Genomic DNA, 143,220 nt, shown 5'->3' on the forward strand with positions numbered 1-143,220 from the left:
AAAGATTTGACACACTCATCACTGGGTTGTAGAAAGAATGCTCTGAAGGCAGTGAGGTTCTTGATTTTTGAGGAGTGACAGAGAAGGCTGTGAGACCTGTGGGAGGACGCGCCAAGGAAGTGTGCAGAGGCACAAGGCAGAGAAGCAGAGGATGGAGGATGGCTTTGAGAAATCCGCAGAGGGTGGATTGGACAGGATTTTCTAACCAGCTGGATATGAGAGGAGAGAGGATAGGATGATGGCTGGATTTTGAAGCTAAGAGAGAGTGAGTCAGGAGAGGTAGATTTGGAAGTCATATGTAGGAAGAGAGGAAAGCCAAATCCATGAGAGAGTCAAGCGTGAAGAGGACCAAGAACAAAATGTCAGGGAACCCTGATATATTCGAGACAGGAAGAAATGTGCTGGAGTGGGAGGAAGTTGAACAAACGTCTTTCTTTTCTCTACTAAGTAGAAGGTGGAGGTATCTGTGGAGGCCAGGCTGTGTGATGGGGGGAACTTAGGGAGAGTGAGGAGGAAGCAGCTGCTGCCGAGAGTGGGTGAGGAAGCTGACTGGGGACATAGAGGAGGACTGCCAAGCACGGGTTGTTTTCTCCTGTCCTGAAAGCTGCTGTCAGTCAGGCGACCAGATGGAATAATGAGGTAAGATTCTCCCAGCACAGAAGCTACACCCTGGGAGCAAAGCAGGTACTTCTAGTAAAGAATTTATTCCTCTGAACCACCAGAGGGCCACTGGTGCCTGATGGAGTAATTTGGTTACAGGAGTGTAGGAAGAAACTGTGAGATGTCCTCCCTAGTTACAACCAGGAACAGGTCCTCCCTAACATTTGCAGACCTGGAGCAAGAATACAAATGGAGGCCCACATACACGATGTCTAAACATTTAGAATCTGTACATTAAGCTATTTCCAGTGCCAGCCTGCATTCCTAACTTGCAACGCAGAGGCTAAAGGAGCCTAGGCCACCCCTGCCACCTGTGAACCTGGGAGTAGCTCAGATCAGCTGGGACAAGATGGGGCTAAAGCTGGACATGGGTCCAGGACTCCCAGCTGATGACCTTCTGAACCCAGGATAGAAACTAACACAATCAAGATCCCCAGGAAGCCAAGGCAGATGGGTTTCACTTGTCATTTTCTCAACTCAGGATTTCCAGGTATTTCTAAGCACCTGCCAAAACTCCATCACTGGAGTAGAGAGAGGGGAAAGAGGACAGTTATCTTGGGGAAACTAGCCTGGCTATATACCCACTTTGGGTGGTTTGAAGCAACTATAAACAATAGTAGCCTTTCTGGAAACAATTCAATGTCCTTTAACCAGTGAATGGTAAAACATAATGGGACTGACCTGACCAACATGGAGAAACCCTGTCTCTACTAAAAATACGAAATTAGCCTGGCATGGTGATGCATGCCTGTAGTCTCAGCTACTCGGGAGGCTGAAGCAGGAGAACTGCTTGAACCCAGGAGGCGGAGGTTGCAGTGAGCCAAGATCATGCCATCATACTCCAGCCTGGGCAACAAGAGTGAAACTCTGTCTCAAAAAAAAAAAAAAAAAGAAAAGAAATGAAATTAAAACAATGGGATACATCTATACATACAATAGAATAATACTCTAATTAAAAAGAACAAACCACTATGCATGCAACAACATAGATGTATCTAAAGAGCATTATTCTAAATGAAAGAAGTTAGACACAGAAGTCTACATACTGCATGATTCCATTTACATCATATTAAAGGCAAGCTATGGGGTTGAAGAAACAGATCAGTGATTCCACAGCAGGAAGTGAGGGGGCAGGGACAGAGATTAACTGCAAAGGGACATAGGGAGTTTAACTGGGTGATGAAAATGTCCTATATTTTGATTGTGTTGGTAGTTAGCCAATTGTATGCATTTGTCAAAAGTCAGCAAACCAAACACTTAAAAAGGGTGAATTTTATAGTTTGCAAATGATACCTTAATAAAGCAAACCTTTCAAATAAGTAATTAGTAAGCAATTGATCAATCAATCAGACCCTCTTTCACTGGTTTCCCAGAGAAGAGACTGTGATTTTCTTCTTTCACCCACCTCCCTACTTGAGAATTCAGATCCGTATCCCCTAGTCTACAGGGTCTATTCCAGCCCATTGCCCTCTCCCATAATTTCCCTTCACCCAACTGGTTACCAAACCAGACAGAGAGAGACAGAGAGATTTAGACAGGAAAGACAGAAAATGTTCTTTATTGTAGAGTTTGAGATATGTAGGAACCTCCCCAAGGCAGGGAAGGGCTCCTCTTCCCAGGGCCTAATGACAGTGTGAGAATGTCACTGACTGAGAGAATCTGCTTTAGTAAGTCTGGGCATAGGTCAACTTTTAACATCCTATGGATTTTTCTCTCATTTAACACACAACTATTTGATAACAGACATTCTATGAACACTGAATTTTTGTTGAAATTTTGAGTGTACATTTTTAAAACAGTCCCATGGTCATTTTAAAATGAATATTTCCCCAATCTATTGGTTGTACAAATTTGAAATTTTTCATGATTAGATTTGCTTAAAAGGAAAGGCACCTGAAGAGTATGACCTGAGCCTCCATCATGCTCTGCAGATCTGCCAAATTCATCCTTCCATTATGGCAGGATCCAGACAGAAACCAGAGAAATGGAGGGCAGAAGGGCAAAAGATCAGCAAAACCATGGATAAATACATTTATTATTTTTTTTTATCTAACTTTAAGTTCTGGGATACATATGCAGAATGTGCAGGTTTGTTACATAGGTATACATGTGCCATGGTGGTTTGCTGCACCCATCAACCTGTCATCTAGGTTTTAAGCCTCATATGTATTAGGTATTTGTCCTAATGCTCTCCCTCTGCTTGCCCCCCCACCCCATGACAGGCCCCAGTGTGTGATGTTCCCCTCCCTGTGTTCATGTGTTTTCATTGTTCAACTCTCACGTATGAGTGAGAACATGTGGTGTTTGGTTTTCTGTTTCTGTGTTAGTTTGCTGAGAATGATGGCTTCTAGCTGCATCTGTGTCCCTGCAAAGGACATAAACTCATTCTTTTCTATGACTGCATAGTATTCCATGGTGTATATGTGCCACATTTTCTGGATAAATACATTTCTATTTGTCTTTCGGGTACATACTCACAGACATTCACACTTCCCCCCAACTCTAGCACTCTTCTTCCCACTTGTATTTCACTAACGTTACTTGAAACCATAGGGTCCACTTACACTGAAAGCATGCCTTAGACTTGTGACAAAAATGAGGAAAATGGCTTTCTTGAAATTGTCACATCACAGAGAAGACTTTTGGCATGACCCCCCCCCATCACACCAACAGGCTGTTCTTAAATATGGCGGCATAGAAAGTCTGTAATCCACATGAAAGTCACAGAGCCTCTTCTCATTCAATTTATTCATGAGTAAGATGGGAATAATGATAACTATCTCCTGTTTCTCACATAACCATGGTGAGGGTCAAATGAGGTATCGTATGTCAAAGAGCCTTACAAACTCTTAAATACTATGTGCAAATATGAGCTGCTGCTTAAGTGGTTGCAAGACACAGTGAATGTGGCAGGTAAAAGTGACTCCCTCACAAATGCTAGGACCTCTGGCCTTTAGGGAGGCCCCAAAAGCTTATGAGTGGTTCTAATTTATAACTAACTTGCAGGCAACCCTCTTCCCCCTTCTTTCATCCTTTCCTCTCCCCCTGCTCACAGAAACACAGTCTAAAGATTCATCTTTCTGTCCTGAGTGCTGGATCCTGGAGTACTAGCCTAGCTAGGGTCACCGGGTTCACCGTGAGCTCAAGCAAACCATCCATTGTGTACCCAGAAATTGTGGAGGTCAGCACTACAGCCAGGCCCCACCATTGTTCTGGCCCCATGGTTCAATGGACAGGCTAATGTGGCCTGTTCAGCGGGGTGGGGCATGAACAATAGGAATAAATCTCTGTCTGCTGTGTCCCAGAAGGCAAAGTGCTGGCAGGATTTCCTCTGAAAGCTAATCAATTCCAGAACCACTCAACCAGGGTGCTGAGACTCGCAAAAGGGTACACTGGTGCTGGGGAAACAGGACTAAAGTGAAAGGAAATGAGATCATTTAGCTGAGATAAGAGAAGACCAAGTGGGCAGCACAGGCCTGGCAGAAATAGAGTGAGATTAACTTCCCCTTTCTGTGCAATCAGCTACCCCCCTCAGCTGTACAGAGCTCTCTGGCTCTCCTGTACTCCCTGCTACTACCTCCCCTCCCCTCCCCAACCCCCTCCCCAACCCCCGCCTCTGCACTTCCTCCCAGAAATGATCTCATAAAATCATTGATTATTAAAGCAGAGTGGGGTTGGAGAGACAAACATCCCTCTGGTTCCCAATCTGTTTACCACGAGGGACTCCTCTTAAGTCTCCTCCTTCCAGAGATTCCATCTTTTAGAACAGCTGCCTTTATTCGGTACCTGCTCCTTTGGGTCATTCACTGGGCTAAGAATGTTTCTCTTATTATCTCATCTAATGCTGTGAAGTAGTTATAACTACCTCTATTTTACATATGAAAAATCTAAGACTAAGAGAAGTGTGTTTGCCCAAATCCTGCAACTAGAAAGTGGGAGAGGTAGAATTCGACCTAGGTCTGTATTGGCTTCAAGGCCCTGCATGTTTCCAGCATTTAAGAAATAGCTCAGATGCCCAGCAATTATACTCCTAGGTTATACCCAAGAGAAATGAAAATACATGTTCACATAAAAACTTATACACAGTCCGGGCACAGTGGCTCATGCCTGTAATCCCAACACTTTGGGAGGCCAACACAGGAGGATTGCTTGAGTCCAGGATTTCAAGGCTGCAGTGTGCCATGATCATGCCACTGCACTCCAGCCTGGGCAAAAGAGTGGGCCCTGTCTCTGTTTAAAAAAAAAAAAAAAATCAAAATAGCCAAAAGGTGAAAACAGCTCAAATGTCTATCTACTGATAAATGGATAAACAAAATGTGTAATTTCCATACAATGGAATATTATTTAGTCACAAAAAGGAAGGAAGCAACAACATAGGCCACAGTATCTGTGAACCTTGGAAACATTTTGCTAAGTGAAAGCAGCCAGTCACAAAAGACCATGTGTTTTATCATTTCATTTACATAAAAGGTCCAGAATAGGCAAATACATACACATAGAAAATAGATTCAGAAATCTACAGAAAGTAGTTCTTCAGGACTGAGGGGTTGGAGAGATAGATAAGACAGTGATCCCTAAAGGATACTGGGTTTCTTTTCAAGGTGAGGAATATGTTCTAAAATTGCCTGTGGTCATGATTGCACACACACTCTATCGTAAGGATACTAAAAACCACTGTACTGTATGCTTTAAACAGGTGGGTTTATGACATGTGAATTATATCTCAATAAAGTTATTTAAAAAGAAATAGCTCATTCTATGATAGACAAGTTACCATGGTTCTGTCTTGAGAGTTGAGAAGCAGAAGTTGCATGGTACCATGGAAAGAATGAGAGCTTTGGAACCAATGACCTCAGACAAGTTGTTTAGCCTGTTTGAGCCCCAGTTCCTCATCTGTAAACTAGGGTTAGTAAGCCCCATCTCACTGTTTTTACAGTATGTGGGGAAGCCCCAGCCTCTCCTGTTCTAAAATTGCCTGACTTTGAAGTTTGAGGCTTGAAGGAAGAGGTAAAGGTGTGAGGTGTCTGTGGACAGAAAGGTTTCCCTTACACTGAAGTCACACCCATGAGGGACTCCTGTGTGTGTCAGAAGCTCGTCACCCAAAGCTCAGTGATTAGCTACCCTCTGTTTCCTGAGGAACCTCGGAAAAGAGAGACAAAAATAAAGAGGACTTGTGTGAACTCTAGGGACAATTCTGCTGGCTGTGGAAATTGCTGGGAGCTAACCAAGGGAGAAGCTTATGGGAGAGCTAAGAAAAGGCTAAACTCCTATGATAACAAAAATATGGCTCTTTTTCAAGGTAGTAGGATGGGTTGGACCATTCTGATATATTTCTTCCCAATTATGGGGTATCTGCCAAAAATGCAGAGATGCTTTTCTGAAAACAACTAGGGGATAGAAACAGGCATTTAAAAAGCTAGACAAGTTAAAACACACACACACACACACACACATAAAATCTGATAATAGAAGTACTTTAGTGCTCAGAAACAATACTAATATGGCAACCATGGTGGTAAAGAACTGGTGACCCTCATTATAACGTAGATTCCATACTTGCAAATTCACCCACTCCCTCCAATTTCATTGTAATCGCAAAAATCACTAATTGTGGCACTCTTGTGATCATTTATGGATATGAGCAGAGCAGTGAAAAATCTGAGTCATCCAATGAGCATATTCCCAGTTAAGGTTGAACAAATGCTCCCCCTTCTCGTTTCAGCTCTCATACTGTAAACAAGTCTCCTTTCAGCCTATTTAGTGCCATGCTTTCTACATTGCATTGTTCTTTATTGGTAATGTCACTGTTGAAAACATCCCCAAATGTAGTGCTGAAGGGCTGTCTAGTGTTCCTAAGCCTGAGAAGGCTGCAATGTGCCTCACTGAGATACCTGTTAGATCCTCTTTCTTCAGGCAGCACTTACAGTGCTGCTGGCCCTGAGTTCCATGTTAATAAATCAACAACATATATTCCAGAGTCTTTAAACAGAAACACATATGAAAAAAGTTTATATATTGATCAGTTGACAAAAATGTGACCAGAGGCTTACAGGAACTTAACCTAGTATTTTATCTAAGAGCAATAGTTCAGTATTTGCAATTCAGTGTTTGGGGTATTTTTATGGAGTAAAACTACAGAAAATAATGAGAATTAACTCTATATGCTACGTATTTTTCACATACCATCTCATTTTAATGCCCACAAATTAGGTGTTATGTTAGTTTCACAGAAAATTGAGGATATACATACATGTTAGATTATGTGACTTAGAGCTAACATATGGAAGTGGTGGAATTTGAATCCATTTCTGTCTAACTACCAAAAGAGGAAGAGAACTCTTTAGCCCTTTGACTGGAGAGTTGGCTCTTAGGGAAAGGTAGCCAGTCATCCATATCAGGGCTGGGCCACAGGGAGAGCTGAGCTTAGTTAAGAACAGTATAAATCAGAGAAAAAAGATGAAAGAACTGAACATAATCTCCAGCTGTAGTCTGCACTGGTCAGACTACATACAGCTATGACAGTGGGGAGAGAGAAATGACCATTAGCACGAGGAGAGGCACCAGGATGGTGACGAGTCTGGGAGCCCACACATCAAGAAAGAAAGGATGAAAGAAATAGACATTGCTCAGTGTAAAAATGCCACCATAGAAGCAAACTGGAGGCATCTTTGTATACCTAAAGAGCTATCCTGTGGATGAAAACTAGGATTGCAGGTTGAAAGCTTCAGGGATCAGATTTTGGCTCAATCCCAGAAACAATTTCCGATATTCAGAGCTGTCCTACAAGCCAAGATTGGAAACTGGTGGTCCACAAGCCACATTCAGATACAGATGTATTTTGTTGGTGTGCAGTGATTTTTTTTTTAAAAAAAAAAAAAAAAAATGTATTTAAATGTCCTTCTATTGGGGAATGTGCTCGTTTTCACAGCTTGCACCACTCTCTGCTCTTAGCCCCATGTCACTCCTGTGTAACTTGCCTTGTCCTTGAAGTAGGGTTGTTGGATTTAGCAAATAAAAATATAGAATACAGTTAAATTTGAATTTCAGACAAATTTTACAAATATTACACGGGACATATCTATACTATATTTATTTTTCTATCCCAATACTTGGAAGTTCTAGATGGAAGCCTTTGATATTTTGTTTTGAGACAGTGAGCTTCATATATGGGAATATTCAGACTTGTCTTAGAGAAATTCTTGTGATGGAAATAGGGCCAAAATGGTTTAAGGGTGTCCTTGCTTTATTTTATTGAGATCCCCCATTTCAGAGCGATAAAACAATGAAAGGTAGGGGGAGATAACTGAATTATCAGGTGCTGTTCTGGGTGTGGGTGGCAGGTAAGACACCGGCTTCTTGTCCTAACAGCTGAATGTTCTACCAAAAGAGCTGGGACTGACTGACAGATAAGGATATAAAGTGTTTTTGACCTCTAATATCAATTGTTAGTCAAATTCCTTTTAAGCCTAAAGTTGATTGGTGTGTCTGCAGCTGGAGAAAATGATAGCAATCTCTTTCTAGACCAAGGCATGAACCAGGAGGCATGCAACACTCCAAAATAATAATCCTGCTTTTATCTGTCAAAAGTCATCTTCTACTTCTCTGTAACTGTGGTTAGTCATCCTGACACTTCTTGTTTTCCTATCCTGCTGCCAGAGCTGCTTTTCTAGTTGTTTTGAACAGACCGTGACCAACTCACCAAAGAACATGGCAAGCAGTTGATATGAGAAAAGAGACTGATACTAACTCAGTTACCACAGCCTATTTCTTTGGCAAAAAATCAGTGGATCTCTGAGGTCATTTCTGGAAATTGTGCCTCTAAAACTAAGTGTCAGTAGTCCTTGGTCATCAGCTAGTTTTTTAGTGTCCTCGTGCTGGTCTCTGGGGAATGAGAATGTTTGTGTTAGATGAGACTCTAGAGAGCATTTGGCTCAACTCCCTTGTTTTGGAGATAAGGAAAGGTAGCTTCATAGTATGGTGACAAGATTGAGAGCTCATGGCTGCAGTCAGCTCACAGGCCAGAGCTCTCTGCAGCCCAGCAAATGGCTTCCCATTCCTTCTCCATTTGTCATGTTTCCCTCCCTTACTTATACCCACTTTTTTTCAGTCTCTCACTTGAAACAGACAAAATGACAAAAGGGAGGGGAAGATAATAATATGAATAAACATATTTTGGGGCAACTGTGCACTATACACTACAGAGTATACCCAAAGGGAATTTAGCAATTCTAATTTGTCCTTTTGGGGAAGGCTCCTAGACGACAGGGGCTTTGCTATCTTGTTTACAGATGGGTGCATTCCGCATATCCCCAGGTTCACCTGAATGCTCACTAAATACTCCTGGTCATACTGTTTCCTTCATCATTCTCCTCTTCAAGATTAAATAAAATCTCAGGGGTTACTCAAAGCAAGTAACACTTAATAAAACTCCCATTTCAACTATTATAACATAGGGACATTTTTAATATGTCCTTTCTTTACACAAAAAGTCTAAACTTAGGGTTAAGAAGTAACTAACACAGCAGTCTTTGGATCTTAAACAAGGACTTCAGATGGCTTATGGCTCCATCATTTTCAAATAATAACCCTGTTTTCACTGGTTGTTCTTGATAGAGACTCTGTTCCCTCAATTGGAACATCAGTGGACCCTCTCTTTTCTACCTTTAAAATTTTTCAGGGGCTTCTACAGACACTACATGCACAGATCTCCAGCCAACATGTTGAATGCATGTGTTAGAAAGAAGAACAATGATTTTGGGAGCAGAAGTAGCCCGGGCTGAATCCTGGCTCCTCCATTCACCAACTGGTGAATTTGGGCAAATTTTAAATTTCTCTGTTTCCTTATTTATAAAATACAGACAAACTACCTCTCTCAGGGTTGTAAAGAGAAAATGAAATAATGTAGGCACTCAATAAATGGTAGCCATTATTACTGTGCCTGTTGAATTAATGCAAAACATAAACAAAAGGAACCACCACATGGCAGTATGACTTTCTAACCTTTTAATGAGACTCATTTTGTTTGGCACAAAGATCTAGATCGGTGATCTGGTGGATGTGTTGCTTAGTGTAACTGCCCACCATGGCGAGCATTATATTGCTGGTCCCTAGAAGCATTTAAGGAGAGGCGTTATAGTCAGCAGTGGGATGCATGCCAACTGTTTTATTGATGATGCCTATTTGGACCACAAGGCCAGCCAGCATTTGGGCCTCAGGAAGAATATGGCCCCATTCATGTCATTACTCCACAATGCGGCGGAAAGACTGGACAGCTGGGGAAACTGCACCCCAATCGATGGGCTTCCGGTACTCCTTCTTGTCCAGGAGGTACTGCCTGCCACGGTAGTTGGGTAGCTCATAGAAAATCCAGACACCCTCCAGCACCTTACAGGAGTGGATCTCTCGCATATGAAATTGCTCCATGATGGAAGGGCAATCTTCAGTGGTTTCATACATCTGACCATTAAAATCCCCTTTCTCAAAGATCTGAATCTTATACTGGCCTCCACTAGGCTGAAAAGACACAGGAGAAAATGAACAGAAACCATTACGGAAATCACCAGCAGGTCAAGAACTTAGAGAACAGTATTGCTCAGAACTTATCACCTTGAAAGCTAGATGATCTGAACTCCCATCTCACCATGTACTGATTAAAACAGCTAACTTTCAGTAAGAAAAAATTAATTCTTCAAAACACTCAAGAGGCAGAGACAGCACCCTGGAAATTAGTGTAGTCATTCTTGTGATGAACTGCTCTAAGATGTTATTCAAGCCCCAGCAGCCAACAAGCAGCTACTCATTTAGAGGTAGAAAAGACTCAAGAAAATTTTCACCTAAAAGCAAGAGAAAGCAGACAGAGGGTATGGGAAAGACAGGGACTGCACAGTCCCCAGACTCACCAGATGAACAGCTCTGCAGGAGCTGAGGCGGTCATTGAGGCCCATCCAACGCTGGTATTCAGGGTACTCTCCCTGGGGTAAGATGTACATGTACCCAGCAAAGTTGGGCCTTTCGTAAACAGCCCAGGTGCCTCCTTCCACTTTAATGGAGTTGCAGCGACTTAGGTATGTGTGGAAATCTGCACAGTCGCAGTCACAGTCATAGCGACGGCCTTGAAAATTTTTGTCTTCATAGAAGGTAATCTGAAGTAGAGGGCCAACAGAGAAAGAGCTGAGGAGTTGGGGGGCTTAATTCACAGATAAAAATTAGGAATATAATGCCTACTTTAGAAATTTCTTTCTCCTCAATTTTGAGGAAAAATATGTAGTTGTATGTCACCTTACAACATTGCTTTCTGACAGACAACTTCAGTTGTCAACAACAGAAATGAGTACTTCCTGAAAGCTGAACATGAAGCAAAACAGAAGAGGGCTCTAAGAGAAGCGAGCAGTCTCAGACTCAAGTTCATTTTCCTTCCTTTATGTTCCCACAGCTCTCTGTACTTACCACATTATATTATAAATTATCCATTTATATGTCTACGCCTCCCACCAGAATCCTAGTACACTTTTTCCAAGGCAAGTACACTTTTTCCAAGCCTTATTTGAGCTATCAATCCTCTATGCCCATCACTTGACTTCAATAATTGTTTCATGAAGATGAATGACTCCTAGGTGATATGGAAGATACAAAGAGAAAAATAAAACATAAACCTTAGCTTTAGAGAGCTTATTTTAGATGGATGTAGAGATTTCATATATGAAAATATATCATATTATGTTCTTTATTATTAGTTTATTGCCAACAGAGTAGTTGCAAAGTAACAAAATGATAAGGCAAGAATGCTCCTTGCCTCCAGTTATCAAGTTTCTACCACAATGCCTGGGGTAAGTCTCTGATGGCACTGAAAAATATGCAGCCCTGTGAAACCAGAAACAGTAAGTCTGGACTACAGAGCTCTCTCTCCACGATTAGCCTTACGATCTTCATCCAGCCACCTCTCTGAGCTTCAGCTTCCTATTTGAAGACTACAGCAGACTGGAAGTCCAGGGTTTAAAACAACTCTCAGAGCTTTTCTGGCTAAAACAGGAGACAGAGTTCCTGGGAACTCCCAAGGATTCACCAAGCGGTTCCTGAAAACCATGATGAAAACTACAAATGGGCTACAGAGCTTGTCCCTTGTTATTCAATAATTCCACAATATTTTCATCTTTTTTTTTTTTTTTTTTTTTAAGATAGAATTTCAGATCAATGCTAGGTTATAAACTGAAATCACAGGTGTCATGCTTTGAACAGTTAATTACCCGGCATTATGCTGCCACCTTGTGGCTGATTTACTTTATGGACTTCAAGGGAGAAAATTATGTGAGTCATTTCAGATGAAAGGAGCAGAGCCAGGTATTGTCTTGACAGGATCTTTGAGCTGAGGATTGAAGGATAAGTAGGTATTTTCCAGAGGCAAATGAAAAGGAACAAACATGTTCAAAAGAATAAAGAAGTGAAAGAACATGGCCCATTATAGGGACAATAAGTAGTTCATTAAACCCAGTACATATTGAACATGTGGTGAAGTATTAGAAAATAAAGCCAGAAAAATGACACAAGAACCACGCTGGAATCTCTTTGGTGATTATGAGTGAGCTGGACTTAGTAGTGTGTGTCTAGAAACAGATGGCTGCTGTGGGCCAGGTGAGATATGATGACGGCCAACCAAAATGCAACTCCAATGTGAATGATGATGAGAAACCAGTAAAGAACTTCAGGATTTGGTGACTAATTAGATGGAGGGAATGAGGAGAGGAAGAAACCAAGAATGACTCACAAAAAGGCATAAAACCTCATTCTCCTCTACCCTGGGTATTTCTTTCTATCTAGATACTAATATACTAATAATTATTTCCCTCCACCTTAATCTTTCCCTTCCCTTCCCATTTATTTCAACTATTCTCTTTCCTGTTCCCCAAAAGGGTCATTTTTCCTTCCCACCCCTAAATCATCTACTTCATCTCCTTTACCCCCTGCCCAAATTTCTTTATGTGTTCAGTTCCCTTCCCATCTTAGCACAGTATATAGATTCAGATACATGGCACCTCAGTTTATGGATGAAGAAAAAAAAAAAAAACCCAGTACTACTGCTTTCTTGCCATGTGACCTTGGACAGGGCAATTAACCTTACTCTACAGCTCTTCATTTGCAAAACAGCATGACAGTGTCTCTTGCAGATGGTATGTTCTGAGGGTCCAAGGGGATGTTGATAAAGTACTTAGTTTAATAGCTGACTCACAATTGGCAATAAGCTTTTGCTACAGTTTTTACAGATGAAGAAGTTAAGTGATTGGCCTAATGTCACTACCTAGTTACAAGTTAGTTGCAGACAAGCTGGTGAGCTGCAGTGCAAAACTCCTGGTGAGTAATCTATTGTTCACTTTATTTTCCTTTGCTGTCTTTCTGCCTGCACAGTTAGCTTCGTTTAACATGGCAGCACTTACTCTCTTGGACAATAAACAAGGCTGGGCCTAAGCCTGAGGGGCCCTTCCTCGTGACCTGTGGAGAGATCTTTAGGAAGGTCAAATAACTTATCTGAGAATGGATAGATTCTAAACTCCTTAATTCATATGTTCTATTTGCCTTTGGTTTTTGACCAAATAGTCACCAAGAAGAGCCTTTGCAAAAGATATCCTACGGGAAATGAAGTTAATAATACTATTGATTTCACTTCATAGTTTCTCACATTTACTGCCTTCTGCACATTTGCTTGACTAATTATCAATATCTGCTAAGTAAAAATATACATGACACCTGATAAGGTCACCTGATGTCCACCCTCCCAGGAGACCAGCCAACCATCCAACAGTTGAAACAAAGCCCTCACCCTGTTGCTATGGAATCATTACTGAGCTCCAAGACTAAGCTCTCTTTTCAGTGGGAGACCTTCTATATCTCAGAGCCAGAGAATGTTGCACCGAGCTGTGCTCAATTTCTATTTGTAGAATAACCATGAAATCCATGCTATTGTCAGCTTAGAGGTTTTGACCCTTGGGCAAAACATTTTGTAGAGAAGGCTAAGAAATGTGCAGAAAGTTTTCTCAGAAATTGTTACAAAATTCCTATCATTATTAGGTTTATTTGTGGAAAAATGGCCTACTAATCCAATACAGCAGAGAGAAAAATGTCTTGAGTATCCCAGAGGTAATGAAAACATACTTAGTTAAATCTATTCCTTTTGCCAAGCCCATAACTCCTCTGATTAAACTGCTAGCAGGATAGTGGGAAAGGAAGAAGCAATGAGAAAGAGTAAGAAATAATTTACTATCTCCTTTACCCTAGCAAGCAAAAGTTATTTAACTAAATGAACAACTCAGCTATAAATAAAAAAGAGTACACTATTACTACTCTGCAAATCTTTAAAAGCAGATGTTTTCATCTAAGATGGCTGTATAACAGCTTTACCTCAAGACACATGGATATCCCTCCTTTAAGGACTTAAAATTCTTTTTTAGTGGATTTGCATGGTATATTTTCAAGAACCTCAGAGCACTAAAGACACTAAATTACAGAACAAGTTAACAGGTACCTCTGACATGATGCAACAGGAAGTACACAACATTGCCTATGTAGCTTTCTTGGCAAAGATATTTATTCTGAATCTAAACATGAGGAAACAATTAGACAAATCTAGATTACAAGACTTCCTAAAAGACATCTAACCTAGGTTCTGAAAAATGTCAGTGTCTCAACAACAACAAAAGGGTAGGGGGACTTTTTTAGAGAGGCTAAAAAAATTGAAGAGAATAAAGAGACATGACAACCAAGTGCAATACACGTTTTTGATCCTGTATTGGGGAAAAGGCCACCATGAAGCACGTTTCTGGGGACGATCGGGGAGATTTGAATATGGTCTCAATATTAGCTATTGTATTTATGGTAAATCTTGGGGACACGCTAATGATACAGTGTTTATACAGGGAAATGCCCTAGTTTTTAGGAGATACATGCCTAAATACTCAAGGCAAAAGTATAATAAAGTTTGCTACTCATTTTCAAATGATTTAGTAAAGAGAAAGAGATGGAGATAGGAGAGACCAAATATGGCAAAATGTCAACAACTGGAGAATATAAGTGAAAGATAAACAAATATTCATTCAACATTTCTTTCCCATTCTTTGAAGATTCAATGGGTTTGAAAATTTTCGAATAGCTGGGGGTAAAAATCACGCAGCGGTTTTGTCTCATCAGTGGAAGAGCTAAAAAGAAGATGAAGGCATATTCCCTCATTCCCAAAGCCCTACCTGAGAGAATAATTTCCAATCCAGCAATCGTGAGTCAAATACTTTAGAGGCAATTTTCTGACTAAAAGGGAGCACTTTATTTGGGGAACAAGTAAAAATAATTGCTTGACTGAAGGAGAGATGTAGGAGTTTATTACCTGATTAGCCCATCCACTTTGGCCTTTTAGAACACTAATGGTTGAGGCTATATTTCAGAAAACAAAATTTTAATTGATTATTAAAAGTTTTCTTCTCCATATAATCCCCATTAGCATGTCTTATTCCTATGGAGAATATCAGTTGCATAGAATATTAGTTGCTAGAAGGCAGAAATAATAGTGATATTTATAAATTACCTGTCTAGTATTCAACATAGCACCGTACATAAAGATAAACCCTTAATAATGTTTGGTAATTCTGTTAAGAGTAGAAAATATAATAAGCATTTTTTAATCTTCTCTCTCAATCCCAGTTCTCTAACCACTATCATACTCACCTCTAGGCAAAAAAGCAAAAGCTTTTCTGTGTGTTTAATGTATCATTAGGTGAAAAGTGGGTAGGCTAAAAATCAATATGACTACTTACCTTGGTTCCAGTTTTAGACATTTTTGGTGCACAGACTGGTTTGCCCAGTGCTGAAAGAAATTCAGGAATGGCTACAGAGAGTTAGAGGCACAGTGACATTTATATGGGCTGGTTTCAGTCAAACATTTGCTTAGTCATGAGAACAGGATCCAAAAATTGAGTCAGTCATTTAGACGCTATTGATGGTTTCTAGAAAAAACAACTGGGATTATAAAATAAAGGAAAGCTTCAGTACCGCCTTTAATGCTTACCAAGCCCTGCTGCATTATAGACTTTGCTGAGTCAAGAAACCAAAACCCAGACGAAGTTGTAAAAATTAAAAACAAAAGAGTCCCTTTTTGCTTTTTTTTTTAATAGGAAGCAGCCTCTTTGAAATTCCTAATGTCCTTTTTCTTCAACAAAGCTTGTAAGAGGTAAGAGTCAGAAGACTATCTCTAATTCTGGACAGAAGCGACATGTTCTAAAAGCAACAAAACTTACATGACAACTAAATGCAATGCATGATCTTGTGTTTGGGGAAAAAAGTCACTATAAAGAACACTGCTGGGACAATCAGAAACATTTTAATATGGACTGTAAATTAGATAATGCTATTGTACCAAAGTTTCACTTCTTGAATTTGATCATTGTACCATGACTAGGTAAGAGAATGTCTGTTTCTAGGACATGTATGCTATCATTTAGAAGAAAGGTTCAAGATGTCTGCAACCTAACTCTCAAATTGTTGCGCAAAAATAAAACAATACTATCATGTCAAGAGTGGTAAAGAGAATGTAGCAAAATGTTAACAACTGGCAAATCGAATCTAGATAAAGGGTATGTTACAGTTCACTGACTTATTCTTGCAACTATTATTTAATTTTTTCAAAACACAATTTCTTTTTAGAAAAAGAGCTCTAATTCATAAGAAGGGTGCCACTGTATGTAGAAAAGTGACTTGGGACTCCTGAATTTGCCAAGGGTTACCTAATTAAACACAACCTGCTACCAGCTAGGTGGTCTTCTTTGCCTATAATACAACATTCAAACCTGTTCGGAGAACATTTTTTGGCCCTAATACACCTCTGACTTTAGGAATGAGATTGCATCTTATGTAAATACAAAACAACAACAACAACAAATTAACTTTTCTCCATTTTTAACTTTAACTGATCAAGTATATTCTCAAAAGTCCAACTTCCTCATCTTTCTATTAATAAAACTATCCAACAAATATCTTAATAAATGGGATGTATTATGGTCAATTCAGAAAATGGCAAATGTGCCTTGATATAAAGATTACTGAGAAAATATTAAGCTATATGCTTAGTTTTCTGAATTTTATAAACTTTAAAAAAAGTGTCTGAGTATCATTTATTTCATTAACAAATAGCAATATCTAAAATATATTTCTGTTACTCCAGTGTTTATTCGGTAATAGTCTGCTTCTTAAATTTCTTTTTAAAATAAAAACTATGTAAACTTCAATTAGAATTAAACATTCTGAGGGTTAATTTTTACTTTAGAAATACAAAAGACTTTTTTGATAGAATTACTAATTAAATGGCCAGAGAGCATACGAACCAATGTTTATCAGCAATCTGATTCGTTTCACTCGTTTGGTAATTTGACAATTGCACTCACTTATCTGAAAGAAGGTTTTCCCAGTCAAATGGAAACTTTACTTGACATTTTGAGGAATAACACTGCAAACCTTTTCTAAAATTAAAAGTAAAGCTATATCTTTTACAAAAATAGGAAATATTTCTTTGGAGTTTGTTTATTGAAAATTTGAAGCAGGACGTGAAAAATAAAGATTTTTTTACACAATTTCATTAAGTTCCATACTTTAAGGACTGAAATATAGTATAAAACTATTTCTGCTATATCTATATACCAACACATCATACTTTCTTTCCAATTATTTTTTAAAAGGAGTAGCAATTTCCTTTTAAATAGTTACAAAGGACTGTAAAACTCTTATTTAACTCTAGAAAGAATAAAATTCTTTCATCACACAAATGAAGATACATACTATAGTTGCAAATCTACACTCAGTTGCTTTAATATTAACATACATACAATGGTACTACCTTCACCAACTTTTTCATTTGGGCATCACAAAGATGAGTCTTCTGATGTTCTATAAACAATACATTTATATAAAAGTCAGAAGTTTAGCGAAAATTCAGCCTACACAGTAATAAATGAATATGGAATGGAAATCAAAGTTCTTAAGTAGGACAGAAGGCTGGGTGTGGTGGCTCATGCCTGTAATCCCAACACTTTGGGAGGCCGAGGCGGGTGGATCACGAGGTCAGGAAATCGAGACCATCCTGGCTAACACAGTGAAACCTCGTCGCTACTAAAAATACAAAAAAAATTAGCCGGGTGTGGTGGCGGGCACCTGTAGTCCCAGCTACTCAGGAAGCTGAGGCAGGAGAATGGCCTGAACCCGGGAGGCGGAGCTTACAGTAAGCGGAGATCCCGCCACTGCACTCCAGGCTGGGCAACAGAGCGAGACTATCTAAAAAAAAAAAAAAAAAAAGGACAGAAAAGTCCCAATGTCTCTTAAGCAGCAAGAGCACCTTCCCAATTTAGTTTCAAGATGAGCACCATCCTCCATTTATCCTTGTATTTCCAGGGCCCTGAAGATCAAAGAAAAAATAATATTAATCACTTAATTTTCTATTGTCTTCATGTAAATAATTTTAAAACTCTATGTTTAAAAAATCACATAAATTATCAAGGTCAAACGATAGATTAGAATGTAAAATACACAAAGTTTAAGATTAGTAACATTCCTTTTTGCTAGGTGTAATGTTAGATCATAATAAAAGAGAAATTCATACATGAATACAAAAAAATTGTTAAGCAGTGAAGATTAAACAAAAATTTTTACCTGCTTATAGTTCACATTTCTTTTGCATAATCTCCATCAGATTTCTAATTTTTTTTTTTTTTAAAGATAGGGTCTCACTCTGTTGCCCAGGCTGGAATACAGTGGTGCAATCATAGCTCATTGCAGCCTTGAACTTCTGGGCTCAAGGGATCCTCCAATCTGTGTCCAGAGTAGCTGGGGTTACAGGCATGTGCCACCATGCTCAGCTAATTTTTAAATTTTTTGTAGAGACAGGGTCTCATTAGATTGCCCAGGCTGGTCTTGAACTGCTGGCCTCAAGAGATCCTCTCACCTCAGCCTCCCAAAGCGCTGGCATGGGCCACTGTGCTCAGCAAAACTGCTAATTCTTAATTCTCAGTATTTATGAATAAATATTGCTAAATTCTTTTAAAAAATACATCCTTAAGAAATGTAAATATATAAAGTAAAAAATACACTTTTATAGCTTTGGAAAACTGCAGTTCCTTAAAAAGTTAAACATATTCCTCACAATTCTACTTCTAGGTATATACCCATGAGAAATAAAAACAAATGTCTACACAAAAACTTGTACACAAATGTACACAGAGCATTACTCACAACAGCTGAAAAGTAAAAACAAGCCAAATGTCCATCAACTGATGAACAGATAAACAAAATGGTAGATTCACACAATGAATATTATCTGGCCATGAAAAAGAATGCAGTACTGATACATGGCTACATGGATCAATCTTGAAAATAGTAGGCTAAGTGAAAGAACCCAGACATAAGAAGTCACATGTCACATGATTCCATTTACATAAAATGTTCAAAATAGACAAAGTAGATTAGTGGTTGTCAAGGGCTAAGGGGAAGAGGAAATACAGGGGGTTGGAGGAATGAGGAGTGGCCTACAGTGTGTATGAGCTTTATTTTGAGGGTGATGAAAATGTTCTGGAATTTTTAGTGGTGACAGTTGCGCAAACTTGTGAATATACTTAAAAACTACTGAATTCTTTACTTTAAAAAGGTGAATTTTACTTCCCATAATGTTATGTGGTAATATTTTATCTCAATAAAATTTTTAAGAAGTTTTCTCCTACCCTAGACACCCAATCTCATTCCTCAAAGACAAACACTGTTTATAATTTATTTATATTCTTTCAAAGATTGTTAGGCATATAATTAGCATATAAATACATTGCATTTGGGGTGTTTCTAGTCTACAGTTTTTTCAAACAATGCCACATCCAATATCTTTGGTTACAAAATTTCAGTTAAATAGGAGGAATACATTTAAGAGATCTAATGTACCACATGGTGACTGTCGTTAATAACAAAACTATGTATGGGGGAATGTGGTATCTTTGGACAATATAACTTGTGCCAGGCAAAAAGCAAAAAAAGACAAAATTTGGCCATTATATTGGCCCCAAATTCTACAGGCTCCATCTGAATATTTTGGTAGGTTTTCTCACTATAAAATATGGTAAATATGGGTACACAAAGGTCTGTGTATGCTGGTAGGAGTGGTAGAAGAAAATTTGGGCATGTTTAGTATATAATATTCTGTGCCTTTTTAATTATGCTGAAAGATTTCCCCAAAAGAATCTGTTTTAAGTGGTAGAAATGCCTACCAGTGTTTGCATGTAAGATCCTTATCCAGCCGCTTGTTTGGAGCCTGCTGCAGGGGGTACAAGGCTATCCAGCTGTTGGCGATGTCCTGTATTAATCAACCATTCATAAAACTTGTTCTCTACCAGTACCTGGAACTGCTTCCTTTGATCCCTACAATTGAAATTGAGAGTAAAAAGAATGTAAGAACATGAATTCATATAAATTGTACTCTAAGCAATTATACAATACTTTAATAGGATAATGTTAAATGATTATTTCTTGTTACCCTCTTGTTCTCACTGTTCAGAGTACACTGGACACCCCCACCCCACAAAGGATTGATCAGATACAATGTCCTCTTTCTAAACACTTATTCATTGTCAGATATTTACCAAGGACCAAGTGAACACAGGGTAGTGTTCTGACTGATGGGGATAAATGTATAAAGAGAAGAGACAAGGCCCCTGTCAAAGCAGGATGACACTTCACGACTCCAGAGGGCACCATTCACATTGTGATCTATATAATCCATGCTCCCGAGGACTGTATATTCTAGCAGGAAAGATAGGTAAAAATAAAATAAATAGGCCAGGCATGGTGACTCACGCCCATAATCCCAGCACTTTGGAAGGCCAATGTGGGCGGATCGCTTGAGGCCAGGAGTTCGAGACCAGCCTGGCTAACATGGTGAAACCCTGCCTCTACAAAAAATATAAAAATTAGCCAAGCATGGTAGCATGTGTCTGTAAGTCCCAGCTACTTGGGAGGCTGAGGGCAGGAAAATCACTTGAACCCAAGAGGTGGAGGTTGCAGTAAGCTAAGATCACACCACTGCACTCCAGCCTGGGCAACAGAGTGAGACGCTGTCTCAAAATCAATACAAGACAATACAATACAATACAATACAATACAATACAATACAATACAATACAATACAATACAATACAATACAATACAATAAAAACATAATATAAAGTTAAGTAGTTCTAGGTGCCATGGAGAAAAATAGAGCAGGGTGAAGGAATAGCAAGTTCTGAAAATGTTATTTCCGAGAAAGAATGGACAGAGATGGCCTCCCTAAGATAACATTTGAGCTTAGGTCTAAATGAAATGATGGAGTAAGCAGAATGAGTATTTGAAGAGGAATATACCAAGCAGAAGAGACCAAAAAAAGTACAAAGGTTCTAAAGTGAGCATATTTCACATGTTCATGATAAGAAAGAGAAGAGAAGCTCCTGACAGCCAGGAGCTAGCTTAGTACTGTCAGCTAGGCCTTGGTGTAGGATCTGGACTTGCTATTGTATTCTTTTGTTGAACACAAACAATACCTCAAACCACCAACATTAGACAAAGCCACCCTGGGATGATGATAAACCAAAGAAAGAACAAGATCACTCCGTAATCGTATCTCAGTTCAGAAACCCCAAAAAAATGTTGTGACCCAAACCATAAAACACCAAAACACCAAACACTTCTTTCCTGGAGGAGTGGCTGCTACTTCTTTACAATTACAGTTTTAGCTCTTCCTTCCTTCCTCTTGCCTTAGATATAAAAATTATTAAACTGCCAAATCACAGATTACTTTCACTTCCAGATAGTCCTGCTTCCTAGAACTCTCCCCCAAATCACTAATACAAGCCAAAATCCAACAACAAGTTCCTTTTAACACCTATTTACTGAGTTGAAACACAGTTTTCCATGTTCCCCGACCTTTTACTGAGAAGAAACACACTTCTCTCCCCCCTTGCCATGAGTCAACACAATCCACCTTTGTTCTATAGATGTGTTCCTGGTGGTCTTTGGTCAGAGGGCAGTGATTAAGTGATAGAAAGATGACTGCTGTATGCTGAGAAGGAGTAATGAGGAAAAGAATGACAGAAATTGAGGACAAGAGAGCCTGGTAAGTATGGTAAAGGCGTAAGTATGGTAAAGGCGTTGGATTTTAAGTATGAGGGGAGGCCATTAGAGGGGTCAGAGCAGGGAAATGACATGATCTAATCACTGTTAAAAGGATCACACTGGCAATTTGTTTCTAACTGATTTCTGTCTTCCTATATTCCCCAAGTTAAACTGACTACTTTCATTGTTTCTGGTATCACTGTGGATCTCACCACTTGAAAACACTATGATTCAGAGTCAGCATTTATTAAGTGCTTACATCCCACACTCTGCACATGTATATGTATAAGCTTTTCACATGTAAGAGAATCTAAGCATTTAATCATTTTTTGGCCTTTTGGCTGAGATCAAGTGTAGAGAATCTAACCATTTAAATATTAGAACCATTCAAACAACAGAATTGCTTTAAAAGAATGTTTTTTCAAGATCATCCATTTTTACAACACATTATTATAATGTTATTATTGTACAGTATGATATGGTATGACAATATTTGAAAGAAAACGATGAAGACACTAGAGGCATTTAAGAACCTCTGATTACTGAGAAGCCAGAACAGAGAAAAAAAGAACCTCTGGAACCAGGCTGACTAGGTGTGAACCCTGGCTCCTGTGTGACTTTGTGTAAAGTATTAAATTCCTCAGTTCTTCGGTTTCCATACCTGTAATAAGGCGTTATTATGAAGAATAAATGAGTTAGTACATAGAAGGTGACTAGAATGGTATTGGATTATGTGGCATACTCTATGTATGATTTTTAAAATTCATATTTTAAAAGTCTTATATTTGCCAACTAAACTTTAGTTTCTTAAGAAAAGGGAGTCTAATACTGGATATTTACCCCCGCCCATCCCCAATCTAACAGTATTTGAAATACTAATTTGAAATCCAAACCGCAATTTAAAAACACACTTTTTTTTTTTTTGAGACTGAGTTTCACTCTTGTTGCCCAGGCTGGAGTGCAATGGCGCGATCTCGGCTCATTGCAACCTCTACCTCCTGGGTTCAAGCAATTCTCCTGCTTCAGCCTCCCGATTAGCTGGGATTACAGGCACATGCCACCACACCCAGCTAATTTTTGTATTTTCAGTAGAGACAGGGCTTCACCATGTTGGCCAGGCTGGTCTCAAACTCCTGATCTCAGGTGATCCACTCACCTCGGCCTCTCAAAGTGTGCTGGCATTATAAGCGTGAGCCACCGCGCCCAGGCTTACATTTTTTATTACTTTAACACAGCTGTAAAAATGTGCAGACTAATTTGTTTCTCCATGGAGTTTCACAAAAAACACAAACTGTTACTTGTAAAAAATACTCACTTTGTCAAATGAGCCTCCTTCACAGTTTTCTGCCAGATCTGTATCTTCTGTTCTCTTTGACCCAGTGCTTTCTGATATACAGATGGAAGACCCCCAGGTATCTCTGTTGTGTCCCCTTCCATTTCAAAGGGAATAATAAATACATAGAATTCACAAGGTGGTAAAAGTCGGAAGACACTTGTGTCGCTGTTCTCTCTGCACACAACCATTGGATTATCCCAATAGTTAGGCACTGTAGCAAGGCCAGTCCTGGCCATATGGTCCTCTAGCATTGGGTAATGGGTATGAAAAGGGGCAAAAGTTACTGTTTGGTTCCCAGAGAGAATAAGTGGGCGCGTAGGTGTCAGAATGTGAAAGACGCAAGCTGTTGTAGAAGAGATGGACAAACGATGGCAAACAGCAATGACTTTAACATTGTCACAACTGTGGAGGTGAAGTGTAGTCCCTACAGGGCCCAAGACAAAGATGCTATTCCTGCACTTCTCAATTGTCACAGATCTGAAAAAAAGGAAAAAATGAGGTAAATTCCTCTGAATGACAATAAGATTTTAAAAATTTGACTAAAATATTATTCTCTGATGGCAAAAAAAGAATCAGTTACAGTCCAAAGAAAACGTCAGAACATCAGAACACCATGAAAACTGTGCTTACCGTAAGGGAGAGAGCAGATATATAAAAGATTCGTTGCAACGATGAATCTTTACATGTGCCCCCACCAGAGTATCTGAGCTCTTAGCCAGTGTCTGCTTGTAAACCTGGCTCATCACCACCAGTCGGTGCATCCTAGGGGCCACATGAGTATTACAAGCAATCTTAGCTCTTTTGGTCGTCCCTTCAACTATTTAAGAAAACATAAATTTGAGACAGTTTCAAATCAAAGAAAAACAAACATATGAGGTTATATATGTCTACATGTATACATGTCTCAAGTTAGATACCACATGTAGGGACAAAAATGTTAGATCTTGGCTTTGGATAGAGGTATTTGCTATACTATTCTCTATTCTTTTCTGTATGTTTGGAATTTTCATTTTTGTTATAAAAAAATTTAAAACCTATAATGCGTTTAAGATTGCCTATAGTCTAAGATACTTTTTCGTGTCTACCCTTTAAGTAATGTGCCTAAAGTCATATGGCTAGTAAGTGGCAGCACTGTCCTAACTCAAATATCTTCTCCTCCAAGATGCTTTACTTTATCATCCCAAACATAATTCACCTCTCTAAATCACCATAATATTAATTCTGTACCCTTCCTCACTTGCCACGTTATCCCATAAATCCTATTTGAGTTCATGCCTTTTTTTTTCTTCTTTTTTGTGAGATGGAGTCTCACTCTGTTACCCAGGCTGGAGTGCAGTAGTGTAATCTCCACTCACTGTAACCCCCACCTCCTAGGTTCAAGAAATTCTCCTGCCTCAGCGTCCTGAGGAGCTGAGATTACAAGTGCACACCACTATACCTGGCTAATTTTTGTATTTTTAGTAGAGCCAAGGTTTCTCCACGTTGGCCAGGCTGGTCTCGAACTCCTGACCTCACGTGATCCGCCCACCTCGGCCTCCCAAATTCTGGGTTACAGGTGTGAGCCACCGTGCCCAGCCTGAGTTCATGTCTTTACTCTAAGATCGTTAACTACCTGAGAGCACATCTTCCTATCACATACAATGTGTTGCACAAACTGACACTCGAAAAATATGTGCAGGTTCCCCTCCTAACACAGTCACACCATTACATGACTGCCTTCTCAGACTGTACTTCCTGGCAAGCCAGTGGGACACCCTTGTAAACAATACTGGTGAAATGTTGAGAGGTCACATGAGTGTACTATTATTCTTCTTTTAAAACATTTCTTGTTCATTTTTATTACATACGCTTACTTTTATTACATATGTACCAGGTACATAATATACGGTTATTTAGAAAAATAATAGTTAAAGAAGATAAAAATAATTTGTAATCCTACCATCACTTTTAATATTTTAGTATAATCCTTGAGAGAAAAAGTCATGCAGAAGAGACAGATGTTCCTTTTTCTCTTTTATAGGAGCAGTATTGTTTAGGTCTTCTAGAGAAGACATGTGATCACTAACATATTAGAAAACACTACGTTCCTTAACTTGTCATTCAATTTAATGTGGATTAAAATGTTAAAAAAAATACCTTGATGAGCCCAAGCCAATTTCTTTCCAGACTTGAGGCAAGCTGATGTACCAAATGGATTCCCAGTCAAACAGGACCTCAACCAGGTTTCCAGTTTGTAGAAAGAGAAAGTCTTAGAGATCTTTGAGAAGCCACTATCTGCATGCAGTGGTTGCCACAGTGCAAGTTCATGAAGTGGATAGACCTTCCTGGCTCTACTTATTGTACCTTCAATAAGGAAGCTGAGCGCCACAACAGCTTCTCGAGACACTAGACTACTATGGGTTGAATGAAATGATGCAGTGAGTTGTTCTGGATCTAAAAGCAGCTCGAGGAGATCAGACAGATGATCATAGACAAAAGCTTGGTGACTGTAATCATTCCAGTTCTAAAAAAAAAAAAAAAAAAAGTTAAAAGAAAGCACTCTTAAAGAATAAAGAGATTCTACAAGATCTAAAATTTCTATATTTTAATTATTTTGTATTTATACTCTGCCTCATCTCCCAAAAGGAATTAGGTAGTTATATAAACCTCATAAAGTTTTTTTTGTGTGTATGTGATAGGTATAAATAGATTCTCTCTCCACCTTAACTAACTAAAAAATAATACTAATAAATAACCCTTCGTGTGTGCCAGGCATTAAGTGCTAAACATACTTTAACATATTTAAACCTGACAATAATCTTAAAACAGATGCCATTATGATGCCCACTTTACAGATGAGGAAATGAATTTACAAAGAAGAAACCTGCCCAAGATCACAGAGCTAGTAAATACTTTAAAAATTTTAGATCAAACATAAAAATAACTATCATGGACATTCAATGAAGCATTGGGTTTCTTAATTTGCCTTTTGCAATTACAGAAGGAATTTCAAATTCTACTGGGTGAAATGAGGCAACCAATCTTACTATGACAAGATTTAAGAAATTATAACTTTGGGAATAAGCTTTGAGTTGGCAGATGTCCCAGTGATTTGACCCATTCATCTGCCAGATGATTTTTACCCCTCTTATTTGGCATGAACAATGTTAAGTGATGAATATTCAAATTAAATAAGACATAGTTTTTCAGTCCTCACAGAACTTAAGAGTCTATGTAGTAAGAAGATAAATAAATTACCATAACCGTGAGATAAGACCTACAGCAGAGGCCTGTAAAGATGTTCTATAAGCATGAAAGAAACAACTAACTCCATCTGGGGAAAAATAAATCGTATCTGAGTGCTATTTGAATAGATTCTTGATTGATGTTGGTAGTTAGGCAAACAGATACGACAAAAAGCATTCTAGGCATGGAAAACATAATCAAGGGCCCACAGGAGAAAAAGTACCTGCTATGTTAGAGAATTGCAAGTTCTGGGTAGGGTACAGGAAGCATTCTGGGAAGTGGCAGCTGAAGTTAAAATGGTAGGCAGGGACCAATCATGAAAGGCCTTTTATGAAATACTAAAACATCTGGACTTTATTTTGTATGCCAGGGACTTTCAAACTATTTTCTAAATACCTGTATTTTTTTTTTATTTTTAATAAATTTTCCTCGGGATGACAAATAAAACAGATAAAAGTAGAGTTAGTCTCAACCTATTCCTCCCTCTCACCCCATCCCCCTCCCCCAAAGTAGGCCCTGAGGTGGTTCCATGGAGTACAATATAAAACAACAATGACAATGAGGATTTGTTGATGGAGTTTAAACAGGAGATAAATATAATCCATCTGCATTTTGGAAAGTCCAGTGTGGTAGTAAGTGGACTGCTGACTAAAGCAGAGTGACCAGGCAGGACCTAATTCTAGAAATCAAGGCAAAAAAAAGTCATTTGATAAAAAAGCCTAGACAATAGGAAGAAAAGCAACAGAGTTAAAGTGTCTGAGGCAGAATCAGTAAGGCTTGACAATGAGGTATGAGTGGTGAGAGAGAACACGGGTGAGTTTTACTCACATAAGAAGTACAGGTTAACTCAAGTAAAGGGAGATTTTACTGTATGGACACTCAGTTGTCTCCCAAACTGAAGTAGAGGCAAACCTCATTAGAACGGGAACTGGAAAGCCATCTAGAACCTGCATGTCTGTTCCATTATCTTCTTTTTCTCTGATTATAAGTAACCTGTGCTTCTCTGATTACCTCAAAATTTCTTTTTCCTTTCTTTTTTTTTTTTTTTTTGAGATGTAGTTTCGCTCTTGTTGCCCAGGCTGGAGTGCAGTGGCACGATCTCAGCTCGCTGCAACATCCACCTCCTGGGTTCAAGCAATTCTCCTGCCTCAGCCTCCCAAGTAGCTGGGATTACAGGCACGCGCCACCATGCCCAGTTAATTTTGTGTTTTTAGTAGAGATGAGGTTTCTCCATGTTGGTCAGGCTGCTCTTGAACTCCCGACCTCAGGTGATCTGCCTGACTTGGTCTCAGAATTTCTAATCCCTTATAACTCTAGTTCATTCATGAGCATGATGGCTGTTTTAGTCCCAATGTCAAATGGGTTTTCAGTTCAAATACCTATCACCAATGCATAATTTCTTCCTGGGGGAACTGACTGGCCAAGGTCATCACTTTAAATCTGGCCAATTTCAAATGTATAGCAGTAAATGGGCTACTCAAGTGTCCATCACTGGTCCAATCAGTTATTGCAAGAGGTCATGCTGTAGTATAAACCAAAGTCACCATTTACTGGTGCTTAACAAGTCCCACGCTAATATATTACTGAAGTCTCATAGCCATTCAGAAATACGCATTATTATCCCCACTTAGAGAAGAGAAGCCAAGGCCTAGAGAAGTTAACTGACTTGCCTAAAATCATATGACTAAATGATATTAAATGATAGAGGCAGAACTGAATGGAGGCTACCTTGGCTCAAAACACATCTCCTAACAGTGCCCATTCTGCAGGAACTGCATGCGGAGAGAGAGGTAGTGACTGGCATCTCTAATACATCTGGGCTTGAACATTCTGAATTTAAGCTATAGCTTAAATTCAATAAAAAATATACAGAATATAAAGTGGTGAGTATAAAGCAAGAGCTCTGGGAAGGAGACAAACTTGGGAGTCACTGAGATATATGAAGTCATAGGAATATAAAGAATTATCTTGAATGAATAAGAGAAAATTGCCCCAGACAGAATAGCTGCTTGTAAGGGCAAGGGGAGAGAAATTTATGAAAGACAGTGAAAAGGGAAAGTTAGAAGCAAAACCAAGAGTAATAGCATCATGGAATATAAAGGAGGAGAGATTTATTAAAAAGGAGATTATAAAAGTTCCAAATAGCAAAGAGATATTTTTTCTTAGCTTTAGAACGTTTTTAAAGAGCTTGTACATGGCATTAATACTGCGGTCTACATTTTACTTAAAGTTTTTCAAAATACTTACACAAGAATAAGTAAAAATATTTTGGTTTTCTTTATAAAAACAGAAAGAAAAAAAGCAATAAGACATCCTCTAAAATTCACAATGTGAGGCAGTTAAATTTAGCTTCTGGGTTGTCACGTATGTAACTTGAACAACATGAGAAGATATTTTTATACTTAAACAACATGAGAAGATATTTTTATAAATTTTTTTCAGTAGATTTCAAAAGACTTTGCAAGCACTACATCTTCTTGATGATCCTTAGTCAAATAAGTTGATTCACATTCATTAACATTTTGAAAATGGGAATGCTAATTGAATATAGTGAATGACATGCCCAAAAATCAGGCAAGTGATTTTTCTGTCAGTGAAGGAACTGAAACCATTTCTCTATTTTGATTAAGACTGTACACACTTATTTTGTTTTATAATTAAAAAAAAGTGAAAAACAAAACAAGCCATCAAATCACTGACTTATATAAGAAATCCCATCATAATTTTTAATGCAAGTGAACCATCTCCCTCACAAATTGTCCCTTTTAGAGAATGACATCAAGATATAAAGAGTACCTTATTATGACAATTAGATTTTTCAGTCAGGTCAGGAGACTGAGATCTGCTTCTGGGACTAGGCCACTCTTCACCAATCAAAGATGTCCTTAGGGAGACTTTGTTCAACTGTTGAATGTATAAGAAGAGCAGAAACTGTAGGGTGTCCACTGAAAGCTGTCCAAGAAGAAAATAAAAGACGAACAGACGTTTTAAAACATCAACCACTAGTCTAACAACTAAGTAGACATAGTAAATTCACGAGTTGGCTGATCCTAAAAAAAACAAACTTAGAAACATTGCTAGTTTTGATATGTATGTCTCTGATACCCAGATGTAGGAGTTTCTCTTCTTTTTTTTTTTTTTTTTGAGACAGAGAGTTTTGCTCTTGTCGCCCAGGCTGGAGTGTAATGGTGCGATCTCAGCTCACTGCAACCTCCGCCTTCCTGGTTCAAGTGATTCTCCAGCCTCAGCCTCCTGAGTAGCTGGGATTACGGTGCCCACCACATCCAACTAATTTTTTGTATTTTTAGTAGAGATAGGGTTTCACCATGTTGGCCAGGCTTGTCTTGAACTCCTGACCCTCAGGTGATACACCCACCTCGGCCTCCCGAAGTACTGGGATTACAGGCATGAGCCACTGTGCCTGGCCAAGAGTTCCTAAAACTAATTAAGGTGGAATAACTTACCTTCACAGAAAGCTGTATAGCATCTATGGCTACAGAAATTATCTCCCAAAACTGATGAAAGGATGAAGTACATACATTTTTTAAGTACATTATTTCAGAAGTTTAACCTTACAGTTAAAAAAAAAAAAAAACCCAATCTTAGTAATTTGAATAAATAAGTAGATGAAGTAAGAAGAAAATTAAGTTAAGACATAGAGGTTTAACTTAAGATTCATAAACTTATCAAGAAAGTTTAGGGTACCAGTGCAATCCCTGAAATTGTATGTAATTCTTCGGTATATGTGCATTTTTTAAGGAAGTAGGCCTCAGGTTTTCACCAAATTCTTAAAGGGGTGTTTGACTTAAAGACAAAAACACTATTGGTTTGATAGATGTATAGTCATTTCTTATTCAAGGAAGGGTGTGGTTGAAGCTCACGATTTGAAGCTCCTGATTACCCTCATCTACCTACCCCCAAACAGGAGAGGCAAAAAAGTAAAGTAATACATCTGGGTCTACAGCTATATTCACCCTGATTCCCAACTTGGCTAAAAACACTATCATCTGAGAAACTTAAAAGTACAGATTCTCGGGATCACCCAGACCTATTTTATCAACTGTCAATGTGAAGCCCCATGAATTTGTATATTTTATAAAGTTTTACTTTCTTAATTGAACTCTTGAGATAATTGTAGACTGAGATACAGTTGTGAGAATTCACACAGAAAGATCCCATGTACGCTTTACCTGTCTTGCCAAACTATAGGACAGTATCACAATCAGGATATTGACACCGATACAGTCAAGATACAACAGAAAAATCTCTCATGTTGTCCTTCTACAGCCATACCCACTTCTCTGTCCCCCTCACCCCTTCCTTAGGCCCTTAGCAACCACTTACTTGTTCTCCATCTCTATAATTTTGTCATTTCAAGAATGTGAGGTAAATAGAATCATATAATATGTAGCCTTTTGGGATTGGCTTTTTTTCCGTAAGCATAATTCCCTGATTTTATATATACTTTCATTTTAAACAATTATTTGTTACATTATCATTGTTTCTCCATGGAGACTACAGGATCCTTGCCTTCTCCACATTTACACCCCTAGTAACTAGCAAAGCATCTGGTACATAAAAAGCACTAAAAAAATCTGGAACTTCCTGAAGGTTTTATTCATCTCTATACGCACAGCATCCACTACTATACCGAGTACATAGTAGATAATAAATATTTGATTAATGAATAAATGTACTGCCCTTTCCCTCTTCATTGTTTGACAAACTTCTTTTCAATTTCCAAAACGTTGTTTAGATATTACCCTATATGGCAGAGACTGCTAGATGCTTACTAAATACTTTTTATCTTCTTCCTGGGCATGCAATTAGATGGCATTTCCCATCTTCCCTTGCAGTTAGATATGGCACAAATGAATTACAGCAACTGAATGTGAATGAATTTATCTTTATCACTTTCAAGCCTAATCATAAAACTCCCAAAAGAAATGGAAGCAAAAGGACTCAGAGGCCCCAATGGGCATGGCTGTGGCAAACTGTATTATTATTTGCTATTGTTTACTTTCAAATTCTCTAAGAGGCTTATACAGCCCTACCCACGGCCATGGGATTTTCCTTATCTCCTGAAAGGTGGTTTACCTTCCCATCTTCATGGGAATAATGCCTCAGCCAATGGAATGAAAGCAGTCTTAGTTTATGTCAAATCTGAATAAAAGTTTTAAGAGGCATCATGAGTCCAGAAACAAACTCACACATATATAGTCAACTAATTTTCCACATAGGTGTCAAGAATACAAAATGGGGAATAGTCTCTTCAATAAATGATGCTGAGAAAACTGGATCTACACATGCAAAAGAATGAAATTGGGACCATAGCTTGTACCATATATAATCAACTCAAAATGGATGAAAGACTTAAATGTAAGAGGTGAAATGGTACAACTCCTAGAGAAAAACAAGGAAAAAGCTCCTTGACATTGGTCTTGGTAATGATTTTTTGGATATGACACCAAAAGCACAGGCAACCAATGCAAAAAAAAGTGAATTATATCAAACTAAAAAGCTTCTGCACAACTAAGGAAACAATCAACAGAAGAAAAGGTAAACCATGTATCTGGTAAGGAGTTAATATCTAAAATATATAATGAACCCCTACAGCTCAATAGCAAGAAAAACCAAATAACATAATTAAAAAATGGACTATGGACCTGAATAGACATTTCTCCAATGAAGACATACAAATGGCCAACAGGTAAATGAAAAGGTGCTCAACATCACTACTCATTAGGGAAATATAAAGCAAAACCACAATGAGATATCACCTCACACTTATTAACAAAAGATTAACAAGTATTACTAAGGATGTGAAGAAAAGGGAATCCTGGTACCCTGTTGGTGAGAATGTAAACTGGTATAGCCATTATAAAAAACTGCATAGAGGTTTCTCAAAAAATTAAAAATAGAACTACCATATGATCTAGCAATCCCACTTCTGGGTATTTATCCAAAGGAACTGAAATCAGGATCCTGGAAATACCTGCACTCCCATGTTCACTGCAGCATTATTGATAATGGCCAAGATATAGAAGCAGCCTAAATGTCCACAGATGGGTGACTAGAGAAAGAAAACTTGGCATGCATATATAATGGAGTACCATTTGGCCTCAAAAAAGAAAGAAATCATGTTGGGTACAGCGGCTTATGCCTGTAATCCCAACACTTTGGGAAGCTGAGGTGGGAGGACCACTTGAGGCCAGGAGTTCAAGACCAGCCTGGGCAACACAGTGAGATCCCGACATCTATGAAAAAAATACAAACATTTGCCTGGTGTGATGGCACACACCTGTAGTCCTAACTACTCAGGAGCCTGAGGTGGAAGGACTGCTTGTGCCCAGAAATTCCAGACTATAGTGAGCTATGATTACATCCCTATACTCTAGCTTGGGCAACAGAGTGAGATCCTGTCTCCTAAAAAAATAAAAGAGAGAAATCCTGCCATTTTCAACAACATGGATGGACCTGGAGGACATTATGCTAAGTAAAATAAGCCAGATACAGAAAGACAAAACTATATAATCTCACGTATATGTGGAATCTAAAATAGTCAAACTCATAAAAACAGAGAGAAGGGTGACTGACAAAGGCTAGGAGGAGGGGGAAATGGGGAGGTGATGGTCGAAGGCTACAAAGTTTCCATTATGCAAGAAAATTAAGTCCTGAAGATCTACTCTACAGCATACTGCCTAGAGATAACAATTACATGTTGTATACTTAAAATTCTCTAAGACAGTAGATCTTATATTAAGTGTTCTTAACAGGAACATACACAAAATAACAAGAATAAAAGAGGAGGGGGAAACTATGGGGGGTGATGGGTATGTCTGTGTCCTTGATGGTCACGATGGTTTCACAGCATATACTTATCCCCAAACTTATTGAGCTGTATACATAAAATAAGAATTTAAAAAGAGCCATCATGAGTTTCCTCCGTTCTGTTGTTCCTCCTTTCTGTTACAAGAACGAGAATGATCTACACAGAAGCTATTTCTTTAGCCTGTGTCCCTAAATGGGAAAACACAAAGCCTGGACAAATGCCATAGCAAAAATGAAACCCACATGTAAAATGGGCAAGAAATAAATCTTTTCCCCTGTAAGCCACTGGAATTTCACATTTGTTTGTTCTTAACAAATGAAAGTAGCTTTTAACAAAGCTGATTAATAGTGACTCCAAATGACAGAAACATGGAACCCTGGTCACTGCTTGGATGACAGCAGCCCAGAGATTTGTCCAGCCAGGAGCACCTGTGTTGGATTGCTGCCTGAATGAAAGCCACTGAAATACTGGGCTGTCTGTTACTATAATCAGCCTACTTGATTAACATACTTTCTCTGTGAAGTCTTTCCTGATTCACCAAAATAAATCAGTCTTTATTCAATTTATGTACTTTGCATGTTCTTTTATCATACATATCACACTATTAAATAGCATCTCTTTTTTAATACCAGCTTCCTCTACTAGTCCATAAGCTCCATGAGGGCTGAGATGCTATTCTAACCATCTTTGAATCCTATCATGTAGCAGATGTTCATTTTAAAATAGTCAGGTGCTCTGACTGTAACATATCAGTTGTTCATAACACTCGTTCACCCCAAAATCTTTTTAAAGTCAGTAAAATCTTTCCCTTTTTCAATAACAGAGTTCCTGTAACATTACTGCTTTGGGAGTAGGTGAGTAACGTCTGGTAAGTAAGGACTAATTCACTGAATACATGAAATGCTGCCAAACTGGAACTACTACAACTCAAATAATATCTTGCGATTACAATGGCCATTGGCCTAAAACCTAAAATTTTACAGCTAATACAAAAATTAAGAATGGTTTATTGGGCCAGACATGGTGGCTCATGCCTGTAATCCCAACATTTTGGGAGGTTGAGGCAGGAAGACTGCTTGAAGCCAGGAGTTCAAGACCAGCCTGGGCAACAAAGTGAGACTGTCTCTATTTAAAAATGTAAAAATTATAATAATACACACACACAAAAATTTTTTATTTAAAAAAGAATGGTTTCTTTCCAAAAGTAATTAAATATAACCACATATCAATCCATACCTGATTTCTCTGCTTTTCAACTTCCTCCTCAGACAGGCAGTTGGACAGAACCTCAGACCATTCCAGGCGCTCCTCAGGTGTCTTCACTGAAAGACTATCAAATATTTCGAAGTAAAGCCACGCCAGGTCCTTGGCCAACTGCAGCTTCCCACAAGCGATGTGCCTCCATGTTGACCAGTAGAGGCGCGGGTAAGCTCCTTCTGTGGCCCGGATTTGCACATAGGTGGATATCTTCCTGAGATAGTGAAGACTAAACTTGGATGGAGGGGGGACCTGCAAGGCACCCACTATAAAGGGTTCTGCTTTCACCCAGAGGAGAACGCTGGACTGATCCATATTATCTCTAAGGACATCTGGGTGAAAAGGCTTCTTTGCATACCTAGGAAATAAAGTTTCTTCATAAACTGATTTGAAACAAGTCTCATTTATGCATTTTTTTCTTGGAAGGTGACTCTCTCTCAACTGTGTTGCATGTATTACATCATCAGCTTAAAAGGCAGCTCTAGTTCATCAACCAAGAGCAGAACAGTTTTTTTAACCAGATCACATTATAATCTGAGAAAAAAAATTTGTGATAAAACAAAATTATCTTACTCAAATTGTTAGAACTCCTTGTTTCAGGAAGTGTGTGTAGATGCATGAAGTCTGAGTGAGATCCCAGGAAGAAAAGGAATGAGGGGAAAAAAGTCATCCTATCACAGGAAACCTTCTTCTACTCTGAGCGGGAACACTGGTCAAAATCAGGGAAATATATTTCACAAAGTTAAATCATTTACACAGAAGACAGTTGGTTAAAGATCTGGACATGTTAGCTGACCATATAAACTCAATATGAAGTGCTAACGTGAGGCAGCAGGCAAGAATGCTAATGTAAACACAGACTGCAAGAATAGATCAGGAGTTACAGCATCTTTATTCTCTGTAACAGTGAACCCACTCTGGCATATTCTACCCTGCTCAGTTCAGGTGTGATACTTTTAGATTTTGTTGTAACAATGATACATGATTTTTATGGAATGCTTATAAAATACAAAAACAGGGAATCATCCACAATCCCCCAAGTAAAGGGCAACTAATTAATATTTTATTGTATTTCCTTCTTCTCTTTTTCTTTTTTTTTTTTTTGAGATGGCATTTCCCTCTGTTGCTCAGGCTAGAGTGCAGTGGCATGATCTCAGCTCACTGCAACCTCCACCTCCCAGATTCAAGCGATTCTCCTGCCTCAGCCTCCCCAGTAGCTGGGACTACAGGTGCCCACCACCACGCCTGGCTAATTTTTGTACTTTTAGTAGAGATGGGTTTTCACCGTGTTGGCCAGGCTGGTCTCAAATTCCTGACCTCAAGTGATCCCTCACCTCAGCTTCCCCAAGTACTAGGATTACAGGAGTGAGCCACCATGCCCGGCCTCTTGTCTTTTTTCTACACATAAATTAGATGTTAGTTTTTGAATTTTCACAGTTGTGATGTTACATATACAATTCTGTACTATTTCAAAAGCTTTACAGTATTCTAAACAAATGTATCCCATTTTGTTCAACTGTTCTCCCATTTTTAGACACTTTACTAGGTTTCAGATTTTTCACAAAAACAACATAGGCAAAATACTGATCATTACTGAAGTGGGGCGATGGGCACATGGGGGGCTCATTGATTCTATTTTTGTGTATGTTAAAAAATTTCATTACTAAAGTTCAAATGTTGTCACCAGTGTAAATAATGCTATCACAACCATCTTTCTTCATATTTTCTGCATTACAAATTATTTCCTTGAGAAAATTTTCAGATGTACTTTTGTGAAATGGAGTAATTGACATTTCTAAAGCTTGTGAAATATATTCTCGTTGCTTCCAAATGATTTTATCAAATTGTACCATCCTTTGACTATGGTAGCCACTTCACTGTGCACTCCTCAACATTAGCAACATCATTTTTTAAAAATCTAAAAAATCATTTAAAAAATGAATTATATGACTGATAAAAAATTTTTGTTATTATTATATTTTGCATTTGATTCTAAGAAAACTGTGCTTCTCTCTCTCTCTTTTTTTTTTTTTTTTTTTTTGAGATGGAGTCTTGCTCTGTTGCCCAGGCTAGAGTGCAATAGCTGGTCTCGCCTCATTGCAACCTCCACCTCCCAGGTTCAAACGATTCTCCTGCCTCAGCCTCCCAAGTAGCTGGGATTACAGGCTCCTGCCACCACACCAGGCTAATTTTTGCATTTTTTTAAATAGAGAAAGGATTTCACCATGTTGGCCAGGCTGGTCTTGAACTCCCTGACCTCAGGTGATCCGCCTGCCTTGGCCTCCCAAAATGCTGGGATTACAGGCGTGAGCCACTGCACCCGGCCCGCCAACTGCTTCTCTCGAGAATCATCTGTTTAGAAAAATAACTGACATCAATCAAGTGCTTACTATGTACCAGGTAGCATGCTAATCATTTTGCATACTTCACCCCCTTTCACCCTCACAACTACCTGGAGATACAGTACTTAAGACTGTACACATTTTCGATGAAAAAAATGAGGCTTAGCGAAATTAAGAGATTTCCGTAAGGACACCTACTTAGCTGGCACAGCCCTGGATTAGGATTCAGGTCGACTTGAGAACTGCATTACTACAAATGTACTCTAGGAATCCAGTTTTGGGAGAATCTCTTAAAAACGGGAGTGGATCCAGAAGAGAATTTCCAGAATAAAGAGCCTTAGACAGGATGCCAGGTGAAAGAATCAGAGAGTGTAAACTCAAAAGATGGGCGTGGAAGGGCAAAAGGCAGCTGTCTTCCAATGTGGAGAGACTGGCGTCGTTTTGAGTAAAACCAGACGATAAAAGTTAGGCGAGGAAGACCTCGGTTCTCTCCAAAACGTAAAGAGGCTGCTCTGTGAGGTACTGAGCCCCTGTCAACAGCCAGATCCCAGGAATGAGCCCTCCATTCTAACTCCGAGAGTCGAGAGGGCTCAACCCGTAAACAAACACAAACTGGGGTTCTGACCCTGGCGGTGCGCTGGGGTTAAGGATTTTCAGGTCGGAAGATCGGTGTGGGTCTAAGGCAGTTGTACTGGGGCTTCGCTGCCACCCTGGACTTGATCCCGGGTGGGACTCTGCGTGGGCCGCCCCAGCGTCGCGACGAGACTTCAGGAACACAGACACCCACACTGACAGAGTCGGTAGCTGACCCGAGACGCTGCGAGCGCGAAGGCAGCCTCCTCGGCCCAAGCCTGCAGCCTGACTGACCCACACCTCCCTCCCCGGCGCCAGCCCGTGCGCGATTACCTGCTAAGGCAGGCGCCGCTCCGCCGCACTTCTCCGCGCGCCGCCGCAACTCGCGTCCGCTCGCTGGGCCCGCCCCTCCCGCGCGCCGCCGCCGCCGCCGCCGTGCCCACTGCGCAAGCGCGAGGCCCCGCACCACTGAGAACTGGCGGACCCCATTGCTAGAGCGGCAGATTGAGGTTTAAGCGCCTGAGAAAATCCGGGCTGGGGCCGAGAGTCCGCGACGGTGGCACCAGGAGCCAGACACACCACTTTCTGGTGTTGCACCTTTCAACCCAGGGGGAGTAGGAAGCTTTCTGTTGCTCCACATAACTGTGGTCAGCCAATAGCTGCTGGTAAGATCAGCACGCTTTCATCAGAAATACTACTAATGGCAGTTTGCATTTATAGAGCGCTTACTATGGTCTCAGCACTGTGTAAAGCAACTTTATATTTCCTCAGTGTTCTCAAGAGCCCTTTAAGTACATTAGTTTTACTGATGAAGAAACTAGGGCGTAGAAAGGTGAAAGTAACAGAACCCTAAAGTCACACAAGAGATGGAGCCAAGATTCAAACCCAGGGCGTCTGAAGCGAGACTGGCACTCCCTACAGCCCCTCAGTGTCAACTCCTTATCTCTGTTAGCTTTTCCCCCGTGTTTCCACTTTCATGAAGCTTTTTCAGATTGCCGGGCAGAAGCCATCACTCCTTTCTTTAAACTTCCATTTCAGGATTTCTGGAAGTTTCCTTCTTTTTTTAGTTCGTTTATGGCCTACTTAGGTACACACCTAAATATACAAAGGTAATTTAGACCATAAAATGCAATTTAGTTCCTCTTTTGTTTTTTAGTTCCTCCATTGTCCCTACTGGGTATCTTCCTGAAAGCAGGGGCTTCAAATTTACACAGACCTGGGTTAGGATCCAGGCTGCGCCACTTACTAGCTCAGTGACCTTGCTGTTATTTGTTGAGTACCACTGTGTGTCTGGCACAGTGGTAGATACTAGAATGACAGGAGTGAACAAAATAGACAAGGTCCTTGCTTTCTTGGAGTGTGTAACAGGGAGAATAGACAATACATATTAAGGAGTAAAATGAGATAATTTCAGATAGCGGTAAATGCTATGAAAATTGGGGGAGGGGGGTCAGGGAAGGCCACGTTGTAGTGCCAAATTTGAGCCGAGGCCTGAAGAATAAGAAGCCAGCCAAAAAAAAAAAAAAAAAAAAAAAAAAAAAAAAAAAAAGAAGCCAGCCATGCAATGATCACCATCCAAGTAACTTTTACTCAAAAATACTTCAGCACCTACTCCATGCCAGGCACTGTTCTAAGGTGCTGTCTTATACAGCTGTGAACAGAACAATATAGATTCATGCTCTCATGAAACTGGCATTACAGTGTGTGCAGTCTAGGGACCAGGGATGAAAAAATAAAATAGGAGGCCGGGCGCGGTGGCTCATGCCTATAATCCCAGCAATTTGGGAGGCTGAGGCAGTTGGATCACTTGAGGTCAGGAGTTCGAGACCAGCCTGGCCAACATGGTTAAACCCAGTCTCTACTAAATATGCAAAAAAATTACACGGTGGTGTGCGTCTGGAGTCCCAGCTACTCGGAAGGCGGAGGCAGGAGAATCGCTTGAACCCGGGAGGCGGAGGTTACAGTGAGCCGAGATTGCGCCACTGCACTCCAGCCTGGGCAACAGAGCAAGACTCTGTCTCAGGAAAAAAAAGAAAAAAGAAAAAAGAAAACAGGGTGGTGTAAGAGTAAGAGCTCAGTAGGGGCTAATTTTGATTGATTGGTCAGGGAAGTCTTCTCTGAGGTGGTGACCTTTAAGCTGATACATGAGTTAAAGAAGGAATCACCCATGGTAAGACATGAGGGAGAGTACAGCGTTTCAGGCAAAGGGAACAGCTAACACAAAGGCCTTCGGCAGGAATGTGCTTGGTGTATACAAAAAAGAAAGGAAGCAAGTTTTGCTGGAACATGGTTAGGAGCATAATAGGTGAGAGGACAAAGCATAAACAACTTTGTAAACTAGCATAGAGCTGGGATTTTATTCTAAGTGCAAATGAAGAGCCATTCCAGGCTTTTAAACAGGGGAGTGACATGATTTGACTTTTATTTTTTATGTATTTATTTTTTTTTTGAAATGGAGTCTCACTCTGTCGCCCAGGATGGAGTGCAGTGGCAGGAACTCAGGTCATTGCAACCTCCACCTCCCAGGTTCAAGCAATTCTCCTGCCTCAGCCTCCCAAGTAGCTGGGATTACAGGCGCTCGCCACCACACCCTGCTAATTTTTGTAGTTTTAGTAGAGACGGGGTTTCACCATGTTGGCCAGGCTGGTCTCAAGCTCCTGACCTCAGGTGATCCGTCCATCTCGGCCTCCCAAAGTGCTGGGATTACAGGCGTGAGCCACCGCGCCCGGCCCTTAAAAAAAAAAAAAAAAAAAAAAAAAGGAGTGAGGGACAGGGATGAGCAACATATATGAAGGTATTAAGGAAGATATTAAGAGTGGAGACAAGGAGGCCAGTTAGGAGGCCCTGGCCAGGTGAGAGATACACTGTGATCCAGAGACTTAGTAATGGAGATGTAGTGAACAGATTCAAGTATAGTTCAGAGGTAAAGATTTGGATAGCTTATATATGAAAGGAGTAAAAACACCTAGAGCTTTGTCCTGATCAACTAGGTGTTGTGTAACTGTGATGAGCAAAATCGGGGGGGAAGACGGGGAATCAAAGACTTATGCTCGAACAGTAATAATGGTTTTTATTCATTGCCTGCTTACTATACGCCAGACGATTTACAGATTTTTTTTCCCTGTTAAAATTCACAGAACTGCCAATAAGTGCTTTGCCTTAGTTTTGTTGATAAAGAAACTTAGGCTCAGACTTGGGAGGAGGGAAGGAGTAAGGAGTCTCACCACTGAGAAGCGGTGCAAGCCGAATCCGCACTTAAGTCGGTCAATCATCACTGTCGCCTTTCCGAGACTTATGGAGTTGCTTGGAGAACGTAAAATAAGAGTCCTAAGCAATGCGTCCGATGTACAGTTGGGGAATAACTGTCCCCGCTCATTCTGCCGCTGTTCCCTCATTCTGCTCCCGCATTCGGCGCGTAGCTGGGTATGAATGAAATTCCAGACTTGAAACACAGAGAAAACTTCTCTCCCACAATTGGTTGGTGCTGGGGAGGAGCCTCCTGATTGGTGGAAAGTTCGAGGAAGTGGGTGAGTCGGGGAGGATTTCGCGTACCTCAGGTGCCCTTACTCGGACCAGCCCCTTACCATTACGTAATTTTCTACGACTCGGGGTAGCTCGGGCAGAGCGGGTTCCTGCAGCGGCGCGACCCTCTGACGTCTCATCTTCTAATTGGTCAAGATCTGCGACTGCAGTTCTGAAGCCTAACTGGCTACCCGTGCCGCCTCGGAGGTGAAGTGTACTGCGCTGATTGGCTTTCAGGCGCCGGCCGCGTGTGATGTCCCGGGCAACGATTGGCTCTCGCTTACCGGGGTCTTCTCTCACCGGGACTTGGGACTCCCGGGAAGTGGACTGGAAGAGGAGGGGGCTAGCTAGCTGTCTCTGCGGACCAAGGAGGAGACCCCCCCGCCCCCCGGTGTGAGGCGCCTCACAGGGCTGGGTGGGCTGGCGAGCCGACGCGGCGGCGGAGGAGGCTGTGAGGAGTGTGTGGGACAAGACCCGGGACAGAGGAACCATGGCTCCGCAGAACCTGAGCACCTTTTGCCTGTTGCTACTGTACCTCATCGGGGCCGTGATTGCCGGGTGAGGAATAGACACTCGCAGACAGCGGGGCCCGGGGGTCAGCCTTTGCTAGGGGGTGGGAGGGGGTGGGGGAAGTGGTATTGCCAGACTGAGGGAGTGGAGAGGGGCATCGCTGTGGGTTGGCGGGGTGGCGGAGGAAGGGGTAGTATGGGCCAGACTAGTGGGGTGAGAAGCGAACCGTAGGTGACACCAGTGAGAAGGCGTTAGGTCCAGAGAAAGTCTTTGGTAGAGCTAGATTTGCCCGGAGGAGTGGGAGTTGGATGCATTGCCAACGGCATTTGGGGGATGAGGGAAAGAAGGTGGTTGTGAGCTGGAGCACTGTCACGTAGAGCTGGGGGAAGAAAGAGGAATGCCTGACTGTAAGGAAAGGTAGTGACAGTGCTAGGCTGAGGTTGGGGGGATGGACGTTTGTTTGATCAAAGAGGTGGGTTGCTGTGCCCCGCTGAGCTGGAGAAGCGGACGATGCTCTATGCCAAGCCTGCGAAGAGCCATTGGGGGGCTGACATTAAAGTGGGCGGATGATGCCAGGCCGAGTTGGGACTGAAGGAAATTGGATGGGGAGGGGAACAAGAAGACCCTTTGGAGAGCCCTTGTGCTTCCCAGCTTCTTGAGCTATTTATTGTCTTAAGTTGCTTCGTCTTTAACATTCTGGCAATGCTACTGTTAGGACATTTATGTGGCATAATCTTTTTAAATAAGGAAAATCATCCCTTGAGAGTGTTATTTGACTTTTAGAAAAGTCAAAATCATTTGGAGCAAATGTAGAGAAAGGGGGGAAGAGTTAATTTGATTATATGGTTATTGCCTAAAGATAACATGAGACCATAAAATAAGGAAGTGGTTTTCTTGACTGAAGGTGGTTCTGAAAGAAGATGCCACAGATGTTTTGAATAATCTAAAAAGAAGTATGTAGCTTCTTACTGTGATTACTTCAATATGTAAGATTCATTACAAATTCTGGTGTTCTCTTTTTAGTCATTCTTTGTGTGTATATGTGTCACATAAACGTTCACTTTCGTACCTCTTTGCTCAGATACAAACCTAAATGTAGAGGAAAAATAAATCTTTTACTTTTAAAAATGTAACATGTAACTCTGATGAAGTATTCTCTCCCTCTACTTCCCAGACGAGACTTCTATAAGATCTTGGGGGTGCCTCGAAGTGCCTCTATAAAGGATATTAAAAAGGCCTATAGGAAACTAGCCCTGCAGCTTCATCCCGACCGGAACCCTGATGATCCACAAGCCCAGGAGAAATTCCAGGATCTGGGTGCTGCTTATGAGGTGAGTCAGGAAAAGTGATAAAGAACAAATAAAATCTGTAGCTCTAGAAAAAATATACAATACAGAGAAATACTCTTTTCAGCTCACATATATTTATTTAGAGACTGAGTCTCACTTTATTGCCTAGGCTGGAGTGCAGTGGTGCAATCTCTGCTCACTGCAACCTCCGCCTCCCGGTTCAAGCACTTCTCCCACCTCAGCCTCCCGAGTAGCTGGGATTACAAGTGCATGTCACCATGCCTGGTTAATTTTTGTATTTTTAGTAGAGACAGGGTTTCACCATGTTGGCCAGGCTGGTCTCGAACTCCTGACCTCAAGTGACCCGCCCGCCTCGGCCTCTCAAAGTGTTGGGATTACAGGTGTGGGCTACCACGCCCAGCCCAGGTCACTTTTATTTAAAAGTAGATGGTAGATGAAAGTAAAAGTAGTACTTGATACTGTATTGTACTAGATATTACATTCATGTTAGTAGATACCATTTTCTGCCTTTTGATATTAATATTTATTTTAAGAAGGAGAATAATGCTGCAAAAGAATAAATGAAAGATTGGTAGATTAATAAGTAGATCAACTGATTGGTCTGTCAGTCAGTCAGTTTGGGAGCTAGACCAAAAATAAAAAGAAAGCCTTCATGAGAGTTGCAAACCTACATGTTCATATGAACTAGACAAATAACATGCAGGGCAGGTATAAATTAAAACATGACAGCAGATATTCTGCCTCCATGTTGGGAAGCAATAAGGATTGTTGAGGGCTTTGACAAATTGAAGCCTTCTGGCCCCATTTCAAGGGAGCAGCTGTTACCTCAACCCTAGCCAGTTTTTGTCATAGTAATGCAAACAGTATGTTCCTAGATGATTTAATTTTTCCAGAAAAGTTGAAAATCTAGACTTTTATATAAGTTCTGCTTGTAAAAATGTTGGTAACTAATTCAGTTAAATTTCTTTTTTACGTAGATCAAACAAAGCACAGTTTTAATTTGATTTTCCAACCTCTAATCTGGGGACCAAAACACTCTCCATTTGTATCATCTCATTTAACCTTCACTAGGACACCAGGAAATACATTAGAGCTAGGCATATTTTTATTCTCATTTTCTAAATGGACACAGAAAAAAATTAGTTGAACTAAAAGTCATAGAGCTAAAACTCCCGAATTTAAGTTTAAATTCTTATATATTGAGAAGGCTAAAAACAAATTGAAAAGTATTTTAGGAAGACATAAACCTTGAAAGGAAGGAATCCCAAGATCTCTTAGATTAAAGAAACAATGGAGGCCGGGCGCGGTGGCTCAAGCCTGTAATCCCAGCACTTTGGGAGGCCGAGACGGGCGGATCACGAGGTCAGGAGATCGAGACCATCCTGGCTAACCCCGTGAAACCCCGTCTCTACTAAAAAATACAAAAAACTAGCCGGGCGAGGTGGCGGGCGCCTGCAGTCCCAGCTACTCGGGAGGCTGAGGCAGGAGAATGGCGTAAACCCGGGAGGCGGAGCTTGCAGTGAGCTGAGATCCGGCCACTGCACTCCAGCCTGGGCGACAGAGCGAGACTCTGTCTCAAAAAAAAAAAAAAAAAAAAGAAACAATGGAACTGAAACAGTGAGTTATACCCAGGTGAACCCAAGAGTTGTTGGGGTCCTTTTTCTTTCAATACCTTCAGGGATTCTATGGGACAGAAATTCTCTCTCTCTCTTTTTTTTTTTTTTTTTTTTTTTAAAGACATAGTCTCGCTCTGTCTGCCAGGCTGGACTGCAGTGGCACAATCTCCGTTCACTGCAAGCTCTGCCTCCTGGGATTTACGCCATTCTCCTGCCTCAGCCTCCCGAGTAGCTGGGACTACAGGCATGCACCACCACACCCGCCTAATTTTTTGTATTTTTAGTAGAGACAGGGTTTCACCGTGTTAGCCAGGATGGTCTCGATCTCCTGACCTCCTGATCCGACTGCCTCAGCCTCCCAGAGTGCTGGTATTATAGGCATGAACCACCGTGCCTGGCCAAGGGACAGAAATTCTTAACCGGAGGCACATAAATAAACTTCAGAAGTCTGATGGCCTGTCCTAAATTATATGTAATATTTTGTTTCTTGTTGATAATATGGATTCCATATTTTGTACTGTATTTTCCATGAATATTCCCCTTGTTTGCTAGGAACCCAATACTCAAAAACATTTTCTAGGGAAGCTGAATTTACCATGCTCTCTAAAGAATCTTCATGTTCTTTATCCATGACCTAGGCAGACTATACAAAGGCCAATCATGAAATTATGGCTTATTTAACTATAACAACCCTTTTAGCCACTAGTTTAAATTTCTTTTTTCTTTTTATCATTCAAGCTTGATTGCCTTTAGTCTTAGGTAAATTAGTGTTCGCAAATTAGAATCCGAGTACAGTTAGGAAGAATCTTTTGTGAATACAAATTTGTTTTCTCTACAGAGCTAAGATTACTGCTGGCATTTTAATTACTTGAGAATCTGTGTATTGGTTGGCCAATCAACTAAAAACCTTTTTTCTTTTAAAATAGTTTCCAAGACCATGGAATAAAATTGCATTCCTTGGTGGAAGAAAAGTGAGGAGGAAGTGAATGATAATAAATGACTTCATGAGTAGTTTTTACGGGGTTATTACAGAAGCCTCTGATGTCTAAAAAGAAACTGACTTAAAACTAGTCTTTGGGGGTTTTGAAATGGTGTCTTTTATAGTCTCAAATGCAGGATTCATTTCTTTTCCAAGATCAGATCAGAGAAGTAGACTAAAAGTGAAAATATTGGAGATCCAGATAATAATAAGGGTTTGTTTTTTTTTTTAAGTTAGCTGTGCCCATTTCTGCTTCCCCAAAATACCTATTTTCTAAAGATATTTGTGAAAACATTCTTTCCTCTCCCTTTTTCTATCATAGTGGCTTTAATCAAGTACTGTGGTCACTTCTGGAATAACCCATTGGCCTTCGCTTTTAAGAATGTTCACTCTCTTGTATATTCAATTTCTATTTATCCTTTCAAGGATATCTTAAATGTTAATACATTTTTTGCCATGACTCCTAACACTTCATTTGGGCCCTAAGCCAAAACTGTGTGAATATGCCTTTCTTTTAAGTCAACAAGCCCCATCTACTTTGAACCTCTCTTTTTCTGGGCCACCGTGAGTATGGTTTTGAAATAACTCTCTCCTTCAGCCTCTTGTCTAAGTAGGAGTTTATAAATATCAAAGGAAGATTTTAAAGCCATTTAATTTTCACAAGTATATATGTGCATATATATCAGATTGCTCTAAATAAAAGAGAATTTTTGCATGTTGAAGACAAATTTCGAAAAGGATGGAAGCTTATTTTGTTGTTACATTCTTTAATATTATACAGAGAGGAAGCATATAGTCATGATTGTGTATGTAATTCACTGAAACTTAAAACTTCAAGAATTATTTCAAGCAATGAAATTGACCTTAAATAACCTTCATAGAGTATTTTCACTTATTACTTTCTCTGCATTTCAAACTCAGGACATTACAAACTTAAACATGTATATATATGTGTGTGTGTGTGTATATATATAGATATACACATATACATATACTTCATATACTCCCAGAGAAAATCCCACAGATAGAGGGCTGTTTTGAACTGTTTCCCCTGACTGCAGAGAACAAAAAGACTCCAGACAGCAAACAAAACAAAAAACACCCCAAGAAACCAAACAAAACACAGTTAAAACCAGTGGGCCAGGGCTCAGCCCACGATGCTCTACAGGGAAAGGTAGTTGCTGGTACCCATAAGGGAATATCAGCTCAAAGGCCAAGACAGCTAGATACCTGAGAAGGTCAATCATCTGCCCCGCAAAAGACAACAAACTGAATAACACATATATTTTAAGCAATTGTACTTTGCCTAAAAAAAGATTAGACAGACCAAGAACTTAAAACAAGCATGATAATACTTAAGGAGGTAAGGCATTAGTAAAATGATATAGAGTAAGAAATAATGCAATAATGCAATAATGCAATATTTCTACTTGAAATAATGCAATATTTCAAGTAGAAATATTATGCATAAAAATATGAGTTGAAATTAAAACACAGCAGATGGGTTGTTACTAGAATGGATATAGCTGAAGACTGAAGTAGTAAGCTAGGAGATCAAAATGAGGTACCTCCCAGAAGGAAGCAGTGAAGGATAAAGAAACATAATTTATTTTTTATATTTAAAAGAAAATTAAGAGCAGATAGCTCCAGAAATAATCCTGGATTGAGTTTTCTGAAATAAGGAGACATTTTCATTAGGTTAATCAGAGGATTGGATGGTAGCCACATACCAGGTTTTGAAGGCAGTGATTGTTCCTCAGGGGTTATGCTTTATACAGCTCAGATTTCTTAAAAGATAATCATTATATGAACTACTTTAACTCAGTAGCATTTAATTGTGGCTTAGAAATGCTGATATCATACACTTTATTTTTCGGTTCTCTTGTTTTCTTACTCCTGTCTCTACTTCTCCAGCTTTAGAATTTGAGTCATTTAAGTGTGTGTTTGCTTCATTCTACGTATCTACATATACTCCCAGAACTTGTACTTTTGACTAAGAATAAGAGGTTTATATGTACCTTCTCTGTCTTTTTGAGGGTAAGAGGGAGTGATCAAATGCACAAAATTGAATTAATTATAATCCTTGGTTCATGATACACTGATGTCATTGTTTTATCACCCAGCTTAAGAACTAAGTAAAACATTACCATGACTTAATCTGCGTATATGCCACTTCCCTGTTCCATTACCCTGCCTCCCTTCACAGGTAACTACTGTATTGAATTATGTCTTTATTGTTCTTTTGCCATTCTTATTTTATACATATATATGTATAAAAGGCGGGCAGCATTCTTCCACAAATGGATTTCTACATACACCAAAAAATGAAAAAAGGAGGAGGAAAAGATATCAGTATAGACCTCTCTGGAGGGCCTGTCATTTGATTTCCTTGACTTGACAATCTCCTAATACGTGCATCTGTGTGTGTGTGTGTGTGTGCGCGTGTGCGTGTGTTGGGTAGGGAGTGTTGTAGACCTGTGGGGCCAAGTTGTTTTGAAGCACTGGAACTGAAACAGTGAGTTATACCCAGGTGAACCCAAGAGCTGTTGGAGTCCTTTCTTTCAACACCTCAGGGATCCTATGGGACAGAAATTCTGTGTGTGGGTGTGGGTGTGGGGGTGTGTGTGTGTGTGTGTGTGTGTTGGGTAGGGGGTGTTGTAGACCTGCGGGGCCAAGTTGTTTTGAAGGCAGTATAGTAGTTAACAGCATAAGCACCAGAGTCAAACTGCATGGGAAGTAAACCTGAGGAATCCATCTTACCTCTTTCCTGTTACCACTCTGACCTTCACAGCTGCATTACTAATCTCAGGTATTATTTTTTAGTGACTGGGCGAGTTTTGACAACTTTAACTTAAAAACATGAATTGAGCAATGTGGAATGAACAATGCATCAAAGAATTTAGTCTTAGAGAAAATAACTTTGTAAATATGCCTTAATACAGTACATAATGGAAACTACATTCTGTTAGAATTTTAGACCCATTGTCAAAGTAAAAACAAACATAAATATGACTGTGCCTTAACTGGATATTACCAGCTTGTGATCTTTTTCTCCACTGGTTTTTATCCCCAGGTTCTGTCAGATAGTGAGAAACGGAAACAGTACGATACTTATGGTGAAGAAGGATTAAAGGATGGCCATCAGAGCTCCCATGGAGACATTTTTTCACAGTGAGTAATTCACCCATCTGCAATGTGTTAGTGTCTGAGAGAGGGTCACTTAGCGATTAAAGAATTCCTCTCATTCCCTAGTTCAGAAGCTTTCGATGAACAGTACAAGTTAGCTGATCCAAAGATCAATTATTGTCCTCCCTGTGGGAAGATAGTCTTCTATTTTCACAAACCTTCAGGAAAGATGGATGGCATTGAAAAGACATTCCATCTAGCCAACCATATCAGTTAAATCAATGCTGAGAATTCGCGGTGGGGACCTGTGTTGGAAACCAGTTCATCCTTGCCTACTTGCTATCTTGGAATCTGCAAACCACTTAATGAGCAAAATTATTGTTAGCAGAGATAGAAAAATTCCTACTCCCGTACCCAGAACTGCCTCTCTCTCTCATCCTATCAACAAGTGAGGGTGATTATAATAACCAGCATTAGGGGAAGGAATTATGGTAGAGGACCTTTATCTCTTGCTTTCTGGGAGTGCTGGGTGGTTGGAATAATAAACACCTTTCCTCCTCACTCTTTGAACCTCTCTTTATTGAGCATTTGAATTTCCACATTCCCTGATTATTACATATACTAAGAGACCTTAATCTGGGGTTTCAGGTCTGAAATTATAAACAAAAAGATGTTTGAATCTGCATTTTTATGGGGAGAGTTCATTGTTTTCTTCAGATTCTCAAAGGGTTCTGTGAACCCTTCCCCAAAAGAAGTAAGAATCGCTGTTGCATACAGTAGTTACCACCATTTAGTGCTTGGCTGGAGGGCCTGGGGTGGGGGAGTAGATGTTTAGGGCCTGTAAAGATGTGTGAGTAACATGATTAGGACATCTTTTCTCCCCCCACGATCAATTGGGCTGTCTGAAGTGATCCCTAGGAGATACCAGAAAGAGAAAAAGCTTCCCCAGCCCCCACGCTGTTCTCTCTCCTTGCCTTTATTTAAGATTCAGGGAATTCATTCACCTGAGTTGGTTGGTGGGAGAGGGAGTTATATAGTTATCATCATTGCTGTGCTAATATCTGAGGCTTCTTAATAACACCAAAAATTAACATTAGATTAAACCACCTGTAGGATTGAAGGTCACCTTCTTTGTTGATCTCAAGTTACTCTTTTGTGACTTACAAAAATTAGTTTGGGTCTTATAGAGGCTAGAACTTCCTTCTCCTTAAGCACTAGGATTTTACTAAGGCTGGTGCTTTTTTAGCTTATTTAATTACATACTCAAGATTTTTGTGCAGAACAGTAGCTTCTTTCAACAAGTTCACTTCTAAAAAGCATGTAAAGGGAACACTACATATATTAAAATTACTGATAAAAATTTCTTAAACTAACCATTAAGTTTAGCATTACACAAGTTTGTGTATACTGTACTCTTTCTCAATAAGTCCACCATCTTCAGATTTTTCCCAATATTGAAAGATTATTATTTCATTGGTTGGGTCCAACATTGAATTCATTGGCATACTGTGTGTGTATGTACTGTACTATATGTATGGGCTATATTGTATTAAAAAGTGAATTTTTTTGTAGTAAGGGACCATATAGTTACAATATGGTTGATAGTATATAAATTTAAAATGATGTATGATGTATGACTCCATTGTATTAAAAAATACCTTGTAGTTTTGCACAATGCATTGGTAGAAACAATAGTTTATCAATGTAAAGAAAATGAGTTAATTGTGAAACATGGAGTCTTGATTTTTTTTTCCTGATGATTTTGCACTTACCTTTAGCTTCTTTGGGGATTTTGGTTTCATGTTTGGAGGAACCCCTCGTCAGCAAGACAGAAATATTCCAAGAGGAAGTGATATTATTGTAGATCTAGAAGTCACTTTGGAAGAAGTATATGCAGGAAATTTTGTGGAAGTAAGTTCAAACAATATAGCTGTTCATATTGACTCCCAGAACTTGTACTTTTGACTAAGAATAAGAGGCTTATATGTACCTTCTCTGTCTTTTTGAGGGTAAGAGGGAGTGATCAAATGCACAAAATTGAATTAATTATAATCCTTGGTTCATGATACAGTGATGTCATTGTTTTATCACCCAGCCTAAGAACTAAGTAAAATATTACCATGACTTAATCTGCCTACATGCTACTTCTCTGTTCCATTACCCTGCCTCCATTCAGAGGTAACTACTGTATTGAATTATGTCTTTATTTTTCTTTTGCCATTCTTATTTTATCATGTATATATGAATACCTGAATAATGTATTGTTTATTATATTGTTTTTGATTTTTTAGAAATGGTATTTTTGGCTCACGCCTGTAATTTTGGGAGGCCGAGGCGGGCGGATCACAAGGTCAGGAGATCGAGACCACAGTGAAACCCCGTCTCTACTAAAAATACAAAAAATTATTGTGGGCGCCTGTAGTCCCAGCTACTCGGGAGGCTGAGGCAGGAGAATGGCGAGAACCCGGGAGGCGGAGCTTGCAGTGAGCCGAGATCGCGCCACTGCACTCCAGCCTGGGCGACAGCGAGACTCCGTCTCAAAAAAAAAAAAAAAAAAAAAAAAAAAAAAAATAGAAATGGTATTTTATTCATTATTTCCTGAGACTGGTTATTTTCACTCACTATTATGTTACTAGGATTCACCCGTGTTGCTTATTGCTATATTGTGACCATAATTTATTAATAGGCATTTTTGTTTCTTCCAGTTTTATTTAATTCCAAACAGTACTTTTATGAACTTTTTAATCCATATATCCAGGTTCAGATAAACAAGAATATCTCTTAGGTGGATATGCTTGAGAGTAGAATTGCTGGGTAATATGAACCAATGTTCATTTTTACAAGCTAATACTGTACTGTTTTTGAAATTGATTGTCCTGACGCTTCTACGTGCAATTTATGAGATCCTATAGATTCACTGCCTCACTAATACTTGGAATTATTAGACTTCTTAATTTTTGCCCATCAAATGGGTATAAAATATTATCTCATTATGGTCTTGTTTTACATTTTTTTAAGTTACCAATTAGGATCAGCATCTCTTCCTGTGTTTATTGGCCATATTTGTTTCCTCTCTTGTGAAATGCCTGTTCATTCTTTTGCCTCTTTCTTACTGATTTCTAAGAGTACTTCACTCTTGCTGCTAATTCTTTGTTGGCTGTATGTAATGCAAATATAGCCTATGTGTTTGTAACTTGTCTTTTCATTATGTTTAAGATTTATTTCAATTTTCAGCAAACAGAACTAATTAATTTTAATGTGATCAAATCTGTCAGTCTTTAATGGTTAGTTTTTGTGTCTTGTTAAAGAAATTCTTTTTTCTAAAATAAGAAAGCAGCTGTGTGCAGTGGAGCACACTTGTAATCTCAGCTACTAAGGAGGCTGAGGTGGGAGGATCGCTTGAGGCCAGGAATTTGAGGCTGTCATGTCCTATGATTGCATCTGTGAATAGCCACTGTACTCTAGCCTGGACAACATAACTGAAACTTATATCTGAAAAAAAATTTTTAAATAAGAAAGCTCTTCACCTATATTTTCTGCTAAAACTCTAGGATCTTTTAATATGAGGTTATTCATCTTTTTTAAATTCTGGAAAATATGTCTCATAATTTTTTACAATTCTTTTATCACTTCTACTTCTGTCTGCTCTTAATTTTCTTTTAAATATGAAAAATAAATTATGTTTCTTTATCCTTCACTGCTTCCTTCTGGGAGGTACCTCATTTTGATCTCCTAGCTTACTACTTCAGTCTTCAGCTATATCCATTCTAGTAACAACCCATCTGCTGTGTTTTAATTTCAACTCATATTTTTATGCATAATATTTCTACTTGATTCTTGCATTATTTCTTACTCTATATCATTTTACTAATGCCTTACCTCCTTAAGTATTATCATGCTTGTTTTAAGTTCTTGGTCTGTCTAATCTTTTTTTAGGCAAAGTACAATTGCTTAAAATATATGTGTTATTCAGTTTGTTGTCTTTTGTGGGGCAGATGATTGACCTTCTCAGGTATCTAGCTGTCTTGGCCTTTGAGCTGATATTCCCTTATGGGTACCAGCAACTACCTTTCCCTGTAGAGCATCGTGGGCTGAGCCCTGGCCCACTGGTTTTAACTGTGTTTTGTTTGGTTTCTTGGGGTGTTTTTTGTTTTGTTTGCTGTCTGGAGTCTTTTTGTTCTCTGCAGTCAGGGGAAACAGTTCAAAACAGCCCTCTATCTGTGGGATTTTCTCATATATTCTGTGTTGTAGTTACTGTTTCCTGGAATCCATGTTTTCTTGTAGTTTTTCCAAGCTACTGGAGGAGACAGCCGGTAGCCTGTGCATATGTGCCATTTTGACAAGAAGTGTATTCTTCTTAGTTGTAGCTGCTTCTCTGAATAATTGAAAGAAGAGATGTAGAAAATCACAGAAGATGCAACTGACTTGTAATACTGTTCAGGCTGCAGGAGAAAAGGGCATTAAAAATATTCATAAACCAGTGAGATTGTTTAGATGGGAGGAAAGAGGTGAGCCTAATTAGCGCCCATGTTCCCTTCCAAGCCTGTTCTGCAGTTGTCACTAATACACAGTAGACATCACTTTTTGCTGTTAGTGTGTTCCCGAACAAACTCTTTTTTAATCCGACTATTCTAAAGGCTGTAAGTGGCTTTGCTGTTTCAATAACCCCATGTTAAATTCTTTTCCTTTTTTTCAATCCTGCTCCTTCTGTATATAAATTATTTTTTAAAGAAAAAAAAATACCTTGAGAAATAGGATAGCACAATAGTTAAGAAGCATGGACTTTGCAGCTAGACTGCCTAGTTTAGAATCCTGGCTCTGCCGTGTATTAGTCATGTGGCCTTGGTCATGTTACTTAACCTTTCTATACTTCTGTTACCTCATCTGTAAAATGGGGATAATAACAGTACCCATCTCATACAGTTGTGAGGATTAAATGAATATGTAAAAGTGTTTGGCACATTGCTTGGCATGTAGTAAGTGCTATAAAGTGTTTGCTCTGATTACTGTTATTGTTGCTATATTTACTCTGTTGACCTGGGCCTTTCATGTGTTGGTAGGCTTTAAGGGATTTTTCTCCAAGCATTCATCATTCTGCTGCATGAGCACATACCTTGTGATTAGATGTTTGACTAATTAAACAGGCAAAACTAGGAATACATTTCTGCATATATATCAATTTTACATTCTTAGAGGGACCAGAATGTTTGATTGCAGTCAAGTACAAAGAGATGGTCATTGTTTCTCTTCCTATGTGTTAAAGTATCTGAATGGAGATAGCTCCAGAAATAGTCCTAGATTGAGTTTCCTGAAATAAGGAGACATTTTCATTAGGTTAATCAGAGGATTGGATGGTAGCCACATACCAGGTTTTGAAGGCGGTGATTGTTCCTCATGGGTTATGCTTTACACAGCTTGGATTTCTTAAAAGATAATCATTACATGAACTACTTTAACTCAGTAGCATTTAATTGTGGCTTAGAAATGCTGATATCATACACTTTATTTTTCGGTTCTCTTGTTTTCTTACTCCCGTCTCTACTTCTCCAGCTTTAGAATTTGAGTCATTTAAGTATGTGTTTGCTTCATTCCTGTTTGGGGCCTGATTTGTACTCTTCAAAGAGTTTTGTCAACTTTAGATCTCTGAGGGATAGATTGCCAGAGAAGGGGAAGTTTCAGCCCAGGCATATGTGCAGAGCCTTGATCAGTTGAGGAAACAAAAGCCTATTTTACACAAGAGAGAAGCTGATGTTGTTTATGCACTTCCTAGGTAGTTAGAAACAAACCTGTGGCAAGGCAGGCTCCTGGCAAACGGAAGTGCAATTGCCGGCAAGAGATGCGGACCACCCAGCTGGGCCCTGGGCGCTTCCAAATGACCCAGGAGGTGGTCTGCGATGAATGCCCTAATGTCAAGTAAGTGAAGCACCTTCTTTGTTCTACCAAGAAACACTTGTTAATTTCGTTTATCTAGTCAAACGCTAATGGTCCATACTAGATCCTTTTCTGTCCCCTCCCCACTGCCATGTTCTGCAAAAGGATAGAGCAAAAAAATGTACATTTTTTTCTGAAGTATTTCTTATAAATATCTCCTTTTATGTTTCTGAACTAACAAGCAGTGCCCTTTATTTCTGATATATTTTCAACAAGTATTAATGCTTCATTTTCTTCCTTCTTGTACTATTAGAGCAGCCTTATATGTTTATATAATGTATAGTAGCTTCACCCTGGATTTTAGCATATAGAAGGTGTAAAAGATTTATCAGATAGTTTTGTCAAGTAGAGGCACACTATAGTCTTCCAAGAAAAAGCTCTGATAAAATAGATAAAACTTTATATATATATCTGATGTTTTGTTTATATTTTCATTATTTTTCTCCTCTTTTAATTGTCTTTACCTCAGACTAGTGAATGAAGAACGAACGCTGGAAGTAGAAATAGAGCCTGGGGTGAGAGACGGCATGGAGTACCCCTTTATTGGAGAAGGTAAAATATTGATATTTGATTTTTTTATTGTCATAACTTTCTGCTCTCTGCTTGTTTGTGAATACCTCTCATCCCTGCCTTGCTCCATCTTAATGTTCACATAGTAAATGCATATATAATTTCCAATACCCTTCAGCCAATTTTAGGATATACAAAACTTTTTGTTTACCTGAAGCAGTAGCATTACCGTTTATCCTTTGAATGTCATGGCCAAAAGTTATTATGAGGTAACCTAAGTTTCCTCAAAATTTAGGGTGTTCAGACCTTAATGAATTTTAACTCAGCAATGAAAGAAGATATGTAACTCTAGTTGGCATTAATAAGATGTTCTCAGGACCTCACCTTTAGACTTAAGTTTAAAACTCTAAAAATAAAAAAAAAAAGCTTTGAGACTTAGGTTCAATAGACCAGTGAATCATTCTTGGTTTAGGAAATGGGTCAAGTTATGTACTGCTGTATCTGAGGCAAAGGTAATGATTTCTAATAATCTGAAACTTGATAGAACCAGGCAGAGACACGGCCGCCACAGATTTGACAGATCAATGCCCAAAGTAGTGGATTAAAAAGAATTATCAGTTGCCAAATAGATGTGTGGTATTCAACTCGTATGATTTACAATATGCTGTAATCTGCTCTGACTAGGTGAGCCTCATGTGGATGGGGAGCCTGGAGATTTACGGTTCCGAATCAAAGTTGTCAAGTAAGTTATCTAATTTTAGAGGTCTTCTCAGATGAGTCAGATTATAGAGGTGTGGGTGGCCACCAGAGCAGTTAGAGACTTTTTTCTCTGTTTCTTACCCTTATTACCCTAAACGATGATTTGTAACTCCTCTACAAGGCTGAAAGCTTGGGGTTGGGCCCTAGGATTGAGCCCCAGTTATTTATTTACTTAGGACTTACAAATGCAAAAGATGTTGAAAGGAAAGAATTGATAAGTAAGGAGTTATAAAAGAGAAACAAACAAGATAGGGAGTCAAAGCTGAGATTTTAGCTGAAGGACTATGGCACCATACAAGAATAGGAGACTTTGCCATAGAAAGAACTTTCTACGTAATATGCAGCTTCTGTGAAGAGAGAGCTTTTCTTTTGTGAGCTTCTCTTCAGCATGAAGTGCTGCTTAGACAATTTTGCCTGGGACTCCGGCTTTCTTGATTAGTATTTCTCTCTTGTTACCGCTTTGGAAACCAGTAATATCTCTGCATCTATAAGGAGTCATCAAAACAAGAGTTCCCACCAGAATAGGGAGAAATGGCCGCCCACTGTCTGGGACTTTTCCTTCCTGCACTCTTTAATCTCAGTGTTGTTTTCCCCAGCTTCTTTGCCTACCTTGTCTTTATCATCACTTCTTAGAGAAACTGGAACGTGTGTTGTTTCCTGAATAAACCTGACACCTTCCTTGTCTTTGCCAGAATTCCTTCTCACTCTATTTCCCCTTCCTTCCACCCATTTTATCTGCATTTCTACAGCCAACTTAGTCTTGTGAGCCCAGCTCAGGAAACTTCTGTAGACCCATTTCTGAAAATGATCTCCCCAGAAACTTTCTTTCTCTCTTTTCCATAATCTAATGATTATAGTTTTACTTATACTCTGGCTTTTGCTGATTGTGTGTTCCTTAACAGTAGCATTTAATAAGACTTAAACAACTTTATATTCTTGATTAATACTACACACAAACGTATGTCTAAGAAATGTTTATGGTTTGAAAGAGTGGTGTTCACCTTTTTCCAAGATTTTTCTAACAACTCTTTGAACTTAAAGTGGAAATTAATGATGTTTACCTATTCTGTTTTTAGGCACCCAATATTTGAAAGGAGAGGAGATGATTTGTACACAAATGTGACAATCTCATTAGTTGAGTCGCTGGTTGGCTTTGAGATGGATATTACTCACTTGGATGGTCACAAGGTAAACAAACCAATTTACTTGTTCTCCGTCCTTTTGAAGCCTTTAATGTGGGTAGTTTTGAGATGTATCAGCTGTTTCACTCATTGAGAACCAGAGGACTCCTTTCTCAGTCGTATTCTTCGTCTGTACTTACTCTGCTGCTGAGCATCCTGCAATAACAGTGCCAGACCTTTCAGCTACTCAGAATGGATTGCACAGCCTTTGACAGTCTTGTCCTTATAGTTTCTATTGATGAAAACCTTTCTTTGTTTACTTGTTTTTGTGTTTGATTTTTCTTCTTTAATAAAATCCTTTGTTCTTGACTGACATTGTCCTAATGATATTTCCTTTGCTCCTTCATTCTTTCTTTTTGCTGAGCTGTGACATTAGCTTTGTGTACCAGTGCTCACTAGAAGCTGTATGATGTACTTCAGATGTACCGCTCCTGCTGCAGTGCGTTCCCTTTTGTTTCCTAGGTACATATTTCCCGGGATAAGATCACCAGGCCAGGAGCGAAGCTATGGAAGAAAGGGGAAGGGCTCCCCAACTTTGACAACAATAATATCAAGGGCTCTTTGATAATCACTTTTGATGTGGATTTTCCAAAAGAACAGTTAACAGAGGAAGCAAGAGAAGGTATGGCATATGAGTGTGTGTGTGTGTGTGTGTGTGTGTGTGTGTGTGTGTGTGTGTGATGAGAAAAGGGTGGCAATAGAAGCAGAACTCTCCAGTGACATGAGACATCAAGACATCAATCATTAATGCTAGTAGAACACTAACATAGGAATGAACTCATCTTACTTTGTAAAGGCGATATGTTAAAAATCCTACATCTTTGTGTTACAAAAGTCTGTGTAAGCTGTGCTTCGAAACCTAGGGAGTGATAGAGTATGTGGGAATGAAACAGAATCCCTTAAAACAAATGAGCTGGACCACTCTGTAAAAGGGAAGATGAGGTAGACAATAGAAAGATTAGAAGCTTATGGTTGCATGTCTAGGATGACTGGCTGAGAAGAGGGCCCCACTCGGGGTCCTAAATAGTAAGAGAAAGGAGAGCAATGAAGGAGGTAAAAACTGAAAAGAGGATACAGAAGAAGGAATGGGAGACTTAACTGAAGAGTTTTCTTTCCCTTTTGATTGCCTCTTCTCATTCCTCATTTTGCAGAGCTTTGTGGGACATGTATGTGGTATGTGGGCCTAAAAGAGACAAGGGATCATCCTGGAAACATATGTGCATGTGTGGGATTACCTACATGCGATTATGTTGGAGATTGGTAGTTATTTAATTCACATCCATGTTTGTCATAAGGCCTTTTATGAGCCTTTTCTTGAAATATGCTCTTTAAACACTAGGAAAGTAACATTTTTTTGTTAATGGAGTCATTTGTTCATTCATTCTTCAGGTATCAAACAGCTACTGAAACAAGGGTCAGTGCAGAAGGTATACAATGGACTGCAAGGATATTAACAGTGAATAAAATTGGACTTTGTTTAAAATAAGTGAATCGGCGATATTTATTATCTACAGGGTTTTTTTGTGTGTGTTTTTGTTTTTATTTTCAATATGCAAGTTTGGCTTAATTTTTTTTGTCTAATGATCATCATGAAATGAATAAGAGGGCTTAAGAATTTGTCCATTTGCATTCAGAAAAGAATGACCAGCAAAAGGTTTACTAATACCTCTCCCTTTGGGGATTTAATGTCTGGTGCTGCCGCCTGAGTTTCAAGAATTAAAGCTGCAAGAGGACTCCAGGAACAAAAGAAACACACATAGAGGGTTGGAGTTGTTAGCAATTTCATTCAAAATGCCAACTGGAGAAGTCTGTTTTTAAATACATTTTGTTGTTATTTTTTTCATGACTCCTGTTTCTTCTGTGAGCTATTTGGGTTGTCCTTCCATCAAGCAAGATGGATGCACAAGCATGCAAAAGAGTGATATAGATCCAGTCCCCATGCCTAATTACATACACGGCATCTGCTAGAAAGGAGCTTGGAAGAAACTGGTTGATTGGGGTCCATGAATGAAGGTTACACAAAGATCTAATTGTCCCTGAGGAAGTATATTTTCTCTCATTTAATTTGGGAATAATAATCTGATATGGACACTTTACTGTTTAGGAAGCACCTTTCATGTATATGATTTCAGTTGACCTCATGGTTAGAAAGCCTTTGGTTTGTTTAGGAACAATGACTACCACTGGTTCCAGAAAAGGAATTTAGAGTTGCAAATTATGTTTGCTCTTCTTATGGCACCCAATTCAGATGCTATGCGATGAGTACATTTGACTTTTGCATCTCCCTCATTTTCATATGTATAGTCACATCACACTCTACTTCTCATGTACTTTGGGCTTTTGGTCTCTGCTAGTGAGTATTTCAATTCATTGTGTGCAGAGCTGCCTTCTAGACATCAGCATAGTTCCAGCAGCATCCCTGCTTTTGGCTATACATATCTTAGAAATCACCAGGCGCGGTGGCTTACACCTATAATCCCAGCACTTTGGGAGGCTGAGGCGGGTGGATCACAAGATCAGGAGTTCGAGATCAGCCTGGCCAACATGGTGAAACCCTGTCTCTACTAAAAATACAAAAATTAGCCAGATGTGGTGATGGGCGCCTGCAATCCCAGCTACTCAGGAGGCTGATGCAGGAGAATTGCTTGAACCTGGGAGGTGGAGGTTCCAGTGAGCCAAGATCGTGCCACTGCACTCCAGCCTGGGCGACAGAGCAAGACTGTCCCTAAAAAAACAAAAAAACGTCAAGTGAAACCACATAAATACGTACGTAAATTTAGTGGACTTTTTGTACCTGTAAGATTCATTATGTACTGAATTGCCTCTAGTTGAGCATTTCTTAGGAGTCATCATCATTTCCTTTATATATCTTAGCCCAGGCGAAGTCTTGATCATTATTTGCACTTACTAATCCCCATTTTTCCAAGATATATGCAAGGGTCAGTCATGATACTAAGAGCTAGAGCTACTAGTCTTGTTGAGAAAGACCCCATAGGGATAATGTGTTTCCTACAAAGAAGAATTTTAATGGGGCTTTGTCACTTCTTATCTATTGTCTAAATTGTCATGATTTAATGAGTTAAGAATATTCTTTCATTATTGGACTCAACTTCAGGTAGCTTGAAGTGCTTTATCTGAGGCACATTGTATTCTGGAAAGATTTATATTAAAGTTCCATAGATTTTCTTAAGAAGGGAAAATAAACACTGTAGAGGAAGGATGCTAGGTAATTAATGTGGAAGAACAGATAATAGTGTCTTCAGTTCTGCAAGGAAAAAAGCCATTCCAGGGATAATGAGACTGAAAGGATGCTTGGCCTGGAATCAGACTTAACCGCTATGACACTGAGGAAACCTGTTAACCTCAGTTTTCTCTGCAAAATGGAGACGATGAAGGGTGATATTTTTGTGCTTGGTCTTTTATGCATCTTAAACATCTTTTTGGGCTATTCAGAGATTTATTCACTTACGCATACTTCTGCCCCTTATCTGCATTCACTATTGGTTAGGTGCTGGATTGCCAAATCCTAGACGGATGTTAGTGCTCAGAAATCACTGAAAAGGGAACAGGATATGGAAACTTAAAACCTGTCTGAAAAGTTCCATCAGGTGTTACTAGAAATGGGAATGGAAAGATAATTTTATTCTATTCCTTGAAAAAAAGCTGCTATTGGCTCCAGTAGCAACCTTTACCATGAACAAAAGATATCCAAGGACTCTGAAAAATAAGAGAAGAAGACACCATTTGGTAAGTGTTCACTTTTTTAAATTCTAGTATTTTTGTCACTGAAATTGCCCCAGGACTCACAGTGAAGGGTTGGACACAGGTCACAGGCAGTGGGCACCTATACAGCTTCCATCATGATTTTAGATGTCAAAGAGCCCTGACCCTCTCTTATTCCATTAAGAGAAATAAAATATTTCTGAGTAGTATAACTTTAAGCACAGTTCCTCTAATAATGCAGCCAGCCTGAGAATGACATAATTTGGGAGCAGTCTCATCACACTGAATGTCAGTGAAAACCCTCTAGAGCTGCATAGTCCAATCTGGTAGCCACATGTGGCAATTGAGTACTTGGAATGTGGCTCATCCAAACAGAGGTGCTATGAAGCATAAAATACACACTAGATTTTGAAGACTTAGTATTTAAAAAAAATGTAAAATGTCTCAATTTTATATTGATTACATGTTTAAATGATAGTATTTTGAATATAATTGGTGAAATAAAATAGATATTAAAAACAAGATATATTACTCAAATTCACCTGAGGGTTTTTTTTTTTCACTTTTTAGAATTTGGCTAATAGGAAATTTTAATTAATTACGTATGTAGTTCACATTATATTTCTGTGGATTGCACTGCTCTAAAGAGTATCGCCCAGCCTGCGCCAGGTCACTCAACAGAAGTTGACTAGTATTTTGGGATAAAGGGCCTCATATTCACTCCTATTCAGTTACCTCCCCCCAACTCAGTCGGCCCAGTGGTCCAGTCTGTTACCATGTTTTGGGATCTTCCAAATCAGTCATTCAGTATGAGCCTCTCCACCTGATGTTATCTGTGCACTGTATTGACTGAGACATGAGATTTTCATCTAAACAGTTAATAAAAGCCCTAGCCAAAGAATTGAAGCCAACTGTTAGTTAGATTTTGCCACTGAAAGCCTGCTCCAGATTGACAATCATCTGAACATCAGGGTAAAGTCATATCAACCTCCATAAAAATAACTGATTTTGCATCTGCCGTATTTCTTTATCTTGTCCACACAGGTATGCTGAGAGACCTTGTTGAAATCCAGTTAGACGACTACCTGTTAGGAAATTAGGTGTATCTGATATGACTTACTCTTTGTGGACCCATACTGGACCCTAGGGATCTTCACTTTCACATTTAGGTGATTTTCTCAGTATTCTGGAATTGTCTCCAGTCCAGAAGACAGGATTTCCTTCAAAGAAAGTGTTTCTTATAATCAGTCACCTCTTCCCTCTTGGGCTTCCATTTCCTCTTACTGATGTTCACTCTACCCTTTTATGTTGAAAACATCATTTTTTGACAGGATATAGAAACAAAACGGGAGGTTTTATATACCATAGTGGTTATCATGTACATGCTCTAGAATCACACTGATCAGATTCAAATTCCAGTTCTACCATTTACTAGTTGTGCCTTAATTTCTCCCTCTGTAAAATGGTGACAATAATAGTACATGTTTCATAGAGTTGTTGGTTGATTTGACATTTACAACTGGAATGCCTCTCTTGGGACAGACAGGCAATAAAGAATGAGTTAATAATATATGTTGCACAACTGAGGTTTGGAAGGCTTAGGATTTTTTAAAATTTTCCTTCCATCTGCAATGCATGATGTTTGTGTGAAGGTGGCGCTAAAATAGTGTGAGAGTTATCGGCTCTGGAGCCCCAGACCTTTTTTTTCTTTTTTTTTGGAAAGCCATTTTCTAGCTATTGCCACTAAAAATCAGGATATTAAGTAAAACAATAATAATGATAATTTTCAATGCAAACTCAATAATGCATTTAATGACACTCCTCTCTTAGCCTCCCTTAATTCTAATGTAAACAAGGCAGATTCCACACAGTCTGGATTTTGATTTGGAGCCTGATTCTGCCAAATAATAATAATAAATTAAGGGATAGTTCCTGACAATTAGTAACAGTTATGGAAGCCACTGCAAGGGGCCAAACTAGGTGATTAAGAACAAGGCCCAGCGCGGTGGCTCACACCTGTAATCCCAACACTTTGGAAGGCCGAGGCGGGTGGATCACCTGAAGTCAGGAGTTCGAGACCAGCCTGGCCAACATGGTGAAACCCTGTCTCTACTAAAAATACAATAATTAGCCAGGCTTGGTGGCACGTGCCTGTAGTCTCAGATATTCGGGAGGCTGAGGCAGAAGAATCACTTGAACCCGGGAGGCAGAGGTTGCAGTGGGCCAAGATTGCACCACCACTGCACTCCAGCCTGGGTAACAGACCGAGACTCCGTCTCAAAAAAAAAAAAAAAATAACGATCATGTAATTAAGTCTTCTATGTTTTCTACCAGTTAGGTAACATTAAACTAGAACAGGAAATGTGATGATGTTTTCAGCAAGGTGTTTGATGATTCATCTTGTGGTATCCCCTGGGGATAAAATAGAGGCACATAGTTGGATTCATAACTTACTAATTACTGTTGAACATACTGTTGATTAATGGATCAATGTCAATCTGGAAAGGAGAGAAGAGAGTCTTTGCTGGCACAAAACCAAGCTATGTTTTCAATCCTGATCTGTTTAATAGTTTTATTGTCAGTGAGCATTTCAGGAAGAGAGCTTAAAACACCAGGTACCTACTGTGTGTAAGTCACAGAGTTTTCACATCTCTTATATGTTTGTCATTGCAAAAAGCCCTAGGAGGGGGCAGGACACATTAAAACTGACCAGATAAGCTCTTGGCTGTTGTACAATGTTTCAAGTGGGAAAAAGCAACTTAACCTCTAGGAACAGGGTTGGGGTGGACCAGCTTCTTCAACCGCATTGAGAGGGAAGCATGATTTGACAATAATGCTATCACGGTGTCATTTGAATTGATGTCTCACAACAATCACAAGGGGTCTTGCACTAAATTTTGTGGGCAGAGTAACTGTAACAAAACAGAGACAGTTGAATAAAAAGTATAACCACTAGGGCCATTATAAAAAGCTATAAGGCTTCAAATTATGAGTTAAATGCCTCTGTGTTTTCTGGTAAAGAAATGCTGACATTGGTGGGAGCAAGGATCTTCCTCTAATTCTTCTCAGCAACTGGTATAGAAGAAAAGCAAGGGTCTCACAAGAAACAAGGTGAGAGCCTAATGATAACCTAAGGGTGATGTCCCAGTTACTCTTGCCATGTAACAAATTATCCTAGCATTTACTGGCTTAATGCAGCAACATTTTTTTTTTCTCACAAATCTGCAATATGAGCTAGACTGATAGAGACAACTCCTTTGCTTTACTTGGTGTCAGCTGGACAACAGCTTGAAGGCTGGGTCTGGAGTCATTTCTACTCACATGTCTGGCAGTTAATTCTGGGAGGTAGGAGGACTCAAGCAGCTGGGGACTGGAAATGGGGAGGTTCCTCACGAATCTTTGTCTCTGTGTGGTTTCTGCAGCATGGTGGCTATACATAGCTGGACTTCTTACATCTTGGCTCAGGGCCCCCAAGACACATTTCCCAAAAGGAAGTGGAAACAAGTAGAAGCTTATTTCTTCTTATGACTTAGCCTCATAAGTCATGCAGCATCCTTTCCACCACATTTTCATTCATGGAGGCAGCCACAAAGGCTCACCCCTCTTTCTGGGGAGGGGAATTAGACTTGACCTTTCAATAAAAGACTCTAAGGTTCTGAAGGGTATGTAGATCTGCAAATATTGCTGTGGCCATTTTTGGAAAATATAGTTTGCCCCAGGTGATCAAATGAGACAGCCATACAATTAGCAGCTGAGACTGTGGAACATCAGAACAGCCATGGAGGGGCCACATAGTGCTCACAATAGGCAAGTGAATTCAAAAAGAATGAGGTGACCATCTGCAAGTCCATAAGTACCAACCCCATCCCTGCCATCAAGGAAGGAAAGCATTCTGGCAGCTGGAGTTTCAGGGATGAGATCTGAGTAAATGTCACACCATTCTGGCCCCTAGGATTATCCTTTTCTCTGCTGGGGGGCCTGGGAAATGTGGATTACACATCTGTGGTATTAATGAGAACATGAGAGATGCTGATCAAAGCTATGGACACTCAAAACTGAGAGGAATGTCAAATGACAGATCTGGTTTCTCACTATAGCTGCCAACACCTCTCAGATCCCAGTTCCAGAAAAAGAGGACAACTATCTGTTTTTAAACCTAACAGTACGAGAAGAGTCCTTCAAGTCAATTGTATCTTCTACTACTCTACAGGACTCAACATAATCATCACTGAATCCATTTCTTCTGATTGCCAGGCACTGTGCTAGGTGCTGGGATATATAAGAGAGCTTTTTAACACAAATGCATACACCTAATTAGCCAGCAAGCAAGACTAACAAAGGATGAATCATTGGCCAGTAAGAAATCTTAAATATGTTAGTTAAATATGGAAAGCTGAGTTCATTTACCACAGAAGGAGCACTCACAATTAAATTATGACAGTGGCCGGGCGCGATGGCTCATGCCTGTAATCCCAGCGCTTTGGGAGGCCCAGGCAGGCAGATCGTGAGGTCAGGAGTTCGAGACCAGCCCGACCAACATGGTGAAACCCCGTCTCTATTAAAAATATAAAAATTAGCTGGGCATGGTGGTGCACGCCTGTAATCCCAGCTACTCAGGAGGCTGATGAAGGGGAATCACTTGAGCCCAGGAGGCGGAGGTTGCAGTGAACCAAGACCACAAGATCGCACCACCACACTCCAGCCTGGGTGAGAAAGCGAGACTCCGTCTCAAAAAAAAAAAAAAAAAGGCCGGGCGCGGTGGCTCAAGCCTGTAATCCCAGCACTTTGGGAGGCCGAGACGGGCGGATCACGAGGTCAGGAGATCGAGACCATCCTGGCTAACACGGTGAAACCCCATCTCTACTAAAAAATACAAAAAAACTAGCCGGGCGAAGTGGCGGGCGCCTGTGGTCCCAGCTACTCGGGAGGCTGAGGCAGGAGAATGGCGTAAACCCGGGAGGCGGAGCTTGCAGTGAGCTGAGATCCGGCCACTGCACTCCAGCCTGGGCGACAGAGCCAGACTCAGTCTCAAAAAAAAAAAAAAAAAAAAAAAAAAAAAAAATGATGACAGTAAAACACGTTTCAATAGTCTATCCAATAAGCAGAGAAGGAGACCACACTTTTCATTGCCTGCATTATCAATCCCAGGATTTGTGCCCTGGGCCTCGGGGGCCCAATCTGCTGCTGAGCAAGTGGTTAAAGCGTGTCCCCTTCGTGCGTGGCCATTGCCCTTGTAGGGGCATTTTGAAGACATGGAAGAAGACCTTCACTGCTAGAGATCTGGCAGACCAGAGTTACAGCACTTGGTGTGACCTGCTGCCTTTCCCTACCAGCACTGAGGTAACCAGATCATCTCTGTTTGCCTGGTACTTTTTCTGTTTTAGCACCGAAAGTCCCATATCCCAGAAACTTCTCAGTCCCAGGCAAACCTGGACAGTTGATCCTTCTAAGCCCCAGCGTGAAAGGTGCTGCTTGCACAGAAGCCCCTGCAGCTCACGTTATTCAGAACTGTTATGAGCAAGTGCAGAGTGATGGCTGAAGGCACAGGAGGGGCTAGAGCCAGGCTGAGTTCTGAGACTGTCCGATGTCACAGACTGGCACACACTGAAAACAACATTCTACATTGCACATTGATGCAGGGGAAGGGGAGAAAATAATTTTCTTTGGTACAAGTTGTATATGCACCCTCTTGCTTTATATTAAAGATAAATTATTGCATGTACTATGTGATAAAAACATAAGCATAATTAGAATTTGCTTTCATTTCAGTTTTCCATTTATTTTAATGAATAATGTTAAACACTTATACATACTAAGAAGATAGGCTACTTAACATGGTTATAGGCTTAGAGGCCTCTGGGGGAAAAATACATATATTACATATTTATAAATAAATATATATTATATATAAAATATAAATATATAATATAAAATTTATAATATAATACATAATATAAAATTTTTATATTATATATAAAATATATATATTATATATATATTTTTTGACAGGATCTCACTCTGTCACCCGGGCTGGACTGCTGTGGCACAGTCATGGTTCACTGCAGCCTTGACCTCTCGAGCTCAAGCCATCCACCCATCTCAGCGTCTCAAGCAGCTGGGACCACAGGTGCATGCCACCACGCCTGACTAATTTTCGTATTTTTGTAGAGATGAGGTCGAAAATATCTTTAAAATTGTCTTTTTCTAATCGTATGTTGGCAAAATTCTCCCACTTTTGTTTGCTGTATTCCTTTAAAAATTTATTATTTTTAAAATGCTGCTTATTAATTTTTTTATCTAGAGATGGGGATCTCACTATGTTGCCCAGGCTGGTATTGAACTCCTGGGCTGAGGCGATCCTCCCACCTTGGCCTCCCAAAGGGCTGGGATTACAGGCGTGAGCCACTGCGCCCGTCTGCAAAGAACATTTTTAAAAATGTTCCTCTGTTTCCATGAGAGGGCACTGCTTGCTGTGTAAAAGGATGGAGCCCATGCATTCTATCAACTACCGTGAGTCATACAGGGAAACCGATTGGTTGCTGTCCAGCTTCCAGGTTATTCTAGTGTCATATTAACTCCCCTTTCCGGGTGGTGCCCAGGCCTATTCATGCCCACCCCTCCCCATGTGACTTAGGGAGGGGCTCTCTGTACACTTGGCAAAGAGGAAAGCCCACGGTCTCTGGTGTAGAGATGAAGTGGGCACAGTTACAAAGGAGAGAGGGAGAGCTCACTCATGAAAGTTTTAATTTGGTATAAAGAAACAATCAGAAGCAATTGTAGTTTTCTTCAATGGGAAAAATAAGATTAAAACAATATACTTCATTGCTTTATTAAACAGCCGCTATGTGCATGAACTTTAGGAGGCACTGGGAAACCAAGGATGCCAGAGCCCAACTCCTGCACGGAGGAGTACAGCCAGTGCAGGGTGGGGTGCAGGCCGTGCTCCAGCCTGTCCTCCGCAGCTGATCCCTGAGCTCAGACTCCTCCCAACACACACCATAAGAAGGTGCCTTCCAATCTAGTAGGCATCCTGATCTAGGGTTTGCTGAAGATTAGTCTGGCTTTCTTTTCTTTTCTTTCTTTCTTTCCTTTCTTTTTCCTTCCTTCCTTTCTTTCTTTCTTTCTTTCTTTCTTCTTTCTTTCCTTCTTTCTTTCTTTCTTTCTGGCTTTTCTCTTTCTTTCTTTCTTTCTTTCTGGCTTTCTTTTCTCTTTCTTTCTTTCTTTCTGGCTTTCTTTTCTCTTTCTTTCTTTCTTTCTTTCTTTCTTTCTTTCTTTCTTTCTTTTTTCTTTCTTTCTTTCTTCCTCCCTCCCTCCCTTCCTTCCTTCCTCCCTTCCTTCCTTCCTCCTTCCCTCCCTCCCTCCCTTCCTTCCTTCCCTCCTTTCTCTCTCTTTCTCTCTCTTTCTCTTTCTCTTTCTCTCTTTCTTTCTTTCTTTCTCTTTTTTCCTTCCTTCCTCCCTCCCTCCCTCCCTTCCTTCCTTCCCTCCTTTCTCTCTCTTTCTCTCTTGTTCTCTCTCTTTCTATCTTTCTCTTTTTCATTCTTTCCCTCTCTCTTTCTTTCTTCTTTCTTTTTTGAAATAGAGTTTCACTCTTGTTCTCCAGGCTAAAGTGCAGTGGCACAATCTCGGCCCACTGCAACCTCTGCCTCCCAGGTTCAAACGATTCTCCTGCCTCCGCCTCCCAAGTAGCTGGGATTACAGGTGCCCACCACCACACCTGGCTAATTGTATTTTTAGTAGAGACAGGGTTTCACCATGTTGGCCAGGCCAGTCTCAAACTCCTGACCTCAAGTAATCTGCCCACCTCAGCCTCCCAAATTGCTGAGATTACAAGTGTGAGCCACTGTGCCCTGGCCTGGTTTACTTTTCTTTTTTTTCTTTTTTCTTTTTTTTTTTTGAGGAAGAGTTTCCCCTAGTCACCCAAGCTGGAGTGCAATGGCTCGATCTCGGCTCACTGCAACCTCCACCTCCTGTAATCCCAGCTACTTAGGAGGCTGAGGCATGAGAATCACTCAACCACTGGGATTCCAGGCACACGGCCCCACGCCCGGCTAATTTTTGTATTTTCAGTTGACATGGGGATTTCACCATGTTGGCCAGGCTCGTCTCAAACTCCTGACCTCAAGTCATCTGCCCACCTTGGCCTCCCAAAGTGCTGGGATTACAGGCGTGAGCCACAGTGCCTGCCCTAGTTCTGGTTTTCTCCACTCCTGCAGCATATGGCTTTCATCACCTTCTCCCACCTCCCCTTCCTCCTCCTTCACACACATTCTTCTTTGAAAATGTCATCACCACCTCCTCTATGTATGGCACGGAACCAAATCCTGGCCACTGCTGTTCACAGCAAGAGAAGCAGGCCATAGTAGAGGAGCTGTGCCAAGCAGGCCCTGTGCTGTCAGGACAGCAGTAAGTTGTAGCTGCTCCAGACCTGACACGTGTGCTCTGAAAGGTGACTTCTTTTCTGGTTGATGAATGCACCTGAATGGAAAGTGTTCGAATGATAGGAACTTTAAATCACACTTATTTTAATATTTAATAAAATGCCTTGGCTAAGGAAAAAACTAAGCAATTGGGGCAACTGCAAAAAATCAAAGTCTGACAACCTCATGGTTATAGCCCTGTTTCCAGAGTAGTAGGCTCCCTGGCTCTGCCCTTGTGCACCCCAAAACAGCCCGGCCTGTAAGTGGAAAAGTACATGCGGCATGAGTATGTATATGTGTGTGTTAGAGACACCATCAGAGAGTGGCTGGGCAGAGACAGAACTTAGGCTCATAGCTGCTGGTGTGTTAGAATTTTTACTCAGGGTTGGAGCTCAGGTAACCTGGCCGGGGGTGAGGTGGAAGTGGGGAGGCAGCTGACACCTCACAAAGTGGCACTCACATAGCATTTTATGTTCAACTGAGAAAACACCAGTCATTCATAGCAAAGAAAGGGAAGTGCTGATGGAAATTAGGGTGCCCCAGACCCCACCCCTATCCACTCCAGGTCACCCTGTATGCTCTGATTCCCTGCTCGGGTTCTCTGGTCAATAATTTTTCCCTGGACACATGAATAACACAAGGACTTTGAACTTACACTTCATTACATCAGAAAGTCACTGAACCTTGACCTGTTAGTTTTGGATTTTCTACAAAGAGATAATTTTGCCGCCCCACTTTACAATCTCCTCTTTACATGTAGTCACTGTTGGTTTAAACTGTCCTTGGTAACCATTTCCTATCCCTTCTTAAATGTGATGTTCCCAAATTTCTTTTGGTTAAATGTTGTATTCTCTGTTCACTTCTCAGAATATGCTGTGTATTAGTATACAGTGAGTGGACATTGTTTTTTAGCAGTGATCAAATGACATAGGGACTATGAGAGGACCACTCCCTTCTTCAGGGCATGACTGCCTGCCCTGGGCACTGCTGCCTTCTCCTAGACACTGCTGCCTGTTGCTGGGCACTGCTTCCTCAACCTGGGCACTGCCTGGCTACTGGACCCCGCCCAGCTACTGGACCCTGCCCTCTCCTGCTGAGGCCACAGAGCACCCAGGGGCATCCAGAGCTCTGTGCAGACTGTAGAAGAAGGCCTCTTTTTTCTGCTGTGTTACAAGCTGTCAACAGGCATCAAAACAGAGATGTCTGAACTTCCTGGGGTCCTCTAGGGACAGTCTCTTCAGTTCTTACTTGTAACAGAACTTGGATAGGAGTTCAAAGTAGGGCTGAGCCACAAGCCAAATCTAAGCGACACTCTTTCTGTTCCCATTGACCATGGAGGCTCTGTTACCAGGCCAGGTCTGTTGGTCCGGACTCGTCAGCCCTACCACAGGTGTTCTGTCCCACTAGTCCCCAGAGAGCAGCAGCACAGCTTGGAGGAGGCTGAGGCTCTGGGACTACACAAAACATACTACCTATCTATGCAACTCTGTCCTGTTTAATTCAGGAGCAGGAGCTCAAACTTTTAGAAGCCATGGGACACATACTGGAAAAGAAAAATCAAAGCTCGGCCGGGCCTGGTGGCTCCTGCCTGTAATCCCAACATATTGGGAGGCCAAGGCAAGCAGATCGCCTGAGGTCAGGAGTTCAATGCCAGCATGGCCAACACGGTGAAACCCCATCTCTACTAAAAATACAAAAAATTAGCCAGGGGTGCTGGTGGGCACCTGTAATTCCAGCTACCCAGGAGGCTGAGGCAGGAGAATTGCTTGAACCCAGGAGGCAGAGGCTGCAGTGAGCTGAGACTGTGCCACTGCACTACAACCTTCCACTCCAAAAAGAGCAAAGCTCTGCCTCAAAAAAAAAAAAAAGAAAGAAAGAAAGAAAAATTAAAGCTTGTTGAGCAAGTGGCGAAGCTCAATATTTATGCAGATCTAAGGAATACAACAAAATGTACATTGGCATGTCATTCACAATATGCTGAGTTCACACAAATAATGACAGTCATATCATGTTCATAGACATACAATTTGAAATGCAAATTTTAGGATTGTCAGTTGAGGGTAGAAATTGTGAGATTTTTAAAAGAAAAATGCCTTTTTCTTTTTATGTTGTCTCTCATCTGTGTCACTATGGTATGACTCTAGGTGATTTTATAAGTGCCAACACTTGCACTGTTTTCTGAACCACTCCAGGCTTCTGTCTGGGGAAACCCACCCTGAGGGAGTGAAGCAGGAGTTGTCACACTGTGGGGCACAGGACACAGGACAGGATTTGGATCCTGGTCAGAATTCTGCCTCTACCACTTGCCAGCTATGCAAATCCCTACAGAGAAGTTGTGATATAAAAGACCAAGAGAGCAAGTTGGATGATGAGAATTGTATATTTTTTTTCTTTTCTCTTCCTTCCTTTCTCTTTCCTGCCTTCTTTCTCTCCTTCCCTTACTCCTTTCTCCTTCCTTCCTTCCTTTTTTTTTCTTTCCTTCCCTCCCTCCCTCCCTCTCTCTGTTTTTTTCTTTCTTTTTCTTTCTTTCTTTCTTTCTTTCTTTCTTTCTTTCTTTCTTTCTTTCTTTCTTTCTTTCTTTCTTTTTCTCTTTCTTTCCCTCCCTCTCTCCCTCCCTCCCTTCCTCCCTTCCTCTCTTTCTCTCTCTCCTCTTTTCTTCTCTTCCCTTCCCTTTTCTTTTCTTTCCTCCCTCTCTCCCTCCTTCCCTCCCTCCCTCCCTCCCTTCCTTCCTTCCTTCCTTCCTTCTTTCCTTCCTTCCTTCCTTCCTTCCTTCCTCTCTTTCTTTCTCTCGCTCTTTCTCTCTCCTCTTTTCTTCTCTTCCCTTCCCTTTTCTTTTCTTTCCATGATGTTTTGCTACATTGCACAGGCTGGACTCAAACTCCTGGGCTCCTAGTAGTCTTATCAGCTACTAGATACTCCTAGAAGCTGGTGATACTTCAGGCACATGCCATGACATCCAGTTTGATGGGGATTCTTAATTGATTTTTCCCTTGGTCTGTATTTAATCTATTATTTAACCTATTTTAAGTATTTTTCTTTATTTAAATAACAATTTTTTCTCCTTTTTTTGAGTCAGGGTCTCACTCTGTCACCCAGGCTGGAGTGCAGTGGTACTATTATAGCTCACTGCAGCCTCAACCTCCTGTGCTGAAGCAATCCTTCCACCTTAGCCTCCAGTGTTGCTGGGACTGCAGGTGCACGCCACCACAACAGTTGTTTTTTGTTTGTTTGTTTGTTTGTTTCTAGAGACGGCATCTCACCATATTGGCAGGCTGTTCTCAAACTCCTAGGCTTAAGTGATCCTCCCAACTCGGCTTCCCAAAGTGCTGGGATTATAGGCGTGAGCCACCACGCCCAGCCTCAATAACCGTATTCTTCCTTCCTTCCTTTCTTCCTTTCTTCCTTTCTTCCTTCCTTCCTTCCTTCCTTTCTTCCTTTCTTCCTTTCTTTCTCCCTTTCTCCCTTTCTTCTCTTTCTTTTTTTTTTTTTTTTTTTGATGGAGTCTCACTTTTTGCCCAGGCTGGAGTGCAGTGGCGCGATCTCGGCTCACCGCAACCTACGCCTACCAGGTTCAAGTGATTCTCCTGCCTCAGCCTCCCGAGTAGCTGGGATTACAGGCGCCCACCACCACTCCCAGCTAATTTTTGTTTTTAGTAGAGACTGGGTTCCACCAAGTTGTCCAGGCTGGTCTCAAACTCCCGACCTCAGGTGATCCACCCGCCTTGGCCTCCCAAAGTGCTGGATTATAGGCATGAGCCACCGCGCCTGGCAGTAACCGTATTTTCAATTAAAAATTGCTGATTCTTTAAAAAATCTGCTTTTCTCCACCCGTGCTTTGAGGTTTCAGTGAATAACATGGCTGGATTTAATTTATTAGTTGGGCAGGCACCTAGCAGAGTGGTACTTGCAGGAAAGGACTTAAAAGGCCTTGAAAAAGGCTCCCTGTAGAAAGGCCAGCTGAGCATGGCATTCCTGTGGAAGGGCTCAGATGTGAGCAGCTCAAGAGCAGACTCCAGGTTCACAAGGATTCCTACCATTCCCTAAGCAAAGTCCATACTCCTACACCTCGACTTTGCCAACATATTCCTTCCAACCAATAGCCGTGCTCCCATTTCTATCTATCCAAATCCTGCCCATCCTTCAGGGTCAAATTAACAGTGTCCCCTGTCCACGACACCTTCTTTCCTGTCCCCCTGTCCACCCTCAGCTGATCCACTCCCCCCACCCCCACTGTCCTGCAAATGCCACTTAGTTCCTCTAATGTACTAGTTATGATTAATGACTGGCTATATGCAAGCCCTATGCAAGATGAAAACCCAAGGCCCTTGCTAAAAAGTCAGGCTGGTCAACAATGGTGAACGCCAGTCTCTATTAAAAATACAAAAATTAGCCGAGCGGGGTGGCACCTACCTATAGACCCAGCTACTCAGGAGGCCGAGGCAGGAGAATCATTTGAACCTGGGAGGCAGAGGTTGCAGCGAGCCGAGATCACGCCACTGCACTCCAGCCTGTGTAACAGACCAAGACTCTGTCTTGAAAAAAAAAAAAAAGAATTTCAAGGCAGCCACAGCAGAGCATTCCACAAGCACAGGGTCCTTTTAAGTGCAGGACCCTGCACAGGACACCCACCTGGGAAGCCAGCCCTGGGGATTATACCTGCAGACTCCAATGGGAAGCTGAAAGTCCACTGGGCAAACACAATCTTTTAAATGCCTATTGGAATCGCCTCCCAGGGAAGCTTCCGAGCTGCTCCCTCTCCTTCCTTAGCCCTGTTTCAGTGTCCCAGCCTCTGTGCCTGCTTCTTCACCTTGCAGGAAACTTAGCTGTGTACTCGGCATCCCGAGCCCCCACCAGCCACTCTGACCTATGCCTACTGCCTTCTTTTCTTTGAGTCCTGTCTCATTGGGTTCCCCGAGTTGGCCACTGTTCCTTGTAGCACAGGAACAGTGGTCTTTGTAGCACAAAGAATGGGGAAAGATTGATCGGTTATTTTCCTGCAATACCACTATCCGCCTTTTTTCCTGGTTCCTCTTGTTACAGGAAGTTGCCGACATATAACCCTCTCTTTGTCAGCATGTCGATGCAAAAAGATGTGGCCCTAGCTCTGTTTACCTGTTATATTTCTACCGTCTGGGTAAGTGGTAATATAGCCGCTTACCTGATGCCAGGAATGCTAAGCATACCATATTATTTAATGCTCTCATTAGTCCTGTGAAGTATGCATTGCTGCTATTCCTTTTACAGAAGGATAAAATGAGATGCAGTGAGTTAAGTAACTTGCACGAGGTGATAAAGCTAAGGAGCCCTTACTCTTAGCCATTAGGATGTATTGCCTCTAGAGATAGGCCACTTGAAGGCAAAGACTGTATCTTGGTCTTTAGTGTTCCCTATGTTGCCTCTTTGTGCCCTCAGTCCTAGTGTATTATTAGAGCTATTAAGAACTCTCATTTAGCGGCCAGGTGCAGTGGCTCATGCCTGTAATCCCAGCACTTTGGGAGGCTGAAGCCAGTGGATCACCTGAGGTCAGGAGTTCTAGAGCAGCCTGACTAACATGGTGAAACCCCATCTCTACTACAAATACAAAAATTAGCTGGGTGTGGTGGGCACCTGTAATCCCAGGTTCTTGGGAGCCTGAGGCAGGAGAATCACTTGAACCCAGAAGGTGGCAGTTACAGCGAGCCGAGATCGCGCCACTGCACTCCAGCCTGGGCAACAGAGTGAAACTCCATCTCAAACAAAAAAAGGACTCCCATTTATTAATAGCTTACCATGTGCCAGGCCCTGAGCTGAGCATTTTGCAAGTTATCTCACTAAATTTTCAGCTCATCTCTATTAGCCAGGTTTTACTGTCCATATTTAACAGATGAAGAAACAAAGGCATAGCCAGATTTAATCTCTAGTTAGGTCACATAGCAAGTAAATAGTGGTACCAGGGTTTGGACTTGGATCTATCCTGATTCTCGATGTAAGCTTCCTGATCAGGTTGCTCCCACACCCCAGCCTCCCACCCATCCAGCCTCTCTTCATCTTACCCTTACCTTCCTGCAAGTATCCATCCTCCCACGCCTCAGTCTCCATTAGAACCTGAATTCTGGCCAGGCGCGGTGGCTCATGCCTGTAATCCCAGCACTTTAGGAGGTCAAGGCAGGAAGATCACCTGAGGTTAGGAGTTCGAGACCAGCCTGGCCAACACGGTGAAACCCATCTCTACTAAAAATACCAAAAATTAGCTGAATGTAGTGGCGGGCGCCTGTACTGTAATCCCAGCTACTCTGGAGGCTGAGACAGGAGAATCGCTTGAACCCAGTGGTGAGATCATGCCACTGCACTCCAGCCTGGGCAACAAAAGCGAAACTTTGTCTAAAAAAAAAAAAAAAAAAAAGAATCTAAATTCTGGAGGCTCAATCTCTTGCTTAACCCACCAAATGATCTCACTGCCTGTTGCATAATCCCAGCACAGGAAGAAAATTGCCCGCATTAGCTGCCCTGGCCCTGTGATCTGCACCCTCTCAATTTCAAGGTGTCTCCTTCTTCTATTCTAACAAGAACATGAGAGGCTAAGATTGCCCATATCCTCAAGTGTATTCAAGAGATCAGACAACAAAGAGTGAAGAAATGCTAGAGCCAAGAGCCATGCCAGTTCCAAGCAGAGTAGGAGACTTAGTCCCCTCTTATGGGTCTTCCATTAGCCTCATACATTTTTCCCTCTCAACATTCAAGAAGTCTCATCAAGGTAATCTATGGAGAAGAAGGACCTGTTTGTTGGTTTCATTGTTAATCCTTCTGAGGGTCCAGATAAGCCTTTGAAAACCAAGAGAACCCCTCTGTCCTGCCAGTAGCAGCTGGCTAATCTTCATCCTGTAATTGTTGAATTGTCCACATGTACACACATGTGCAGGCATCAGATCACACCCACTCAGATAGCTAAGAATTAATTTCACTCCTAATCACAGGATGATTCATCCTATTAATCATTGGTGCTAGTCTTGCCTGGTCAATAGGATGATGAAGTAGTATCAAAACTAATTCACCTGAGAAGTATCTAAAGGAATAGGGATATTGGAGGCCAGGGAAGGAAAACAAGATACAGCACAGATGTCTCTAAACACCTGAAGCATAATATAGAGACCAGGGACTTAGTCAGTATAGTGTTTTAGTTCATGTAGCTCCTGAGGGCAGAATCTGGGTTTGTTGGTGAGGTTACAAGGCAGGCAGGGAGATCTCTTAGTAATCAGTGCGAAGCAATAATGCAATGGGCTGCAGGAGTGGGAGAGAGGCCCTCCTATCTCCACATCCTCAAGCAGACACCAAACACTGGAGGGAAGCTCTGCATTGAGTGATGGGCTGGTCCAGAGCAACCCCGTCAGTGATCAGGTTTGGGACCCAATTGTGCTGGGCAGGAGGCAGGTGCTGGAAATCAAGAGTAAATAAGACATGGACAGTGCTGTCGTCTGGAGACCCTTCCACCTCAGGGACTGTGCTCCTCAGGCTGAGGGCAAGAACCACAGCTTACACTTCCTTCATGTGTTCACAATAGTTGCATAGCATCAGACCCAATGGTGAGCACCTGGAAGACAAGAATTATTCCTTCCATTTGTGTTTCCTTAGCACCTAGCACAATGTCCAAGAAACAGTTTTGAAGATAATGAATGTGTCCAGGGAATACCTGATATGTGTCAATAAATGGATCCATAGAATCTTCAATATTGACTAATTGTTGAAAGGACTCATTGCAATCCCAATAATCTGCATGATGGATAAATAAGTGCCTACATGTAATAAGGTGCAATGAGTTACTTGACTCCAGTGGCCTCTGTGTAACCTTCACTGGTAAGGCCGTGGCTCTTCTGAAAATCTCCGTGACCAAGGACATCAACAAGCACAGCACGGGGCTCATTGGAAGAAGAGGATTTCACTTGCCATCTTCCTTCTTGTCTGAAGAGTGCCACTCACTTGCCTTGCTTTGAAGACATCAAAGTTTGGTGACAGAAACCAGCAGGAAAGATGGATGTGACTATCTGCATTGACTAGTGTTTTCTCTGAAAAACATTTGACTAGAAACAGTGTAATCATTTACCCTTTATTTACCTTCTAAACCTGAAATAGAGATAACTTTAATACCGGCTGAGTCATCACTAAAGTCAACAAGTCAAAGTGTTTTTTGGAAAAACTGAGATCCAGATATTTTCTACAACTGAAATTATGGGCACAAACTGACTTTTAAATTATTTAATTGTTGACCAAACTCAATACATTTTTCTATTCCTTTCTCTTTTTTGTGTTTTATATTTTTATTTTCATATCAACAAGAATGAGTTTGAATCAGTTTTCCTTTCTAATATAGCAACATGCAGCCATTTTAAAAAATTATACTTAAGTTCTAGATTACATGTGCACAACGTGCAGGTTTGTTACATATGTATACATGTGCCATGTTGGTGTGCTGCACCCATCAACTCATCATCTACATTAGGTATTTCTCCTAATGCTATCCCTCCCCCTGCCCCCACCCCATGACAGGCCCTGGTGTGTGATGTTCCCCACCCTGTGTCCAAGTGATCTCATTGTTCAATTCCCACATATGAGTGAGAGCATGCAGTGTTTGGTTTTCTGTCCTTGCGATAGTTTGCTCAGAATGATGGTTTCCAGCTTCATCCACGTCCCTACAAAGGACATGAACTCATCCTTTTTTAATGCAGTCATGTTTTCTATTGTTAAGAATAATGATTTGCTCAATTTAGTGTCTAGCAGGAGATTGGTGTCTAGTAGCCAACCTCCCCAGCTTTTCTTGGGCCCCATATACTTTTGGTTTGGGGTTAATACAGAAATAAAGTGATTGGGCTAAATCCAGGCCCTTCCATTTTGTTGGTGTGTGATGTGGTCAAGTTCCAGAACCTCTCAGCCCTTTTTCCCTCTGTAAAGGAGGAAGGATAAGAATAGTACAGCTTTCATGCCTTTTATGAATAAGTCAGTAACAGGAGCTATGATGATGCTGTTTTCCTGAGGAGGTGCTGTTCCAGGCCTGGAAAGCTCAAATCTCCCGATTTTTTTAACCGTGAAGTGATTCTCTTATAAGACAGAATGTTAAGTGAGTGTCAAGGCCACACTAAACAGTGTGTAGTTGGAAATCTCCTTTCTATTGTGCAAAAGAGAATGGAAGGTTCCCATTGTTTCTTATGTGATGACGAAAAGTTTACTACAAGGATTGCTGTGTTGGGGCCCATTGCACACATAGGATCACCAGCCCAAATGTTAAAAGAACTTCACTTGAAAGAGAAAAAATATTTGATGAAATGGAAACTTTTTTTTTTCTTTTTTGGAGACGGGGTCTTACTCTGTCGCCCAGGCTGGAGTGCAATGGCGCGATCTCGGCTCACTGCAACCTCCACCTCCCAGGTTCAAGTGATTCTCCTGCCTCAGCCTCCCGAGTAGCTGGGATTACAGGCGCGCATCACTATGCCTGGGTAATTTTTGTATTTTTAGTAGAGACGGGGTTTCTCCCTGTTGGCCAGGCTGGTCTTGAACTCCTGACCTCAGGTGATCCATCCGCCTCTGCCTCCCAAAGTGCCGGGATTACAGGTGTGAGTCACTGCACCCTGCCAGACACATTTTTTCTATCCTGGGTTTAGATATGCCTCTTCCCCAGGGCAGGACAAAGGTGCAGCACGAGAGGGCTAGAGCACAAAATTTAAGAAGCCGCAACCCCGAGGGAGAGGCCTCCTTGAAATTTGCACCTTTACCCACTCCCTTGCCCTACTCTAGTCCAGGCTTTACTCTTCCATTTATACGTTCTCAAATGCAATGTCCTTTCTGGGGTTTGGATTTGCAGAGCTAGGTCCTGCTCATGCGGGCAGGGTTGGAGAAAGGTTTGCAGAGCCCTTTTTCCACCGCAAAACATGGAGCCATTACTTATGGTCATTCTTGCCATGCTGTGGTTGGGCCCACATCTCCCAACTTTGGCACCGAGTGCAAGGGGCTCTTCCTAATTATGGGTTGATGACTTCCAGGGCACTTGGTGTTAAGTTACCTTCACAAGAAGCCAGATGGGTCCTTGGACAAGGGTAACTTGCTTTCATTCACTGGTGCTTTACATTAGAGAAATAAATCCCAATCTGCCTTCACAGGAAATTATGATAATTTGTCTAATAACAGAATGATAATTTTGTATATTAACATAAAGTTCTTTGCTAATCAGACCTTGCTGGACTAAATGAGTCAAGATAAGCTCCTCCAGAGCATGTGGTTCTCATTACTCTGTGTCCAGGCATCTGATAACACAGATAGTAGGTGCTCAATGAATGTTTGTTCATTGAACATATGAATGAAGAAACACCCAGTCTCAGAGTGAAATTAATACTCAGTCTATCAGGGCCTAGGCCCTTTAAGTAGCAGAAAGGGCAGAGCCATGAACCTGACCTAATGATTTAAAAATCAACCACTGCTGTTTCCTCCCTACAGAAACAAGTCCTCCTTCTGGCTTTTGCTGACAGGCACTTTTTCATCTTCTGTTTTGTGAGAGACTGGTTTCTAGCTATCACCTTAGCTCTTGCTGCCTGACTGGATATTTCACATCTTTCTAGATCTATCCTCTTTCTCCCACACCCACGTCCACTGATGGAACCAACCTCTGAGAAACTCTGACCCTGAGCTTATGGTGATCTTTCTTGTTGTGGCTCCTGACGTGCAACTATAAACACTGCATTCTGCCTTGGAATAGTTTAAATACCTCACCTGCCCTAGTGGCTCCCTGGCAAAGAGTCCTTTTGACAAATTCAGACACACTGGTGCCATCCTCAGCTGCTGCTCTACTTCGGATGTTTGTCCCCTGACATCTCATGTTGAAATTTAATCCCCAGTGCTGGAGGTGGGGCCTAATGGGAGGTGTTCGGGTCATGGAGACAGATCCCTCATGAAGGGCTTGGTGCCATCCTGGTGGAGATGAGTGAATTCCTGCTATATTATTTTCCTTGAGAGCTGGTTGTTAAAAAAAAAAAAAAAAAAGAAAAAAACAACAAAAAAAGGTGGTCGTCTCCCTTCTCTTTCACCATTTGCTTGCGCATACCAGCTCCTCTTTGCTTTCCGCCATGAGTGGAAGCAGCCTATAGCCCTCACCAGAAGCAGATGCTGGTGTCATGCTTCTTGTACAGCCTGTAGAACCATGAGCCAAATAAACCTCTTTTCTTTATAAATTACCTAGCCTCAGGTATTCCTTTATAGAAACACAAATGGACTAAGACAACCTGCCATCTTGAGACTTCTGCCATCAACTGCACAAGGGTTGCACCCAGCAAGCACTGCTCGGTGCCCTGCTGCCATCTCCTGGAGATTGTTGATCCTCTCCTGCTCCTTAGACTGTTGGGCCTGCTCTCCTTAACCAGTTCTAACAAGCCCTTGATATTCTCAACACACTATCAGCCATCATAGTGTGAATGGAATGAGGATTATTTTATTGCTGTGATGCAAACCTCATAGAAAAATGCACAGAAAAGTAACTAAAATAATGCAGCAAAGGACCAGAAAATGGAGGAAATGCCTATCTCCTACTGACATGCAAAGAAGCTGGAGCCAGTTAGATCAAACTGACCCAAGATTGCTCATGAGTATATGTATTCAACATGTGAAGATCACTCAGGAGTCCCATATACAATTGGTAAGTGAGAATCCTTTAAAGTTTAAAACTGGTATCAGCAGGCACAGGGAACTACCCATTGGCACTAATGCTACAGCCATCTTGGAAAACATACCAAAATATCATCTATTTTCTTCCTCATTTCCAGTAAGTAAATGGCAACATTTCTTTCTAAGGAAACTGAAAAAATCTAAGGAACCATTTTATTCGGCTTGATACCAAAGTTATTTCAGTTTATAAGTATTAGGCATACGGAGAAGTTGAGATAAAAGCAAAGATATTCCTAAATTACATTTTTAAAAAAGAGTTCTGGTAGTGTTCACATATCTAAGCTCCCACAAAAGTCAGCACGAAAGCAGTAGCAGAGGAAAAGAGAAGAGAGCTGAGCTGATATCACACAACAGCTAAATGGAAGGGGATAAATTGGCATAGCCAACTAGGTGATTTCACTATAGAAATTAAGAGCTTTAAAAATGTGCAAATCATTAGAATCAATCATTTTACTTCTAAAAATCTATCCTGAAAAAAGGAATCAAAAGCCAGAGATTCCTAAATAAAAAAATGTGTTGTGTTTGTTTTTTTTTCTTTTGAGACAGAGTTTCCCTCTGTTGCCTAGGCTGGAGTGCAGTGGTACAATCTCCCCTCATTGCAGCCTCTGCCTCCCAGGTTTAAGTGATTCTCCTGCCTCAGCCTCCCAAGTAGCTGAGATTACCGCATCAAGCACCATGCCCAGCTAATTTTTTGTATTTTTAGTACAGATGGGGTTTCACCATGTTGGCCAGGATGGTCTCTATCTCTTGACCTCGTGATCCACCTGCCTCAGCCTCCCAAAGTGCTGGGATTACAGGTGTAAGCCACAGCGCCTGGCCTGTAAACGTGTTTTTAAGTCTACTTAATGACATAGGAAAATATTAAAGTTAAAATGATAGGTGATAAAAATTTTAAAAGCTGTATATGCAGTATAATCAAAATTATATTAAAATATTATTTTATATAGAAAAAAGAAAAGATATAAATGCACCAAAACATTAACATTGTTTATCTCTGCATGATGAGATTGTGAATGATTTCTTTTTTGAGACAGAGTCTCATTCTGTTGGCTGGGCTGGAGCGCAGTGGCACGATCATAGCTCACTGCAGCCATAGCTTACTCCAGGGCTTATCGATTATCCTGCCTTCATAGTTGGGATTGCAGGTGTGTGTCACCACACCACACTTTATTCAATTTTTTTTTTTTTTTTTTTTTGAACGGAGTCTCGCTCTGTTGCCCAGGCTGGAGTGCAGTGGCGCAATCTCGGCTCACTGCAAGCTCCGCCTCCCGGGTTCCCGCCATTCTCCCGCCTCAGCTTCCCGAGTAGCTGGGACTACAGGCGCCCGCCACCACGCCCGGCTAATTTTTTGTGTTTTTAGTAGAGACGTGGTTTCACTGTGTTAGCCAGGATGTTAGCCAGGATGGTCTCGATCTCCTGACCTCGTGATCCACCTGCCTTAGCCTCCCAAAGTGCTGGGATTACAGGCGTGAGCCACTGCGCCCGGCCTTTTTTTTTTTTTTTGAAATGGAGTCTCCCTCTGTTGCCAGGCTGGAGTGCAGTGGTGCCATCTCGGTTCACTGCAACCTCCACCCCCTGGGTTCAAGTGATTCTCCTGTCTCAGCCTCCCAAGTAGGTGGGACTACAGGCGTGCGCCACCATGCCCAGCTAATTTTTGTATTTTTAGTAGAGACGGTGTTTCACCATGTTGGCCAGGATGGGCTCAATCTCCTGACCTCGTGATCTGCCCACCTTGGCCTCCCAAAGTGCTGGGATTACAGGTGTGAGCCACCGTGCCCAGCCCTCTTCAATATTTTTAAAGATTATGTAAAGAAAAGCATAGCTTCTATACACAGTTCAGGAGTCAGAGCCCTGAGTGAAATGGAGTATAAGGCTGATGGAAGATTGCCCCTGGCTTTGAGGATCATCTTGCTAAATGACCAGAGTCTGTTTTGCATCTGGAAGAGTCATGTTCCCCATCTCAGAAAGAACCTGGAGTCCCAGCCACACCTTCTGAGCTTCTGTCATTAAGATTCTGTGTGGTGTGTAAGCGGCTGGGAGTAAATGTGAAAACAGTCCTGCCAACTACCTTCTCTGCCCCGTCACCACTCACTTCACCTCCCTCATCCCGATCCTCACCCCAGAAAGTCAATATTAAGCTTCCCTTTGGAGGAGCCCCTCTTCTTTCTTTTTTTTTAACCAGTTTTTTTTTTTTCTCTCTCTGAAGCGGTATCAAACATTAGAACAAATTCACCCACACACAATGATGGCCTCTAAATATTTGAAGATCATGTTGGTCTCCATGAGAGGGTTTCTTTGTTTCAGACTAAACCAAATCAGGTCCTTGTGTGATATTTCCCAAGCCTCTCTTTATCCTGCCAACCCTCCTTGGAGGTCACACTTGGAATTGTCAAGGGTCACTTAATAGGCAGTGCCTGGAGTCAACACTGGCCCTGTGTTCTGGCCAGAAAGACACACTATAATTCTGCTGAGTCTGCAAAGAGTGTTCAAGGGGGAATTTGTGTCCTTAGCTGCTTGTGCAGCGTCTCAGCCTGCAGTGTCGAACTCAAACCCAGAGCTGTGTCAAATGAGTAGCTGTTAGATCAGCACTCCCCTCTGCTGCACTTGTGCACTGGCTGGGGCACTAGGTTACTGGTGCTAATCATGCTCAGCCAGCTAGGAGACTCAGGTCAGTGCCCCTCTGTGCTGCCACCTGCAGGGCCCTGGCAGTGAGGTCTGGAGAAGGAAGAGAAGAGGCAGGGAACCCCACACGTTTTGCTGGTCATTTCCCATCCTGGTCCTGCCACGGGAACCCCCTCCTTCCACCTCCATTACCCACTTTAGGCAGAAACATATCTCGTTCTTTCTTCTTTTCTCCAAGAATCTTCCCCCAAAATCTTGGCATCTCCTATAGCACATCTGTACCTTTGCTATATCTGTGGGCCTTGTTCTTCCTGTAAGACTCCTCTTGGAAAGCTAATTCCCCCTGACATTAGATAATTTTTTCAAATTGCTGAGTATCCTCCCTTCCCTCTCACAGACCCCATGGCATTCTCAGATCACAGTAGAAGACATTTCCTCTGCTCCCAAACCCATGGCACTCTGAGGCTGACCATGTCCACCTCATCCCCTCAGCTGTCTTCTCTTTGCTGCTATTACCATGTTCCAAGCAGACTTTGGAGCATCTCCCCCACAGCAGCATGGACTTTGGCAGATTTCTTGGGGACCAGCGATGTCCTAACCTGTTTGCTTTTCCAGGGCTGATGTTTGCAGGTGTTTTTTTTTTTTTTTTTTTTTTTTTTTTTTAACCAAAGCAGAAATCATCCTGTATCCTTATGCAATTCTTCCGGCAGGCTCCAACAGATAAATAAAGCCCACTACCCTCCATGAGTCTACCTTTCCCAGCAGAGCACCTGGGTTGGTCCCGAAGCCTCCAGCCACCTGCACACCTGCCAGGGCCTCTCTGGGGCAGCCATGAAGTCCCTTGTCCTGCTCCTTTGTCTTGCTCGGCTCTGGGGCTGCCACTCAGCCCCACATGGCCCAGGGCTGATTTATAGACAACCGAACTGCGATGATCCAGAAACTGAGGAAGCAGCTCTGGTGGCTGTAGACTACATCAATCAAAACCTTCCTTGGGGATACAAACACACCTTGAACCAGATTGATGAAGTGAAGGTGTGGCCTCAGGTAAGTGGACCTGCTGTGTATGAGCTGAAATAATTTGTATGTGGAGCTCAACCAGGTGCCTCAAAAGATCACCATCTCCCAGTGCAAATGAAACCACAGAGGAGTAAATTCTTTGATTTCTTCCCAGGAGTGAGGGAAGGGGCAGGCAGAGACCAAGAGAGGAGACATTCTGTACAGCAGTCATGGGTCTCAGGAGGGAGCTGGGTAGGGTGTGGGGTGGTGTGCAGAAGAAAAAGTGCTTCCATGGTAGTTTGCAGATCACAGGTGGAAAGTGTAACTTGCTCGAAAAACTAGGACCCACGAAACCAGCTCCTGGTTGCCACATTACCACTGGCTGAAAATCACGTATCTGTCTTTGTTTTGGTTTCTCTCTGACAAAGACCGAGAATAAATAAAACTAGCATCTGGCAGATGCCTACTATATGCCAGGCCCATTCACATAGATTATCTCATTTACTCTTTCCCAGTCCTGCCTCCTGGTGCTGTGTGGTGCATATATTGTTCTTGTCTTACACAAGAGGAAACCAAGGCTCTGTTTTGTGTGTGTGTGTGTGTGTGTGTGTGTGTGTGTGTGTGTGTGTGTGTGTTTTGGTCCAAGATCATATAATTACTAAGTCTTCAGGCTGCGATTTGATTCCAGATCTGTGTTCCTTCTTCTATACAAACTGCCTCCCTAAGAGAGTTACCCACATCCCAGAGAGAAGTCGTGGCATAAACAGGATTCACCTCCTCACACGCTAGACAGGAAACCAACGCAGCCTGAAGCCAGTGACAAGAAAAGTCAAGCTGGAAATATGCCTCGGGGATCAGTAAAGAGATTTGGAGAGGTGGGAAGAAGCTGTCTGTCTACTGCCTGTTTTGAAATTAGATTTTATTTCTGATGAATGACAATTCTTTCAGCAAATATGTATTACAAGCCTTCCTTGGACAAGAACCAGAGATATTAGGTTGAACCATATAAAACTGCCATTTTTCTATATCTAAAGCAACAAAATATTGACTGTTTTAATGGTTCAACCTAATACAATGGTGAAAAAGGCATAATATGTGCCCACAAGAGTTTACAATCTAGGTTGGAAAATAAGGTCAACAGCAGGAAGCCTGGACCGGCTGACAACTGCCATCCATCTCACAAAGAGACAAAATATTTGAAATCAGGATTGCTCTGGATGGATTTTAAGAGTGCTGCAGCCATAATAAAGCACAATGGTGGTTAGGAGGAAATGCTGATCAATTCAGGGGAAATTAACACGCAACATGCACATCTGAGGGAACAGGTAATAATGAATGGGCATTGTGACTTTCACTAAAGGCAGAGCCTCAGAGTTGGGTTCCTTGAGAAACTCATGTGTACCCAGTTCCTGTTCTTCAGAGCTGTGGACGCTTTCAGGCGGTCACTCTGCACACACCTGGACGTCATAAAAATGCAGAGCTTCACCCAGGGGAGGAGATGCTGAGGCTTCAGGTACTAGTGAGTCAGGCAGAACCAATGAGAGGCAAGCAGAGCTGGGCTGAGAGAATAAGAGGCATACTTGTACCTTCTGGATTTTTCAGGCTTCGAAGACAGGATACAAAAACAGGTGAACTGACAAGAACATCTCCAAGGATTGTTGCAAGCTCCCTCATGTCTACACTAGTGATACCCAGTTTCCTGTCAGAGGGAGACTCGCCCTTCCCCATTACCGCCAGCAGGGGGAAGTAGAGAGCGGCATCGTTGCATGCCGGCACCTGCTGCACAAGCCGAGACAAAGGAAAAGCCAAGGACAACAGCAGCAAAACCCTCTAGGAAGGAAAAGAAAATGGAGGAAGGAAGGAAAGTAATAAAAGGAAGAAAGAAAGAAGGAGAGGGAGGGATAGAGGAGACTAAAAAAAAGGACAGTAAGATATTACCCTACACAACCTTATTTTGCAGCTTATCTGAGAAAAATCTAAACCTGGATTTTCCAAAGCAATGCTTGAAGAGTGAAATCTTAAAAATAATAAATAAATAATAAATACAAATAAGCGTTAATACTCATTTGTAGTTTCCAAATAGGGCTCAGAGTGAGGGCTGTGGCTCCATAGACTTGTTCAAGCCCAAGACCTCCTCTGCTTTGCGAGCATCATCTGGTGCTCCCGTAATCGACAGACGAAGACCAGACAAGCCCTGGTCATTGTCCTGCCCATGGGCCAGTTCAGAGCTAGACGGAGTTGCAGACTGACAATAAGAATGACATTTCCCTCACCTCTCCAAAAGGGGCGTGTGCTCAAGCCCAGTGAGGGCGCACACCGTGGCCCACACCACAGGATCAGGGGAATGGGCTGCTCACGGCTTCACTCTTTGTCTCTACAGCAGCCCTTTGGAGAGATGTTTGAGATTGAAATAGACACCCTGGAGACCACCTGCCATGTGCTGGACCCCACTCCTGTGGCAGGATGCAGAGTGAGGCAGCTGAAGGAGCATGTGAGTACCCTTCTTAGGGTGGCTGTGGGTGGTCCTTCGGCCAGCTCCACAGATTCACCCAGCTTCTCAACCTGCCTTCTTGTCTAGCCAGGGTACAATTTCTAAAATTGCCATTTGTGGCTGAGCGCAGTGGCTCATGCCTATGATCCCAGCACTTTGGGAGGCCGAGGCAGGTGGATCACCTGAGGTCAGGAGTTCCAGACCAGCCTGGCCGGCAGGGTGAAACCCTATCTCTACTAAAAGTACAAAAATTAGCTGGGCGTGGTGATGGGCACCTGTAAATCCCAGCTACTCAGGAGACTGAGGCAGGAGAATCGCTTGAACCCGGGAGGCGGAGATTGCAGTGAGCCAAGATCCTGCTATTGCACTCCAGCCTGGGCAACAACAGTGAATCTCTACCTCAAAATAATAATCATCATCATCATAAATAAAATTGCCATTTGATGCCACCTGCCCTGAGGCTGATTTTTTACAAGCGTTTAACTATATTGTTGTATCCCTGAAAGCAGAGAGTGCCATGTTTCAGTATTACCCAAAGGCAGCGATTTTGCAAGGGTCACCTTTGACAGCCATGCCTGGAGGAAGCCTTCCCGGGGTGCGAAGGGGAAGGGCAGCCATCCTCACGTGAGTTTCTTTCTCCAGGCTGTCGAAGGAGACTGTGATTTCCAGTTGTTGAAAGTAAATGGCAAGTTTTCCGTGGAGTACGCAAAATGTGACTCCAGTCCAGGTACAGATGACTATTCTTATTCTTATTTTTTCCTTGTAGAGAAAGCGGGGAAAGGATCTGAATGATTTTCAACCTAAGTAGTTCTAGCCGCTTTGTCTGTGAGGAAAAGTAGAAGCCAAATTTCCTGGGTTCTGGGATTTTAAAATTGTGTTTTAAGAAGCTGCTCTTGGCCTGGTGCGGTGGCTCATGCCTGTAATCCACCCACCCGAGGCAGGTGGATCACCTGAGGTCAGGAGTTCGAGACCAGTCTGGCTAACATGGTGAAACCCCCATCTCTATTAAAAATATAAAAATTAGCTGGGTGTGGTGGTGCTTGCCTGTAATCCCAGCTACTAGGGAGGTTGGAGCAGGAGAATCGCTTGAACCTGGGAGGCAGAGGTGGCAGTGGGCCGACATCACGCCACTGCATTCCAGCTTGGGTGACACAGAGTGAGATCGTCTCAAAAAAATAAAAAGAAGTTATTGTTATTGGAGGTGAAAATTGCCCCGTGATAATAAGGGCTCCTGCAGAAATGTCAGCATGGCACGAGCTGCTTGAAGGTTTAGTAAGAAGCAGTGAAAGTGCCTGAAGCCATTTGGGGCGTGCCTTAGCCCTTGCTAACCAGCAGAGCTGGGGCGATGCCACGGAGACTGGCTGCCTATATCCGGGTTTCCCCTCTCCGAGCAGACTCGGCCGAAGACGTGCGCAAAGTGTGCCGAGACTGCCCCCTGCTGGCCCCGCTGAACCACACCAGGGTGGTGCACGCCGCGGAAGCTGCCGTGACCGCCTTCAACGCCCAAAACAACGGCTCCAATTTTCAGCTGGAGGAAATTTCCCGGGCTCAACTTGTGGTAAAGACTGAGATTCTTTTGACAGGTTGGGCAATTCGGTGGCACTTCGGGAATGTACTGCACGTGGTGGATCGGGAGGGAGGGAAGAACAGGTGCAGGGGCAGGGATGAGAAAGCAAGGAGAGGGTTGCTTGGAAAGGGAAGAAAGCATCCTAAGGGGTATCAGGTCCCTGAGTGTCATGAGGACCCCCAACACCCCCGGCTCCTCCCCCCTGCTGAGCCACTGTAACATCCAGCAGCCACAGTTGCAGGCAGGTACATCCCCACTCCCTCAGTTCCAGCTAAAACCAAAGCTCGGTGTCAGCGGGTAGAGGTTCCCACGTCTGCCAGAAGCACTCTGTAAATTCACTGGGCTCCATCATCACCCATCTCTGCTGAACATCTGCCACAGACTCGTAATTAATACTCACTTGTGCTGACGAGCTTATAATGGCAAGATCCTAAAATGCCTTTCGAGTCACTGGAGAAAACATCTCATTGTACTGTGCGTGGTTTAGCACATTTGAATGCAACAGAATTCAAATGTTTAAGAAAATGTATTCTGGATATCAGCCATGGCCATACTTGGAAATACACTAGTATAGATGGCAATTCTATTAATCAGATATGTGATTCTCAGAACATCCCCACCCCAGACTAGACCAAATAACAGATATTTTATTGTGTCCATATGCTGCAACTACTATAAGAAAAAAAAGCTCAAGTGATATCTTCCATACTTTCATCTAAATCTTTTCATTTGAATCTGCTCTATGAAGTAGGTGGAAGAGGTATTAATCTCTTCACTTTCCCACCCTATCTTGGAGTAACCTGAACCTTGGGTCTCAAGTGCAGCCCAAGAGTGAGGGCTGTGGGGAGGAAGGGTTCCCACTCCTACCAGTCTAAGGCTGGCCTTCTGATTCCTGTTTCCTATCTGCAAACTCACCTCCAACCTGAAGGATCTGAGATGGATACTTGCCCCTCCTACAAGGAAGACACAATCCATATCTCTAAAGTACAAGCACTTCAGAACACAACCCCATAGCGACTGCCCTATGTAAGCCATTGAGGGACATGCCTTCTGGGACCACGCATGGTCTGCATGAATGGCGCTCCCGGAAGGAGGCTACTTCCCGCTCTCCTTCTCTGCCCTTTTCATTCTAAGTCATGTTTCCTCAAGAGCATTTTCATGTACTCTTCTCAGCCCCTCCCACCTTCTACATATGTGGAGTTTACAATATCTGGCACTGACTGTGTTGCTAAAGAGGCCACAGAGGCAGCCAACTGCAACCTGCTGGCAAAAAAGGTGAGTGGGCTGGGACCTTGGGGTGTTACCACTCAGACAGAGCTGTTTGTGGAACAGAACATCCTTGGGTAGTTTGTATCTTGGGGCTGCAGACAGAGAATAACAGTGCAAATGCCCGCTCCCTGTGGATCATGGCAGGTCTTTCCTTAGGGTGTCACCTCACCCCTTTAAAAGCCATCACCAAGTCATCTCACCCACTGCAAGCACATGGAGTTAGGAGAAAGACAGAGGCTATTTCCTAATGAAGCCAAGTCAAGTCACGCCCAGCCACTGGGAGTGTGACGTGCACATTTTCTAGGCATATAACTCTGATATGAAACTTTCAAGTCCTTGAGCTGATAATGTACACTTCTAGGATTTTAGTCTAAAGAAATCATCAGTGGCTGGGGTGGTGGCCCACGCCTGTAATTCCAGCACTATGGGAGGCCAAGATGGGTGGATCATGAATGAGGTCAGGAGATCGAGACCATCTTGGCTAACACGGTGAAATCCCGTCTCTACTAAAAACACAAAAAAATTAGCCGGGCGTGGTGGTGGGCACCTGTAGTCCCAGCTACTCGGGTGGCTGAGGCAGGAGAATGGTGTGAACCTGGGAGGCGGAGGTTGCAGTGAACTGAGATCGCACCACTGCGCTTCAGCCTGGGCAACAGAGTGAGACTCTGTCTCAAAAAAAGAAATCATCAGTGACATTTGACAGAATATATCTATGAAAATGATTTATTATAGATACAAAAAGACCAAAAAAGAGAGATCTGTATGTCCAACAGGAAGGTGTCATTGAATAATACATGCACATCGGTAAATAGAAAATTGTGCAGATGCTAAAAATTGTGTTTTCAAAGAATAATGAATGATATGAGAAAATGCTATTGTGGCAAGTGAAAAAACACAGGATACAACATCGTATAGTCACAATGATCTCAATTTTTAAATCATATTTAATAGTATTTTAAAATAAGAAAGAAATGCATCAATGTTAACACTCATTCTTTCTAGGTCACCACCAGAAAGGGATTATGGGTAATCTCTCACTCAGAAAGTATTTCTGTATTTCCATTTTATATATAGAATCATATACCTTCCACAAGCAGAAACTATAACTTTAAGAAAAATGGTTTCTCAAACTAATTTAAGGTTGGAGTGTCAATGAAATTGAGGGGGGGATCCATTTTTTAAATCAGTTAAAATAACTCCTCTTTCTCTGTGGGCAGCAATATGGCTTTTGTAAGGCAACGCTCAATGAGAAGCTTGGTGGAGAAGAGGTTGCAGTGACCTGCACAGTGTTCCAAACACAGGTAACAGCTCCATGAATATTCTTGCCTGCACCTTCAGAATACAATGACCTCTTCACATTTATGCAGTGCAGTGGTGATGACAGGACATTTGCTCTCCTGTGCTTCCCAACCTCACAGTATGAAATAAGACTAGGGTATGTGGAATCATCAACAAATGGAAGGATATTTTAGCTATGCCTTTCCCTCCCATGAACTAGTGACTACAGGGAAGAACCACCTTACTGTGTAGTTGACAAAGCCACCCTTTTATTTGTGGGAGGTGGGAGTGGTTTCCTGAGTTGCAGAGACCAGGTGGCCAGATCTACCTGGCAGCCCCCACTGGCTGCAGCTTCAGATGACAAAGAGGGTGGCACTGCTGGGCTAGGGTGAGCCATAGGTGGGGTGCTTTTACTCATGGGACATATGTGTGCAAGTCCACCATCACCAAGGCAATCCTGGCCGGGGCCAGGATAGGCCAGTCACCCCTCCTTGTAACCTTGATGACAATCCACTGTACTTAGGTAGGTCCTTTCTTGCTAGACTCTTTGCAAATAAAAATGTATAATGTGATGAAATTGGGTGCCAGTGCCACCTGGACCTGTGGGTGGTCTTGACGGGGAGAAGGAAGCAAACTAACTGAAGGAAATGGTCTTTTTTCCAGCCCGCGACCTCACAGCCCCAACCAGAAGGTGCCAATGAAGCAGTCCCCACCCCCGTGGTGGATGCAGATGCACCTGCGTCCTATCCAGTTGGCGCATCTGGACCCCTTCCAACTGGCTCACCCATATTCACCCATGTGTTGGCGGCAGCTCCCCCAGTGGTCCCGATACACTCGTCACACTATGACCTGCGCCACCTCTTCATGGGTGTGGTCTCATTGAGGTCCCCCTCAGGAGAAGCGTTGCACCCCCGGAAAACACGCTCAGTGGTGCAGCCTAGTGTTGGTGCTGCTGCTGGGCCAGTGGTTCCTCCATGTCCGGGGAGGGTCAGACACTTCAAGGTCTAGGCTAGACATGGCAGAGATGAGGAGGTTTGGCAGAGAAAACATAGCCACCATTTTGTCCAAGCCTGGGCATGGGTGGGGGGCCTTGTCTGCTGACCACACAAGTGTCACATGTGATCTACATTAATATCAAGTCTTGAATCCCTACTTCCTGTCATTCCTCACAGGACAGAAGCAGAGGGAATGGTGGTTATGTTTGATAGAAGGCATTAGGTTGACAACTTGTCATGATTTTGATGGTAAGCCACCAGGATTGTGTTCTCTGCCTCTGGCTGACCTTACGAAAACCATTGCAACTGTGACTTTGAAAGGTGCTCTTGCTAAGCTTATATGTGCCTGTTAATAAAAGTGCCTGAAATACCTTCCTTAATAAAGAAGGTTCTAAGCTGAGTGTGGTCATGCTTATTGCCGACTTCATCCCAGTTCCCCTCACGTGCATAGCCTTTTATCCCAACAACCACACAGCGTCCCTAATCAAAACCAAAGTGAAAATAGAACCAAAAGAGAACAAAAACCTGCTGTATTGCCAGATACGGGAAAAAATGAGACTAGGATCTTCCCACAACTCGTAAGATATGACCTTTTTTTTTGAGACGGAGTCTCACTCTGTCACCCAGGCTGGAGTGCAGTGGCACGATCTCAGCTCACTGCAACCTCCGCCTCCCAAGTTCAAACGATTCCCCTGCCTCAGCCTCCTGAGTAGCTGGGACTACAGGCGCGCATGACCACACCCAGCTAATGTTTTTGTATTTTAGTAGAGATGGGGTTTCACCATGTTGGCCAGGATGTTCTCCATCTCCTGACCTCGTGATCCACCTGCCTCAGCCTCCCAAAGTGCTGAGATTACAGGCGTGAGCCACTGCGCCCGGCTTTGACCTTCTCTTAAATCTGTACTCTACTTGGCAAGTTTATCCTCTCTCATGATTTAAACTATCATTCTTACCCAGATAACTGCAACTTAATACCTCCAGATTGGACCTCTTTCTTGAATTCTAACATTGCATTTCCAAATATCTTCAGGATTTCCTCGCTAGAATTACCTAAAACAGTTTCCTATGTGACTTGTTTCCTCTAAATGATGCACACCTGGAGACAGCATTATTCAAAATGTGCATTATTTTAGAATTACTTATTCCCAATAATATTAGACAGAATGAGTTATAGAGCTGTTAAATCTGCCACCCTTATAGCACAGTTTTTGTATTAATGCTGCTCTGTCCTTTCTTATGTTATTATTTTACAGAGTATTCTCTGCTAAATTAATAGCATTACATATGTCTCGTTTATTTGCCTTCTTAGTGGATTTTAATTATGTCTAACACATGTTTCAAAGTTATTGGATTTCAGGTGCATTTTTCCATACTTGTGCCACTACTACCAATTAAGAATATTTGGTGGATGTTAAGATAATACAAAAATTGTCCAGGCCCAGTGGCTTATGCCTGTAATCTCAGCAGTTTGGGAGGCCGAGGCAGGTGGATCACCTGAGGTTAGGAGTTGGAGACCAGCCTGATCAACATGGTGAAACACTGTCTCTACTAAAAATACAAAAATTAGCTGGGCATGGTGGCAGGCACCTGTAATCCCAGCTACTCAGGAGGCTGAAGCAGGAGAATTACTTGATTCCAAGAGGCAGAAGTTGCAATGAGCCGAGATGGCGCCATTGCACTCCAGTCTAGGCAACAGAGCAAGACTCGGTCTCAAAAAAAAAAAAAAAAAAAAAAAAAAAAAAAAAAAAAAAAAAAAAAAAAAAAATCTAATAACACCAAACATTAGAATAATAAAATAGCAATAATCAAAGTTACTCCTCAAAATTTTGCTGCACATGAAAAAGTGTGGTGCCCATGATATTGACAAAACATGATGGGATAGTCAGAGTGCAATGTTTTAAGTAAGACTCACAGTGTGCTTGCTTTAAAAATATGCAATCTCAGCCAGGCATGGTGGCAGGTACGGTGGTTCATACCTGTAATCCCAGCTCTTGGGAGGCCGAGGCGGGTGAATCACTTGAGCCCAGGAGTTTGAGAGCAGCCCGGACAACATGGCAAAACCCTGTCTCTACAAAATATACAAAAATTAGCCAGGTGTGGTGGCATGCGCCTGTGGGCCCAGCTATTTGGAATACAGGTGGGCGGATCACCTCAGGCCAGGAGGTCATGACTGTAGTAAGCTGAGATTGCACCACTATCTTTGGCTATTTTTTTTAAATGTGTAGGATTTAAGTTGTTTCAAAAGGTAAATTATGTATTTTTAATCTTTAAGATTTAAAGCAAGAATACATAACCTCTATGACATGGCACTCAACATCAATTTCCCAAATAATCATTTTAAAAAATTTTTATTATTATTATTATACTTTTAAGTTCTAGGGTACATGTGCATAACATGCAGGTTTGTTACATATGTATACTTGTGCCATGTTGGTGTGCTGCACCCATCAACTCATCAGCACCCATCAACTTGTCATTTACATCAGGTATAACTCCCAGTGTAATCCCTCCCCCCTCCCCCCATCCCATGATAGGCCCCGGTGTGTGATGTTCCCCTTCCCGAGTCCAAGTGATCTCATTGTTCAGTTCCCACCTATGAGTGAGAACATGCAGTGTTTGGTTTTCTGTTCTTGTGACAGTTTGCTGAGAATGCTGGTTTCCAGCTGCATCCATGTCCCTACAAAGGACACAAACTCATCCTTTTTTATGGCTGCATAGTATTCCATGGTGTATATGTGCCACATTTTCTTAATCCAGTCTGTCACTGATGGACATTTGGGTTGATTCCAAGTCTTTGCTATTGTGAATAGTGCCGCAATAAACATACGTGTGCATGTGTCTTTATAGCAGCATGATTTATAATCCTTTGGGTATATACCCAGTAATGGGATGGCTGGGTCATATGGTGCTTCTAGTTCTAGATCCTTGAGGAATCGCCATACTGTTTTCCGTAATGGTTGAACTAGTTTACAATCCCACCAACAGTGTAAAAGTATTCCTATTTCTCCACATCCTCTCCAGCACCTGTTGTTTCCTGACTTTTTAATGATTGCCATTCTAACTGGTGTGAGATGGTATCTCATTGTGGTTTTGATTTGCATTTCTCTGATGGCCAGTGATGATGAGCATTTTTTCATGTGTCTGTTGGCTGTATGAATGTCTTTTTTTGAGAAATGTCTGTTCATATCCTTTGCCCACTTTTTGATGGGGTTGTTTGTTTTTTTCTTGTAAATTTGTTTGAGTTCTTTGTAGGTTCTGGATATTAGCCCTTTGTCACATGAGTAGATTGCAAAAATTTTCTCCCATTCTGTAGGTTGCCTGTTCACTCTGATGGTAGTTTCTTTTGCTGTGCAGAAGCTCTTTAGTTGAATTAGATCCCATTTGTCAATTTTGGCTTTTGTTGCTGTTGCTTTTGGTGTTTTAGACATGAAATCCTTGCCCATGCCTATGTCCTGAATGGTATTACCTAGGTTTTCTTCTAGGGTTTTTATGGTATTAGGTCTAACATTTAAGTCTCTAATCCATCTTGAGTTAATTTTTGTATAAGGAGTAAGGAAAGGATCCAGTTTCAGCTTTCTACTTATGGCTAGCCAATTTTCCCAGCACCATTTATTAAATAGGGAATCCTTTCCCCATTTCTTGTTTTTCTCAGGTTTGTCAAAGATCAGATGGCTGTAGATGTGTGGTATTATTTCTGAGGACTCTGTTCTGTTCCATTGGTCTATATCTCTGTTTTGGTACCAGTACCATGCTGTTTTGGTTACTGTAGCCTTGTAGTATAGTTTGAAGTCAGGTAGCGTGATGCCTCCAGCTTTGTTCTTTTGACTTAGGATTGTCTTGGAGATGCGGGCTCTTTTTTGGTTCCATATGAACTTTAAAGCAGTTTTTTCCAATTCTGTGAAGAAAGTCATTGGTAGCTTGATGGGGATGGCATTGAATCTATAAATTACCTTGGGCAGTATGGCCATTTTCATGATATTGATTCTTCCTATCCATGAGCATGGTATGTTCTTCCATTTGTTTGTGTCCTCTTTTATTTCACTGAGCAGTGGTTTGTAGTTCTCCTTGAAGAGGTCCTTTACATCCCTTGTAAGTTGGATTCCTAGGTATTTTATTCTCTTTGAAGCAATTGTGAATGGAGGTTCATTCCTGATTTGGCTCTCTGTTTGTCTGTTACTGGTGTATAAGAATGCTTGTGATTTTTGCACATATATTTTGTATCCTGAGACTTTGCTGAAGTTTCTTATCAGCTTAAGGAGATTTTGGGCTGAGACGATGGGGTTTTCTAAATATACAATCATGTCATCTGCAAACAGGGACAATTTGACGACTTCTTTTCCTAACTGAATACCATTGATTTCTTTCCCTTGCCTGATTGCCCTAGCCAGAACTTCCAACACTATGCTGAATAGGAGTGGTGAGAGAGGGCATCCCTGTCTTGTGCCAGTTTTCAAAGAGAATTTTTCCAGTTTTTGCCCATTCAGTATGATATTGGCTGTGGGTTTGTCATAAATAGCTCTTATTATTTTGAGATACGTCCCATCAATACCGAATTTATTGAGAGGTTTTAGCATGAAGGGCTGTTGAATTTTGTCAAAGGCCTTTTCTGCATCTATTGAGATAATCATGTGGTTTTTGCCTTTGATTCTGTTTATATGCTGGATTACGTTTATTGATTTGTGTATGTTGAACCAGCTTTGCATCCCGGGGATGAAGCCCACTTGATCATGGTGGATAAGCTTTTTGATGTGCTGCTGGATCCGGTTTGCCAGTATTTTATTGAGGATTTTTGCATTGATGTTCATGAGGGATATTGGTCTAAAATTCTCTTTTTTTGTTGTGTCTCTGCCAGGCTTTGGTATCAGGATGATGTTGGCCTCATAAAATGAGTTAGGGAGGATTCTCTCTTTTTCTGTTGATTAGAATAGTTTCAGAAGGAATGGTACAAGCTCCTCCTTGTACCTCTGGTAGAATTCAGCTATGAATCCATCTGTCCTGGACTTTTTTTGGTTGGTAGGCTATTAATTATTGCCTCAATTTCAGAGCCTGCTATTGGTCTATTCAGGGATTCAGCTTCTTCCTGGTTTAGTCTTGGGAGAGTGTAAGTGTCCAGGAAATTATCCATTTCTTCTAGATTTTCTAGTTTATTTGCATAGAGGTGTTTATAGTATTCTCTGATGGTAGTTTGTATTTCTGTGGGGTCGGTGGTGATATCCCCTTTATTATTTTTTATTGCGTCTATTTGATTCTTCTCTCTTTTCTTTTTATTAGTCTTGCTAGCGGTCTATCTATTTTGTTGATCTTTTCAAAAAACCAGCTCCTGGATTCACTGATTTTTTGGAGGGTTTTTTGTGTCTCTATCTCCTTCAGTTCTGCTCTGATCTTAGTTATTTCTTGCCTTCTGCTAGCTTTTGAATGTGTTTGCTTTTGTTCTCTAGTTCTTTTAATTGTGATGTTAGAGTGTCAATTTTAGATCTTTCCAGCTTTCTCTTGTGGGCATTTAGTGCTATAAATTTCCCTCTACACACTGCTTTAAATGTGTCCCAGAGATTCTGGTATGTTGTATCTTTGTTCTCATTGGTTTCAAAGAACATCTTTATTTCTGCCTTCATTTCATTATGTACCCAGTAGTCATTCAGGAGCAGGTTATTCAGTTTCCATGTAGTTGAGCAGTTTTGATTGAGCTTCTTAGTCCTGAGTTCTAGTTTGATTGCACTGTGGTCTGAGAGACAGTTTGTTATAATTTCTATTCTTGTACATTTGCTGAGGAGTGCTTTACTTCCAATTATGTGGTCAATTTTGGAATAAGTGTGATGTGGTGCTGAGAAGAATGTATATTCTGTTGATTTGGGGTGGAGAGTTCTGTAGATGTCTATTAGGTCTGCTTGCTGCAGAGATGAGTTCAATTCCTGGATATCCTTGTTAACTTTCTGTCTCATTGATCTGTCTAATGTTGACAGTGGGGTGTTGAAGTCTCCCATCATTACTGTATAGGAGTCTAAGTCTCTTTGTAAGTCTCTAAGGACTTGCTTTATGAATCTGGGTGCTCCTGTATTAGGTGCATATAGATTTAGGATAGTTAGCTCTTCTTGTTGAATTGATCCCTTTACCATTATGTAATGGCCTTCTTTGTCTCTTTTGATCTTTGATGGTTTAAAGTCTGTTTTATCAGAGACTAGGATTGCCACCCCTGCTTTTTTTTTGTTCTCCATTTGCTTGGTAGATGTTCCTCCATCCCTTTATTTTGAACCTATGTATGTCTCTGCATGTGAGATGGGTCTCCTGAATACAGCAAACTGATGGGTCTTGACTCTTTATCCAGTTTGCCAGTCTGCGTCTTTTAATTGGAGCATTTACTCCATTTACATTTAAGGTTAATATTGTTATGTGTGAACTTGATCCTGCCATTATGATATTAACTGGTTATTTTGCTCGTTGGTTGATGCAGTTTCTTCCTAGCTTCTTTACATTTTGGCATGTTTTTGCAATGGCTGGTACTTGTTGTTCCTTTCCATGTTTAGTGCTTCCATCAGGGTCTCTTGTAAGGCAGGCCTGGTGGTGACAAAATCTCTAAGCATTTGCTTATCTGTAAAGGATTTTATTTCTCCTTCACTTATGAAACATAGTTTGGCTGGATATGAAATTCTGGGTTTAAAATTCTTTTCTTTAAGAATGTTGAATATTGGCCCCCACTCTCTTCTGGCTTGGAGAGTTTCTGCCGAGAGATCTGCTGTTAGTCTGATGGGCTTCCCTTTGTGGGTAACCCAACCTTTCTCTCTGGCTGCCCTTAAGATTTTTTCCTTCATTTCAACTTTGGTGAATCTGGCAATTATGTGTCTTGGAGTTGCTCTTCTCGAGGAGTATCTTTGTGGCGTTCTCTGTATTTCCTGAATTTGAATGTTGGCCTGCCCTACTAGGTTGGGGAAGTTCTCCTGGACGATATCCTGAAGAGTGTTTTCCAACTTGGTTCCATTTTCCCCCCCACTTTCAGGCACCCCAATCAGACGTAGATTTGGTCTTTTTACATAATCTCATACTTCTTGCAGGCTTTGTTCATTTCTTTTTCTTCTTTTTTCTTTTGGTTTCTCTTCTCGCTTCATTTCATTCATTTGATCCTCAATCGCTGATACTCTTTCTTCCAGTTGATCGAGTCAGTTGCTGAAGCTTGTGCATTTGTCACGTATTTCTCGTGTCATGGTTTTCATCTCTGTCCGTTCGTTTATGGCTTTCTCTGCATTAATTATTCTAGTTATCAATTCTTCCACTCTTTTTTCAAGATTTTTAGTTTCTTTGCGCTGGGTACGTAATTCCTCCTTTAGCTCTGAGAAGTTTGATGGACTGAAGCCTTCTTCTCTCATCTCGTCAAAGTCATTCTCCGTCCAGCTTTGATCCGTTGCTGGCGATGAGCTGCATTCCTTTGGAGGGGGAGATGCGCTCTCATTTTTTGAATTTCCAGCTTTTCTGCCCTGCTTTTTCCCCATCTTTGTGGTTTTATCTGCCTCTGGTCTTTGATGATGGTGACGTACTGATGGGGTTTTGGTGTGGGTATCCTTCCTGTTTGTTAGTTTTCCTTCTAACAGTCAGGACCTCAGCTGTAGGTCTGTTGGAGATTGCTTGAGGTCCACTCCAGACCCTGTTTGCCTGGGTATCAGCAGCAGAGGCTGCAGAAGATAGAATATTGCTGAACAGCGAGTGTACCTGTCTGATTCTTGCTTTGGAAGCTTCCTCTCAGGGGTGTACTCCACCATGTGAGGTGCGGGGTGTCGGTCTGCCCCTAGTGGGGGATATCTCCCAGTTAGGCTACTCAGGGGCCAGGGACCCACTTGAGCAGGCAGTCTGTCCATTCTTAGATCTCAACCTCCATGTTGGGAGATCCATTGCTCTCTTCAAAGCTGTCAGACAGAGTCGTTTGTGCCTGCAGAGGTTTCTGCTGTTTTTTTTGTTGTTGTTGTTGTTTAGCTGTGCCCTGTCCCCAGAGGTGGAGTCTACAGAGAGGGGCAGGCCTCCTTGAGCTGCTGTGAGCTCCACCCAGTTCGAGCTTCCCAGCAGTGTTGTTTAGCTACTTAAGCCTCAGCAATGGTGGGCGCCCCTCCCCCAGCCTCACTGCTGCCTTGCCATTAGATCGCAGACTGCTATGTTAGCAATGAGGGAGGCTCCATGGGCGTGGGACCCTCCCGGCCAGGTGTGGGATATAATCTCCTGGTGTGCCCGGTTGCTAAGACCCTTGGTAAAGCGCAGTATTGGGGTGGGAATTACCCGATTTTCCAGGTGTTGTGTGTCTCAGTTCCCCCGGCTAGGAAAAGGGATTCCCTTCCCCCTTGCGCTTCCCAGATGAGGCGATGCCTCGCCCTGCTTCAGCTCTCGCTGGTCGGGCTGCAGCAGCTGACCAGCACCGATTGTCCGGCACTCCCTAGTGAGATGAACCCAGTACCTCAGTTGAAAATGCAGAAATCACCTGTCTTCTGTATCGCTCACGCTGGGAGCTGGAGACTGGAGCTGTTCCTATTCGGCCATCTTGCTCCGCCCCCCCAAATAATCATTTTTATAAAACATCACTGGTGATAGCATATACCACTCTCACCACCTCTAGCCCTTTCCCCACCTCTACCCAAAAGCTACCAAGAACCAGTGGGAATATGTGAAATACAATGCTGCCTCATTAGCATTCTTATCACTGTGTGTGTGTGTGTGTGTGTACAGCATTTAGCAGTTGGTGACTTCAACCCTCCTTTCATATGGCCTGCCAAGGCTAAGAAAGTTCATAACGTTCATCACAGGACTATTTGAAGGAAAGTAGATTATAAACAATATAAACTTTCTGGCTAGGCATGGTGGCTTGTGCCTGTAATCCCAGCACTTTGGGAGGCTGAGGCGGGCAGATTACCTGAGGTCGGGAGTTCGAGACCAGCCTGACCAACATGGAGAAGCCCCCATCTCTACTAAAAATGTAAAATTAGCCGGGCGTGGTGGTACATGCCTGTAATCCCAGCTACTCAGGAGGCTGAGGCAGGAGAATCACTTGAACCCGGGATGCGGAGGTTGTGGTGAGCTGAGATTGCACCATTGCACTCCAGCCTGGGCAACAAGAGCGAAACTTTGTATAAAAAAAAGTTAAAAAGTCTGTACTGGTAGAGGCTGGCTGGTGAAATGATGCTATATTCACTCCATGGACTACTTTGCAGAAATTTAAAATCATGTTAGAAAAAAAGAACAATTCATGTAGGAAAACATTGTTAATATATTTTGAAATGAAAAAAGTGGGTTATGAAGTGGTTTAATCCTGATTTTCTAAAATTAATTTACATATATAGACATATTAATATATACATACAGACAGACATAAAAAAATTACCAAGTAACAGGAAGAAAAACTAAAATACTAACAGTGATTATATCCAAATTATGGAATAATGGGGAGCTGCTTTTCTTTGTTGTATTAACGCTTTTTCTTATTTCCTAAACTTTCTATAATGCTCAAGTTTTACTTTCATTGAAAGATATTTTTATTATGTTTGTCTAGAATAAGAGTTAGAAAACTTTTTAGTGAAGGACCAGATAGTAAATATCTTTGGTGTTATGGGCCATTGGTCTCTATTTCAATGCAACTCTGCTATTTTAGGAAGAAAGCAGCCATAGCCAATATACAAATGAATAGGCATGGCTGTATTCCAATAAAACTTTTATTACAAAGTTGGCAGTGAGCTGAATTTGACCTTTGGCTATAGTTTGCTAGGGTGGCCTAGAACAGTGGAAATAAGAAGAAATCGAGTTGGGGAGAAAATGGCAGTCAAAGAGTAGATCAGTTTCACGTGCAGTTAGGTGCTGGTTTCTGGTGTCAAGCTGGTCAAGCGAGAAAGAAGTAAGGGTGTTGTCTGTACAGAAGATGAATTCATGTGAATAATGACAAGGTAAAGGTGGAGGGCAGAAGTGTAAGCCAGGAGACGAAGATGTTAGCAACACAGAGAGGCCAGTAGGTCAGAAGATGGCCCGAACAGGAAGAGGAAAGTGTCTGCAAGCTCGGTGGCATGGTCCTCAAAGAAAAAGGGTTCTTTTGTTTTGTTTTGTTTTGTTGCTCTTGTTGCCCAGGCTGGAGTGCAATGATGCTATCTCGGCTCACCGCAACCTCTGCCTCCCGGGTTCAAGCGATTCTCCTGCCTCAGTCTCCCAAGCAGCTGAGATTACAGGCATGTGCCACTATACCCAGCTAATTTTGTATTTTTAGTAGAGATGGGGTTTCTCCATGTCAGGCTGGTCTTGAACTCCTGACCCCAGGTGATCTGCCCACCTTGGCCTCCCAAAATGCTGGGATTACAGGTGTGAGCCACCACACTCAGCCGAGAAAAAAGGTTTTATGTGAGCACAGAGGATTAATATCCTGGAAATAACATTGGGAAATTGGGAGGATACGAATGTTACTAAAAATAAGCATCCATTCCAGAGTTCTTATGGAGAAGTTGTGCTTGAGCAAAAGTGAGACTCGAGTTGAGCACAGAAAGTGACTCAGTTAATAGGGCAGGTAGTCTTTTATTCACTATGGCATGGAAATTTCAGAAGGCATGGAAGAAGGATTCGGGCAAAGGAGGCATACCTGATGGTACAGCAAGTCGAGGAAGAGGAAGCAGAAAGTGAAAAGAGATGATACTGCTGAGAAAGGACAGACAAAAAAAGGGTTCTGTTTGAGGCATATCGAGCTTTCAGGAGCTAGAGTACAGAATGAGTAGGCAGCAGCCTGCCTTGATTGTAGTTTGATGATTCAGGTCAAGACCAGGCCATGGGATTAATGAACTCTCAGGCCCTCAATACAGGAAGCAATGGCAATCTCTGGAGGATGGAAGGCCTTTTCTGAACTGGATAGCTGCCAGCCCCTTTCTGGAATCCCATCTCATCCATAGCCCATACATGGTTATGTTTCCTTAGGTCTCCACTGAGACAAGCCATGGATATAACTGGATTGGGCGATAATGTTTTTATCATCTCCATCTCATCCTCCATTGTACTTTCCATAGCACCTAGTCCTGACTTTCTTTTTCACTTCTCTACCTCTTGGTATACTGCCTGGAGGAAGGACTCAACAAGGCTTTACAAAATCTGTTCCCTCCCCTTCTCCATCTTATTTCCTTTAAATACTATGCTCTAACCAGGTAAGATCACCTACTAGATCTTACTTGAACAAACCTGGGATTTCTTGTTCCTCTGTGACCACATATTACTCCCTGTGTGTACTGCCTCTTGCCCCATTTCCCAACACCATAAGTCTAAATGTTACTTCCACATCCACCTCAAATACCCTTTTCTTCAGAAGCCTTCCCCTAAGCCCCAACTAGGAAAACCTCAGCTTTTTCTGAACCTATTTTATGGTACAAAGCTCTTTCTGATCTGTTTTGCGTTGTGTAATATACATGTGGCAGCTTGTCTGATCCATTTTAATTCTCTCCTCTCCTGCCCCAGCCACCTTCAACACCCCTGCTGATGACCTGTCCATCCAACATCTGCATCTCTTTCTATCTTGCCTTCTCTACCTCCACAGCGTTTCTGCCACCCCCTGGTTCCCTCAGTCACACCCTCATGAATTAGTGGTCCTCTTCCTGGATGGCAGACCTCGCGTCCCCCTCACTCTGCCCTCAGCCACCTTTTGTCCACCTCTGATTCACTCCTGATCAGCTTCACTGCGAGCATCCATCCCTCTGTCCTAGGTATTGTTCAAGGTGTCAGACACTTCCTGGCTTCACTTCCTTGTCTTCTGGCCCCAACTCCACATTGGTCATTTCAAAGACATTCATGTAAGCATCCTCTGCAGACCTTAACCTTCTGTCCTCCAGACCACATGCCTTATCAGGGCCCAACTCCAGCTGGACTTTCTCTCTGTTCCTGTTCCCACCCTGCAGGTCTCACTGAAGGGCTTTCCAGAAGCATGGCTCTTGCTGCCCTGACAAAGTTTGCGCTCCATCCTCAGGCGGGATCCCCTCAGATCACCACCATTATTCTTACGTCTTCATGGCTTAATTTCCCCCTCCCCACAATGACTCACCTACATATTTTCCCCTCTCAAATCCTAATCACATCTCCACATCTCAACCCTCAACAGTTGAATCTCCCAGCTTCCAAAGAAAATAAAAGCTATTAGGTAAGAACTCCCTCTAATATATCTCTGAAGTCACCCACTCTCACCTCCGTCTCTCCGGCTCAGAGGAAGTATCTTTCTCCTCTGTTACGTTGGTTACTCCTCCCACCCTCGCCTTCCCTGACCACTTCACCCTTCCCAGCATCCCTCCCACCTACACCAGCGTCACCCTTTCCTCTGACCACACTCTCAGATGACACCCATGCTAAAAGATCACTATCCTCTGATTCTATGTTCCTCTCAAGCCATTTCCCTATTTCCCCTTTTGTTTTACTACCAAGCCTCCTTTTAAAAAACATTTATTTCTAAAAATTTCTAAATGCTACATATTTACTTAAAAAATGATGGAAAACTCCGAGAAGTTGAAGGAATGAAAATAAATGCCTCGCACAATCCCATGTCTCAAATGCAAACACCATTAACATTTTCCTGCATTGTATTACCTTCCTTCTGCCTCCCACCTGCACCGCTGAACAGGGCTGCTTTAAAAAACACAGCGCTGTGTCACGGCAGTGTAGTTTCAATTGTCTGTCTGCTTTGCAACTTAACATTATAACATAAACATTTTCTGTATCACTAAACATCATGGCGTCATTTGTGATGGCTAATTGGTATCCATCAAATGTAGACAAATTCAAGCTGGTACCACTTTCTGCACCACAGCCAGTAAGTCAAGAGACAAGGCACTGGGGCAAGGAAAACAACTTTATTCTTAGAGCAATATTTATTCTTTCTTTATTCTTCTCAGCAAACTGAGAAGATGGGCAGACTCACGTCTTAAAAAGCCATCTTAAGTTAATATGCATTTCAAGCTCCTTTTATGTTAGGGTAAGGGAGAAAAGAGAGGCAGTTGAGGTAAAGAAATAACCAATGACCACAGGCACCTGGGCAGCAGCAAGGGTCTGAGGAGGTGAAACTTCTTTGTCCTTGACCAGGTCACAATGCTCTTATATATCTTTAATGCAACATTGTTACTTGTGTGTACACCCTTCTTTTCTCCTTGGGAGTTAGTTTTGGGAGGAGACTATTATCATCCTTGCTTTAAACTTCAGGCTGGGCATGGTGGCTCATGCCTGTAATCCCAGCACTTTGGGAAGCTGAGGCAGGTGGATCACCTGAGGCCAGGAGTTCGAGACCAGCCTGGCCAACATGGTGAAACCCCCCGTCTCTACTGAAAACTCAAAAATTAGCTGGGGGTGGTGGCAGGTGCCTGTAATCCCAGTTACTTGGAAGGCTGAGGCAGGAAAATAACTTGAACCCGGGAGGCGGAGGTTGCAGTGAACTGAGATCACACCACTGCACTCCAGCCAGGGCGACAAGAGCAAAATTCAGTTTCAAAAAAAAAAAAACAGTTAAACTGCAAACTAAATGCCTCCCATAGTTAGGTTGGCCTATGTGCAAAGATAAGCAAAAGTAATTAACCTAAAAGATACCATTTTGGGGATAGTTGCAGGGAGATTGGGAGAAAAATGGAGTTAGTCATGTTAAGCCCCCTTTTCACTGTTACATAAATGGAAGTTTACTTAACCATTCTCCTGTTGTTGGACATTTAGATGGACACTTTTTAATGGTTGTAAATGGCACATCAATAAATATTATTATGCATAAAAGCTTTCCTATATGTGTGAATACTTTCAAAGGTAGAGTCTCAAAAATAGAACTAATACTCCAAAATAATGTGAATATCTTGCAACTCTTGACATGTATTGTCGAAGTGCTTTACAAACAGATTTTGCAAATCTACACTTCCAAAATCCGAGTATGCCCATCTCACTGAACCTTTGCTATCACTTGGCCTTATCATTTCTCTCTCCCAAAAATACTGACTTATAACTGTCTTAGTTATTAAGAGATAACTTATTATCTCTTCATCACATCTCAATACATTATATTCACACAGTGTAGTAAGATTATTCTGGAAAACATCATTGTTGACCTTCTTATTGTCAAAACCATTGACCCAGTGGTTTGTTTTTCCTTCTTATGCTATTTGGTCTCTCTGCAGCGTTTGACGTTATTGCCTACCTCCTACTTGGAGCTCTTTCTGCCTCCATCTCCTCCAGTTGCCTCTAAAATGTTGGGGTTCCTGAGATTTTCACCTTTATTTTTCTCACTTTATATGCTCCCATTGGTAATCTTATCCACTCTTGTAAATTCAGTTTATTCTATCTAGATTCTATCCCAAAAATATATATATTTTATTTTATTTTTTGAGAGTCTCACTCTGTCGCCCAGGTTGGAGTGCAATGGCGCGATCTCGGCTCACTGCAACCTCCACCTCCTGGGTTCAAATGATTCTCCTGCCTCAGCCTCCCTAGTGGCTGGACTTACAGGCATGCACCACCACGCCCAGCTAGTTTTTTGTATTTTAGTAGAAATGGGGTTTCACCATGTTGCCCAGGCTGGTCTTGAACTCCTGAGCTCAGTCAATCCACCCACCTCAGCCTCCCAAAGTGCTAGGATTACAGGCGTGAGCCACCGCGCCCGGCTTATTTTTTATTTTGAGGCAGAGTCTCACTCTGTCGCCCAGGCTGGAGTGCAGTGGTGTCATCTTAGCTCACTGCAACCTCTGTCTCCTGGGTTCAAGCGATTCTCCTATCTCAGCCTCCCAAGTAACTGGGATTACAGGTGTGCACCAGCACGTCCAGCTAATTTTTGTGGGGTTTTTTTTTTTTTTTTTGTATTTTTATTAGAGATGGAGTTTAGCCATTTTGGCCAGGCTAGTCTTCAACTTCTGATCTCAAATGATCTGCCTGCCTTGGCCTCCGAAAATGCTGGGATTACAGGCGTGAGCCACTGTGCCTGGCCTTCTATTTATTCTTTTAAAGGTCTTTCCTCAACCTTGTATTCTTCTTTTTAATGTTTGCTTTCCTTCCATTTATAAAGAAGCTTTTATAAGCAATGGTCTATACTTGCTTGTCTCCACTTCCTGAACTCCTATTCGTTTTTTTGTTTTTTTGTTTTTTTCCACAGTAATCTGGCTTCTATTGCCACCCCTCCTCTGAAACTACTACCAACAAAGATCACAGGGGAACTTCTGGATCAAATGGATACACGTTTAGCCCTTTATATTCAAGCTCTCCGTGGCATCTGACCCTCTGACCATGCCTTTCGTTTTTGAATGCAGTCCTTCCTGGCCTATGGAGCCTGTCTTTCTCCTCTGCAGCCTTTCAATCTCAGACCCTTTTTCTTTTAGCTCATCTTCCTCTGCTTCCTCCTTAAATATTAGTTTTCTCAGAGCTCCACCTCATTCTCATCTCATTGCCTTACCTGCTCTCCCAGAATGAGCTCACCCACTCCCAAGATTTTAGCCTCCACCTCTGGCTAATGATGATCTTGCTTATCCCCTTTAAGCCTTGAGTCCGTACATCCAACACATATTATGAGACTCCACTTAGAGATCGCTCAGATTCTTCAAATTTAACAGCCTCAAACTCAGGTCCCCATCCCCTCCCCCTTCCAAATCTGCTCTATTCCTGTAATGGTAGCTCAACTCTTTGACTCGGTCAAATAACCTGAAAACTCTGGAGTCATTCTTGATCCCTCACCCTTTCTTCCTGCCATATTTTGTGAGTCACCAGGTCTTGATTTCCTAAATCCTCATCATATCTCAGATCCAGTCCTTCCTCTCTGTTCCCACTGTCACTTCCACCTCTTCAGCAGTGTCTCCTCACAGGCTTTTCTCATTCACAACTGTATCACTCAGGGTTCAACCAGGTTTAGCATAACCAGGGAGGTATTGTAGGGAATTGGATTATGCAATTGTGGGGGCTGGATAAAGAGTCCCTGTAAGGCTGTCTCTGTATCTGATGCTGGAGCCTGAAGTCCACAGGGCAGGTGTTCAGAAAGAGAAGATGGATATGAAGTAGGGGGAATTGACAGCAGATTGGAACCCGCAAGCTGAGCTGAGACCCTACAAGGATGGACCCTCACCCACGTCTGTTTTGGTTGCCTATGGCCTTGCTGGTAAGGGTATCCTGGAGAAGCTGGGGTCCTTTCATTGCTGCTACTTGGAATAATCTTTCTGAGAATCTAGTTCTTAAAAACTGCAGTGATTCCCCAGTACTTTTAGTATGCTATTCTAATCACTACAGCACCGAAGACTCTCAGGCTTTTGCCTGACTACTACTCCGGCCTTATATCTTGTCGTTACCTCACCATGCCTCTTCTCACCTCTTCCCTTCCACTTTCTAGTTCTCTCTCTCTCTCTCTCTCACACACACATACACACACACACACACACACACACACACAAGCACACACATATAATCTCAATTACAGTAGAAAAAAATTTACCCATAATATTTGGGGCCTGGTTTACTTAAAATTAATGAGAAAAGAGCACTTGAGCAATTTTGTTGTTACCTGCTAAAGCACATAGACAGCAAGAATTGTCACAAATTTTACACCACAAGCCAGATATCTCAAATGTCACATGAGATTTCATTTCAAAGAGTGTTACCCTGTTCTCATCAGAGAGGCTGTCCTCCCTGTCATCACTGATGGGTCCTTGGCAGCCCTGTGATATCTGTTATCTCACACTCAAGCAAATGATTCTTCAATTGTTACAATGCAGAGGATTGAAAACTAGGCACTTATTTATTTATTTATTATCTTTTTGAGACAAGGTATCACTCTGTCACCAGGCTGGAGTGCAGTGGCACAATCATGGCCCACTTCAGCCTTGACATCCTGGGCTCAAGTGATACTTCTGCCTAAACCTCCTGAGTAGCTAGGTCTACAGGTGCATGCCATCATGCCTGGCCAATTTTTAATTTTTTTTTTTTAAGAGATGAGGTCTTGCTATTTTGCCCAGGTTGAACTCAAACTCCTGGGTTCGAACAATCCTCCCAACTCAGCACCACAAAGTGCTGGGATTACAAGCATGAGCCACTGTGCCCAGCTAGCTTTTTAAATTTTTATCCCCAACATCTAGCACAGTGCCTATCACAGAGCAGTTACTTCACTCACTGGAGAAGAACTTACGACATTACTTGAATGAAGGAACTTTTTTCTTACCCCCTAAACTCCTGATCCACCGGTCCATGGAGAAGCCCAGAAAGTCAAGCTTCACAGCCTCTCTCTGCACTTTTTTTTTTTTTTTAAACAGACACTCACTCTGTCGCCCAGGCTGGAGGGCAGTGGCACCATCTCGGCTCCCTGCAATCTCTGCCTCCTGGGTTCAAGTGATTCTCCTGCCTTAGCCTACTGAGTAGCTGGGACTACAGGCATGCGCCACCACACACGGCTAATTTTTGTATTTTTAGTAGGGACGTAGTTTCACCATATTGGCCAGACTGGTCTCAAACTCCGCCCACCTCAGTCTCCCAAAGTGCTGGGATTACAGGCGTGAGCCACCTCTCCTGGCCTTTCTACCCTTTCAAGATAAGTTTTTGTTTACTGTGCTTGGAACATTCAAATGAAGATCATTTCCTAATGCTTTATCCACTGCCGGTGTGAATGCTATTGTTATAGTATTTCTGGAGAGCAATATGGCAAATTATTACAATTATTAATTAATTTTTTTTTTGAGACACAGTCTTGCTCCATCACCCAGGCTGGAGTGCAGTGGCGCAATGATAGCTCACTAAGGGCTCAAACTCCTGTTCTCAAGTGATCCTACCGCCGCAGCCTCTGAGTAGCTGGGACCAGAGATACATGCCTTCAAGCCGAGCTCATTTTTAAAACGTTATTTATAGAAATGAGGTCTTGCTGTGGTGCCCAGGCTGGTCTTAAACTCCTGGCCTTAAGTGATCCACCCACTTTGGGCTCCCAAAGCTCTAGCATGAACCATTGTGCCAGGCCTAAGATGGCAAATTATATCAGAAGTTTTAACAGTAAGAATTGCCCTTGACCCAGTAATTCAATTTTTAGGCATTTGTACTAAGCAAATAATTAGGGATATGAACAAAGATCTACCCACAAGAATGTTAATTGCAACATTGTTTATAATAGCAGAGAATTGGAAACAATCGACCTGTCTATCAAAGACAGTTGGCTTGAAGAACTGACTCACCTGTCAACAGACTATTGTGTAATAATTAAAAATTAAATTGCAGAAGTGGATTATTTCATATGTCAAGATGCTCAGGATCTATTGTTGTATTTTATTTATTTATTTTTTTTTTGAGACGGAGTCTCACTCTGCAGCCCAGGCTGGAGTGCAGTGGCACTATTCTTAGCTCACTGCAAACTCCGCCTCCTGGGTTCACGCCATTCTCCTGCCTCAGCCTCCCAAGTAGCTGGAACTACAGGCGCCCACCACCACACCTGGCTAATTTTTTTGTAATTTTAATATAGACGGAGTTTCACCATATTAGCCAGGATGGTCTCGATCTCCTGACCTTGTGATCTGCCCACCTCAGCCTCCCAAAGTGCTGGGATTACAGGCGTGAGCCACCGCGCGTGGCTATTGTTGGATTTTAAAAGCAAGTTACCATATAGTAAGTGTACTAATACAGTATTTTTGTATAAAAATGCATGTGATATATGCATAGAGGAAAGTCTGGAAGGACATCCGTCAGCTATTAACAGTGTGGTCAAATATTTTTGTCTTTTTATTTGCTTTTTATTTTTCTATAAGGTGCATATCACTTTGGTAATATTCTTCTAATGAGAAAAAAAGTTTAAATAACTTGTAGTGAATTCTCCAAGCCCTCCACCCAGCTCCATTCATAGTCATAAATACTTTTGGAGCAAAAGAAAGAAGAAAACAATGACCAATTACTAAGATTTACTGTTGGCTGGGCATATATCACATACATGATCTCATTTAGTCTCGTAAATATGCATGTTGTCGCCATTTTTACTGATGAGAAAACTGAGTGTCAGATAAAATAAATGGTAGCTGTGCCTGAAGTCACACAGCTAGTAACAGATCTCATCTAGCAGGTCTACCCAACTACAAGCTCCAGCCCTTTCCACTACAGCACACAGCGGAGGGCTCTCCTGAGAGCACCTACCTTTGAGACCATGGTCAGCACTGAGAAAGGTGAAAATAAATCAGTTCCCAGGGTCATTGTCCTCTGATGTAAGCCCACCAGAGGCCAGGGACCTTTGCATTAGCAGAAGCTAGGTCAAAGCTGCGGGGGTGTATATTGGCTTGTAGTTAATGGATAACAATGTATTTGTCTGAGTATTGACCCATGATGAACAAGAATAACCAATATCATGCACTCACTGTAAACACCTGGCCAGAGAGTCTTGGGCTCAACTCCTGGCTGGATGTGTGGTCTTAGGCAGGTAATTCATTTTCTCCAGATTTTGGTTACATCATTTCAAGAAAGTAGGATATGGTCTACTGACTCTCTAAGGACCCTTCAACCTCTAACACTTTATGATTCTTTGATGAGTTGCAGATATACACTTTTCTCTTTATCCCTAAATATCTCAGGGTCTAACTTTCTCTTACATAATCACTGCATAGTTATCAAACTCACAGAATTTAACATGTATACATTATTACATAATTTCCATTGCATTTACAAAATCTGCCAACTGTCCCAATGGTGTTCTTTAGAGGAATTTTTCCTTCTTATCTCAAGATCCAATCCAGGATCAAACTGATCGCATTTGCATTTAGTTACGTAGTCTCTTTAGTCTCCTTTAATCTAGAACATTTCTTGAGGCTTTCTCTCTCATGAATTGACATTTTGGAAGAGTACAAGCTAGTTGTCTTGCAGAATGCCCTTCGACTGGGTCTGTCTCATCTTTCCTCATGATGAGTGTAGGTTACCTGTCCCCTCTGGAATACCATAAAAGTGATGTTGTGTCCTTCTCAGTGCATCGCATCAGGAAACACATGGTATCTGTCTGGCTTGTTACTGGTGATGTTGATTTTGATTATTTGGTTAAAGTGATGTCTTCCAGGTTCCTTTGGTATATAATTATAATTTCTCCCTTTACAGTTATTAAGTAATCTGTGGGGAGGTACTCAGAGACTATGTAGATAACCTCTCCCATTTCAAATTTTTACTCCGTAGTTTTAACATACATTGATGATTCTTGCCTGAATTTGTTATTACAATGATGATTGCAAAATAATGGTGATTTTCTAACTGTAATCTCTTCTATATTTTGCAATTGGCATTTTATCATAAGCAAACAGTTTATATCTTTTTTTTTTTTTTTTTTTTTGAGATGGAGTCTTGCTCTGTTGCCCAGGCTGGAGTGCAGTGGCATGATCTTGACTCACTGCAACCTCTGCCTCCTGGGTTTAAGCAATTCTCCTGCCTCAGCCTCCCAAGTAGCTGGGATTACAGGCGCCCACGGCCAGGTCCGGCTAATTATTTGTATTTTTAGTAGAGACAGAGTTTCACCATGTTAGCCAGGATGGTCTCAATCTCTTGACCTTGTGATCTGCCTGCCTCGGCCTCCCAAAGTGCTGGGATTACAGGCGTGAGCCACCGCGCCCGGCCGTTTTCCTTCTTTCTTATTCCGTTGGTATCAGTATGGACCCATAGTTTGCTATTTTGTTCAGTGGATTGTAATTCACTACTATCATTATTTGTTATGATGCTCCGATTGTCCTAGATTTCACAATGGATTCTCTTCAAGTGGTTTCTTTTTACATGGACTTATCATTCTTTGAGTCCTTCCTCACCTTCTGCACAGGATCAACTTATACTCTCCCTTTTCCTGGAATCAGTCATTTCTTCAAGGAGCTTTGGTTGCTTTTCATGGGGAATCAGATTTAGAAACCAAGTTCTGATAGTAAGTGGGCTTATTGGTACTGGAATATTCTCGCTTCTAGGCCTTCTCAGGGGACAAAGTTGGAAAGAACAATAATTTCATATGGGTTCATGTAAAATTATGGTTTCATTCTGCTACCTCTAGCACCAATCCAAGATCCCAGAGTTTCTTGTCTTCTCTCATTGTCACTCTCTCTCACAGTGAGAATCCTGGTTTTCAAACAACAATATTAATTTGCTCAAGATTATGATACACATAAATAGTTTTAGGAATTGCTACACCCATTCCACTGTGGAAAAACAAACCTACTAAGTAGATTCCAAGACTTGTTTCCATTTCTTTTTGTTATTGTTGTTGTTCAGACTGATGATATATACAATTGTCCCTTGGTGTCTGTGGGGGATTGGTTCCAGGACCCCAAAGGATAACAAAATCCGGGAATGCTCAAGTCCCTTATATAATATGGCATAGTATTTGCATATAACTTATGACATCCTTCCATACACTTTAAATCATCTCTAGATTACTTGTAATATCCAATACAACGTGAATGCTATATAAGTAGTTGTTACACTATATTGCTTTTTAATTATTTGTATTGTTATATTGTTTTTTGTTTTTTTCAAGTGTTTTCATTGGTTGAATCCAAGGATGTAGAACTTACAAATATGGAGGGCGACTGTAATCAAAGAATTGTGTACAAAAGTTACTTGGATCAGTTTTCTTTTTTCCCCTTTCATTGTGTCTAGTATTCATTTGAAACACATTTAGGCTCATTTGTTTCTGTTTGTCTTTTAGTTTCCATTCCCCTATCTTTGTTCATTGATTTTGTTTTAAATATATAAAATACTAACATGATTCCAAAAGTCAAAATTAAAGAAATACTCTGAGCAGAGTATTGGAAATTTTGAGTAATTGTTTCTTTTACTCATATTTAGAATTCACTTTTAATTATTACTAGATATACCTTCCTTCAATAGGATTTAATAAGATCACCATTGAACATACCTCCTCCTTGTTCCATTCAATTTTGGCTGTCCCCATATACTTATTTTGTTGTTGAGACAGAGTCTCGCTCTATCATCCAGCATAGAGAGGTATGATCTTGGCTCACTGTAACCTCTGCCTCCTGGATTTAAGCGGTCCTCTAACCTCAGCCTCCCGAGTAGTTGGGACCACAGGCACAGGCCACCACATCTGGCAATCTTAAAATTGTTGTAGAGATGGGGTCTCCCTATATTTCCCAGGCTGGTCTCAAACTCCTGGGCTCAAGCAATCCTCTTGCTTCGGCCTCCTAATGTGCTGGGATTATAGGTGTGAGCCACTGTGCCCAGCTCCCATATACTTTTGTTTTTTCTTTTTCTTTTTTCATTTATTATACTTTAAGTTCTATGGTATATGTGCACAATATGCAGGTTTGTTACATATTAGAATGGCGATCGTTAAACAGTCAGGAAACCACAGGTGCTGGAGAGGATGTGGAAAAATAGGAACACTTTTACACTGTTGGTGGGACTGTAAACTAGTTCAACCATTGTGGAAGACAGTGTGATGATTCCTCAAGAATCTAGAACTAGAGATACCATTTGACCCAGCCATCCCATTACTGGGTATATACCCAAAAGATTATAAATCATGCTGCCCCCATATACTTTAAAAAAAATTATTGATGTTTTTATTGAGTTTTATTTTTTCAATATTTATTTATTTTGGACACAGGAGGTACCTGTGCAGGTTTTTCACCTAGGTATACTCTACCTAGATAATGAGCATAGTACCCAATAGGTAGTTTTTCAACCCATACCCTCTCCCATCCTCCCCACTCTAGTAGTTCACAGTGTCTACTGTTACCATGTTTATGTCCACGTGTGCTCAATGTTTAGTTCCCACTTGTAAGTGAGAACATGTGGCATTCAGTCTTCTGTTCCTGTGTTAATTCACTTAGAATTATGGCCCTCAGCTGCAACCATGTTGCTGCAGAGGACAAGATTTCATTCTTTTTTATGGCTATGTAGTATTCCATGGTGTATATATACCATCTTTTTAAAATCCATTCCACCACTGATGGGCACCTGCGTTGTTTCCATGTCTTTGCTACTGTGAATAGTGTGGTGACGAACATACAAATGCGTATGTCTTTTTGGTAGAGTGATTTATTTTCGTTTGGGTACATACCCAGTAAGGGGATTGCTGAGTCAAATGGCAGCTCTGTTTTAAGTTCTTTGCCAAATATCCAAGCTGCTTTCCACTGTGGCTGAACTAACTTAACATTCCCAGCAATAGTGTATAAGCATTCCCTTTTCTCTGCAGTCTCACCAGCATCTGTTGTTTTTTGACTTTTTTTTTTTTTTTTTTTTTTTTTTTTTGAGACTGAGTCTTACTCTGTTGCCGAGGCTAGAGTGCAGTGGCACAATCTCGGCTCACTGCAACCTCCGCCTCCCAGGTTCAAGCGACTCTCCTGCCTCAGCCTCCTGAGTAGCTGGGATGACAGGTGTGCGCCACCATGCCTGGCTAATTTTTGTGTTTTTAGTAGAGGTGAGGTTTCAACATGTTGGTCAGGCTGGTCTCGAACTCCTGACCTTGTGATCTGCCCGCCTTGGCCTCCCAAAGTGCTGGGATTACAGGCATGAGCCACCGCTCCTGGCCTTGACTTTTAAATAATAGTCATCGTGACTGGTGGGAGATGGTATCTCAATGTGGTTTTGATTTGCATTTCTCTGATGATTAGTAATAATAAGTACTTTTTCATGTTTTCTTGGCTGCTTGTATGTCTTCTTCTGAGAAGAGTCTGCTCATATACTTTGCCCACTTTTTAATGGGGTTTGTTCATTTTTGTTGATTTACATTCCCTGCAGATTCTGGATATTAGAATATGCATATTTTACATATTGTCATATGCATAACTTGTGAATATTTTCTCCATATCTTTAGGTTGTCTGTTTACTCTGTTGGTAGTTTCTTTTGCTGTGCAGAATCTCTTTAGTTTAATTAGGTTCCACTTTCAATTTTTGTTTTTGTTGTAATTGCTTTTGGGGACTGCCAAAAATCCTTTGCCAAGGCTGACATTTAGAAGGGTATTTCCTAGGTTTTCTTTTAAGATTTTTATAGTTTGAGGTCTTACGTTTAAATTTTTCATCCATTTTGAGTTAATTTTTGTACCCATATACTTTTATTTCTTCATCAAAACTTCAAAAATATCCAATATTCGGGACAAATCCAGGAAAGAAGCAACTGAACCATAGCTGAGTTTCCACTGAGAGAAAATGTGCCAGAGCTGTGACCTCTCCATGAGGATACGGTTTGCTGTTAGATCCTCACTCTGTTAATTTGGCAGATGTTATCACATGTGGGGTATTTGAAAGGACACATGCTTTGAGGTGACACGATTGTCAGGTAGCATGAAGACACCTCCCAACAAAGCCTCATAGGATGAAATGTACATACCTCACACTTAGCACAGTACCTGGCATACAGTAGGCAGGCGGTGGTGTTTCCTTCTTTGGTCAGGGTATGGATAGTACTGGTTATGATGGAATTTGGCAATAAAACTACCCATTGGGAGTGACACCCATAAGAACCAGCAGCACTGTTTGAAGCAGTCCATCTACAGGGTGGCTGCACTCTCTGAATTGGCTTGTAAAGATGTTGATTAAGTAATCTGGGAAGAGCCCAGGTGTGTCCAAGGTGTGGGGCAGCTTCCGAGAAAAAGACTGTACCTAATTATAGCTTAGCCTTCTGCTTATCACCCTGCCTTCAATTCAGGATTCAGGGTGTATGCCCAGCACTGGAGTCCAGCTAACCACCTGTATTGTTACCAGGTGTTCTGAAGTGACGATGCAATCTGTTTGCAGGCTATAAAAGGACAATCAGAGAGGAAGAACTTGTCAGCATTTGTCCAGCCCAGCTGGAGAGACACTAGGAGAGGCATCGGTCTCCAGTACAAATTAACAAACCGGCTTCTGGCTTATACATCAGTTGCGTATGCATAGGGTCAGTGTACTCGCCCCCAGACCTGAGCAACTCTGGCTCCTCAGGAACCCTGAAGGTGTGACTGGCAAAGCTGAGGCCCTGGCTCAGGGGCTGCTTCCCTGAAAGGACTGTGCCTACGGCATCCTTGACATCTTTTCATAAACCAGCACAACTGTGAGTATGAGATATGGCTTGAAGATCCTACCTGCCCCTTCTTATCTTTTAGAATTTCTTCGGTGAAGTACTAAGGGCAAACTGCATGCCAGGCACTTAGTGTATAAAATCCCCCTTGGTCTTCACGTCCATCCTGTGGATTAGCTGTAGCCTCAGAGAATGTGAGAAAGCCATCCTTGGACACAGCTGATGAGTGGCAGAGCTGGGATTTGAACCCCTGTGTTCTTAGCCATACTGACATAGGGATTCGTGGAGGAAATCCCACTTTTGATGCTATAAGGCAGATTTGCCCTAAGAATATTTTTGATTCTGAAATTTTTTTTGATTTTTGACTCTAAACATTTTGATTTTTTCCATACATTGTCTAAATATGGTTGATAAAAGTAAGAGAGAGAGGGAGATTCCAAACATAGGATACTTCAGGAAGGAGTCAAGGACAAACTGCCAAAAGGCAGCCCTGAGGCTAGCAGGTGGATTGGGAGTAGCAAATACTATCTAATGACAGAGGAGACAGCTGCAAAAGTTGCAAGGACATAGAAAGTAACTGATGTGATTTACAGTTTTAGCCTTTACAGCTCCTGCAGGAAAAGTAACGCTCTGTTAGATACGCTCCCTGCCTTGTGCCTCAGGCATACTCTGTTCTTCCTTCAAGCCCCAGAGTGAATGTTACCCCCTCTAGGAAGCCTGTCTGGACTTCCCCAGCAGCACTAGTTTCTCCCCCTGGTGCATTCCTAGCATCCACACCTTGAGGGCAAGAACCATGCCTTCTTCTCTGAAGCCATGTAGGTTGGATGCCAACCCTGACTGCAAGAGCTCAAGCAGGCAATGTAACCTTTCTCTTCCTCAGTCTCCTTATCTGCACAATGGGAATAATAATGGTACCTACAGGCCTCGGTTGGTCATAGGCTTACATGAGAGAAGGAACACACAGTGTTTAGCACAGGGCTGTGCACACACTGAAGCATATCAGTGTCATATGTAGTGCTGGGCCTTGGCAGTTGATGGAGTAGATGTTCATTCAGTGTTTGTGGAAGGAAGAAAAGATAAAGGGAGGAAAGGGAAGAGAGAGAGAAACACACCAACTAGCTGCAGAGACCATCATGAACCAGGCAGCACCCACCTGGTATTTTGGAGCCATGGCTGCTGTCCAGTTTTGCTAAGTACACACCCCGTCTCCTTAGGCCAAGACTTGGTACCTAGATTTCTAATTCTCTGGATGCCTAATCATGTGTGCTGTGTGTCTCCCAGCTCTGCAGCCAACAATGTCTCACCTGTCTGATCTCTCCTTGTTCTCAAATCAATCATCCTAAGTCACCGCCCTGGATCACACCTGTGTCAGGAGGTGGGCAGGCCAGGAAGCCCCCTCCTTCTCCCTCCTCACTCAAGGAAAATCAGCCTTGTTTATCCCAACCTGGTTCACCTGGAGATGCATCCATTCAAGTGTAACCAGAAAAAGGCCACTGGCAGAGTCACATAAGAATCTGCACTGTGGGAGACAAAGTGAGGACCACAGGGTACAGTCACAGCACTGACAGCTGTCCTCGGACATTGTCTCTGGACGTCCTGTGCACCAAGACTGTGCTAAGCACCTCTGCATACTTTGCCTGTGATAAGTTCGTATTGCAACCTCAGGAGATGGAGACTCCTTTTTACACGGGAGGAGCCTGAGGCTCCCAAGAGCTAGACCTGGGCTGTCTGATAAGGTACCCACATGTAACTCTTGAGCATCTTAAATGTGGTTAGTCCAAATTGGGGTATGCCATATTGTGAAACAAAGAATGTAAACTGTGCCTTTCATAATTTTTATGTTAGTCCATATTGAAATTATAATATTTTGGATTGATAGGTTAAGCAAAATATTGTTAAAATTAATATCATCTGTTTCTTTCTGCTTTTTGAATGCAGATACCAGAAATTTTAAAATTAAATATGTAACTTGCATTGTATTTCTATTAGACAGCACTGGATTCGACAAAGCCTAGATTGATCTATCTCCACAGCCTTGTTCTTCACTCCTGTGCTGAAACTAAACTTTCATGCTGGTACTAAAGTTGTTCCCATATATGATGGGAACCAAACACAAGTGTACCTGGGTTGGGCTTCTAGGGAAAGAGGAACTCCATTCTCCTTCTACAGGTGGGTGCAACTGTGCATGTATACATATGCTGGGAGTGCCATTGTTGTATAAATAAGGAAACAAAATGCTGTGTGGCACACCCAGTGTCACAGGCCCTCTGACCGTGCAGTGGAAGAGGTGGAATTTAAACCCAAGACTGCCTGACGCCAAAGGGTGGACTCTTCCCCTGCTTCCTCTCCCGGAGTTCCCACACTCCACAGCCTAGGAGGAGGCTGACTCAGGTTGTTTGAGACTGGGTTGAAACCCAGGTGCATAAGTGGTGGTGCACAAGTTCCATGTTAATGGATCTTTTTATCTGTTTGAGTCCTGCCTTTTATTTCAGTTGCACTCATGGCCTTCACCTATATAAGTCTAATATATTCCTCAGGCCCCAGACCGTTCTCCTCCTCTTTGTTCTGTGTCCTCAGGCCCCACATCCTTCTGCACATAGCTCAAGTTCAATTAATGTTTTTCTCCTCACTGGCTGAAGCTAAACCTTTGTTGTGCCCCAGAATCTGAATGTCTGGTTTCTGTACCCATTTTCCTAGTATTGTTCCTGTTTGAAAACAATGCCTACGGCCCACATCCATGGAGCTGGGATCTTTAGATTTGGGTTTTTCAATCAATCCTCAAAAACTATTTGCCTCCAGAAATTAATTAAGACTGTGCCTCAGTTAGTTTTGTGTAGTTATAACAGAATATCACAGACCAGGGAATTTATAATGAACAGAAATTTCTTTGGCTCAAGGTTTTGGGGGCTGGGAAGTCTGAGATCGAGGGGCTGTACCTGGTGAGAGCCTTCATGCTGCATCATAACATGGTGGAAGGCATCACATAGGTGAGAGGAAGAGAGAAGGGGACCAAACACATCCTTTTATCAGGAACTCACTTCCAAGATAATGGCATATTCTATTCATGTGGGTGGAGCCCTCATGAACAAATCACTTCTTAAGGGCCCCAACTCTCAACACTGTTACACTGGGGTAAAGTTTCCAACATGTGAACTTTGGGGACATATTCAGACTATAACAGACTGTATCTAATTATTCTTAAAAGTTTTATTAACCCTCAATTCCCCCCAGAATCTTATCTCAGTTCCTGGCGTTTGTGGAGTTGCTCAGTAAGTGCTTGTTGAGGTATAAGTAACTATCAGGATTACACAATAGCCACCACTGTGTACCAGCAAGCACACAGAGGGATGCAGCAGTTCCTAAACTTATTCGAACACAGAATCCTTGGGCGGGGACAGGAAGAAGGAAGAAGTGCTAGCAGTAGGGAGAGAGTTAGGGAGTGGTTACTCATCTCATGGACTAGGGCTTTATAGAATGCCTTCCGTGATAACCTCATCTAGAGGCTCCTTTCCCATTTTGTCTCTTTTCTTTCATGACAAACTACTGCTCATATGTGTTTTTTGTTGAAATAGAAAGTTTTTAAAAGATAATTATCTTTTGTATGGTCCCAATAAGTAGAACCTTTCTGAACCACAAATAGAAGCTAAAAAAAAAAAAAAAAAAAGGCAACAGTCCCAACCAATGTGTCGCCATCCACCCACCCTTCAGTATCTTTCTTTTAGCAAGAGTATGGGGTTTTAGTCTCCTAATGAGTTTGCTTGCATACATATGCATAAAAGGAAGAATAGGCTTGAAATATGATGTGAGAACTTTCGATATCTCTTTGACTTTTTCTTCTTAAGTAAAGTCATTGTTTAAAAATAACCTAAATGATGATAAGTGGAACACTTTCCACTCAGATGGCCGAAGTGCTTAACGAATCTCAACTGTGCTTCTGGCAGATGACTGAGGGGTTCCGCCACCTTCCTGATCTAACAAGGGCTTTGCACACAGACTGTCAGCCAGGAAGTCTGAATTCACCAAGCACCACTGGGGCCTGAGAAAATTATTAGAGTGGCCACGGAGATCTCCACAGCAAAGATGCTAGGGGACAGGGGAGAATGGGACAGTCCTCCATATTCCTATTCAGGAGGGGATCTGCAAATCAGAATATAATCATAATAGCCTTGAAAAAATGTTATGATTTCTCGGGAAACAGTTGGGAAACTTAAATTTGTTTGTATGCACAGGTTGATATGAGGTTGCTCAAGGGTCTAAGGTTAGAATCATTGGCAAATTCTATCCAAAGTACTTTCTTAGGAAAATCCAAGTCCAGAATTCAAGGTCAACTTGTTTAGCTTTTCCAGTTATAAAAAGAACTGCTCAAGTCTGCCTTAAAGAGCCTCACAAGCTGGCCAGTCCCTACAGCTCCACAAACTGACCCATCCTGGGCCTTGTTCTCCACAGAATGGGTCTGCCCCTTCGCCTGGCACTCTGCACCCTCATCCTGTGCTGCGGAGCAAGGTCTCCGCCCCTGCCGGTCCTCAACCCCTGGGCTCTGCTCTCCCGAGGCTGCAATGACTCAGATGTGCTAGCAGTTGCAGACTTTGCCCTGCGGGACATTAACAAAGACAGAAAGGACGGCTATGTGCTGAGTCTCAACCGAGTGAACGATGCCCAGGAACACAGACAGGCAAGTAATGACGGTCCCCACTCGGGCAGGGATGTGGGCAAGCTGGAGAGACTGGCCAGGGTGAGGGAACCCAGAGACACATGTTGGCAGGTGTTTTCCGTATTGGAAGCCCTGCCAAGAACACTCTGTCATCCTCTGCCAGGGTCAGCGACAATGCACTTATTGTTAATAAAAACACATGTTAACAGTGATCCTACTCTGACACTTGTGTCAGATTCAGCAGTTTACAGGGTATCTCCACAAACATCCTTTGGCTTTCCCATAAAGCAGGGTTTTTTGTGTGTGTGGTCTTTCTCGGTTTCTGCTTCCTGTGAAATGTGTTGTATTTCTCTACCCTTCCCACAGGATGACCTGGGATCTCTGTTCTATCTCACACTGGATGTGCTAGAGACTGACTGCCATGTGCTCAGTAAGAAGGCATGGCGAGACTGTGGAATGACGCCATTTTATCAATCGGTGAGTGCTTGTTTTTATAAACCATTAAGGGCCCTATGGAAAGCAAGTAAGTGCCCTCTTTCTACAGGGTAAAGGGTGCTCAATGTCTGCCATCTTTTAAATGGCCCACTTTATAATCTCCTGGCAGGTGCCCATGAGCTTATTCTAATGCTCTAGACAGAACAAAGTATAACTCATGAGAGGGGTTTCTGAGAAGTCCCACTGGGGTCATGCAGAACAGAATGGAAAAGTTGCTCCCAAGTTATTTGATTTTTTTTTTTAACCTCCAAGACCTTCCGTTAGGCTCTGAACCAGTGTTTAAATTGTGAGAAAAAGACCTGAGGTGTGAATATTCTGAACTTGGGGTTAATGTAGACTGCAGAAGTGATGGAGGTAGAGCTTTGTCTATTTGTTTTATTTTCCTTTGTTTTAATAAACACCGATGCCAGGTTTGAGGGGAGGAAAATGGATGATATGCAGTATGAAAGCTCTCAAGGGTGCCATGTAAGGATTTCCTGGAACCACAGAACATAAAGGGCCTCAGAGTTAATCTTTTAAAGATGATCATAGAAGAGACTTGAAAATAGATAATCCATTTCATTTGATTCTTAATTATCCTGGGAAGATTTTCATTAATTGATATAAAACTTTACAACATGAATGCAGGATAGTGATATAAATGTTTAGAAGCAAATTATTTGATCAAGATATTTTTCCTAATCATATAACCTCATCATGGTCAAACTGCACCCACCTTGATTTTGAAAAGTGAATATCCTGTTGTGAATTATACTTGTTATGGTGACACTAGCTACTAAAACACACACACAAAAAGTGTATACTGACTCTAACATGATAGAAGTCCATTTCTCATGCATGGAAAGTTGAAAGTAGAAGTTCCTGATTAGATGGGGGCTTTGCTCCAGGGGTAATTTGAGATCCAAGTTTATTCCACACTGTGGCTCTAGACTCTGCCAGCCTCAGCTCATGACTTTCATGGTTACCTGCTCATGTGTATCAAGCTGTGCACAGAGAAAGAGCGTTGAGGACAGTGACAACATGGGAGACCCTTATGAGCCAGATCTGGAAATGGTTACACCTCATTTCTGCTCACCTTCCTGTGGTTAGAACTCAATTATACACAGTCACACCTGTTGGGGAGGCTGGGAAACATATTCTAGCTGTGTCCTAGGAAAAGGTTAAACAGTTTGATCATCAACTGCAGTTCCTCCCAGCCAAAACCACAGAATTCGTTCTTAAGTTTCTAATTGCTTTAAAAGAAAATGTCTGACTTTAATTTTGGAGGTATTTTAAAAACTCATAATTGCATTCACTATGTCATAAAATGTATTTGTTGGTTTCAGGTTTATGGTCAATGCAAAGCAATATTTTATAACAACAAACCAAGTAGAGTTCTCTATTTAGCTGCTTATAACTGTACTCTTCGCCCAGGTAAGCAATCACTATGATTTTGTTAGTTTTAATAAAGGATGGAAAAGAGTACTTAACCAGGTCTTTGCCAAGAGTGTGTAGGGTATCTCTCATTCTTATTTGCTGTTTATTCTTAATGCCAATTTCTTAGTATTTCCAGTACTTACCTCCTTACTGAAGTTCATCCTATATTGCTCCTCTTCCCACAGTATATCTTACTAAATTACCTCTACATTTATATGCTGCATCAGATCTTAAATTTTCAGTCCGAAATAAATGGTATAATTTCTATGACTGTTCCTCAGGCTTCCTTTCTGACTATCTCTGCCATTATTTCCCAGACTACACCAACTCTACACTCCATTCTACTGGGTGCCACACTGTTTTCTGAACATGCACTGCACTTTTCAGTCTCCGCGTCTTGCTTGTGCCTCTCCCTCTGCTGAGCATGCCCTCCCCAATGACCTCTGACCTTGGAACATACCTATTCTTTAAGGACCACCACCGCTTCTTCCGTAGTGTTCTCTATTCTAGAAAGGAATGGTGCTTTTGTAATCTGCATTCCTATACAACTTTGTCTAAACTACTCAGGGAACACATAATGCACCGCCTTGATTTGGGGGTCGCATATCTTATATCATGTAGAATAGTTTCTCCTTTCTTCCTCTGGCTGCACCCTTCCTCAGTTCCCACCAAGTAGAAGGTGTCAGTAATGTTGTTAAGTAAATAATTGGACTAGAAATGAAGCTGAAACTTAATGACAGTTGAAATATGCACGTGCATTCATTTGGGACCTTCCTTTTTTCAAGGGAAAGTCTTTGGAAAGAGAGCATCCACAGTGCGGGAAAACAGAATTTGGTCCCCTGTCGAACAACTACGTGTGTGTCGCTCCCCTGGTGGATCCCGTGCAAGTGTAGATTCTGATTCCATAGGTCTGGGTCAGGGCCTGAGATCCTGCATCTGTAATAACCTCCAGGAGATGAGAATGCTGCTGGTTGCTTTGAATAACAAGGCAAGCGAGCAAACATTTTGTTAGGCACAGTTTAAGATTCCTGGTTGTGAAGGCAAGATTCACCTAAAATAAATTAGGACAGCAAATAGCAAACAGTCTCAGGACTTAAATGGAAGTCATAGGCATCAGAGCTACGGAAGATCAGGAAGTGACAGGTGGTGATGATTCAGGAGTGACAAGCTGTGGATGTAAGTCCCCCATTATCTCCACCAGTCCTCAAGTGCATGCAGATAAATACAGAATTACTAAAAACAATGTGTTTGCTCTGCAAAAGCAGCTTCAAGATAAATTCTGTATCCTGACTTTCACACTAGGCTTGCTGCCCTCAGCTCCTCCCAAACAGAAATCTGGCTGTGCTTGGGGTGATCATTCTATCCAGTCACACAATGACTTGATCAATTTTGTTTTCAGGCTCACTTGCATTTTTCTTCTTAAAAACAAAATTATTTATTTTTATTTTTTATTGATAAATAATAGTACATATTTATAGCATATATAGTGATATTTCCATATATATACTGTATTGTGATCAGATTAGGTTATTAGTATATCCATCATCTCAAACCTTTATCACTTCCTTGTGTTGGGAATATTCAATATCCTGCTTCTAGCTATTTGAAATTTTATCTTATTGTTAACTGTAGTCATCCTACAGTGGTCTAGAACACTTGAATTTATCCCCCTATCTAGCTGTAACTTTGTATCCTTTGACAGATCGCACTTGCATTTCTAACCAAACAGGGTGCGCTTCCACCTTCTACTATGTCTTTCACTTATCCATACATTCTACAAGCATTTACTAAGCACTTCCTATGTATCAGATATGATGTTCAGTGTTAGGAACTGCAAGGTAAATAAGGTATGGTAGTAATGAACTCCCAACCTCTGAAGACACTCAGTCTACTTTACAGAGTCAATAATGAGAAAAGATATTGAACTAGTTGGAGGAAAAGGTCCTATTTTAATATACTATATTACGTGTCTTTGAACAAAATTCTCAGAGTAAATGTATGTGAGACGAAAACTTTGTTTTGGTCTCTTTTTTAATTATGAAAGTAATACACGGTCATTACAGAAAACACTGCTGACAGCTAACTTCTATTCCAGAAAATGTCTTCCTCGCCCCATCCTTACCTCTTTACAGTCATATGATTTTTTGAAAATTAATAATATTTTAAAACTTATATTATTGGCATCAACAGTTTCAAAACCAAAGATTCACAGGACATGCCCTGACTGCCCAGCACCCACATCCACTGACCTTTCCAGTGACGAAGTGCTGGAGGCTGCCACTGAGTCTCTTGCGAAATACAACAATGAGAGCACATCCAAGCAGTATTCTCTCTTCAAAGTCACCAGGGCTTCTAGCCAGGTAAGGCTAAACTGCTCAAGCCAATTACACAGTGTGTCTCATAACTGTTGCTGTAGATTCCTAAGCTGGGAGGAGAATGTCAAGGCCCTTATTTTGATTAGAACCAAAATACCTTTCTCTACTTTCCCCACTTTGATAGACCTGATGCCCACTCTATCATGCTTCAGTTTCTAAGTGATTCCATGGCATTTCTACAAGAGTCAGGTGGCTTGATTTTGCTTCCCTAACCTTAAGGCAAGAAGAGAAATGAACTCCTAGTCTCCTTGGGGGATTGTCCATAAGTTTACCACTTACTGCTGTATTCTCAAATGTGACTGATCATGGACCACTTTACAACATCACTTTTACTCTATTTTAAGGCCTAGACTGGGTGTTGAATTTTATGGATTAGAGAAAATGAAGGCTCATTTGTATTTAAATTATGTTGATTTCTTTCCTTCTTTCTCTCTCTCTCCCTCTCTGTCTATTTCTTTCTTTTTACCTTTTGAGACAGAGACACTCTGTCACCCAGGGTGGACTCAAACAGTCCTTGTACCTCCGCCTCTCAAATAGCTGAGACTCCAGGTGCATACCACCACACCTGGCTAATTTTGTATTTTTTGTAGAGATTGGGTATCACTATGTTGCACAGGCTGGTCTCGAACTCCTGGACTCAAAACAATCCACCCGCCTTGGTCTCCCAAAGTGCCGGGATTACAGGCATGAACCACTGTACCTGGCCTGATATTTCTTTCATAAGCAGAAAAATTTAAAAGATAATTCTACATGAGGAAAAATAAATCAAAAGAAGGTGTTTAGGGCCCATTCAAATCTTAAAGAAGGGAAGAAAGGTGTGAGATTATGTTTTTTAAATAACTAAATCATGGTACATGGTTTGATCAGTGTGGGGATTTGCAGAACAACAGATATGTGCCTTGACAATGCCTCTGGTGATGTATTGTTTCTGTAGATATAATGCTGTCAAACCTGAGTCTTCTCCCCAGGCAGAAATGTTTGATTTTTACGTCTCAGCTCTTGTCTCATAACAGTGGGTGGTTGGCCCTTCTTACTTTGTGGAATACTTAATTAAAGAATCACCGTGTACCAAATCCCAGATCAGCAGCTGTTCACTTCAGTCCTCCGACTCTGTGGTGAGTTTTCCTGAATGTCTTCATAATTTGAGTGTTCACAGATCATCTCTAAGTGTTTGTGGAGCATAAATTACATATGAGGTGTCATAAGGCATGAGATGCTTTTCTTCCCCTCAAGGAGCAAGTTAGACTAGTTAGAGATTAGACAGATCCAGACTGCATTCAATTGTAAGTGCAATTTTCATCAGCAGTTGCAAAAGTGATTATATAGAGCTGTAAAACACAGACATCTCAGTGATGGGTAATGGCCCTGCTTTGGTCTAATGCAATCCAGTTACGTTTGTAATACAGCATGGTGTTCCATTCCTTGGACCACTCTTTAAGAAGGACAAAATCAAATAGGCCTTCATTCAAAGAGGCATCCAAGAAGGAAAGTATGCCTTGAAGCCATCTGAAACACAACTGGTGGGAATTTAACCTGGCACAATGTGTTGGAGTGCAACTGGGCAAAATGCACCAAGAATACTTTCCTCTCATTTACTTACAGTAACAGCTTTATTAAGAAATAATTCATACACTGTAAAATTCATCCATTTAAGGTGTACAGTTCAGCAGTTTTTAGTATGTTCACAGAGTTGTGCTACCATCGCCACTTTCTTATTTTAGATATTTTCATCAGCCTCAAAAGAAACCTCATGCCCACTTACAGTCATTTCCCATTGCCACCTTACCAAGGCCCTGGAAACCACTTACCTACCTTCTGTTTCTATGGCTTTGCCTATTCTGGACATTTCATATAAATGGAATCCTACAGCATATGGTCTTTTGATTCTGGCTTCTTTCACTTAGCATAGTGTTCTCAAAGCTTCTCCATCTATAAATAGATATAGTTTTACCTCTTCCTTAGCAAATAATATTTTATTGCATGGATATTGTTTATTGTTTATCCATCTATCAGTTGATAGACATTTGAATTGTTTCCTGCTATGAACAAGTGTACAAGTTTTTATGTACACATATGTTTCCATTTCTCTTGAGTATACACCTAGAGTGGAGTTTTTGTCATATGAAAAACAACAACAACAACAACAAAAACCCTCCATGTTTAACCCTTTCACTGCTATACTGTGTTCCACTGTGACCGTGTCAGTTTTGCAATCCCATCAGCAATGTATGAGGGTTTCAATTTCTCTACATCTTTGCCAACACCTATTATGATCTTTCTTTTGGTTATAGCCATCCTACTGGGCATGAATTGGTATCTCATCATGATTTTTATTTGCATTTTCCTAATAACTAATGATGTTGAAGATCTTTTATTGTGTTTATTATCTATTAGTATGTTTTCTTTGGAAAAATGTCTACACAAATCATTTGCCCACTTAAAATCCAGTTGCTTGTCTTTTCATTGTCGAATAATAAGAGTCTTTACATATTCTGGATACAATGTCCTTATCAGATACATATTTTTAAGTATTTTCTCTCATTCTCTGCGTTGTCTATTCACTTTCTTGACAATGTTCTTTGAAATAGAGAAGTTTTAAATTTTGATGAAGTTCTATTTTTATATATTTTTCTTATTTTGAATGTGCTTTTAATGTCATATCTAAGAAATCATTGCCTAATCCATAATCACCAATATTTCTATGTGTAAAAATGCAAGGGATCCAGAATGCCAAAATAATCTTGAACAACAACAACAAAAAAAATAGGAAGACATACTTCCCAAACTCAAAACTTACTACAAAACTACAGTATTTAAGAAAACGTCTTGGTGGTATGAGAATGATATGTAGATCAATTGGAATAAAATTGAAAGTAAAGAAATAAGCCCCTATATGTAGGCCTATGACACATTTTGAGTTTTTGTACATGTGTGAGGCAGGGAGTTCAACTTTCTTTTGCATACAAACATCCAATTTTTCCAGCACTATTTGTTAAAAAAACTATTCTTTCCCCCATGTCGTTGTCTTGGCATACTTCTTGAAGATCAATTGACCGTAAATGTAAGAGTTTATTTCTTTAGTCTCAATTTTATTCCATTGATCTACACTTCTAAGCTTATACCGGTATAACACTGTCTTGAATACTATATAGCTTTGTAGTACATTTTGAGATTGGAACATTTAAGTCCTCCTATTTGTGCTTCTTGTTCAAGATTGCTTTGGGTATCCTTAATGCCTTGAATTTTCGCGCTGATTTTAGGACCAGTTTGCCAATTTCTATTTTTAAAAAGGCATTTGGAAATTTGATACATTTGATTGTATTGAATCTGTACATCAACGTCAAAAGTACTGTCATCTTAACAATATTAAGTTTTCAAATCCATGAATATGTGGTATCTTTCCATTTGTTTAGAACTCATTTAATTTATTTCGACAAAGTTTTGTAGTTTTCAGTGTACAAACTTTTCATTTATTTTGGTAAATTTACTCTCCGAATATTTTGTTCTCTTTGATGCTAATGTAATGAAACTGTCTTCTTAATTTCATTTTTGGATTGTTCATTGAAAGTGTGTAGAAAGACAATTGATTTTTTATATTGATCTTATATGCTGTAACCTTGATGAACTCATTTATTAGTTCTAATAGTTTGCTAGTGGATTTCTTAGGATTTTCTATATGATCATGTCACCTGGAAAGAGATAGCTTTTTACTTCTCCTTTTTAAATCTGGATGCCACATGTGTTCTCAGCCTCTAGGGCTCACATGTTCAGCACACTCATAAACTCCCTTTGTGATCCACTCTAGTGTCAGCACCAGGTAGGCCTGTGAACTTTGGTAGCTCAGCAAATCCTAGCTAGGGTGGGAGTGGCCAGGTCTCCTTGGTGCGAGTACCTGTAATTTCTCCAGAAGGTTCTCTGAGAGCCCCTCCTCTTTGTGACTTGGTGATGAAGAGAAGGAAAAGGCTGAAGCACCATTCCCCAGACACTTCGTACTTTAATGGATTTTCCCACTTTAAGGAATTTCTAGTCTTTTTTTCATATGCTCTGGAGCTGAGTGACAGAGTAATATTTAGGCAATCTGTTTAAACACTTTTTGTGTGTGTGTGTGGATTTAGGGATACAAGTGCAGTTTTCTTACATGAATATATTGCATAGAGGTGAAGTCTGGGTTTTTAGTGTATCCATCACTCTAATAGTGTACATTGTATTCAGGGTGGGGTTTTTTTTGTTTTGTGTTTTGTGTGTGTGTTTTTTTTTTTTTTTTTTTTTTTTTTTTTTGAGACCAAATCTTGCTCTGTCACCCAGGCTGGAGTGCAGAGGCACAATCTCAGCTTACTGTAAACCTCCACCTCCTGGGTTCAAGCGATTCTCTTGCCTCAGCCTCCCAAGTAGCTGGAACTACAGGTACCTGCCACCTCACCTGGCTAATTTTTGTACTTTTAGTAGACACAGGGTTTCACCATGTTGACCAGCTGGTCTCGAACTCCTGACCTCAAGTGATCCATCTGCTTCAGCCTCCCAAAGTGCTGGGATTACAGCCGTGAGCCACCGCGCCCAGCTCAGGATGGTATTTCATCCCTCACCACCCTCCCAACTTTTGGAATCTTCAGTGTCTGTTACTCCACTTTGTGTCCATGTATACCCTTTCTTTAGCTTCCACTTTTAAGTGAGAACATGTGGATTTTGGCTTTTTGTTTCTGAGTCATTTCACTTAGGATAATGGCCTCCAGTTCCATCCATGTTGATGCAAAGGACATGATATCATTCTTTTTTATAGCTGAGCAGTATTCCATGGTGTGTGCGCGCACACACACACATCACATTTTAATCTAATCGTCCACTGATGGACACAACATTGGCTTCACATATTTGCTATTATGAATAGTGCTGTGATAAATATACAAGTGCAGTTGTCTTTTTCTTATAGTAGTTTCTTTTTTGGTGAGGGTCGGGGGATAGATAACCAGTAGTGGGATTGCTGGATTAAATGGTAGTTCTATTTTTAGTTTATTTTTAGGCAAATTTAGTAAATTTTATGCGGATATACTTAAGAGCTCTTCTTTAGAAATTGAGGCAACATTTTATTGTAATATTCTATTTATGCTTGAAAAGTACACACTGTATGACTCTAAAACTCCTCTTCTAGGAATTTACCCTAAGGAAGTAACTAGGAATACATGAAAAGATGTACCTTCAATGTTTAAATAACAGAAAAATTAGATTCAATCTAGCTGTCCAACAAAAGAGAGCTTGTTAAACATCACAGAGGAATACTAGGTAGCCATTCTTTTAAAAACCCTAGAAGACCATTCAATGCCATAAAAGGGTTTTTACAATATATTGTTAAGTGACAAAATAGAGTTATAAAGTAATAAATATAATATGACTATTTTGTAGAAGAAAAATGTATATGCATACGAAAAAAAGATTGGAAGAAAAGAAATCAAATCACTGCAGGTAACAAATATCTTTCAGGCAATTTACAGGTCTTTATTTTCTTTTATTTATCTATATTCTAACTATTACATTTGTAATAAGGAAACAAAGCTACTTTACTTTTAAGTAAAGAGAAATTTAAGGAGCTGAGAGTGGTTTTGTCTGAGAAGAGAAATCTCAGGTGAAACATACTTAAAGGGCTGCTACATAAAAGATGAAAACACGTTTTCTAGCTGACCCAAGGGTAGAACTAAGGCCAAGAGGTAGAATCTGTATAGACATAACTTTCCACTCAACACAAAGAATTTGTTTAGTAAACAGTTTCATTCCTCAAGAAATACGGAGTTTCTCATTATTTGAAGCAATTTAGCCTAATTTGGATGATTTCTTGGTAGGGGTGATCTAGAAAGAATTGACTTAGAGTCTACCCATTACATAGTAGAAGCATAAAAATGTTGATTGGCTGTGTATCTACACAAGCAGAAAGCTAGTTGATTTCCATCTATGATCACTGGTAATACTCACATGACACTGTATTTTCTCTGTCATTTAGCCTGTTGGTCTTTGCAAAGGTTCTCTGATCCGAAAACCCTGGGAAAAACTTGTCTCTGTGACTTGTGACTTCTTTGAATCACAGGTATTTTTCAATCTAATTGCCTGTCTTTCTGTGAAGAAGAGCAGATTATCGATAGTTACCTGCCACTACCTTACCCTCCTTCCTTTGATTTTCCCAACCACCTTGCTCACCACTTTCCGCAGGCTACCCTGAGGCCACACCCACAGGATAGCTAGTCAAAGACCTGTTAAGCCTTGTTTTAGTCACAATATGGTCCTGCAGAATAAGCCAGACAAATTCAGAAACAGAGAACTGCTGGCTTGGATGTGATTCAAGCCTCTGAGACATTAAATTCAGTGTCCCAAAGAAACCTTACCTCAAGCCACAGGGAGAAGTTATTTCCAAGAAAATGTTCAATCCCTTTCCAGAAGTGTTTATTGCGCACTTATTATAAGGTAGCCTGTTACATTTGAGAGGCAGTTTATATTTGAGGTGTATTTGTGCCTGGTATATTTAAGGCAGTTGAAACAGGACACTTGGGATCCAGTTTTGCTCTGGTACCTGTGAGCTATGTAACAGGCACATACTTACCTATTTGAGTTTTGGTTGCCTCATTTATAAACTGGGATTGCAACACTGCATCATTCCGATTCTTGTGAGAAGCAAATGAAAGGACCTGAATGAAGGGTGCTGTACAAGGCCTGGTGCAGAATAAACAATCAGGGAAAGGCACCTGCTGCTGCCACTACTGGGAACAGAAAGATAGCTTGCTGGAGACTTCGAGTGAGTCACTGAACCTCTCTGGGCCATTATTCAGCTCTGAAATTGTGAGACTCACAGTCTCACAGTCAAGTTTCTACAGGTCTTGGTTCCCCCAGCTGTTATCTGTTTTGTTTTTTAACCCTTTCACCAGGAGGCCCATCCCTCTACCCACTCTCCCTTTAAAATGTTCCAACAGAAGGGCACAGATCAGCTTAGGCTGGTACTAGGCATGGGAGGACTTTCCCTGTGGAACTCTGCATTTAAAAATGTTCTCGTTCCAGGCTCCAGCCACTGGAAGTGAAAACTCTGCTGTTAACCAGAAACCTATAAACCTTTCCAAGGTGGAAGAATCCCAGCAGAAAAACACACCCCCCACAGACTCCCCCTCCAAAGCTGGGCCAAGAGGATCTGTCCAATATCTTCCTGACTTGGATGATAACAATTCCCAGGAAAAGGACCCTCAGGAGGCCTTTCCTGTGCATCTGGATCTAACCACGAATCCCCAGGGAGAAACCCTGGATCTTTCCTTCCTCTTCCTGGAGCCTATGGAGAAGAAGGTGGTTGTCCTGCCTTTCCCCAGAGAAAAAGCACGCACTGCTGAGTGCCCTGGGCCAGCCCAGGATGCCAGCCCTCTTGTCCTTCCGCCGTGAGAATCACGCAGAGTCTTCTGTAGGGGCATGGTGCACCCATGAAATGGGAGGCGATGGGGACAATGGACAGAGACAGAGCATGCACACGTAGAGAGTGGCTAATGAAGGACACCTTTTTGACTCTTCTTCGCCTCAGCATGTTGACTGGGATTGGAAATAATGAGACTGAACCCCCTGCTTGGGCTGCACTCTACCCTGTACACTGCCTTGTACCCTGGGCTGCATCCCCTCCTAAACTGAGGAGTCTCATGCCATGGAGAGATGCCTCTCTTATGTCTCCAGCCACTCACTTATAAAGGTACTTATCCTTTCAGCAGTATATGTGTGCTCAAATCTCAGCATGAAAGCATTGCGTGAGTAGAGACAATTCCCTAACACCAGGAGGCATGAGAAACTAATGCCCAGCAGTTTCAGTCCCTAAATTCCCTTTAATTCCAGGACAGGTATTAGCTGCATAGGGCCCATACCATTTCCAAACTTCTACCTCTTTTCATCTGTCTGGAAGTCTCCAGGTCTCAACGGTGGGGTAATTCACTTAGAGCTGGGGGCACATGGAAGAGAAGTACACATGTGGCCTGTGCTAGACACTGTGGGAGCAGCAGACCGTGACAGTTCTCATCACTGTTACAATTTCTCTGGGACAGATAGAGGAGGGTCCATCATAGCATTCAATTATAGTCTATGTTTTCCATCTTTCAAACACTGCAGGACCAATTTCCCCTCATTCAGTAATACCTATGCACACGTGCACACATGCACACCAGATAGGACCTTGGACATTTTGACAGAGAATTTGCAGATGCAGCTATTGTCCTCTATCCTGGCGGCTATTAGAAGAGGCACACAGGTCTCGGCGTAATTAGCATAAGAGAAGTAGACAATATTCACACTCTGTTCCTCTTATCTGCTTCTCGTAAGAAGGAAGTGATTATGTAAGGGTGTCATATGGGGTCTTACACCCTGTTGGTCAGGGTCTGAAAGAAGCAGAATTGTACTCAGGTGACTCAACTAAAAAGACTTCAGTTGGCCCAGCACGTTGGCTCATGCCTGTAATCCCAGCACTTTGGGAGGCTGAGGCGGGCAGATCACTGGAGGTCAGGAGTTCGAGACCAGCCTGGCCAACATGGTGAAACTCTGTCTCTGCTAAAAATATAAAAATTATCCAGGCATGGTGGTACACGTCTGTAATCCCAGCTACTTGGGAGGCTGAGGCAGGAGAATCACTTGAACCTGGGAGGTGGAGGTTGCAGTGAGCTGAGATCATGCCACTGTACGCTGCCAGCCTGGGTAACAGATCTAGACTCCATTTCAAAAAAAGAAGAAGACTTCAGTGAAGGGACCTTTAGTGAAGGCTTGTGGCCCAGGTGAAGGGGAGGTCAAGGGATGCTGAGGCACCTGGACAACAGCGTCAGCAGGGAGTCTTCACCACCTAAGGCTGAGCAGGAGCAGGAGTGGCTGGCTTCTCTGCTCTGTTGGAACTATCCTGTGGAGAAGCCACCTGCAGGAGCCGCCCTGGTGGAGGGCTGCAGCCCCTGCAGAACCTAGTGCTGAAGCGGGAAAGAGCAGGGAATAAGCACCCTCCCCTCTCCCTACCTTCCTGCTTCCTTCCAGTCTCCTCCTCCCAATGGCTCTTTGAACTCAGTGGTAAATTAACCAGCAGGGAGAGCCTGGGTTATTCAATTCCCTGGAGTCAGCCTGGGAGACAAGACCAGGCAGAGAAAGTCAAAGGATGGGCCTGAGGCAAACAGAGAGAAACCATTAGGAGCCTCAACTGGGGTTTCCCAAGGGGTGTTCTATAAGGCCCTTCTCTACTGGTAAAAGGATGGGGAAGGGCCTCAGACTTTGTTTCTCCTTCTACCTACCACCTCCTTTCTCTTTCCATGGCTTAATTCATGAAAAACTAGATTGTTCCCATGCTTGCCACTGCCCCACCACCTCTTCATTCCTTAGGTCACTGTAACGTGAATTCATCTCTTTTCCTATAACCCACTGACTTGGTGTTCCCTCACAATCTTTTATTTAAATTAAAAAAAAAAATCTGTTCACTTTTACTTACACTTTCAAGCATCTGACAATGCTGACCTTGCTTGCTCTTCAGACTTTTTTAAGGAGACTTTGTCCCATATCCTCTAGGTTTTTCTTCCACTTTTCTGACCACTCCCCGTCATATCCCACCTTGGGTTCCTCTTCTCTGGCTCATCTCTTAGATGCTGTTTCTCTGGCTTTCGGTCCTTGATCTTTTTTTTCTTACTCTGCAGACTCCATGCAGACAAGCTAATCTGCATCCTTGTCAGTAGTTGCAAAATGCTGCATTTATTACTGATCTGAGGCTCTTGCATTCAAGTCATCAGTAGTTTGCAATTGCTAACACTAATTTTCTACAACAAAATTTCAGGAGCTGAGTATTTCTAGTTATATAATATTAAGAGTTACCTCCGCTGAATGTTTAAAATGAACATATTCAACAAGAGGAAAATGAACAACCCACTTTGAAAACGGGCAAAACATTTTTAAAAAAATGAGATCGTGTCTTTTGCAGTAACATGGATGGAGCTGAAGGTTATTATCCTTAGCAAACTAATGCAGGAACAGAAAACCAAATACCGCATGCTCTCACTTATAAGTGGGAGCTAAATAATGAGAACACATGTACACATAGAGGGAAACAACACACACTGGGGCCTACTCAAAGGTGAAGGGTGGGAGGAAGGAGAGGATCAGAAGAAAATGGCTGTTTGGTACTAGGCTTAGTACTTGCATGACAAATAATCTGTACAACAAACCCCTGTGACATGAGTTTACCTGTATAACAAATGTGCACATGTACCCATGGACTTAAAAATAGAAGTTAAAAAAATAAAAATAAAAATGGGCAAAAGATTTAAACCTCACCAAAAAAAAAAAAAAAAAGGTGAGTGAACGTCTGTAAAAATGCTGAACTTCAGTGAACTTCATATGTCATCAAAGAAATGCAAATTATAATAACAATGAGATAGCACTACATATCTGTCAGAATGGCCAAAATCCAGAACACTGACAATACCAAATGGTGGCAAGGATATGGAGCAAAAGGAACTTCTCATTCATTGCTGCTGGGAATGCAAATGTACAGCCACTTTGGAAGACAGTTTGACAGTTACTTTCAAAACTTAACATACTCTTATAATATGATCCAGTAGTCACACTCCTTGGTATTTACCCAAATGATGTGAAAATTATGTCCATACAAAAACCCACACATGGATTCATAGCAGATCTGCTCATAATTGCTGAAATTTGGAAGCAACAAACTGTCCTTCACCAGGTGAGTGGTAAGTAAATCCTGACAATGAAATATTATTTGGCACTAAAAAGGAATACAAATATCAAGTCATAAAAAGACATAGAGGAAGCTTAAATACATATTACTGAGTGAAAGAAACCAATCTGAAAAGATTAAATACTGTATGGTTCCAACCATATGACATTTTGGAAAAGGCAAAATTATGAAGACAGTAAAAAGATCACTGGTTGCCAGTGGTTAGCAAGGAGACAGGGATGGAATATGTGGAGCACAGAGGATTTTTAGTCAGTGAAACTATTCTGTATGCTGCTACAATGGTGGATACATTTCATTCTATATTTGTCAAAACCCACAGATGTGCAACATCAAGGGTGAACGCTAATGTAAGCCATAGACTTTAGGCTATAACTATGGGTCACTGTAAGTTCATCAGCTGTAACAAATGCACTGCTAGTGTTCAGAGGTTTATAGTAGGGGAGGCTGTGAGTGTGAGGGGAATATGTAGGGGCTGGGTAGGAACTCTATACTCACCACTCAGTTGTACTGTCAACCTAAAACTGCTCTAAAAATTAAAGCCCATTTTTAAAGTAAATTAACAAAATAGATACATTAAGCCTGATAAAAACTGTATTTTCTTTAAAAAGTGACTCCTATTACAAAAAAATCAAATGTCATAAAATTCTGTCAACCAGTCTAGTGATTCTCAAAGAAATAGTCAGAGATTTACAAAGAGGTCCACTGTAGCATTTATTTATTTATTTATTTATTTATATTGTTATTATACTTTAAGTTCTAGTATAATGTTGGTGAGTGAACATCTGAAAAAATGCTCGAGTGTTGCACCATTAATTCGTCATCTACATTAGGTATATCTCCTAATGCTATCCCTCCCCCCTCCCTCCACCCCATGACAGGCCACAGTGTGTGATGTTCTCCTTCCTGTGTCCAAGTGTTCTCATTGTTCAATTCCCACCTATTAGTGAGAACATGCGGTGTTTGATTTTGTTTGTTTGTTTGTTTGTTTTGTTTGTTTGTTTGTTTTTGAGACGGAGTCCCGCTCTGTCACCCAAGCTAGAGTGCAGTGGCACACTCTCGGCTCACTGCAACTGCGCCTCCCGGTTTCACGCCATTCTCCTGCCTCAGTCTCCCGAGTAGCTGGCACTACAGGCGCCCGCCACCATGCCCGGCTAATGTTTTGTATTTTTAGTAGAGACGAGGTTTCACTGTGTTAGCCAGCATGGTCCTAATCTCCTGTCCTCGTGATCCGCCCGCCTCGGCCTCCCAAAGTGCTGGGATTACAGGCGTGAGCCACCGCGCCCAGCAGCGGTGTTTGGTTTTTTGTCCTTGCGATAGTTTGCTGAGAATGATGGTTTCCAGCTTCATCCATGTCCCTACAAAGGACAGGAATTCATCCTTTTTTTACAAGAACAAATAATTGGAAACAATATTCATGGCCAAAAATTGGGGAATGTTGAATACATTAACACATATAACATGCAATATTACGTAATCTCAAAAATAATCTTTCTGAAGAATATTTAATGATCTGAGAAAGTCCTCATGGTATACCCTTAAGGGAAAATACAATATTTAAACCATATATAGCAAGGGATTGTTAAAAGTCCTTCTCTTGGGAAAGGATTTGGGAGTGAAGAATGGAGCAAAGAGACTTAATTTTTGTTTTACAATATTCTAAAATATTGTTGGCTTTTTTACTTTTTGCAGGGATTATGTTTATGACTAAAAATTATATACTTAAAATAACTCAAAAATTTAAAATCCTATAAAAACACAAAAGCATTTATAAAGCTTATATGGTTTCTATTAATGCCTGAAAAAAAAAATAGAGGTTATAAGTAAATACATACTCAACTACAGTGGAGGGAAAGAAACACCTGTATGTACAGAATAATTCTAATGATGCAAAACATATATATTACATATATTCAAATAGCAAAAAGTATATGAAGTAATTATGCGTTATAAATAGTTGGTTTTCCTTATGGTTGTAGAATTAGAGGTGAATTTTCTTTATGCTTTTTGTATTTTCCACATTTTTGGCAAAGAGCATGTGTTCTATTATGAGTCAAAAAGGTTTAAAGAATAAAAATTCGTTAGCTAACTCTTTTTTCTGTTAAAATATCCACGACACACAGAAATAACCTAAATGCAGAATGAAAATGTGAAGACAGCAGGGCACAGTGGCTCGTTCCTATAATCACAGCGCTATGGGAGGCCGAGGCAGGTGGATCACCTGAGGTCAGGAGTTCGAGATCAGCCCAACCAATATGGTGAAACCTTGTCTTTACTAAAAATACAAAATTTAGCCAGGTGTGGTGGTGGGCATCTGTAGTCACAGCACTTGGGAGGCTGAGACAGAAGAATTGCTTGAACCTGGGAGGCGGAGGTTGCAGTGAACTGAGACGGCACCACTGTACTCCAGCCTGGGCAACAGAGAAAGTGAGACTCTGTCTCAAAAAAAAAAAAAAGAAAAGGTGAAGATGAATATTCTACCCGCCCAGTCTGCCCAGATACCACCCGTGTAAAGTCAGCACTTCCATCTGAGGCCACTCTCTAGTTCCCTAAATGCTTAATAGGAACCATCCCCAAAGCCAAATGTCACTTCCTGGATCAGGGTTCTCAGGACAGAGTGTCTCTCTCACTACCATTCAGCTTCCTCCCAACCATTACCATCCCAGCACCCTTAATGTGCTCTCTCCCCTGAAGCCACTCCAGTTGCCAGAATGGCATCATTAGTACTGTATGGCTCTTTAAGATTCAATAAAGGAAGAGGACGCATGGATCCCTGAGGTACCCCTTAGTCTCAGCAGAACAGTACGGTAGGAAAATTATATTCCTGCTCTTGATGCCTCTTCCCATCCCCTCAACATTCCCATTCCTTTTCCTATACCAGCATTTGGTTCACCCAGGACACCCCATTTAGGGTGCAGCCAATATAGCCATAATAGAAAAACTTCATTAAGGAACTCAAAATAGTTTTTGTTTTAATCAATAGCTTTCCCCTTCCCCACTGGGTTGGAGCCTCTTAATAACACCTTGACCAGATTCCATACATTCCTGTCATTCTCCGTTACACTGGACTGGTCCCATTGGGTATTTAAAAGCCAGGGTTACTGACATTAAAAGTTCAGTCACAAACAGTATTCAAAACATGTTGCACTCATTAATCCTGAGACTTGTGGAAATGAGATCTACTTTTCATATACCTCCCTTTTTGTTCTCTCTTCAAATCCTTTCCCTCTCTTCGGTTCTCTCTAGAATCCCAATAATTCTCAACCCTGACCGCACACACTGGATTACTTAGGAGTTTTAAAACTACCAATACCAAAGTCCACTCTCAGAGATTTTGATTAAATTGTCCTGGAAGAAGTCCTTGACATCAGGACTTTTTAAAGCTCCTGGGGTGATTCTAATATCAAGCCGAGTCTGAGAAACATTACTGCAGACTCTCACAGACACGAGGAAACTAAGAATCAGAGAAGTTTTGTTGCTTACCCAGCATTACACAGTAGGAAAGTAATAGAGCCAGGTTGAAAATTCAGATCTGACTTCAAAATGACAGCCTCTTCATTATTCTATTTTACCTGAAGTCACTTCCTTTTATAATGGTACCTGTTTAACATGTTCCCTCCCTTAGGTAATGCAGCTGCCTTCTACTGAGGAGTTTTAGTGCCTTGATCCATCAATCCACTGACTGATGATGGAGATTTCTGGCTGAGACAGACAGGCAGATAGAGGAAAATTACCCCTAGCCCCACCCCCTACACCAGCATAGGCACTGCTTATGTTCAAAGACATATTTTAGATCTGCTATCTACTAGAAAAATCCAGATTTGTGCAGATCACAGTTCCACCCACTCATCAGCAGCATTTCTCAACTTTCTGTCCCCAAGACCCGCTAATCATTTACAGCTTGTTGATGGTTATTTGAACCCAGGGTCAAGGTGAACACCCCCAGTTACACAACAAAAATGTATCAAGGTTTTGTTTAATCAATTGCGTGTGTTTCAGAAAGTCTGTATAAAATTCTCTGCAGTGGCAGATCATAGCAAAGGATGATTTAACAAAATGAAGGTGCTCATTGCAGCACTGCTTTTGATCACACTGCAGGATTCGTGTGCTGTGAGTCCCACCGACTGCAGCGCTATTGAGCCGGAGGCTGAGAAAGCTCTAGACCTGATCAATAAAAGGCGACGGGATGGCTACCTTTTCCAATTGCTGCAAGTTGCTGATGCCCACTTGGACAGAGTGGTGAGGAACTGCCATTGGCAGAGCTGAGTTGGGAGATTATGCATGGGGGCAAATGTGACTCTACCCCCTAGGCTTACTGCTTTGCACAATGAATGGCTTTGGTCAGAGTTTTTTGTTTGGTTTCTGTGGCTTCTCTAAATTGTTCTTTTTTCCTTCAAACTAAGATTTGTTATTAGTGTGCCCTTAACTATGATTCGATTTGTGGGTACGTATAAGCGTTTATGCTGAGCCCAGTTACGTGCTAAGTACTGCCAGAGAAACATTAGAATAAACTATGGGCCTTGGCCTCCAGGCATTAATAATATGCTGGCACATACAGGCAAACTTTGTAAGTTACTCGGATAAACTAGAGAGAAGGCAAAGTTTTCTCAACCCTCCTAAGGCTCTTAACTTAGCCTGAAATAAAACTGGTAGACGAGGCCAGGCACGGTGGCTCACGCCTGTAATCCCAGCACTTTGGGAGGCCAAAGCAGGCGGATCATGAGGTCAGGAGTTCAAGACCAGCCTGGCCAACATGGTGAAACCCCATCTCTACTAAAAATACGAAAATTAGCTGGGCATGGTGGCGCACGCCTGTAATCCCAGCTACTCAGGAGGCTGAGGCAGAAGAATCGCTTGAACTCGGGAGGCAGAGGTTGCAGTGAGTCGAGATTGTGTCACTGCACTCCAGCCTGGGCAACAGAGCTAGACTCCATCTCAAAAAAAAAGAAGAAGAGGAAGAAGAGGAAGAAGAGGAAGAAGAGGAAGAAGAAGAAGAAGAAGAAGAAGAAGAAGAAGAAGAAGAAGAAGAAGAAGAAGAAGAAGAAGAAGAAGAAGAAGAAGAAGAAGAAGAAGAAGAAAACATGCAACTTTACTTAATCCAAGGTTTACCTGACACAGGAGTCTTCATAAATGAAGACTCAGATATCCAAAGAAACTGGCCACTTGTATACTTAGAATCCACGAAGAGTGTGCAGAATGCAGAAGTGTGATGGGACAAAAGGCTGTAATCTAAGAGTCGTAGACTGAAAGAAGGACCCAGCAAGGCCTGTCTATTTGAGTTCTTCATGGCCTCTCTGTGTGGCATTTCTGGCTCCCAAGTATGAGACAGGATCCCTCTGGAATGCGGATCTGAGGACCTACTATCAAACAGAGTAGGTCAGAGAATTTCTTTATGGCCAGCTCCTACAAAGAAAGATGCAGGGGGAAGGTTAGATTCATATTTTAGGATTTATGGATGCTTTTGGGGAGAGGGATTCTGCCGTCTGTGACCTGCCCTGGAGAAGAGAAATTTTAATTTCTATGACTTGCCTTGGGGGAGAAAGCAGAGTAGGAGAACAAAGGGCCGAAGGTCAGACAGATCTTGCTTCTGAGGCCCTTCCCATTTCCTTCAGTTCAAAGGACTCAGCATGCCAAAGTACCATACTTTGAGGTACCATGTCCTGAACCCCAACAATAGCCAAGTGGCCAAAAGAGTGGTAAATGTACTGGGGCAGTTTAATGAGGGGAGATCTAGTAAGACTGGATGGGAGGAGGCTTCCACTGTGTAATGATGCATGGGTAGGATTTGAACAGGTCTGGGTAAAGGTGTTCCTGGTGAATTCCTGGCACCACCACTTCTAGGTGGGTATGGAATCAGGAAGAAGGGTGTTAGGGAGCCATTGAATATAAGCAGGTAGGTTCCAGAAGTTCCACGTGGGCTCTGGAGCAGCCATCAGGTGGGAGCCAAGCCTGTGGGCTTGTCTTGAGGTGAAACAAGCTTGCTGTCTTCACTTAGATTACACACCTACCTAAACTGGACTAGAGGAGCTGATAGACATTATAGAGAGACATGAAGCCTGCCTCTAAGCTCCCCAGATAACCTACTCTCCCTCTGATGGAAAAACTGAAATTAAGGAGGGCAGACAAGGAGTACTACAGAAGACAATTTACCCTTCTGAAAGCATCACAGAGGCACTGTGGGTTGCAGAGAACAGGTGTGCAGGAGTTTAGGACTCAAACAGTAATTCAGTGACCATTAGTCCCATGCCAGGCTCATTGACAGATATTAGGGTATAGGATGCATCAGCACAGAGCTACCTCTGAGAGCTAGGGTAGAGAGCGGGTGGGTGGGGAGGGATCCTGATGTTCCTGGGGAAACTGAGGCAAGAGACAGGGACATGAAGTAGAAAGCTATTTATGTATTCAGGAATGAAAGAACAAGGGTCAGACCTGGGTAGTGGGAGTCAAGGAAATGAGACTGAGGAATAGACATGAGAGACATTGCCAAGAAAGACCATTCAAGGCCTGGTACTGGATAGCAATAGCAAGGACAAGGAAGACATCTCATAGGTTTACATGTTTTACCCCAGTGTCTAAGGCAATATGTTGTTAGTGGTGCCACTGACAAAGACAAGGGAAGTGGAGAGGCAGCTGGTTTGTAAGAGAAGAGAGAGGATTTAGCTTTGGGCAAAGCGACATCAAAGCAGAAAATTCCATGATCAGTAATAGAGCTGGGCAAGAGGACACAACTACAAGGACAGATTGGAGGCCCTGATGAGGTCGTCATGACTTACACTTCTAGGCGT

General features: G+C 41.5%; 6 protein-coding genes across 10 annotated transcripts in view; 4 read left to right on the forward strand and 2 right to left on the reverse strand.

Moving 5' to 3' along the window:
• Positions 1–9,648: 9,648 nt before the first annotated feature.
• On the reverse strand, positions 9,649–17,378 carry CRYGS (crystallin gamma S). Its single transcript, XM_050778333.1, has 2 exons — positions 10,560–17,378; positions 9,649–10,173 (listed from the first exon to the last, which is right to left on the reverse strand). Exons 1-2 carry the CDS (start codon positions 10,647–10,649, stop codon positions 9,901–9,903), a joined length of 363 nt encoding a protein of 120 aa, XP_050634290.1. The 5' UTR covers positions 10,650–17,378; the 3' UTR covers positions 9,649–9,900.
• Positions 17,379–17,471: 93 nt separating this feature from the next.
• On the reverse strand, positions 17,472–37,792 carry TBCCD1 (TBCC domain containing 1). 3 transcript variants are annotated; one of them, XM_050778330.1, is made up of 9 exons: positions 37,709–37,781; positions 36,685–36,812; positions 34,440–34,818; positions 29,168–29,323; positions 25,283–25,649; positions 23,777–23,963; positions 23,126–23,623; positions 19,932–20,082; positions 17,472–18,079 (listed from the first exon to the last, which is right to left on the reverse strand). In XM_050778330.1, the coding sequence occupies exons 3-8, from the start codon at positions 34,773–34,775 to the stop codon at positions 19,953–19,955; spliced, it is 1,674 nt and encodes a 557-aa protein (XP_050634287.1). In that variant the 5' UTR covers positions 34,776–34,818; positions 36,685–36,812; positions 37,709–37,781; the 3' UTR covers positions 17,472–18,079; positions 19,932–19,952. The 3 variants fall into 3 exon arrangements, with proteins under 3 accessions (XP_050634287.1, XP_050634286.1, XP_050634288.1); XM_050778329.1 differs by lacking the exon at positions 36,685–36,812 and having other exon boundaries at positions 37,709–37,792; XM_050778331.1 differs by lacking the exons at positions 36,685–36,812; positions 37,709–37,781 and adding an exon at positions 37,001–37,678.
• A 3,370-nt stretch (positions 37,793–41,162) lies between these two features.
• Positions 41,163–58,665, forward strand: DNAJB11 (DnaJ heat shock protein family (Hsp40) member B11). Its single transcript, XM_050778334.1, has 10 exons — positions 41,163–41,455; positions 42,582–42,738; positions 48,386–48,483; positions 50,217–50,349; positions 54,209–54,351; positions 54,839–54,921; positions 55,564–55,621; positions 56,715–56,826; positions 57,282–57,441; positions 58,209–58,665. Exons 1-10 carry the CDS (start codon positions 41,388–41,390, stop codon positions 58,271–58,273), a joined length of 1,077 nt encoding a protein of 358 aa, XP_050634291.1. The 5' UTR covers positions 41,163–41,387; the 3' UTR covers positions 58,274–58,665.
• A 25,195-nt stretch (positions 58,666–83,860) lies between these two features.
• On the forward strand, positions 83,861–92,256 carry AHSG (alpha 2-HS glycoprotein). The gene is made up of 7 exons (XM_050778335.1): positions 83,861–84,304; positions 86,637–86,747; positions 87,390–87,474; positions 88,142–88,305; positions 89,488–89,589; positions 90,801–90,884; positions 91,525–92,256. Exons 1-7 carry the CDS (start codon positions 84,092–84,094, stop codon positions 91,867–91,869), a joined length of 1,104 nt encoding a protein of 367 aa, XP_050634292.1. The 5' UTR covers positions 83,861–84,091; the 3' UTR covers positions 91,870–92,256.
• Positions 92,257–107,844: 15,588 nt separating this feature from the next.
• FETUB (fetuin B) lies at positions 107,845–135,835 on the forward strand. 3 transcript variants are annotated; one of them, XM_050778338.1, is made up of 9 exons: positions 107,845–107,943; positions 116,520–116,811; positions 121,225–121,450; positions 121,796–121,906; positions 123,250–123,337; positions 125,531–125,700; positions 126,729–126,830; positions 131,705–131,788; positions 132,751–135,835. In XM_050778338.1, exons 3-9 carry the CDS (start codon positions 121,226–121,228, stop codon positions 133,117–133,119), a joined length of 1,149 nt encoding a protein of 382 aa, XP_050634295.1. In that variant the 5' UTR covers positions 107,845–107,943; positions 116,520–116,811; position 121,225; the 3' UTR covers positions 133,120–135,835. The 3 variants fall into 3 exon arrangements, with proteins under 3 accessions (XP_050634295.1, XP_050634294.1, XP_050634293.1); XM_050778337.1 differs by lacking the exon at positions 107,845–107,943 and adding an exon at positions 111,177–111,219; XM_050778336.1 differs by lacking the exons at positions 107,845–107,943; positions 116,520–116,811 and having other exon boundaries at positions 121,129–121,450.
• Positions 135,836–140,416: 4,581 nt separating this feature from the next.
• The window catches only part of HRG (histidine rich glycoprotein), a 13,030-nt gene continuing 10,226 nt past the window's right edge, over positions 140,417–143,220 (forward strand). The window contains exon 1 of the mRNA XM_050778339.1: positions 140,417–140,674. Within this exon, the coding sequence (XP_050634296.1) occupies positions 140,492–140,674 (183 nt within the window). The 5' untranslated portion in view covers positions 140,417–140,491. The remainder of the gene's footprint in view (positions 140,675–143,220) is intronic.

Source organism: Macaca thibetana, chromosome 2 (genome assembly GCF_024542745.1).
Source record: "Macaca thibetana thibetana isolate TM-01 chromosome 2, ASM2454274v1, whole genome shotgun sequence".
Classification (NCBI taxonomy): domain Eukaryota; kingdom Metazoa; phylum Chordata; class Mammalia; order Primates; family Cercopithecidae; genus Macaca; species Macaca thibetana.

What these genes read in the sequence shown, in the direction of transcription:
- CRYGS (XM_050778333.1), bottom strand. Translation starts at nt 10,649, where the DNA reads ATGTACATCTTACCCCAGGGAGAGTACCCTGAATACCAGCGTTGGATG. An exon ending in CCTGCAGAGCTGTTCATCTG is followed by an intron (nt 10,174 to 10,559) that starts GTGAGTCTGGGG and finishes GTGTCTTTTCAG; the next exon opens with CCTAGTGGAGGCCAGTATAA.
- TBCCD1 (XM_050778329.1), bottom strand. Translation starts at nt 34,775, where the DNA reads ATGGATCAGTCCAGCGTTCTCCTCTGGGTGAAAGCAGAACCCTTTATA. An exon ending in TATCTGCTCTCTCCCTTACG is followed by an intron (nt 23,624 to 23,776) that starts GTAAGCACAGTT and finishes CCTTTTTTTCAG; the next exon opens with ATCTGTGACAATTGAGAAGT. An exon ending in AAGGAGGCTCATTTGACAAA is followed by an intron (nt 20,083 to 23,125) that starts GTGAGTATTTTT and finishes TTTCAATTGTAG; the next exon opens with GGATCAAAGGAAGCAGTTCC.
- DNAJB11 (XM_050778334.1), top strand. Translation starts at nt 41,388, where the DNA reads ATGGCTCCGCAGAACCTGAGCACCTTTTGCCTGTTGCTACTGTACCTC. An exon ending in GATGAATGCCCTAATGTCAA is followed by an intron (nt 54,352 to 54,838) that starts GTAAGTGAAGCA and finishes TCTTTACCTCAG; the next exon opens with ACTAGTGAATGAAGAACGAA. An exon ending in GTACCCCTTTATTGGAGAAG is followed by an intron (nt 54,922 to 55,563) that starts GTAAAATATTGA and finishes TGCTCTGACTAG; the next exon opens with GTGAGCCTCATGTGGATGGG.
- AHSG (XM_050778335.1), top strand. Translation starts at nt 84,092, where the DNA reads ATGAAGTCCCTTGTCCTGCTCCTTTGTCTTGCTCGGCTCTGGGGCTGC. An exon ending in TGAGGCAGCTGAAGGAGCAT is followed by an intron (nt 86,748 to 87,389) that starts GTGAGTACCCTT and finishes TTCTTTCTCCAG; the next exon opens with GCTGTCGAAGGAGACTGTGA. An exon ending in TTTCCCGGGCTCAACTTGTG is followed by an intron (nt 88,306 to 89,487) that starts GTAAAGACTGAG and finishes TACTCTTCTCAG; the next exon opens with CCCCTCCCACCTTCTACATA.
- FETUB (XM_050778338.1), top strand. Translation starts at nt 121,226, where the DNA reads ATGGGTCTGCCCCTTCGCCTGGCACTCTGCACCCTCATCCTGTGCTGC. An exon ending in TGACGCCATTTTATCAATCG is followed by an intron (nt 121,907 to 123,249) that starts GTGAGTGCTTGT and finishes TGTTGGTTTCAG; the next exon opens with GTTTATGGTCAATGCAAAGC. An exon ending in TCACCAGGGCTTCTAGCCAG is followed by an intron (nt 125,701 to 126,728) that starts GTAAGGCTAAAC and finishes GTCTCATAACAG; the next exon opens with TGGGTGGTTGGCCCTTCTTA.